This window comes from Pelmatolapia mariae, linkage group LG3_W (genome assembly GCF_036321145.2).
Source record: "Pelmatolapia mariae isolate MD_Pm_ZW linkage group LG3_W, Pm_UMD_F_2, whole genome shotgun sequence".
Classification (NCBI taxonomy): domain Eukaryota; kingdom Metazoa; phylum Chordata; class Actinopteri; order Cichliformes; family Cichlidae; genus Pelmatolapia; species Pelmatolapia mariae.
The window spans coordinates 76,509,908-76,654,086 of record NC_086229.1 but is presented as its reverse complement, the minus strand read 5'-3'; the positions used below and the strand labels follow the sequence as shown (position 1 = coordinate 76,654,086).

The 144,179-nt window shown below is 39.2% G+C and overlaps 8 protein-coding genes, 1 long non-coding RNA gene and 1 pseudogene across 14 annotated transcripts in view; 6 read left to right on the top strand and 4 right to left on the bottom strand.

Annotated features, from left to right (window-relative positions):
- LOC134618662 (uncharacterized) overlaps nucleotides 1–922 on the top strand; it is a 2,165-nt gene extending 1,243 nt beyond the window's left edge. Inside the window, exons 4-5 of one of the 3 annotated variants that reach the window (XM_063464162.1) lie at nucleotides 130–285; nucleotides 391–922. In XM_063464162.1, coding sequence (XP_063320232.1) covers nucleotides 130–285; nucleotides 391–846 — 612 coding nt within the window. In that variant the 3' untranslated portion in view covers nucleotides 847–922. Of the gene's footprint in view, nucleotides 286–390 lie in introns of those variants that run through there. The other 2 variants (XM_063464177.1, XM_063464169.1) reach the window with 2 other exon arrangements.
- Nucleotides 923–9,312: 8,390 nt separating this feature from the next.
- On the top strand, nucleotides 9,313–17,076 carry LOC134618683 (uncharacterized). The gene is made up of 5 exons (XM_063464190.1): nucleotides 9,313–9,401; nucleotides 9,667–9,761; nucleotides 9,923–10,023; nucleotides 16,360–16,515; nucleotides 16,598–17,076. The coding sequence occupies exons 2-5, from the start codon at nucleotides 9,671–9,673 to the stop codon at nucleotides 17,039–17,041; spliced, it is 792 nt and encodes a 263-aa protein (XP_063320260.1). The 5' UTR covers nucleotides 9,313–9,401; nucleotides 9,667–9,670; the 3' UTR covers nucleotides 17,042–17,076.
- A 4,591-nt stretch (nucleotides 17,077–21,667) lies between these two features.
- LOC134618654 (probable E3 ubiquitin-protein ligase RNF144A-A) lies at nucleotides 21,668–25,069 on the top strand. Its single transcript, XM_063464149.1, has 5 exons — nucleotides 21,668–21,751; nucleotides 22,685–22,776; nucleotides 22,906–23,006; nucleotides 23,893–24,048; nucleotides 24,133–25,069. The coding sequence occupies exons 1-5, from the start codon at nucleotides 21,723–21,725 to the stop codon at nucleotides 24,586–24,588; spliced, it is 834 nt and encodes a 277-aa protein (XP_063320219.1). The 5' UTR covers nucleotides 21,668–21,722; the 3' UTR covers nucleotides 24,589–25,069.
- A 6,179-nt stretch (nucleotides 25,070–31,248) lies between these two features.
- LOC135932750 (uncharacterized) lies at nucleotides 31,249–37,729 on the bottom strand. Of its 3 annotated transcripts, none has more exons than XR_010573630.1 (4): nucleotides 37,393–37,729; nucleotides 33,234–33,363; nucleotides 32,319–32,414; nucleotides 31,249–31,689 (listed from the first exon to the last, which is right to left on the bottom strand). It is a non-coding gene; the product is annotated as an uncharacterized LOC135932750 (long non-coding RNA). The 3 variants fall into 3 exon arrangements; XR_010573631.1 differs by having other exon boundaries at nucleotides 37,441–37,728; XR_010573632.1 differs by lacking the exon at nucleotides 33,234–33,363 and having other exon boundaries at nucleotides 37,441–37,719.
- Nucleotide 37,730: 1 nt separating this feature from the next.
- Nucleotides 37,731–39,376, top strand: LOC134624830 (uncharacterized). The gene is made up of 4 exons (XM_063469907.1): nucleotides 37,731–37,881; nucleotides 38,079–38,179; nucleotides 38,604–38,759; nucleotides 38,859–39,376. The coding sequence occupies exons 1-4, from the start codon at nucleotides 37,764–37,766 to the stop codon at nucleotides 39,276–39,278; spliced, it is 795 nt and encodes a 264-aa protein (XP_063325977.1). The 5' UTR covers nucleotides 37,731–37,763; the 3' UTR covers nucleotides 39,279–39,376.
- Nucleotides 39,377–67,144: 27,768 nt separating this feature from the next.
- LOC134623989 (uncharacterized) lies at nucleotides 67,145–69,327 on the top strand. Its single transcript, XM_063468985.1, has 5 exons — nucleotides 67,145–67,251; nucleotides 67,544–67,638; nucleotides 67,821–67,921; nucleotides 68,640–68,795; nucleotides 68,893–69,327. Exons 1-5 carry the CDS (start codon nucleotides 67,145–67,147, stop codon nucleotides 69,325–69,327), a joined length of 894 nt encoding a protein of 297 aa, XP_063325055.1.
- A 10,402-nt stretch (nucleotides 69,328–79,729) lies between these two features.
- LOC134618631 (uncharacterized) lies at nucleotides 79,730–81,247 on the top strand. Its single transcript, XM_063464113.1, has 3 exons — nucleotides 79,730–79,832; nucleotides 80,520–80,675; nucleotides 80,774–81,247. The coding sequence occupies exons 1-3, from the start codon at nucleotides 79,767–79,769 to the stop codon at nucleotides 81,245–81,247; spliced, it is 696 nt and encodes a 231-aa protein (XP_063320183.1). The 5' UTR covers nucleotides 79,730–79,766.
- A 12,362-nt stretch (nucleotides 81,248–93,609) lies between these two features.
- LOC134623988 (thialysine N-epsilon-acetyltransferase-like) lies at nucleotides 93,610–98,693 on the bottom strand (annotated as a pseudogene).
- Nucleotides 98,694–101,415: 2,722 nt separating this feature from the next.
- LOC134618617 (thialysine N-epsilon-acetyltransferase-like) lies at nucleotides 101,416–105,113 on the bottom strand. Of its 2 annotated transcripts, XM_063464093.1 has the most exons (6): nucleotides 104,881–105,113; nucleotides 104,545–104,596; nucleotides 103,702–103,785; nucleotides 102,447–102,548; nucleotides 102,315–102,355; nucleotides 101,416–101,904 (listed from the first exon to the last, which is right to left on the bottom strand). In XM_063464093.1, the coding sequence occupies exons 1-6, from the start codon at nucleotides 104,941–104,943 to the stop codon at nucleotides 101,737–101,739; spliced, it is 510 nt and encodes a 169-aa protein (XP_063320163.1). In that variant the 5' UTR covers nucleotides 104,944–105,113; the 3' UTR covers nucleotides 101,416–101,736. The 2 variants fall into 2 exon arrangements, with proteins under 2 accessions (XP_063320163.1, XP_063320172.1); XM_063464102.1 differs by lacking the exon at nucleotides 102,447–102,548.
- Nucleotides 105,114–114,500: 9,387 nt separating this feature from the next.
- LOC134618608 (thialysine N-epsilon-acetyltransferase-like) lies at nucleotides 114,501–134,137 on the bottom strand. The gene is made up of 6 exons (XM_063464081.1): nucleotides 134,071–134,137; nucleotides 132,539–132,617; nucleotides 117,679–117,762; nucleotides 115,150–115,251; nucleotides 115,018–115,058; nucleotides 114,501–114,861 (listed from the first exon to the last, which is right to left on the bottom strand). The coding sequence occupies exons 2-6, from the start codon at nucleotides 132,573–132,575 to the stop codon at nucleotides 114,694–114,696; spliced, it is 432 nt and encodes a 143-aa protein (XP_063320151.1). The 5' UTR covers nucleotides 132,576–132,617; nucleotides 134,071–134,137; the 3' UTR covers nucleotides 114,501–114,693.
- Nucleotides 134,138–144,179: the final 10,042 nt, after the last annotated feature.

The window sequence follows — 144,179 nt, the reverse complement described above, 5'->3', positions numbered from 1 at the left end:
TTTCTCATGTGCCTCCTTGGGAAAATGACAGCCTACCTTGACTTCTCCTGGATATGATGCTGGGGGTTTTCGCTGGTATCATCAACTTCTTTGGAGTGAGATAAATTATCTGTGATTATTTCAACAAAGGGTGAAAGCAGATTTGTGTGTGGCGGGTCTGGTTGTAGTGCTGAGTGGAGTTTTTCAGAGGTTTGTAAAATGGCTCTGCTGACCCCTGAAGAAACTGAGCATTTTCAGAAGACTTTGGCAGTCAACACTAACAGGCAGACACTTATTACTAAAGCAGTAAGTATCTCACTAAAATACTACAATTTCATGAAAACAGAAAAGTATTTCTTATAAAACATTTTACTGCATATTAAATACTGTCACTCTCCTGAATCCATGTAGTGTCCTGGATGCAGATCCACTTTGATGAGAGAGAATGGATCAGACTTGAATGTCCTTTGTAAAGTGTGCACAGCAGTAAAAGGACGGCCGTTTGAATTCTGCTGGCAGTGTTTGAGGGAGTGGAAGGGTGCACGGCCTCGGAAGGACCGCTGTGAAAATTATGGCTGCTGCAACCAGTCACTAAAAGTACTACAAACCTGCCCAGATATCACATTTGATTCTGTGAAGGAAGTCCACGGGTGTCCCTCTGTACGTGCCTGTTTCACCTGTGGCTTCCTAGTGGAGCACAATAAGAAGTATTGTAAATCGCTTGTTTGTCCTCGATGTAAGGTGAAGTTCTGTTTTGTGTGCCTGAAGATCTTCACTGAATGCATGAAAACAAGTGGCCCTTATGCAGCATGCTCCAGTGGTGTAGCTCCCAGACAGACATTGATACCTGTATGGAAGAAGAAATAATTAAAAAGACACAAAGCTCCCAAGTTTCACTTTTAATGTGTGAATGCCTTTTCTCTAATGATATACAATGCTGTGTTTTTTATTCAGTTTTTTAAATTCTCTATTCTTTTGCAATAGTTATCAGATATGATCAGTGTTCGGTACCAAATGTGATCTTTATAGCTGCATTATGTCTGAATCATAATGACAATAAACTTGAAAAATGTCATTCATTTATAAATTTGATAACAAGTTAATCATACATTCTGTGGTTACTCATTCTTAGATTTAGTTATTTTTTTTATGTTAAACTGTCATTATTTGCTGCATCTTTAGCATTAGCTTCATGATATTAAGCACTTATACTACTCAGATAGCCATTTTTTTCTTGTTTTTATTTTTGGTAGCTACATGATGATTGGTCTTCTATCTTCTAAATTGTTCTGAATTTTAAACATTTAGTTACAGGTCGTAAAGCTAAAATACAGATTAGAATAAAGGAAATAGCACAATAACTGACAGAAAAAATTACTAAATTATTACAGAAGAATATTAAGAAAAGATAAAAATGAATGAAAACATGGTGCACTTTGAAACACATTGAATAATTCATTCCCTACATTGAAAAAACCCTTTAAACTTTAAATACATTAAATATTGTAAAATTAGATTAGTCAAAGTTTATCTGCCTCTGATCTCTGGACCTGTTCACCTTCAGCCACCAGGTGGAACTTTGTTTACTCTGTACATGAGGTCTGTGAATTAGAGCTTTGAAAGGTGCTTCCAGTTTGGCAAATGTTTTTAAACACCATCCAGCCTTCATGGTACGGTGTGGACACATTTCAGTGGGAGTCTTACATGAGAAATTCTGATCTATACAGATACTTACATACTTAAAAGATGTGAACATTTCAATTTTAACCACTTGAATTGTTTTGATCTTGAGAAGCATAGACAACAACTCTTTGCTTTGTGAGAATAACACAAATGTCTGCTAAATGTTAAATGTATGCATTTAACACCAACTTAAGTTGGGTTAAATGGGACTGAACACCATGCTGGGGGTTTGCAAATTTTGCATGCAGATGAGCAGCAAAGGGACGCCTAAAGCAAGAGAATGACCTTGAGGTCGGAGGTCACTGATACCTGAACTCATGCAAGATTTTTAGTACCGTAGATACACCTACATTATCAATTTCAAAATCCTACATCACCTCCTTCACAAGTTATCACATTCAGAAACTTGGGTGTCCGAGCCAGCCCATTAGCCTTTTATGGCTGAGGGGTAAAAACTTGTTGTGAATGATTTTTGAAATAAACAGTTTTCTGATTTGATAGGTTTATTTTATACTGTCATTAGAAAAATGATTAGGGTTTAAACTTTTTGAATTCTGTTTCATTTACATTACACTCTAATTTCCAGGTTATTTAAAATCACATGTAATAATCAACTGAAAACATGCAGTGGTTTTCATGTTTATTTATTTTAAATACATATAAAAAATTTTTCTTTTGCAAAGGTCTTCTTCAGGCAAAAGTACAGACATTCTGTACGTAAGTAGAAGTACAAACAGTGCTGTTACAAAATACTCCAGTACAAGTACTGATTCAACTTCCTTACTCAAGTAAATGTAAAAAAGTACAGAGTCTGCTCAAAGTAATAAAGTTAAATGTAACCCTGAGGAGGACGTTTCTGTTTTTGTGCAAAGCTAACTGAACCTTGTCTTATAAAATAATATCAGTAGACAGGAATACAAACTTCAGTCTAACTTTGTTTCATTCTAATTGTACTTTGTGTGAAAAAAGAATCATAAATCAAAATAATTTCTATTGAAAGCTCCAGTAGATTTTCATAGTGTATACAGGCTGTGATCAGCTGACCTCCTGCTCTTTGTGGATTTACACAACTGAATTCAACCAGATGTTAGGAGACAAACTCAGACGAGCCAGCTGCTGCAAACACATTTGTATTGAGTGTTTTCTCTGGAGTTTATTGTGTTTTTCATAACACAACTTTAAAAATTGCCAGTGCTTCAAATATTTCAAACCTTTCTGAATGAAAATGATATTTCCCTCTGCAGTTAGGATCATTTTCTGTGTTGTATGATGATGCTGTGATATTACAGTACCAACATTAAAGCTTTGCTCTATTCTCTAGATTAGAGATTATATTGAACTTTATTAATCACTCGGGTGGGTTCCTCCGGGAAATTCAGTAAATTCAAACTCTATGAGAGTCAGCAGCTTGTTTGACATGTCAGTACCAGTGCACGTGTTCATGTTTTATTTTGCATTCCTTGAATTTTGTCTTCTCTTTTTTGTTTTGTTATTCTGTTATTTTTTGTCAATTTTTAACTATATCCCATTTCCCCCTCTGCATCCGCTCATGTTATCCTCCATAAATGTTCAAATCAGTTTTTTTTCTGTAATAGTTAATACATCAGTTAAACCATTAAGATTGTTGATTGATTGCACACAGTTAAATATACCAGTCATTAGTAATCAGCATTTAGAGCTCAACTGGTAAACCAACACAGCTGTTTTCAAAAAAAGGTCAATCTAAACACTCAAAACAGAATAAAAAGGGAAACTATTGCTGATTAACATCTACATTTAAATCTACATTTAAAAGTCCTAATTTATCTTATAAATTTTTTCATTTAAATAAAGTAGAAAAAATATTGTGAGAACTAGTTAATTTCACTATTGAGCACTCAAAATAATATACATAGAAAAGTTATAGGTTTGCATAATCAAGGGTTGTTTGTGCACAGTTGGTGGACGGCCGAGTGCAGGAATGAACCAGAGCAAAGTCAAGAAACAATACCTCTCACAGATCGATGCTACCTAAGGCACATGAAACTAGGCCAGTGTATGTGTGTGCATGTGTGTCCATCCCTAGGTGAAGCTGCACCCAATGGAGGAGAAGAAGAGTGCTAATAAGGGGGGCAAAAGTTGAAACCACAGCACTCCTCAATGGTTTTTGACGAATCAGATAGAAGCACATTCTGCTTCATGTACCGCTAACTTAAGGTCATCTCTCTTACGGAAGTTGGCCACAGCAAACTGCAGCAGACAGTGGTTTTCTAACCAGAAGGATATCCATGTACATGAATTATTTTTGAACTGCTTCAGGCAATAACTGAGTGAAAACCTGGAAGTGAGACCCTCTTTTACCCTAGATAAAAAGAACCCACAACACTATATCAAGTATTTACATTTTATTGTTGAAAATTTTCAGATTTAGTTTGGTTTTCATTATTTTCAGTTTTGGTTTCAGTTGTTTTATTAAGAAGTTTAAGTGACAGAAGGATAAAATAAATAAATAATACAACACAACCACCTGAAACAGACATTCAAGTAGACTTCTTAGTAAACTTGCCTGAGCCAGGCTGTGTTAACAAATATGACCTCAGTGACAAACACAACCCTTATTTTATTCTAATTAGTTGCACAGTGTGTAAGTGCACAATTTTGTTAAGTTTTTTGTTATGTTTCTAAATTCCAGTTATTATTTTTACAAACTGTGTCATGTGTGAGACATTATGTTTTTTCCAAATTGTTAAACATGCTACAAATCAAACCGAAGTAGACTAACTTGTTTAAAGGCTCCATGAAAATATTTATTATATTATATTATATTATATTATATTATATTATATTATATTATATTATATTATATTATATTATATTATATTATATTATATTATATATAAACCTTAGGCTGAGCATATTTCTGTCCATCAATACCTTCTAACAGTTGCACTACGTATAGGCACTCCTGTAGGGTTGCAGCTAAAGCCATGTTACTCAGCTTCACAGGTAAATGATGCAACATTAGGTTGCCTTTTGGTTTTCCATGAAATCAAAGGACCATTTACAACCAGACTTATACAATAACCAGTTGTACTATGTCTGTCTGTTACATCAGCTGTCCAGTCAGCATCACTGCATGCCCATAACCTCAGTTCCTCATTATCACATTTTCTGTAACCCAGTTCTTTCTCAGGTGCCCCTTTCAGACATCTCAGTACGTGTTTTACCGTGGTCCACAGTTGGTCTTCAGTCGGCTCACTAAAATACTGTGATAGTTTACTTATTATAAAAATCAAGTCTGGTCTTGTGCATGTAGACAAATAGATTACCCACTGCCTCTCTGTACCTTTTGACATCACTCATCTTTTCAGCACCATCAGCGTAGTTCAGTTTTTGCTCACAAGGTGTCACTCTAGCTTTGCAATCGTGCATGTTGAATCTTTCAAGTATTTTTTCCATGTATTGTGAATGTTACCCAAATAGTTCAGTTTTAATTTTCTGCAAACATTTTCTTCAAAACAATTAGTGCATTTTTGTCACTGGCAGCAATGATCAAGTCATCTACCCATATTATCAAGATCACCTTCTTATGTTCTGTCATCCTTGTGTAAACACAATGGTCATCGGGATTCTGCACAAAGTTGTTCTCACTCAGATAGTCATGTAACATCTTGTTCCAATTTCTGTCTCATTGTTTTAGCCCCTATAGCGACTTTTTCAACTTATACACCCATTTTTCATTTGTGTCAGATTTCAACTATCTGGTTGTTCCATGAATATCTCACAATCTATTGGTGCATGTATGAAGGCAGCTTTAACATCCATCTCATGTAAAAGCATGTTTTCTTGTGCTGCCTTTTGCATCAACACTCTGATACTGGTTAGGTTAGCAGGAGGAGAAAATGTTTCTTCATTATCTACACCTGTCTTCTGACTGTATCCTTTAGCTACATATCATGCCTTGTATTTTTCAGATCTGTCAACATTGTTTTTGACTGTGTATACCCATCCCAGTCACTTCTTACCCTCAGGGAAAGTAGTTAAGGTAAATGTGTTGTTTTCTCTTAGTGATTGCATCTCCTCATCCATTGCACTGACCCATTTCTTCAAGTTAGATGAAGCCTGTAATAAGGTATGTTACACATTAGTAAGGTAACATACCTTGCAACATACCTTACACACATAAGGTATGTTAAACATTAGTCTGTAACAGTAATCCATGTTAGGGAGTACTTGATCACCATCCTCCTCGTCAGTTACATATTCACTTAAATACTCTAGCTTCTTCCTAACTCTGGAAGGGTGTCTTGCAGTCTCACAGTTAATGTCACTCTCCTGTGACTAGCTGCATACTCTAGTTTTGTCCTCAGATCAGGTAGGAAGTGTCTGTGTGGTGCTCGATTGACAAGGCTGCACGCACCTGTTAAACAGGTGGAGACTCACCAGGACATACAGAACTTGCTGATGAACTCGTGGCCACCTCTCACCTCCTTCGTAGAAAGGGTCACTCCCAGAGGGGCAGGGCTGATCCTGGAATATCTTGTCAGTGCTGTGTATCCTTTCATGTTGTTGGTTGCAGCTTTTTTTTTTCTTCTCCTTAATAAACCTCTGCTTTGCTGAGAAGTTGCTGTGTTTATTATTGGAGGTTTCGGAGCGGACCCCCTTCAACAAGGAGGTCAGTTGACTTACGTGTTTCGCCCGGCGTCGGACATCATTTGAAGAAGATTTCTGCATTAAATTTTTGCATGCATTTAAAATAAATAAAAATGAAATAAACAACTGTACCTTTTCATTATTTCTTTTTTACATGTTATTCCAAATAACCTGACAATCAGAGTGAAATGCAAATGACACAGAACACAGAGAGTTTAAACCCGTAATCATTATTCTAATGACAGTACAACGTCAACTTATTAAATATTAAAAATGAAAACTGTAGTTTATTTTGAAAAACATTCACTCATAATTGATTTCATGCAAGCAACAAGTTTTTTTACTCCTCGGCTATAAAAGGCACAGATGCCCAAGTGTGTTAATGTGATAACTTGTGAACGAGGTGATGTAGCCTCTTGAAATTGATACTGTAGCTGTATCTACTGAAAATTCAGTTCAGGTATCAGTGACCCCCGAACTCAAGGTCAAGGTGAGTCATCTTGTTTTCTGAAAACCTTTTGAATATGTATAGCATACCTTCTGTCATCTGTTACATATGATTGGTCTGAATTAAAAGAGAACATCTCTGCATTCAACTCTTACTCTCATAAGTATCCAAAAAGGGTTTTAGCAGCTCCTTCGCTGATACCTTCAGTCCCTTTCCTGTGTTTTTGCACCTGTAGTGGCATTAAAGAGATGGTGCGATCATTCTCTTGCTTTAGTCGTCCCTTTGCTGCTCATCTGCAATAATGGTGTTCAGTTCCATTTAACCGAACTTAAGTTGGTTTTAAATACAGACAAATTCAAGTTCATGTTATTCTCACAAAGCAAAGAGTTGTTGTCTGTGCTTCTTAAGATAAAAAAAAATTCAAGTGGGTGAAATTAAAATGGTCAAATCTTTTAGTATGTAAGTATGTGTGTAGATCAGAATTTCTCATGTAAGACTCCCACTGAAATGTGTCCACACCACCTAATCGTGGCTGCACAGTGTTTAAAAACATGCAGCCTAAAATTAGAGCACCTCTTAGCAGACCTCATGTACAGAGTAAACAAAGTACCGCCTGGTGGCTGAAGGTGAGGTCCAGAGATCTGAGGCAGATAAACTTTAATTTTTCAAATTTTACAATATTTATTGTATTAAAATTTTTTTAATGTAGTGAATGAATTATTCAATGTGTTTAAAAGTGCACTGTTTTCATTCATTTTTATCTTTTCTTAATATTCTTCTGTAATAAGTCAGTTATTTTTATCTGTCAGTTTTTATGTTATTTATTTTGCTCATTCATTTATTCTAATCTGTATTTTTGCTTTGCGACCTGTAATTAAATGATCTAAACTATTAGTAAAACCAAGAAAACCAGTAGAAACTGATCTTAAATATGTGTTTTGTCAATTACTTAAATTAAAAAAAAAAGGTTTTTGGTTTGCAGCTCAGCTGCAGGGGAGGGGTGGAGCAGTGGGTTCATTGTGTGGTGTCAAGGTCAATGCTGACACACACGCCTGTTCTCCATCACTTGGTTATGTCTGGAGTCTGTGTTGCCTTCACATGTCAGTTATCACAAACACTTGATTTCCGTTTTTGATGCAGTCCAGTTTTCAGGTTTATGGGGAATTAATTACTTTTTCAGACGGGGTATGTTTGGATAAGTAAAGCAAGGCTACTCCACAAGAGTCCAAGAATAAAAGTATGGAGCTGCAAATGAGCACAACGGGTTAAATTCAATAATCATTAAAGTTATTTGTAAACAAGATGAAAACAGAGTATTTATGGGAATAAGCTGGAAGGTCAAGATAACTAATTATTAACCAATGATCTCAGTATTACTTTTTTAGGAACATTGATATATTAATGGGGCTGCTGTGTGTAACCGTTTATTTGCTGTCAGCTTTTGGTATTTCAACTAATAGTAATTTACACAGGCTAGCAATGAAACAAAGAGAGAAACTACAAAAAAAGAAATATCTTTACACCCCATTTATTCTTCATGTACAACTTGTGATAATTAATTAGTGCTGAAGTCTAAATAGGTATGATAAAAGTCTTAAAATCTAAAGGAAGACCCAAAAGTGTAGAAGAGAACCAAAGATCAAAGATGACACAGTTCAGTCCCAGCTAGCAAAGATGATGCATTTTTCCTTTGGTGTATCACATTTCGGTCCTGCTGTGCATCGATAATGATATCTGTCAGCCTCCGTGGACCTTCGCCACCATCTGCACCACAGACGAGGGTTTGATCCCATATTCAGACAGAGATGCAGAGTCACTGGCCAGCAGCTTCCCTGCGACAATCAGCTGGACTTCACCCAGAAGATATCCTACACAGACAACACAGGAGAGAGAGGAACCTTACTAAATATATAAACATGTCACAAATAATTATATCATGTTCCCCAAACACCACTGAAGATTGTTGCACTCAGAAAGCACATGACTTTCGCCACTGCTCAACTAAAACTACAATAAGTGTGAAAAACATTTCACACTATCTATCTATCTATCTATCTATCTATCTATCTATCTATCTATCTATCTATCTATCTATCTATCTATCTATCTATCTATCTATCTATCTATCTATCTATCTATCTATCTATCTATCTATCTATCTATCTATCTATCTATCTAATTTAATAAAGATTCCTGAAATAAATGAGGACATTTGAATGTATGCTTATAACAGAGTCTGCTTTATTTAATTGTCTTTAATACTACAACTATTTCTTCTCCATAGTTCCTTTTGCTCTCTAGCTTTGAGTATTTGGGCTTACCAGCAAAGTTGTACCTGCACATTATGTTTGCTTGGATCGTGTGTGAGGCTGAAGAGCTACTTCTGGTTCTGTGAAAGGTCAGATGAGGTGAGAGCGTATTAGCAGCCCACAACAAAAGCTTTATCACACAAACAAACCAAAACATGCTTCAGGACCGCCAGGGAGGTTCCGCATCTAATTTACTTTCACTATCATTTTCTTATAAAAAAAATGCTGACTCCTCCTACCGTTTGGTTAGCAGTTGCTCAGTTCGCCACTGCGCACAACCTCTTCAGGCTGTATCCAGAGCGTCCGGCAAAAAGATCGACACTGGCCGCATTCACGGCTCTCCTGCACAGGTAACACAGCGTGGTTCACTCAGTGATGTGTGTTACACTTGGTTGGATATTCAAAGGTGTGATTTCACTGGTAACGACTGTTATGATCGCACTTCTCGTTACTGTTGGAAACACCGGAGTGTTCGCTCTCTCTGTCTGACACACACACACACACACACACACACACACACACACACACACACACACACACACACACACACACACACACACACACACACACACACACCACTAAAGTGCACATTCTGGTTTGTTTATTGTTTCGCAGACTGATGACCTCAAATATGACAACAAAACAGGAGAAGTGTTATAATCCGAATGACCCAACAGTCAAGTTTGTTGATAGAGAGGATGATTTGGACTGTAAGTATCACTTGGACATTTTTCAAACTGGTGTCAGTGATGTTAAATTATTGTTTAGAAATAATAAAATAAAATCATTGTAAGTATTTGTATTCACATTATGCAATGTAAAAAAAAGTCGACATTAGCGTTTATTCCTGTGTGTGTGTGATTGTTCTCAGTTTTGTGTGAAGGCTTCAAATCTCTCAGAGCTCAGATGTCCTGTGGTCACGCTGTGACCCCGACCTCTCTCACCAACTGGTGTCGCAGGTTGTTGGACCAGGTAGGTGACTAAAGGTTGACTGTGTTAAAATAAATGAATTAAAAAAGCAACATAAATGAAAATTCCTAAATAAATAAATAAATAACAGAAGGAATCAGGCGTGGTAAATTTTGGGATAAATAAGATAATGAGTGAATACTTTGGGCCTTATAATTATAAAAGTTAATAGTTTTAATGCTGCCACCCACAGTTTTATAAGCACACATGTGGATAAATGCAGAAAACATATTAATTCACTTAAACAAAAAGATCCAAAGTGCAATGAAATAAATACCATTTTATTGGAATGATTATATTCATATAGGTGAGAAAGAGCGAGAGAAAGACTGTTGGGTGAGCAACACTAACTGAAGTCAATAGAGGGAGTGGTGCACTTAACTTACCTCAATAGAAACCGCCTCTGCTTTCAAGGAACTAATAAAATGGGACAGAAATTTTCAGCTCTGATTTTTGCCTGCGTTGTTGTCACTTGTAGCATTTATATAATGCAACTCTTGCTTTAGTTAAGTGAAAGTTTCATAAATGGGAGTTTCTCAATATTTAACACAAATGCTGCAGACGCATGACTCATCAGTGTGTACACAACATTTCAGTGCATCATCTGAGATGATGCAGATAAAGAAAGGTTTGGTTGCTGTTTCTGATCAGCTGCTTTCCAAACGTATGTGTCTTCAAAGAATAGTTTAGTAAGCAGAACAGGACTATGAACTACACCTTTTGATCATTTCGGTCCTCCTACCATGCTCCATACATTTTTTAATATATTAATTAACACTGATATGAATAACATAACGTGTTGAATCAGCACCTGTGATACACAGCATAAAATTACACATCCAAGAGCCTCATTGTCACGATCCTGGGTTGGTGACTCGGCATTTTGATTTTTGTATTATTTATTGTGCTTTGATTTCATCATGATTTATCACTAGTCTTTTAGTTTTTGGTTCTGTATTTCTAAGCTCTAGTAGTTCTTAGGTCTTGTTTCTGTGTCCCCTCTCTTCGGTGTCAAGTCCACAGCAATATGAAAGGTTTTTTGAGAAATCTCTTTACTCTTTTGCATTTCACAAGTTTTTGGGAAAAAAACTACTTAAAACTAGATGAGCAGGTAATGAATGCCTGGCAATTTTTTTTTAAATGTCCTGAAAACTTTCTGCCAGGACATTTTCTGTTTTTATTCAGACATTCACAGATGGATTTTCTGTTAACAGTAAAAAGAAAAATTCTGTCACACACAATTTGGTAAAAAATTCATTCTTCTTGTTTTAGCTTTTTAAATTAATTTGTACTTAGTACACAACAACACAGGTACATTTAATGTTAAATATTCTTTTATTCTCCTCAACTCAAAAACTATACTAAAATATAATGACAGCATCCATCTCATCATAAAATGACTAAACAGCTAATAGATGATATGGTGGAATTTTCTGTTAATAAAGTCTGCAACAAAGTCAGCTGTGGTCAAGCTATTTTATTACTGCATGCAGGAGAGCTAACACACATCAAACAACACAGTTCTACAGTCATGAGCGTTCTGAAACACAAGTGGTGCTCCCACTCCTTTATACATTCCAAGGAAGAGGGAGGAAGTCACAAACTGATCATACCACACATCATGAAGCTTGCTATGCAACCTAACGAAACAGTGGGTAAGCTGTTTTGTGCCCTTGGCGTTATCAGCAGCTGCAAAGGGAGTTGTCTTCTCCAACTACTGAGGGTGAAACAAGTTCATCTCGTTTTAGAAACTTCCACTGTGCAGTGTCACAACTAAGCATATGCATAAACACTTAAATACTTTAAATGAGAATAATAGATATTTTCCATTGCAATGAACAAAATAACTCGCAAACTCGAAAATGTGAGCATTTTAATTTTTCTTGAAATCAGTTTGTCCTCATGTAAATGTTTTCATATACATGCATTCAACAGGACACCTGACAAACATCTGACAATATTTAATTATATCCAGAGTACCTTTAAGCTAGAATCACTGCCTTGCAGTCAGCCAAACAGTTAAGTTGCAGTTTACATCCATGTCCATCTACTCGTGATATTGTATACATATGTAGCCAGTCATGGCTCAAAACTCAGCGTTGATTACAAAACTGCTTTCACTTCATGAATGAATCTGAGTGAACATTTGTCCTTGATTACCTTAGAATGTCCTAAGACAAAAATTGTTGACTGTTAAGTGGGGCTATTTGAATAAAACTAAACAGATTTAAGGAAGGTGCTCCTGAAATTTGTGGTCATTAGAACAGGGTGGTTGGATGCTCTCTCAGCATAGGGCTGACAGGACTTTTCTCTCATACATTAAAAAATGAAATTCACAGATTAAAACATTAAAATAAAAATATATTAAGACAGAGTGTTATAACATAGGTGTTTCACAGACAGGTGGTCAAAATGCAAAAACAAGTTTCTAAGTTTCTAAATTAATCAAATATTTAATCTCAGAGAATACAACTATGTCTCTGTATTATGTCCAGTATTACATTGTTACACCCTGGCTCTGACACCCACGAACACTTTGTGCATTTGTGACACATCAGCAGTATTCGACAGAACGTTATTTAAAGTGTTGGGTTGTGGTAAACTTACAGATATAAGTGCATTTACTGGATTTGTTTTGCCTGCTCTTGCTTTTCAAAAACAATGAGGAGCAAAGTACCATCAGAAGTGCTTGTTTTGATGAAGACATTTTAAACTGTAAACAGCGGCTAAGTGAATAAGGATCTGTGTCCACACTCCTCCAGTGTCCACAACTCCTTAACAGTAACAACACTTAAAGTTAATAGTTAAAAAATCATCCTCACTGCACACCTTTTTCTCCGCTGTGCTCAAGATGCTCTCAACTGTGTTGTTCCTCCTGGTCAGGATTTCTTCAGAGGAAAAAAAGAAGGAATTCAATTCAGTTTAATTTTATTGATGCAAAAATCACAACAACATTCCCCTCAAGGCACTTTATATTGTAAGGTAGACCCTACAATAACACAATACAGAGAAAAACCCAACAATCACATGACCCCCTATTAGCAAGCACTTTGGGGACAGTGGGAAGCAAAAACTCCCTTTTAACAGGAAGAAACCTCCGGCAGAACCAGGCTCAGGGAGGGGCGGCCATCTGCCATGAGGGGAGGAAGAGAGGACAGAAAACATGCTGTGGAAGAGAGCCAGAGATTAATAATAAGTAATGATTGAATGCAGAGAGGTCTATTAACACATAGTTACTGAGAAAGGTGAATGAAGAAGAAATACTCAATGCATCATGGGAATCCCCCGGCAGCCTACACCTATTGCAGTATAACTAAGGGAGGATTCAGGGTCACCTGGTCCAGCCCTAACTATATGCTTTACCAAAAAGGAAAGTTTTAAGCCTAATCTTAAAAGTAGAGATAGTGTCTGTCTCCCGAATCCAAACTGGAAGCTGGTTCCACAGAAGAGGGGCCTGAAAACTGAAGTTTCTGCCTCCCATTCTACTTTTTAATACTCTAGGAACAACAAGTAGGCCTGCAGTGCGAGAGCGAAGTGCTCTAATAGGGTGATATGGTACTACAAGGTCATTAAGGTAAGATGGGATCTGATTATTCAAGTAATTGTATGCGACGAGCAGGCTTTTGAATGAAGTTCTGGATTTAACAGGAAGCCAATGAAGGGAAGCCAATACAGGAGAAATCTGCTCTCTCTTTCTAGTCCCTGTCAGTACTCTTGCTGCAGCATTTTGGATTAACTGAAGGCTTTTCAGGGAGTTTTTAGGACTTCCTGATAATAATGAATTACAGTAGTCCAGCCTGGAAGTAATAAATGCATGAACTAGTTTTTCAGCATCACTCTGAGACAGGATATTTCTAATTTTATTGCGCAAATGGAAGAAAGGAGTCCTAAATTTTTGTTTAATATGTGCATTGAAGGACATGTCTTGGTCAAAAATTACTCCAAGGGTCCTCACAGTGTTACTGGAGGCCAAGGTAATGCCATCCAGAGTAAGAATCTCAGTACAACATTCTAATTCTCACCTGAATTTAGAAACTGAAAATTAGAGGTCATCCAGGTCTTTATGTCTTTAAGATATTCCTGCAGTTTAACAAATTGGTTTGTGTTATCTGGCCTCATGGAAAGATAAAGTTGTGTGTCATCTGTTGTACAAGTATGATACAAACCACTGCAGTGCAGTACCTGTATTACTTACAGCATGTTCTAATCGCTCTAATAGGATATTATGGTCAACAGTATCGAACGCTGCACTGAGGTCTAGCAGGACAAGCACAGAGATGAGTCCACTGTCAGAGGCCATAAGAAGATCATTTGTAACCTTCACTAAAGCTGTTTCTGTGCTGTGATGAGCTCTGAAACCTGACTGAAACTCTTCAAATAAGCTATTCCTCTGCAGATGATCTGTTAGCTGTTTGACAACTACTCTTTCAAGGATTTTTTAGCTAAGACAGCTGGGCCAAGAGATGGCTTTTTAAGTAATGGTTTAACTACTGCCAGCTACATAGCTGATTATTAGAGATAGGTTGATCATATTTAAGATTGAAGCATTAATTAATGGCAGGACTTCTTTGAGCAGTTTTGTAGGAATGGGGTCTAAAAGACACGTTAAAGGTTTGGAGGAAATAAATACAGAACTTTACTCAGAAAGATCAGTTGAGGAAAAAGACTAGATAAATATCAGAGGTACTGAAAGTAACTTTACATAATGTAACATCTGTGAGATGATTATGAGTATTTTTTTGTCTAATTTGAGAAGAAATTCATGAATTCATTGCTAGTTCACGTTAAAGGAATGGTTGGCTTAACAGAGCTCTGACTTTTTGTCAGCCTGGCTATGATGCTGAAGAGAAACCTACGGTTGTTCTTATTTTCTTCAATCAATGATGAATAGTGAGATGTGCTGGTATAAAATATAATAACAAGACAGCAGAAATAAATAACAAACAGGAGAATTACATACAAACAAGAGTAATGTATACAAACTAGAGTACTAGAGGAATATATACAAAAAAGAGAAAGGCACATATTGAAGAACAAAGTGCTTGGAAGAAGTACAAAGACTTGGTTTAATACTTTACAAAGTTTAATACTGAGCAAGTTGAGGCGGAAAATGACTTGAAAACAAATGAAAATTTAATGGATTTGTATACTCTTCTATTGAAATCCAGCAAGCAATAACATAGTTTGGTTTTGGTCATCGTACACATAACAGCATTCAGTTGTAATATGAATTCAATTCAATTCAATTTCTTTATTGTCCCACAAGGGGAAATTAGTTCAGCAGCAGGATAAAAATAAACAGAACAATACTATAAAATAATAATGACAATAATAGTGATAGAAAGTCAAGGACAGTTATTTGCCATTAAGGAGACAAGATGCAGTAGGGATAAAAGAGACCGTGAGCAGTTTATTATTGAAGTAACACATGTACCTTGAAAAACTAAAATAAATCATAACATGAAACTCACCTTGTTTCTGTGGAGTAGTTGAACAGGGTTTTTCTTCATGTTCTCAGACCAGCTGCACTGGATCATCACCAGCTTGCATCTTCATCCTTTTTCCCCTCAGTGAAGTCTTTACTTTTGTTGGCCATTCCTCTGCATTGGAAAACCAAAGTGTGTGATCACAGGCGAAATATGGGATATTTTTCCTGTGCAGGTTTTAGAGCCCTTAATTTGGTTCTAGCTCATGAGCCCCTGTTGATCTCTAATAATCTCTGAGGATCTGAATGTTAAAGAAAGACACAAATATTTCTCCTTACCATTAGGCTAAAATCTTGATATAGACACAATGACTTACATGTCAGCAGCATCCCTAACAGCACCACAATTAAACCTGCACTTATATTATACTGTAATTAAGATATGTTTATGATTTAATCAACTAGCTTACCAGTGTAAAATATGCCACATACTTGAAATGATCTGCTCAGTATTACATAAATCACATTTTCAACAAAAGTTAGAGCGAAGACATAGTTACACAGATAATGTATCTGCAAATATTAACTCAACATTTCTATGTGCTACAACATGGACATAATGACATAATGATAGATTTTAGTTTCACCCCGGCACAAAAATCACTAGTGTTTCAATAAAACAACAGAATATTTAGCAACGCAGTTCTGAGATGTAGAAAGAAATATTTTGTTTATTATATGATATGTATCATAAGCTGATAAGTTAGAGAATACCACTGTAATATAGAGTTTATAGTTTTAATAATTTTAGTTTAACCGGTAAAAATGATTTAATTCCAATTCATCATAGTCTTTGGTGGTTTGTTTACAACATGAGTCAAATAAATAATTTCTCTTTTACTATTTTAAAAAAGGGTGAAAGCAGGTTTGTGTGTGGCGGGTCTGGTTGCAGTGCTGAGTGGACTTTTGCAGAGGTTTGGAAAATGGCTCTTCTGGACCCTGAAGAAATTGAGGATTTCCGAAGAACTTTGACATTCAACGCTGCCAGGCAGACGCTTATTACCAAAGCTGTAAGTGTCTCGTTAACATATTATATTTATTATAGAAATTTTGTTATGTATTAAATGCTGTCACTCTCTTGTCTCCATGTAGTGTCCTGAATGCAGATCCACTGTGACGAGAGAGAATGGATCAGACTTGAACGTCCTCTGTAAAGTGTGCACAGCAGTAAAAGGACGGCCGTTTGAATTCTGCTGGCAGTGTTTGAAGGAATGGAAGGGTGCACGGCCTCGGAAGGACCACTGCGAAAATGATGGCTGCTGTAACCAGTCACTAAAAACACTACAAACCTGCCCAGATATCACCTTTGATTCTGTGAGGGGAGTCCGTGGGTGTCCCTCTGTCCGTGCCTGTCCCACCTGTGGCTTCCTGGTAGAGCACAGCAAAAGGCATTGTAAATTTGTTGTTTGTCCTCGATGTAAGGTTAAGTTTTGTTTTGTGTGCCTGAAGAGCTATACTAAATGTATTAAAACCAGTGACTACTTTAGACCATGTTCCAGTGGTGTAGCTCCCAGACAGACATCTGTACCTGTATAGGAGAAGTAATAATGAAAAAGACAAAGCTCAAGTGTGTGAGGTGTGAGAGTGCCTTTTCTGTAATAATATACCATGTTGTTTTTTTTTAAATTACTTTTTTTTATAATTATCTGTTCTGTTGGAACAGTTATCAGATATAATCAGTGTTGGTTTTCTTGATGAGAAATTTGCTACCAAATGTGATCTTTACGGCTGCATTATGTCTGAATCATAACGACAATGAACCTGAAAAATGTTATTCAGTCATAAATTTGAAGTAAGGTTAATCATAGATTCCTCAACATTTAGTTATTTTATGTTGTCTGCTGCTTCTTTAGCATTAGCGTCATGATAGTTAGCACTTATACTACTCAGGTCGTATAAGGTTGACTGCTTAGTTTTTTCTAAAATGTTTAAGTAATCAATGTTTAGTTTCTTGAAACCTTGTTATGCTTAATCAAAGTAGAAAACGTGTTTTTGTATTTTCACCTTCAGCCAACAGATGGCACTGTTCACTCTGTACACGAGGCGTGTTAATTAGAGCAGTCACAGGTGCTGCCAGAGACGAATGATTTTTAAAACCATGCAGCCTGCATAGTAAGTGAACTACTGAGATAGGATTTTGGCAGGTAATCAAAAGCACAATACACAACAAAAGTGTGACCAAGTGGTCGGCGGGGTTCTAAAAGAAATAATAAAAATGACAACGCCACCTGGGGGGGGGGAAATTCTAGCCCCCAGGAAATATGAACTATAAAAAATAAAATGTAACTAAAACAACGCTCGCACAGGTTCAAGGATGCACACTGAGGCCAACTCAAATATGAACACAATTTTATTTATTAATGTAAAATGAAAAACAAAACAGCGCACTGAATATCTAAAACGGTGTCCCAAATTACAATAAAAATAAATACAACTGGGACTTACCAGCAGCGGTGGACCAAAAGAAAACCACACAAAAAACAAAAAAACAAAAAACAAAAAAAAAAACACTACTATAGTCTATTCACCTGGTGCTGTACAACAAAAGAAGTGTGGAAAACGACCCGCCACCTAAGGTCCCACGGCCGCTGGTAGATCCTTAGTTCGCTAAAATAAATAAAAACATGGGACATCAACAGGCTCTCAACCTACGAAACAAAAGAAAGAAACAATTAAAAGAAAACAAAAGTCGGTGATACAACACACCCAGTTATACACCACAGAGCACCGATTAAAAATACTTTCGCTCGGCGAACCAGCCCACAGCTGGTGCTGGGTCCGATTGTCCTTGGTCTGCTCGGTCTCACACAACTTCCCACAGCTGGAAGAAAGGGGAAAGGCAGGACCAGTTCATATAACCGGCCCAATATACGGCCGAGAATCGCCCCGGCCAGCCACGAAAGCTGGAGCGAACAATAGTCCAAAAGGGCGTGGCAAAGCAAGCTACAAGGGAAAACTGGGCCGCCGCAGATTAACCGTAATATAACAAAGTCAACAAGACAAGACAAGACAGCAGCAGGGCAGGTGCCCGACTCTCTGCGTAACCAAAGCAGGCGGTTGGTCCCCGAGAGGGCACGGCAGCAATCAAACCCTACAAATAAGAAAAAGGCAAAACTAACCTTAGTCTTCTTTAATTTACAAAACTAGCAGCTATAAAATAAGCGGCTTACCCCAGAACTTGGAGGCGCTGTACTGCACGGCGGATGCACTCACGCGTCTCCTCACCACGGCTGGAGCAAAGGAAAGAAAAACAGCCGCGCTGTAGCGGGCCGCAGAAATATAACTACTAATTGCCGACATTAGGGAGAAATCAGAAATCGAAGGGGAGACCTACCTGTAGCAATCGCACGACTTGATCGCCTCAGTAATTTAACCAACAGCCAGCGTCTACCGCTATAGCGTACCAGAAGCTCGGGAGGAAATAATCCAACGAGAAAACCCTTGCTTCCCTTTATACAGGTAAACGCCGCCCTGTAATCAATATACAGGTGGGCTCCTAGTTGACGTAAGCGCGCAACGGGAGCAAGCACAGGAGAGAGAGAGAGAGAGAGAGAGAGAGAGAGAGAGAGAGAGAGAGAGCAGTAGAGCAAGTGGGGGCGAGAGAGAAAGGAAAAGCGAGTAGCCCCTCCGGCTACAAAAGGTTTATTTAAATGTTACCATAGAATACATTTGTTATTTTTCTGCCTGGAAAATGGTAACACGGCATTTCATAAAAAGAACATCATACCAACATATACGCGTTGGTAGCAGTGTAATGGTCTGAACTGCTTTGGTGCCTTAGGATGACCTGCTGTAACTGATGAATCCATGAATTCTGCGCTCTACGAGAAAATCCTGAATGAGAATGTCCAACCATCAGTTCATCCCATAAAGTTCACTTGTGTTATGCATCAGGACAATCAGCTGACAGCAGCAGGTCCACCTCTGAGTGGATTAAAAAACCCCAAATTAATGTTTTGGAGTGTCCGAGTCAAAGCCTGGACTTAAATCAGATTGAGTTGCTTTAAGGTGCATGACCTTAAACAGGATGCTAATGCTTGTAAACCCTGCAATGTAGCCAAAATTCCTCCACAGTGATGTAAAAGACTCATTGTCAGTTATCATAAACACTCGATTGCAGTTTTTGATGCAATCCGGTTTTCGGGTTTATGGGTAATTACTTTTTCACACAGGGTATGTTTGGATAAGTAAAGCAAGGCTACTCCACAAGAGTCCAAGAATAAAAATACAGAGCTACAAATGAGCACAATGGGTTAAATTCAATAATCATTGAATTTATTTTTAAATAAGATGAAAGCAGAGCATTTATGGGAATCAGCTGGAAAGTCAAGATAAGTAAATATTAACCAATGATCTCAGTATCACTTTTTTTTAGGAACACTGATATTCATGGGGCTGCTGCGTAACCGTACATTTGTTGTCAGCTTTTGGTATTTCAACTACTAGTAAGTTACAAAGGCTATTAATGAAACAAAAAGAGAAATTTAAAAAAAAAGAAAGAAATATTATTATGCCCTATTAGTACATAATTTACAACTTGTGATAATAAATTAGTGCTGAAGTCTATATAGGTATGATAAAAGTCTTAAAATCTAAAGGAAACCCAAAGGTGTAGAAGAGAACCAAAGATCAAAGATGGCACAGTTTAGTCCCAGCTAGCAAAGATCATGCATTGCGTCCTTTGGTGTATCATATTTCAGTCCTGAGATGAATCTTTTGGATGGAGTTGAATGCGTCGATGATGATGTCTGTCAGCCTCCGTGGACCTTCGCCACCATCTGCACCACAGACGAGGGTTTGATCCCATATTCAGACAGAGATGCAGAGTCATCATCCAGCGGCTTCCCAGAGACAATCAGCCGGAATTCAGCCATAAGATATCCTACACAGACAACACAGGAGAGAGAGAACCTCACTAAATATATAAAGATGTGACAAATAATTATATCATGTCCCTGAACACCACTGAAGATTATTATTTTTAAGTTGCACTCAGACAGCACATGACTTTGGCCATTGCTTAACTAAAACTCAACTAAGTGTGAAAAACATTTATTTCACCCGCTTCATAAACCAAAGTGTGCACTCACAGTTTGTGCGACGAAAACACAGTAACACTGAGATGTCCACTTGAATGTGTGTTTGAAGTTGTGTCGTATTATTGTGCTTCGTGAATCTTGCACCACGCAAATACCTCGCATAACAATAAAACAAACTGAAACTGACACGGAACATAATGAAAACCAAACTGAACCGAAAGAGTTTTGACAATAAACACTTGATACAGTTTAAAAAAAAAAAGATAATTTAAAAGATCCATGAAATAAATGAGGACATTTGAATGAGTCTGTGTCATTTAATTGTCTTCATTTTCATTAGATTGCTACACGATCACTCGACACATAGCTTCACTACTTGTCAACTATTTCTTGTCCATAGTTTCTCTTTCGATCTGTTTTGAGTTGTTGGGCTTACCTTTCTTTGGAAACAGTTGCGCTGCTTTGATCTTCAAGTCTTTCACGGTCTTCTGCTGCTTTTTGGAGTGATTTAATTTGATAACCCCCAACTCACCTGCAGGTGAGCGGACAGACAAGCTGTACTTGCACATTGTGTTTGTCTGGTGTGTGAGTCTGAAGAGCTCCTTCGAGTTCTGTTAAAGTCAGGTGAGTTGAGAGCGTATTAGTCACTGAGATGGGCTGTCTCTAAATAGTTGTTCAGCTCATAACAAACGCGTTATCAGAGAAACATGCCAAACGATCCTTCTGCACGGCTTTGTCTGCAGCCTGTCCGCAGCACGGACACAAGAACATTCACTACACATTGTACTCTGTATGATACTGTATGTGACAAATAATAAAGATTGTTTGTTTGTTTGTTTGTTCAGGACTTCGCTGTTAGGTAAGTTTCATATCTAATTTAGTTTCACTATCATTATTATCGTTAAAAGAAATCACTTTCTTTCTTTATGATTAATTTTAACGTGATGCTAGGTTCACTTTGTTGGTTTGATAGTTTGTCGTCATTGTTGTTGATTCATAGACCTGCTGTCTGTTCACCTTTTAATGTTTTAGTAATAGCTTGCACATTAAACTGTATATAATAAACAAATCCGGCCACACGTTTGTGTTGACGTCACTCAGAGTCAGCTGTTACTAGGCTCATCGCAGCGCCACACGTCTTTTGCCTGCACCGTGCGTGTCCCGCAGCAAGATCGACGATGGCTGGATTCACGGGTTTCCTGCACAGGTAACACTCAGCGTGGTTCACTCACTCATGCGCGTGTTCCTTTTGGTTACATGTTCAATAGTCTGATTTCACTGGTAACGACTTTTTGTTATGGTTAGAAACTGCGGACCGGAGAGTTCGCTCTTTACTTCGATCATTTAGTGTCTGACGGTCTGACGTCACAGTGATACTAAAACATAAAGCCTGTGAATAAAAATACTGAAAGTTCAGAACTTACTGTTACCAGGGCTAAGGTGGTAATTTGGCACACCGGCAGGGCGATGGATCAGTTCAAGGGCCTCCGAAGTGTGAGCAGCCCATTCGTTCATTTTCATTACCGACACTGTGTCGTCCAATAAAATCTCTTTACGCAACCGGGACCTCCCCTACCTTCCCTGTGCGCTCGTGCGCTCGAGTTTAGAGTGGAAAAAAGTTCTGAAAAGATGGAGCTGAGAAACTGAAACCGAAAAATAAAAAAGAACTAAAAATAGATGTACCAAATATGTCAAAAGAACAGAGATATTATCTGCAGGGGTGCTGTTGAGGAGGGAAAACTTAAAGAGTTGGAGAGACGTCATTAGGAAGTGACAGATTCAAGGATCTCACTAAAAGCCGAAGTGTGGCTTTAAATCATGATATGCTGCATTTCAGTGTAATTGAGAAATAACCCAGCAACAACCAATCTGATTAAAACCTGTTTCAATAACTCAATGCCTTTTTTTGTCGTTTTTTTTGTCCCAGTCCAGCCCCGACTGTAACTTATTCGAAGTGTTCGTTTCGAAATATATAAAATCGAAAATACACACACACACACACACACACACACACACACACACACACACACACACACACACACACACACACACACACATACACACACACACACACACACACTGCTCAAGGGGGGTTGTCTCTTTGAAGTGACACTGAAAGTTTTCTGTTATTGTTTCGCAGACTGATGGCCTCAAATATAACAAAACAGGAGAAGTGTTATGACCCTCTCGACCTAACATTTAAATTTGTCGATAGAGAGGATGATTTGGACTGTAAGTATTACTTGGGTGCAGCAATAATGAGAATAATTACAATAATAACGGTGAAAATCATTTTAACCAACTCACATAAACCAATGTCACAAAACGTTTATTCTTGAATTTGTGTGTGATTGTTCTCAGTTTTGTGTGAAGGCTTCAAATCTCTCAGAGCTCAGATGTCCTGTGGTCACGCTGTGACCCCGACCTCTCTCACCAACTGGTGTCGCAGGTTGTTGGACCAGGTAGGCCACTGAAGGTTGTCTTTGTTAAAATAAATCAAATAAAATCAGCATAAATAAAAATATATCTAAATAAATAACAGAAGGCATCCGGCGTGGTGCCAGGTTTCTGATTTTGGGATAAATTATATAATAAATTACACAAGATAATATTTTTAATCCTACCACAACATACGAGTACACACGTGTGTAAGTGATGAAAATAATACCTGATCTATTATCATATCTTATTTTAAACATAATGCACTGCAAGCGCTCTTTATTTGGTCTGCAGACACATCACTCAACAGTGTGTACACAACATTTTAGGGCCTATAATCACCTCGTGTTGAACTAGCACCTGTGAGGCACTTCAAGAAATCACACATCCAAGAGACTGATAGATCTTTCCTGGGTTTAAACCGTGCTCTTCTAAACAACCTTAAAGCCACTTTTTTTCCTTTTAAAATAAATCATTTTATTCTTTTGCATGTCACACGTTTTTGGAAAAAAAGTACCAAAAGCTAGACGAACAGCTAATGAATGCTGTTAAAGCCTGTATCAAAAATCTTAACCTGAAACCTGTAAATTTTATCTTTAGACTTCAGTGTAGCGTTGAATTACACCTGTGCTTATCCAGCTGTGACCTTTTCAGTGTTTTATCAAACCATTGCATATCTAGCAATGCAGTTATTAGCTACATGAAAAAAAAATGCTTATGATATAATTTCTTTTATTAGCTAATAAGTTAATGAATTACAGAGCAACTCTTATCCACAATATGATATTTATTGTTTTAATAATGTAAGTTTAACTGAAACAACAAAAATCCAGTTCATCAAGTTGTTTGGTGTTTTGTTTCGAACATGCGAATCTAATAATCCTTTTACATCTCATTATTCCAATAAAGGGTGAAAGCAGGTTTGTGTGTGGTGGGTCTGGTTGCAGCGCTGAGTGGACTTTGGCAGAGGTTGTTAAAATGGCTCTTCTGACCCCTGAAGAAACTGAGTACTTCAGAAAAACCCTGGAATCCAACGCTGCCATGCAGATGCTTATCATCAGATTTGTAAGTGTCTCATTAACATATTATATTTACTGTAAATGGAAATTTGTTATTAGTGTTAAACGTCATTCTTCTGTCTCCATGTAGTGTCCTGTATGCGGATCCACTGTGACGAGAGAGAATGAATCATGTTTGAATGTCCTCTGTAAAGTGTGCACAGCAGATAAAGGACAGCCCTTTGAATTCTGCTGGCAGTGTTTGAGGGAGTGGAAGGGTGCACGGCCTCGGAAAGACCGCTGTGGAAATCGTGGCTGCTGCAACCAGTCACTGAAAACGCTAAAAGAATGCCCCGATATCATCTTTGATTCAGTGAAGGGAGTCAACGGGTGTCCCACTGTCCGTGCCTGTCCCACCTGTGGGTTACTGGTGGAGCACAGCAAAAGGCATTGTAAATCTCTTGTTTGTCCTCGATGTAAGGTGAAGTTCTGTTTTGTGTGCCTGAAGATCTTCACTGAATGCACCAGAACAAGTGGCATTTCTGCACCTTGCTCCAGTGGAGTGGCCCCCAGACAGACATCTATACCTGTATGGCAAAAGAAATAATAGTAACAACACAAAGCCAACAAACTTCACTTTGTTTTGATGTGAAAGTGTCATGAAAGTGGAGTTGATGCACTTTAAAATATATGATAATTATTATATTATCATTATATATATCATAGCATTCATCTGGCATTAGATAATTTGGTGTAATTACAAAGAGCAGTTGAGGCTGATTGGAATGCCTTTAATGTTGCAGGTAACTGAACATAAGTCAAAGTATTGGACAAATGAAAATTTTGGCATGATGACTGGATCATAAACATATTCACCAGTGACTCAGAATCAGAATACTGTAATAATCCCTAAGGAAATTATGTGGTCACAGTTGCTCCAAGACAATAACAGTAACAGACTGAACTAAATGAAATATTTATCTCTAATTATCTCTAATAATATATCATATCATATAATGCTAAAAAAATGTTGTTGTAGTTTGTTGATGAGAAATTTCCTACCAAATGTGAACTTTACAACTGTATTATGCCTGATTTGTAAAATCTCAAAAATACATTTTAAATATGAGGTTAAACAGACATTCTTTTTGTTTTGCAAAACCTTGTTATATTTAACCAAAACTTTAGATGCAAAACATGCAGCTCATTCAAATAAATTGTAAAAATGTTGTTTGCAAAAACATTTTTAGTATAAGCCAGTGAAGTTTTTTTTCTTTCTGCCATGTCATTGCATAGAGCCAAGTGCCATGTAAAATGTTTACCTTGATAATATATTACTTTTAAAAATGTGGTCCCAGTGTAGTGACCACATTTTACTTAGAAGCACCACATTAACAACTAGTACAGCAGCTTGCCTATATTTGTGTTGAAGACAAAAACTTTATCATTTTGTGCTGGGAAGGCGGTAAAACCAGTTTTTGTTCTGAATAAGAAAGTAATCTTAGTAATGTTTTTTTTTAAATTAATTTAAGGTTTCTGTTTGTTTCAGTTTGATTCCAGTATAGTTTAAACGATATTTTATGGAGATTAAACAATTTTCAAACATTTTTTATTTGCTTACATAGTTGGTGAAAATTGGGCGAAAAGTCCTCAAATGCAAATCACTGTACATGCCCCTTGGGGATGAATAAAGTCTCTCTGACTCTGACTCTGATGACGGGCCTTTATCATGAGTATCAAGCTTTTATGTATCATTTTACATGATATACATGACAGTCTGACTCCTCTGAGAAAGTTTATTCAAGTTAAAACAAAGCAAATTGGAATTTTACTTCTTGCGTAACTTTTTGCAAATAAGTAATCTAAAAGTGCAATCCAGTCCATGACAAGTACAATGGTATATGTTTGTTTTTATTGACATCATCAAAGCACAAATAATAAAAATCAATACATTATTTACTTTCTTGATCTTGTTCTGTGTGCCTTTACATTTTCTCATTTCTTGGTGTCCTGTAATGCTAATGATATTGCTAACATGACTGATTTATTATTTATAATTGTCTCATTGGCTCTGAGCACAGACGCCAATGAGATGGAGCATTTAATTTCCCGGTGTTTGTACTCTTCGATTTGTAATTGGTGTCTCACACAATTTATCAACAACAAAAAAAGAGAAAAAAGAAAAAAGTAGCTAATGAATTGTTTACACCCTGAGAAACAGCTCGAAATAACTGCACAGGTTTAACAGCCTACAAAAGCATTTTTGTCCTTGTCCCGTATTAAACGGTTGGAGCTCGACGATGGAGCTCAGTCAGCCTCCGTGAACCTTGGTCACCATCTGCACAACAGAGTTGGGCTTGATTTTACAGTCTGACAGCGACGCAGAGTCGTCGTCCAGGGGCTTTCCTTCAACGACCAGACGGATTTCACCCAAATATTTCTCTACACATGTAACAAAAGGAAAACAGAAAGTTACTCCGCAAGCCTTAGAAAAAACAAACAGGCTACATGTTCCCCGCATTCAACGTGGGCATTAAAATACTGGACTTATTTAAATGCCTCCGTTACAGCCGCATCACAGAGAACAGCAGTTCAGTTAGTAACACTTTCATTATCTATGCTTCCGGACAGTCTCCAGGTTATGGACCAGCCTCGTCCGTTTCACGTTTATAATGTTTCAACAACTGACAATTGAACTGATCGTAATTCTAAAAATAATTTTAAACATACAAATCATATTTTAAGATATTTGATTATTAAAAAATAGGCAGCATAATTTAAATGTATTGTGTTGTTGTGTAACAGGTTGCTACATTGTTTCTTTTTAAAATATCTTATTTCAGGTTCGCCTACCTGTGGGAAACGCTTTGAGCGCTTCCTTCTTCAGCTGGCCCACCGTCGGTTGTTGCACGGGCTGCTGTTTGGAGTACAAGCTGACTGTTTTCATCCCGCCTGAAGACGAGACAATTGCGACGTCATATCGACACATCGTGTGGGGGGAGCTGCGAGCTCCTTTCACTGTCTCCGTCTGAATGTTATGCGCGGTTACGATTTCTTTTTATACAGCAGCAGACCCGGAAACATGCGTCTGAAATGGGTTGTTTCGCTTTAAGAAAGAAACCATAATGCAAACATGTCGTTTGTTTATTTGTTTACTTATGGTAATAAAATAATGTGGATGTTACTGACACGGTTCTAAAATACAAATAAAAGATTAGATTGTTAGGAAGTAACAAAAATATAAGAATGAAAGTTTCGACTGTTTATAAGTTTTATTATTATTGTTGTTGTATTTGAATTTGAATCGTATCGCGTGACCGGCTTCTTAAAATCACTGCACAGGTTAATTCAATATAATCTCCTGTGAGTCACAATGGCTTTAATCGAAAACACTGCATATGGTCTCCTTATGACTTACACAGCAAACCTAAACCAAGAGTTTAGCGTTAGTTTTTAAATGAGTCTGCGGGTCATGTGTGGATATGAAATATATAAACAAACTGTTCTTTATCTTGTTCGTGTTAAACCATTTTATTAAAAAAGCCTGTAAATCTACATTTAAAAATATCACCGTCTTTTCAGAATTATAAAGCAGTAATTTCGGGGAAGTCCGGTTGTTCTGCTGATAGCAGTGAAGCAATCAGAAAGGTTGTGGAGTGTCGGTGTGTCAGTGGAGTCTGGCGTTTCTCGTCTTTGATTTAGAAGAAATCACGTGATTATTCATCTTCACCGTGTGGTCAGCAGTTGTTCTGTCAATCGATCAGACATTCGCTTTGAAGCAGCCGGCTTAGTGTCGGTTACAGGATTTTATTTATCCATGTGTCACGTCTGCCCATCCTTTAATGTTGTATCTGTTACTGCGTTTGTTAGCCTATAATAATCTTATTTCCAGGCATTTGAAGATATGGTACTCCACTGCTTCAGTAGATATACTCCAGCCCACAAAAGTCTTCTCAGTTCACCGCTTTTCACGTCATTTCAACAACCGCTGCTCGAGTCTCGCTGTGATACTATCCACATCGTAAGTGGATCAGTCACAGCTATGCTGCTCAGGTAGAACACGATATGGTCCAATAACAGCATTACTGATGTGCATGTTAGATCGGACTGCCTGGTTACTGTTTTAGTATTTTGGATGATGGACGCTTCTAACGGTAGGAAACTGCGCACCAGAGAGAGCATCCTCTACCCTCATCACTCAGTCACGACTTTAAAATGCTGGAAGGCGCTTTGTAACAAATGCTCACCACAATACAGGAGAAAATGTACAGTTGTTTATACAGAGAGATGGTGGCGTGGTGTAAGAACGTCCTGGTCCGAATCCACCTTCAGGCTGGCCTGCGACAGGCTGTGCTTTGTTTATGTCTATCCTGCGTTTCACCCCAGTTTTGCTGGGGACCCTGAATTGAATAAGTGGAAGGGAACAGATGGCTGAACTATGGAGCTTTTCCTTCTTACATATAAAAGCAATTAACTGAACAGAATTTTAAAATTGGCATTCATTATTGTTTAATCTTTCTTTTTGGAACGTGTGTGATTACTTAGTTTTGTGTGAAGGCTTTAGATCTCTAAAAGCTCAAATGTCCCAGGTCATGCTGGCATCTACAGGGTTGGACAGGCCAGGGCACACCTAAAACCTATTTACATCATGCATGTCTTTGGACTCTGGAAGGAAGCCAGATTTTTGAGTAGCATAGGGAGAACATACAAACTCCACCCTGGTGGATTAAAACCCCGGAACTTTATGTATGAGGCATCGTACCATGCTCGCAGTGCAGTTCTGAAACATGCAAATAAATATTCTGTTTCATTAGATGATACGTTAAGAAATGACACAGAATTCTGCTGGCAGTGTCTGAGGGAAGCATCCACGACCTCAGAAAGACCTCTTTAAGACCTCTTTGCTGCAGTCAGTCTCTAAAAGTACTGCCTTTGAGTCTGTGAAGGGAGTCCATGTCCTTCTTCCATGCCTTACTCACCTGTTTCTTAGTGTTGGACCACAGCTAGACACATTGCAAATCTCTCTGTCCTCAATGTAAGGTGAAGTTTTGTGTGCCTGAAGACTGAACTCATGAAAACAAGTCAAATTTCTGCACCATGTTCCAGTGTGTGGTCCCCCAGACAGACCTCCATACCTGTTGTGCAGAAGGAACGATGGAAAAAGACAGCAGCCTGCTGGAGCTTTGTTTTCTTTGGGTGTAACGTAATTCCCCATGCTGTGTTTCATGTCCTTCTCTGGTTATAACATGAGGTCAGATTTGGCATATGCAATCATTATTGGGTTTTGTTGATGAGATATTTTGCTGTCACATGTGATTTTTTTTGCCTATACTGCTTTTAGTTTAAGTCACAAGGACCATAACACGTCTGAAATTTTTCATTTATTTATAAATCTGAAATAAGGTTGAACCTGCATATACGTACTTTATGTATATGTTCTTTCATTTCAGTTTAATTCCATAAGATAGTATATTTTACTTAGTTTCAGTTATTTAAAGCCATAATTAAAGCCTGGTATTCCCGGCATGAATAGGTTTTGGATAAAATTCCCCGCAGGTCCACCTTTATCCTAAATGCTGGTTAAGTGGCACAAAGAAGAACATTTCCTGCATTGCTGTGGTTTTCAGCAGAATCAAGGGTATTACAGAAAATATGCAATAAGATTTAAATATGGAATCGAAGACGACGTGTAAACCAGAAAATTAAAATAACTGTCAAACATATGAACAATGCTCATCATAATGCCTGCTAGCTCAGTTTCGAGATGAATCACTTTATCAGGCATGAATTTAAATGCTGTCATTCAGATGAAAACTGGAAACTACCTAATACACACGCACCACTGTGTGTTATGTAACCAGAGCAATGTTTGGTTTGGTTTTTTGCTGTTTCACATCCTGGTTGTTGTGCCAAATGGTAGGTATGAGTGGATTCATCAGTCATCTTATTATTATATCATTTTTTATCCAGTTTGATACACATTCATAACACCACAATGGCAAAAGTAACACAACAAACCATTCAAGCTCTCCAAATAAGAGAATAAATCCAGTTGATAAGCCACTGACGCTGATCGGTAAATCAGGTACTTTCCTCAACTTTGGCTACATGGTGCAAAGTTCCAAAAGTAGAGCGATAAAACCCATAAATGCACAAACTAAGATATTAAACCTGGACTCTCTGCAGAACTAACACTGATTACATAAAATAAAATGTACAAAATAATCCTGACTGCTAATCTGCAGTTGCATGAGTTTTCGTAGCTGGTGGAGAGAAACCGAAAGTGATAACGAATAAATAAAAAACAATCTAGGGCACTTCCTGGTGTGTGCAGACAACAGCTTCAGTGTTTACTGGTCATTCTAAACATGAGAAGGATATCAGGTGAATGGTGATAATTCAGGGAAAACTGAAAGGACAGCTGAAACAGAGCGACTGAGAATCTGCTACAGCAGAGAGAAGGGGTTGTTTTGGGAGTTCAGTGAGGAAAGAGAGTCCCAGAATGACACAGCTGAGTGCGGCACCAGCTGAGTAATGAAAAAGGATTCAACGTAGATGCCGCAATCAAGGAAACAAAGGCAACAAATGTCAGGGTGCCGCGAGGGGAAGACCCAAGCCATTGAGAAGTGTGTTGAAGACAACAGAATCAAAACAACAGCAAAGTGGCAAAAATATATATTTGTGCTGGTGATAAATGGCTTTACTATGATATGAGGTCTGCCCAGTTAAAGAAAGATCAACATGTTTAAGATCCTCCCACAGATTTCATTTATGTTCACATCAGAGGACCGCGAGGCCTCAAAAGCTTCATTTTATGCACTGTAGGTAATAGTGGAAATTTATGTCTGCTTTGGGTTGAACCACCAGCCTTCTGATTAGCAGATGTGCTATACTGCATAAGCCACCAGCAGAAACTGGTGTGGTAATAATATTGCTTAACGGCAACTGCAATCTAAAGGCAGCACCCAACAGTCCAAAAGGAAACTGTGGCTGGGTGTCATGGCACAGACTGATGAGGAAGCGGTCCTGAGCTGTAGCTGGATGCTGTTCTGATCCCAAGCAGACAGCATAACCCCACGGTTTGCATTTTCACCTTTAGCCACCAGCCAGCTCTTCGTCATTACTACTTTTTTTTTTTTTACTCTGTATATCAGGTATGTGGATTAGAGCAGTCTGTCTACAGTATACAAGGACTATTGAGATTTGTTGTCAGAACACAGACTGCAAAAAAAGAAAAAAAAACTTTTATTATTGAATAAGATGGAAAAATATCTCAATATGACTTTCTTGGGAAAAATTATATACATTTAAAGTTATTTTTGAAAAACCAACAAATAGCAAGTTACACATCTTAGCAGGGAAATAAACACAAGCACAAAATAAACACAAAATACATTATTACATCCCAATTATTCATCATTTACAGCTCATGATAATTAATTAGTGCTGAACTCTAAGCAGGTATGGGACAAGTCTTAAAAGAGTTAAAGATGACGGATTTTGTCCTTTGGGGTCTCATATTTAAGTCCTGCTGTGAGTCTTGTGGATGCAGTCGAGTGCATCGACGATGATGTCTGTCAGCCTCCGTGGACCTTCGCCACCATCTGCACCACAGACGAGGGTTTGATCCCATATTCAGACAGAGATGCAGAGTCATCATCCAGCGGCTTCCCAGAGACAATCAGCCGGACTTCACCCATAAGATAGCCTACACACACAACACAGGAGAGAGAGGAACCTCACTAAATATATAAAGATGTCACAAATAATTATATCATGTTCCCTGAACATCACTGAAGATTGTTATTTTTAAGTTGCACTCAGACAGCACATGACTTTGTACACTGCTTAACTAAAACTAAACTAAGTGTGAAAAACATTTAATTCAACTGTAATAAAAATATTAACTGGAGACAAAAACAAAACCTCAACAACAGTGTGGACTCACAGTTTGTGCGACTTACTGAAACAGCAACACAGTACACAGGAAATGTGTTTGTAATTGTGGTCATATCTGTTAACACAGCCTGTCTGAGCTGGCTTGAGCTCACATGTTTACTCAGACTGAGATGTCCACTTGAACATGTGTTTGAAGTTGGTGTGTTGTATTATTATGCTACACAAATACCTCACATAACAATGACACCAAACTAAATCGTTCTTAAATATATTATTTTTTACCAATAAAATTAAACACTTCATGTCGTTTTTTAAAAATATATAATTTAAAAGATTCATAAAATAGACAAAGACATTTGAATGTAGGCTTACGATAGAGTCACATGATCACTCAAGAAGTAATTTTTCTTTTTGATCTGTTTTGGGTTTTAGGCTTACCTTTCTTGGGAAACAGCTTCAGCGCTCCCTTCTTCAGGTCACTGACTGTTTTCTGCTGCTTCTTGGAGTGGTTTAATCTAAGAATCCCCATCTCCCCTGCAGGTGAGAGGACAGACAAGCTGTACTTGCACATTTTGTTTGTCTGGATTGTGTGTGAGCGGTACGAGCTCCTTCAGGTTATGTTAAAGTCAGAATAGGCGTGGGCTGAATTTATGGCTTTTTCCTTTTAGGTGGGTTGTCCCAAATAGTTGTTCACAAAGACTAGCGGTAGCAGCTTATATGAGCCTACAACGGCGTCTTTATCAAAAACCACACCAACAGATGCGTTTGGACTGTTAGGGAAGTTCCATATCTAATTTAGTTTCACTATCGTTTTAAATCGAGTTATAAGAAATCGCATGGTTTATTTTTGCCACACATTATGTTTACACTGTAGGGTGGATAGTTTACATCAGCTGAACAGACAGAGTCAGGGCTGGACTGGGACAAAAAATCGGCCCGGGCATTTTGACTAGAGACCGGCCCACCGGGTACTATAGGAAAAGCCATAAAGCCTTTGAATGAAAACAAACGCTGTTGTGACAGTGATGTACACTGTCTTGTTGGTATACATGAATGATTTCTATACATTTTACATCAGATGACCACTTTGGTTGAAAGATTCAGTTAATTATTTATTAAAAGCTAGACATTTTAAATGAGAATAAGGAAGAAAAGTATTTCTTTTTGCCCCCCTTTTCCAGTTAATGCCCTACCTGGCCTCCTGGCAAAACTTTGCTAGAGCCGCCCCTGCACAGTTACCAGCTGTCAGCTACGTAGAAAAGGATCCTGGTGTTATTTGTCTCTCAGAAACAGTTCATAACTTCCCTTCAACTCATCCATGTGACCTAAAAGGTAAACCTGTTTCTCCATCACCTGTTCAGCTCTGATGATTCAGTAAGGACATCTCCTGGTTTCATCTGCATGTTTCCCTCTCACCACATATCCAGACCGACATCATGACCAGCAGCTTTACAGCTGTGGCTCCAGCAAACATCAGCTGTTCCTAGAAAGTAATATTAAAATAAATTCTAACAACAGCTTATTAGGCTTAAACGTGCTGCTGTTGTTTAGCGTGAAATCTGCTGGTTTCCTCTTCTGGTGCAAAGTGGGAGATAAACAAACAAGACAGACGGGACTTGCGTCAGAAAAACCGATCAGCTGATCATTGATCAGTTTCATGATTGAAGTATCAACAGGAGAGGGAGGGGGAGAGAATGAGAAAAGAAGAGGCAGCTGCACAGCGTAAAGATGCCGAATAACTCCAGCCTTGTGTCTTTTTTAAATTCTAGCTGAAGTACGGGACAAATCGTGTCCCTTTTCACCTCACTACCATGTTATTCTGTTTGTCTGTGATAAGACTGCTTTTAGAGCCATTGCCCAAGCAAGGAGGAGGGTGCATCCGACCTCCTCAGCTGTAATTGGTCCAGCCCAGAGCCGTTCATGACCAATTGACCAGTCCACCACCCTTTATTGTTTATACCATTACAGACAACAACAACAACATCGACCCATAAAAACGAAAAATCACCATCGGCACACCGGGCAAATGCCCAGTATGCCCAAAGACCAGTCCAGCTGTGGACGTGGCCAATATATGTCGTTATTATTGATGATCTATGCCAATGTGGTGTCTGTTCACCTTTTAATGTTCTTGTAATCAGAAGACTTCTTACTCCACTGTTTTAGTGAACATATCCTGAGATAACAATTCAGGCCAGGAATTCAACTCTATCCCAGCCACCTTATAGATTAACTCTGTGTTATGTGGGGATGTCAATGAAGGAACGACACTGATGTTGGTTGTGCTAATTCACACAACGTCTGATGTGGTGTGCATATTTAAAGACAAGATCCAGAAAGCCATTCTTAAAGGTTTATTATGGCAATGAGTTGAATGGTCGTTCTGAGTTAACTTGATCGTTCTGAGTTAACTTCAATAATTAATTCCTCCAAACCATCAACGTGCCTTTTAGACCCCATTCCTACAAAACTGCTCAAAGAAGTCCTGCCATTAATTAATTCTTCAATCTTAAATATGATCAACCTATCTCTAATAATTGGCTATGTACCGCAGGCCTTCAAGCTGGCTGTAGTTAAACCTTTACTTAAAAAGCCATCTCTAGACCCAGCTGTCTTAGCTAATTACAGGCCAATCTCCAACCTTCCTTTCATATCAAAAATCCTTGAAAGAGTAGTTGTCAAACAGCTAACAGATCATCTGCAGAGGAATGGCTTATTTGAAGAGTTTCAGTCAGGTTTCAGAGCTCATCACAGCACAGAAACAGCTTTAGTGAAGGTTACAAATGATCTTCTTATGGCCTCTGACAGTGGACTCATCTCTGTGCTTGTCCTGCTAGACCTTAGTGCAGCGTTCGATACTGTTGATCATAATATCCTATTAGAGCGATTGGAACATGCTGTAGGTATTACAGGTACTGCGCTGCAGTGGTTTGTATCATATCTATCTAATAGACTCCAATTTGTTCAAGTAAATGAAGAGTCCTCTTCACACACTAAGGTCTATTATGGTGTTCCACAGGGTTCAGTGCTAGGACCAATTCTATTTACATTATACATGCTTCCCCTAGGCAGCATCATTAGAAGACATAGCATAAATTTTCACTGCTATGCAGATGATACGCAGCTCTATCTATCCATGAAGCCAGGTAACACACACCAATTAGTTAAACTGCAGGAATGTCTTAAAGACATAAAGACCTGGATGGCCGCTAACTTTCTGCTTCTTAATTCAGATAAAACTGAGGTTATTGTACTCGGCCCTGAAAATCTTAGAAATATGGTATCTAACCAGATCCTTACTCTGGATGACATTACCTTGGCCTCCAGTAATGCTGTGAGGAACCTTGGAGTCATTTTTGACCAGGACATGTCCTTCAACGCACATATTAAACAAATATGTAAGACTGCTTTCTTCCATTTGCGCAATATCTCTAAAATTAGAAATATCCTGTCTCAGAGTGATGCTGAAAAACTAGTTCATGCCTTCATTACTTCCAGGCTGGACTACTGTAATTCACTATTATCAGGATGTCCTAAAAACTCCCTGTAAAGCCTTCAGTTAATCCAAAATGCTGCAGCAAGAGTACTGACAGGGACTAGGAAGAGAGAGCATATTTCTCCTGTTTTGGCTTCCCTTCATTGGCTTCCTGTTAAATCCAGAATTGAATTCAAAATCCTGCTCCTCACATACAAGGTCTTAAATAATCAGGCCCCATCTTATCTTAATGACCTTGTAGTACCATATCACCCTATTAGAGCACTTCGCTCTCGTTCTGCAGGCCTACTTGTTGTCCCTAGAGTATTTAAAAGTAGAATGGGAGGGAGAGCCTTCAGTTTTCAGGCCCCTCTTCTGTGGAACCAGCTTCCAGTTTGGATTCGGGAGACAGACACTATCTCTACTTTCAAGATTAGGCTTAAAACTTTCCTTTTTGCTAAAGCATATAGTTAGGGCTGGACCAGGTGACCCTGAATCCTCCCTTAGTTATGCTGCAATAGACGTAGGCTGCCGGGGATTCCCATGATGCATTGAGTTTTTCCTTTCCAGTCACCTTCTCACTCACTATGTGTTAATAGACCTCTCTGCATCGAATCATATCTGTTATTAATCTCTGTCTCTCTTCCACAGCATGTCTTTATCCTGTTTTCCTTCTTTCACCCCAACCGGTCGCAGCAGATGGCCGCCCCTCCCTGAGCCTGGTTCTGCCGGAGGTTTCTTCCTGTTAAAAGGGAGTTTTTCCTTCCCACTGTCGCCAAAGTGCTTGCTCATAGGGGGTCATATGATATGATTGTTGGGTTTTTCTCTGTATTTATTATTGTGCGATCTACTGTACAATATAAAGCGCCTTGAGGCGACTTTTGTTGTGATTTGGCGCTATATAAATAAAATTGAAATGAATTGAATTGAATGGATGGATGTGTGATTTTCTCTAGACATTCAAATAAGAACAAACAATCACAATTAAGGATCAAACCAAATCACAGTTCTATCATGCTACTGAAAGAATTCAATAGATTACTATATCAGCTTGTGTCACTAATGCATCCAACAGCTTAGCATTTCCATTTCTTTAAAGTTATGGCTCTGGTGTAACACAACCAGGGGGAGGGAATATCTATTTACTTTGCATGGCAACCAGATATAAGGTTAAACAGAGTCATCTTCGTTCTCAGTCTGCTGGTGAGGAGGTAAAAGCCTACCAGGCCAAAATGGAATTATAAAGACTCCTGGTTATTTCCAACAGCTAGTGCTGGTGTAAGGAAGTTGGATTCCTGCCTGTGGCCATCTCCCTGTACAACTCATCCACCTAACATACTGCATACTGTAATAGCCACACCCTTTTTGCACATGCTGTTATTTCTTTCTTTCTTATTCAGATATTTATCAGTAAGTGACTTATATGTATGTATATATAGCATATATTGTGCTATTTCTTACTTCTTGTATTGTCTGCACGCTCGTGCAGTAGAGAGTGTATGTTGTAACATAAGACAGCCACAAAAAGAGCAGATTAAGTTGTTTAACTAACTCATCTACACCAGGCATGCTGTAGGATATGTGGCAGCACTGAGGAGGTGGTTTGACTCGAAACGATTAAAAAAAAAATCAAAAAGGCATTTCGACTTTTTTCATTTTCAACTATTTCGAGTTCAATCTCGAAATTTCGAATTAGTTCTCAAAATGAACACTAATAATGAACACTAATGAGTGAAATTAAATAATGAATAAACAACCTTAACAAAATGGACTTAATATCGTCGTCGTAAAAACCAGCAGGCAAGGTTAAAGTCGAATTTTACCAACTACAGAGGTGCGGCCCTGAAAACACACACACACACGGAGGGAGAGAGAAAGAGATAGAGAGGGAGGGAGGAGTATCGCTGCTCATATTCACCGCAGAACAAAACGATTCTTAGTCGACCGCTGGAGATACTCCCGTGAACAGATAGTGCGCAGTGACAGTAAAAGCCAAGCAAGATGTTCAACCGGACCACACCTTTGTGTTCACCTCACCAAGATTCGGGTGTTGCTCCGTTCATCAACGTGCCAGATGTCTATTACCTGTATCCAGTGTGTCCCGCAGACAGAGCGCCGATGTACTTGCCCCCGCCTCTGCTGCTGCACAGGTAACAACTCAGGTTACATCTGCTGCTCCGTTTTCACTGCTAACGATTATTATGCTCTGACTTTTCGTTACGGTTGTAAACTGCGCGATGCGATAATTCAGTGTCACAGTCTGACATCACAGTGATGCTGAAACACGAAGCCGCTGATCAAAAACTTTGTTTCAAGAAGAAACGCGAGCTGTGTGCAAGTATCAGAAAACTGCGCAACACTGCAGCTCACACACAGTTTTTGAAGTGAAACCGGAAGTGTTCATTCTGATGTGTTTGTTGTTGTTTCGCAGTGTGACGCCCCCAAGCGTGCCAGCAAAACAGGAGAAGTGTTACGACCCTCATGACAAAACACTTAAATTTGTCGATGGAGAGGATGATTTGGACTGTAAGTATCACGTGGGCACTTTTTCAAAGTGACGTCGAACAGATTCACATGTGATATAGAAATAATAATAATAATAATAATGAAATAAAATAATTTTTATCTGTTTTCACATTAATGTAGGTTAAACAAAACGCATCAGCATTTCTTCGTGTGCAACATTGATTTTTTTTTTTTTGCCTGTGTGTGATTGTTCTCAGTCTTGTGTGAAGGTTTCAAATCTCCCAGAGCTCAGATGTCCTGTGGTCACGCTGTGACCCCGACCTCTCTCACCAACTGGTGTCGCAGGTTGATGGACCAGGTAGGCCACTAAGGGTCAGCTTCATTAAAATAAACAAATAACAGACAACATCACACACAGTGGCAGAATTCAGATTTTAAACAGGACAGAATAATTTTGCCTGTGTCTTGAAATTACAGAAGTTAATGTTTTTAATGCTACATGCACGTGAATAAATCAAGAAAACAATGCCCAATATATCGCCATCCCCCCGTGGATTGGATTGGAACGATACTATTTCATTTGTTGTTAAGATGCAGTAACCCTCACACAACATAGTGTTTATTAACTGCAATTCATGAGATTGTTCAGTCGTTTGTTTTAACCCCTGAACTGTACAAATAATGTACCTTTCCATATTTCAATTCCAATTCATCATGGTCTTTGGTGGTTTGTTTACAACATGAGTCTAATAAATATTCTCTTTTTTACTATTTCAATAAAGGGTGAAAGCAGGTTTGTGTGTGGTGCGTCTGGTTGTAATGTCGAGTGGACTTTTGCAGAGGTTTTTAAAATGGCTCTGCTGACCCCTCAAGAAAATGCATATTTTAGAAGAACCATGGCGTTCAATGCTGCCAGGCAGACACATACGACTAAGATGGTTAGTGTTTCATTAACATATATATTTCATGTAAATTAAGAATTTTTATTAGACATTTCATCATGTATTAAATATTGTCCCACCTCTGTCTCCATGTAGTGTCCTGGATGTGGATCTGCTGTGACGAGAGAGAATGGATCAGATTTGAATGTCCTCTGTAAAGTGTGCACAGCAGTAAAAGGACGGCCGTTTGAATTCTGCTGGCAGTGTTTGAGGGAGTGGAAGGGTGCACGGCCTCGGAAAGACCGCTGTGGAAATCGCGGCTGCTGCAACCAGTCATTAGAGACACTAAATAAATGCCCAACTATTACCTTTGGTTCAGTGAAGGAGTGCCCCTCTGTCCGTGCCTGTCCCACCTGTGGGTTACTGTTGGAGCACAGCAAGATGTATTGTAAATCGGTTCGTTGCCCTCAATGCAATGTGACATTTTGTTTTGTATGTCTGAAGAGTATGTGTATGATAGCCAGGTGCATTCCTGCCCCCAGACAGACCTCTATACCTGTCTGGCAGAAGAAATAATGGGAAAGACACAAAGCTGTTAAGTTTCACTTTCTTTAAATTAAGAGTGTCTTTTCTAAGTCAACTGACCATGCTGTGTTTTTTAATTCTCTGCTTTAAACGTCATCACATTAAAAATTAAAAATTTTTATGTTAGTGAGAAATGTATTACCAGAAATGATCTTTACAGCTGTGTTATGTCTGAAGTGTAATGATAAATCTGATAAATGTCATTCATTCATAAACTTAGAATAAGGTTAAACATTCTGTGTGCACATCCTCTCCTCTGGTTACTTACATATATAACACATGTCGTCTCCTTATCACACATTTTGTTTGTTTTGCTAACTACGTGATGTTAAATCTGTTTAGAACAAATGTTTCGTGTAGGAAAACCTTGTTATGTTTAATTAAAGTCATTGTGTAAAACATTCAGTATATTTAAGTTAGTTGTTCCATTTTCAAAATTGAAAATCTGTCTCTGAGGAAGAAAAGCCTGCAACACCATATTTAATACAAGCCTGTAGATTTTTCTTTTTTTTCTGCCTTTTTGTTCCTTAGTGTATAGAAAATGAACACTGTCATGTAAAATGTGATTCTTTACTATACATTGTTAAAAAAATAAATATGGTCCAAATGAAATGTTGATTTGAAAGTTAAATTAATACAGTGACTGAGTTAAAATGCAAATTTATTATTATTATTGTTAAGTTACTCATACAGTCTCAGCAGGACAAGGCTTCATCACTTTGTGCTGTTGAGTTGGGGAATGCAGGAAAACCTGTTTTCATTCTTTGTTCTTCATTTGTACAATATAAAATATTTAACTCTTAATCTGATTAAAGTTTGGCTGTTTGAAGGTTAACTTAAATTTCAAGTTTCAGTGTGAATCCAGGGATATCAGTATATTTTTTTACTCTTTTTAAATTATGTAGAATCATTGTTCACATGTAAGTCACAGCATGTATTTTACAGAAGAATTTCTATCTCTATTTAAAATCCAAGCTCTGATATGTAATGTTCCAAGGAGCAAAGGTGTCTCGCTTTTTCCCCAGACATAAAGGTTTACTAGGCTAAATAAAAAAAAAAAAAAAAACACGTCAATCATCTTTGCTTCCAGAGTCCCACTGCTCTACTCTCGCAATGGTTGTCCACACCTGCTTCAACCTCTCCCTGACATAGGTGGTGCTACTTTCTGCACCAGGTTTGCTGATCTTGATCTTTGGAAAGTAGCCCGAGCCCTTTAGACTTATTGCCAGGTTGCCAACCCGAGCTTTTGATCTCAGGCATCCGTGATAAAGGCCTATGATTCCAGCATATCAGTTAACCATTGTAAACTTATGTGCTTGTGTTCCCGGCATGAGGTCCTTTACCGCTAATGAATGGATCCGCTCCAGAATGAGCTACATTTGAAGCAAGTTGTTTCCCTGCTTAATATTTTAAATAGGCAAAGATCGACATGCAAATGTTTCAATGGATAAATTATCTGACTACTATGTGAATATGTTTTGGGACTTTTTTCTTTCTATTTCTATGTTGATGATCACTGATCCTTCATAATTTGTAAAATTTTATGTATTTTAGTGTTGTTGTAAATGAGATTTTAAATCTGAATGGGTTTTTTTCCTGGTTGAATTAATCAGGAAAAAAATGGTTTTTTTTGTTTTTTTTTTATTTTAGTTTTTAAAAAGGAACGTGTTCTGGCTAAAATTCCCCACATGTTCTCCTTTCCCCCTCAATGCTGGTTAAGTGATACTTAATGAAGGACATCTGCATTGCCTTGGTTTCCAGAAGAAGAAAAAAAGGTATTTTAGAAAATACACAATAAGATTTAAATATGGAACCCAAGACGAACTGTAAACAAAACAGTTAAACTTAAGCTGAAACATGTAAATGATGCTCATCATAACGCCTCGATTTCAAACACCATCATTTAGCTGAAAACTGGAAACTACCTAACAACTAAAAATTGCCCGTATCAGTGTTTGTTATGTAGCCAGAACAATGTTTGGTTTGTTTTTTTTGCTTCTTTACATCCTGGTTGTTGTGCCAAATGATGGTTATGAGTGGACTCATGAGTCCTAGTTTACAAACATTCAGATTAAATAATTTTAACATTCAGTTTGATGCACATTCAGAACATTGCAGTGGCAAAAGAAACGCAATAATTCCCCCCAAACTCTCCAAATAAAATAATAAATCCAGGTCATAATGCAAGAAACACAGCGTCACTGGTCAGATCAACTTTGACTACAAGGTGCAAGTTTACAAAATATATAGTGATAAAACCCATAAATCATCAAATAAATAAATAAACCTGGACTCTCAGCAGCACTAACACTTTTGTTATATAAATTAAAATCATATAAGTGCTGATCTGCAGTCGTATGACTTCTTGTAACTGGTGGAGAGAAACTGAAAGTGGCAAAAACAAAATAAACAAAACAGATTTGGGGACATTCCTTGGTGTGTGCAGAGGTCAGTTTCCGTGTTTACTGCTCAAACCTGAGAAAGATAACAGGTGGGGTCCAAATGAACAGAGTACAGATAATTCTGGGAAAACTGAAGCTTTGAATTTGTCTCAAGATTATGTGGTTTCACTATGAAGGCAATAAAAGTTTGACTTATAAAGTTTAGCATCTTGTTGCTTACAGGGCAAGATCTTCTAAATTCATGTAAGCTAAATGTCAAGAAGCTGAAATGTGAATCAGCACCTCCAAGTCTGAGGCCCTGGTTCTCAGCTGGAAATGGGTGGAGTGCACATCAGCACCACTAGTCAAGGTTGAGTTGCTACGTTGAGCGGAGGACTTTAAGTGATGGGTGGAGTGGAGCAAGAGATTGACAGGCAGTTAATGCTTTACTGGTTTGGTGTGGTGAAGAAAGCTGAGCATAACAGTAAAGCTGGTGATTTACACGTTGATCTATGTTCTTCCCCTCACGTGTGGTCACGAGCTGTGGGTAGCGGCTGAGAATTAGACTGTGGATACAAGCAGCAGAGTTACTTTTGAAGAATGAGGACTCAGCTTTAGAGATAGAGTGGTATTATTGTTGTTGTTATACTCTTTGTTTAGAAATATTATCGTCATTTTCTTAAAATCATGCAATGATAAACGTGGGGAATTCCACTCGTTTTTTAGGGCTGGAATAAAGGCTTAAAATAAACATGACAGTGGTTTTTAGAGAGCCAGGGGAAATCCTGTGTTTAAAGTAGTTTCACTATCACTTTCTCTTCAGACATTTAGAATAAATAACTTGAGTTAATGTTAAATAATATTGTGTAAAAGCTGAGGAGCATTACATGGTCATTATTCAGTTTATCCACATGTAACCAATGTTGCACCTTTTAATATTTTACTGACTATTAAAGACTTGTATGTGTAAATCTAAAACATAACATTTATTGTCAAATTTGATCCCTGGAGTTGAACAAGTCAGCAAAACCTCATTTGATATGAGCCTGTGGATTTTCCTTCCTTCCTGCAACATTTTGCTGAGATCCCATATTGACAAATGAAAATGATCGTGTCAAATGTAATATTTTATAATACTTTATTAAAAAAAAGTGGTCCAATTGTGCCAATGTTGATTTAGAAGTATTTACAGGAACAGCTAAAGTTGTACAATAATCAAGTTAAGGTGGAAATTTCCTCAGAGAATTTCTCTTTCTCCCAAAATTGAAGCTACATTACAGAAGTATTTCTTTTTCTCAATGGCCCTCTGACTCTTCTGAGGCAGTCTTCTCTTTTCTTAATGCAAACACCTACATATTTACATTTGACTCATTTAACATGTTCTGAAGAACATTTTCTTCATTGTTTTGGTTGAGAACTGAACAAAACATGTCACAGAAAAGAAACAGTTCGATTTTAAAACATAATCCAGGGTCATTTGTGAATCAAAAAGTTTAAATAAATATGAAACGTGAACAATGCTCATCACGATGCTTTTCAGCTCAGTTTAGATTAAAATTGTTAAACCTGATTTCAAAATTATTTCAAATGCTGTCATTGACTTAAAAACGGTAAACTACTCAACATGCAGACATCAGTGGTATGTGAGCAGAACAATGACATTTGGTGATGTGTATTTATTCATGCACATTATAAATAGCAAATAGCAAATTGAAAATCAGTCTTTTTTCAGTATGTACTTTTTGGAGGTTGCTCTATATACAGTTCCATTTATTCTGATTTCTTCCTGTAATGATAAGAATGTGAGCCTCCTTAATTATTGTTTGTATCCTTTGTTTCAGATAGTGGATGTGTGTAACGTCAGTGACAGGAGATATTCCTAATATTACAATCTCAGGCACACACCTTTGACTGTGAGAACAGAAGCCCCAGCAACTTGTTAAAAAAAAATTGCACCCCAATTAATCATGATTTACTCCATATGATATTAAATTAGTGCTGAGTATAGGCATGATAGGAGGTGTAAAATGTGAAGAAAGCGCAAAGGAGAAGGAAAGCGATAGGCACCAGGCTTCAATCAGAATTATACTATGTATTTATAGTTCGGTGAATCCTGTAACGTTGATGTAATCAGATGAATTCATGATGGACTCCTTCATCCTCCGTGAACCATAATCACCATCTGCACAACTGAGCCGGTTTTGATTCCGTATTTTGTCACTGGTGCAGAGTCATCGTCCAGTGGCATGCCATCAACATGCAGCTTGAAATCCTTCTCAGTGCATCCTAAACACACATGACACAGAAAGAAAGGATTTTACTTTGCATACTTTAGACTAAATATAGCTACAAATATGTCATAAATAATTATATTATGTTTCCTGCATTATTCATAACATAACTTCATAACATTTTATAGATTTTTTAGTGGGAAAAAAAAGAATTTTTTAAGACATTTGAATATAGAGTCATTAAGCACTGGTAATTACAATTTTAACATATTTATTTTTTGGTTTTTTTTTAGGTTACTTACCTTTCTCGTTGAGCATTTTCTGCACTTTCTGTTTGAAAATGCTCACAATCATTACTTGTAGCTGTATGGCACGCAGGAGCATCATACACCTCTGACCATTAGCCAAGATAATGAAGATTTCACACATTGTTTTGGCTACCACCATCTGAAGGTTATGAGAGGTGGTGGTTAGTACTTTTGTTAAACAGCGCTTAACACATTTACTATACCACATATCATCAATAGAAAACACAAATATTTTAGAAACCTTTTCAGTGAGTCCTCTAAGTGCAACCATTTTGAAATGGAGTGAGGAAACTCAGTTCATGTTTTTATACCAAAATATTAAGTTGAAATACATGAATTATAATTTATTCCATGTAGTATTAAATTAGTGCTGAGCATAGATGTGACAGGAGCTGTAAAATGAAAGGAAAGCTCAAAATAATGATGGACTCCTTCAGCCTCCATAAACCTTCCTCACCATCTGCACAGCTGAACCGGGCTTGATTCCACATTTGGACAGTGGTGCAGAGTCGTGGTCATGTGACTTTCCTCCATGAGTCTTCGTGTATCCTAAACACAGAACACAGAACAGAGGGGACTTTACTTTGCAGCCTTTAGACTAAATTTATCTCCACACATGTCATAGATAACTGTACCATGTTCCCTGCATTAGACTGAGCAGAGGTTATTGTTGAAAGTAAAGGTGGCCAGTTTAAAAAGATTAAAAAATGTTTTAAAACACTGGACACTAAGTGAGTACTGATAATTTCATTTTTAATGTATTTATTTTCAGATTTTATTTACCTTGGTTGGCGCGCGTTTTCAGCACCTGGTTGAGCTCACGCAGGGTCACATCTGGCAGCTGGTTCATGTGCAGGTTCACCCCCCACCTCTGGCTCACAGGCAGTACAACGGCAGCAGACATCGCTTTGTTTAGGAAGTGAGGCTGCGATCTTTTCACGTTCTCAGTCTGAAGGTTATGCGAGGTGACGGTGTAGTCACGATATTTATAACTTCGCCTGAGGGGCGGGGATTGCCCGTTAGTTGTTTCGTTTTAACCAGGAAATAACAATGCACACATATAAACAAGTTATTGATCTCGTTATCTGCGGTAATGCTGTTTGTATTAATAACACGCCTTTAAAATTGTGAAAGCATTTTTGCTTCTTTTTTTGTGTTGTTTCGCACGCAAACACTTTCTAAGTTAATAACAAATACAATGAAAAACAATCAACCACTAAAAACCTTTTCTGTTGAGGAACGCAAACAAATCATTGTAATTTGACGTCTTTTAAAATAATAATGCAAGGTGTGAATATTTTTCTCCTTTTTTGTAAAAAAAAGAAATTATTAGTAAAATAATCATTTTTATCAAATAGTTTGCGCATTGGTGGATTAACCATTCTACATAGAAATGAAAAAAGGAGTATGGTAATTACTAATAAAGTTTAAATTGAAATACAAAAAGTTTCAAATATAATATATATCAGCTGTGGTATAAACCTCACTGGCGGTCTAATTAATTTGTTAAGCACAACGGTGTGCACACAAGGTCACTCACGGCTCTGCTGCCAAGCCGAAAGAGCGTGGGTCAGTCACTGCTGTATGAGGCAGAGTGCTCACTGACCTAGATTTTAGATTTTTTAGTCTCTCTCTCTATCTTCTCTCTCTCTCTCATCCAACACACACACACACACACACACACACACACACACACACACACACACACACACACACACACACACACACACACACACACACACACACACACACTATTGCGTCAGACTGAAAACGAAAGCTCACAATGTTGCTGTTACTACTTCTAGAAGTGAACGGTAACAATCTCGTGGAACTATGTAAAACAATTTAGTGCATGTCATAAGTTCATGTTTGACGCTGATTTTTTGCTTGTCTGTGATTGTTCTCAGTTTTGTGTGAGGCTTCAAATCTCTCAGAGCTCAGATGTCCTGTGGTCACGATGTCACTCCCACGTCTCTCACCAACTGGTGTCTCAGGGTGTTAGACCAGGTTGGCCACTAAAGGTTGACTTCATCATTCAAAATAACGGCACACTTTTAACAGAAGACACATCACAAAGGAACCCATGCCCAGATGTAGTGGAGACCCGGGATGGTTGTAACAGCATCACTTTCAATAAGAAGGGATATCGTAAGAGCCATGTAATCAGCTGTATGTATGAAAACTCCTCCCTGACCTTCTATGTGAAATTGGGAAGCTGTGTGAAGAAGCATTAAGACTTTTTAGCAAAATCATTGATTTTCAGTTAAGAAAGTGAATCTTTTGATCAGCTGTATAATTTGATCATTCCTGCTCAAATTAGAATGTTTAAAATTAGTGTCTTGCGTAAAACATTTTGTGATATGGTATCAATTTTTAACTTTTCGTCAGCTAACCTCCTCGTCTAGTACAAACACATACATGTTAGGTTAATGTGGGATTCTAAATTGGTGATGGAGATAATGTGAAATGAAAATGAAAAAAGTAATGACTTTTAAAACAACGCAAGCAGTGTCCAGACTCTTCTACTATGAAGCCACGCTGTTGCAGTTTAGCATTGTCTTGCCAAGAAGACGGCAGCATTTCTGAATCATGTTCACGTAAGGATTCATATCTGCATGATAGAGCTTTAACTTGTATTTGTGGATGGTGCGGTGAATCTCTGGATGTGTTCCTGATCCCATGCAATGATTTCTATGGCAGAATCTTTTCTGTTTTTAATGCAGTGCTGTCTGACAGTCCAAAGATCACAAGCATCCAATTTTGATTTTGGACCTTGTCCCTTGCATACTGAGATTTCTCCAGATCGCCTGGATGTGTTGATGATACTGCACATGATGAGATATTCAGTCGTATTCAGTCGTCACAGTTTTACACTGGTGAACATTATTCTGAAATTTTTCCACAATTAGTAGAGGAATTTTTTTTGTGTTGTTGTTTTTGTTTGTTTTTCAGATTATTTACTTTTTGTTTCAAGCACTGGGATTGCACATGCTGGTATCACGTTTTAAATTACATGACACCATCCATGTATCAGTTCTCTGGAATGCTGGGTGCAGTAGTCAATGTGATGATGTCCACACCTCCATCTCCTTGGCCACCTGCTCCAGCTCTTCTGGAATACACTAAGGTGTTCCCAAGCCAGCTGATAGACATCATCTATCCAGCATGTCCTGGGTCTAGGGCAGCGGTCCCCAACCCCTGGGCTACCGGCCGCGAGAGTTGAGGCTCGGGTGTGAAATTTATGGTTTTCAGGGTTTTTATCGTTATTTTTTTTAATTGTTTTTATCGTTAACTCGGTTTCCCTGGGTCTTTTCTCATGTGTTAGGAATAAATCTTCTTTTTTATGGTACTGGTACTGGTTTTATTTTGTTGTATTTATCCGCGACACCTTAAAGGCCAGTCCGTGAAATATTGTCGGACATAAACTGGTCCATGGTGCAAAAAACGTTGGGGACCGCTGGTCTGGTGTATTTCATATTGTTTCACAGGGGTCTACAAAGCAGATTTGTATGTGGCAGGTCTGGTTGTAACATTGAGTGGCCTTTTGCAGAGTTTGGTAAAATGGCTCCTCTGACCCCTGAAGAAATGGAGTACTTTCAAAAAACCATGATGTTCAATGCTGCCAGGGAGACCCTTAATACCAAATTTTTAAGTATCTTCTTCATTTATTACGATTTACTGCAAATAAATATTTACTATTGGAGTAGATGTAGCTCAGGAGGAAGAGCAAGTCATCTCTTGATCAGAAGGTTGGTGGTTTGATGCCTGGCTTCTCCTAGTCTGTATACCAAATATCCTTGGGCAAGATGTTAACCCTAGGTTGCTCTCCGATGCATCCATCGGAGTATGAAAAAACAAAATTAATTTTAACATTTTTAATCAAAATTAAATATGTAAGACATGCAGTTCATTTAAATTATTTTTTTTAATTTTGAAATAAAAAACATCCCTGAAGTTAAACATGCAAGCAAACAGCAAGTTTAATATACGTTTGTAAAAATGCTTCTTGGAAAGAAAGGAAAATAGATTTGTAGGTTGAGCAGCAGAGTTGAGCATCAAATCTCCTGAGCCAATGCCAAACTCCACACTTTGACCCTATGATCCAGCTGCTATAGGCTGAGTCTGGATTCATTCCAGAACATAACGTTCCAGCATGTTCTGGTTCCAGTGCATCATCTTGCTGATAACAATACAAGCAGTCCAGGGCAGTGACTGAATGTGTAAAGAGCCGTCTGCCAGATCATCTTGACAACCTTGACTGCAAATCTGTAGCAGACTGCCTAAAGATTGTAAATGCTGACAGGGAGAGGAAATGTGCCCACTTTGGTGTTGGTCTCTGACATTCCCTGTTATACTTGGCCTTCAATTTGGAGATGGTACTAGTGCTTACACCAAATACTGCTGCAGCTTGGTTTTGCAGAGCACCAGCTTGAAGTTGCCCTATGGCAGTAATGTTGATCACAATGCCTGGTAACTCATTGTAGAAATAAATCTCCTTATTAAATTTAAATGTTGTCATTCTGATGAAAACTGGAAACTACCTAGCACACCCTAATCAGTCTCGTATGCAACCACAACAATGTTTGTTTTGGTTTGTTTTTTTGCTGCTTCACCAATTTGTTGTACCAAATGATGGCTATGAGTGAATTCATCAGTCCTTTTGTAAAACCATATAAAAAGTAAAACATTTTAACATCCAGTTTGATGCACATTCAGAACACCACAATGGCAAAAGCAACACATGAAGCCCACAAACTCTCCAAGTAAGATAATCCACCCAGAGTCACTGATCCATAGATCGGGTACTTTCCTCAACTTTGACTACGTGGTGCAATAAAACCCATACATTATAAAATAAATAAACAAACCTCAACTCTCAGTATTGCTAACACAGATTAAGTAAAATAAAAGTGTTTAAAATGATCATGACTGCTAATCTGTAGTCACATGACTTCTCATAAGTGATGGAGAGAAATCGAAAGTAATAAAGAGTAAATAAAAAAAAATCTTAGGGGCATTCCCTGGTGTGTGCAGAGGGCAGGTTCGGTGTTTACTGTTCATTCAAACAGGTGAAAGTATAACAGGTGAAATCCAAATGAAACAATTGGAATCAATACCGGGAAAACTGAAAGGACAGGGGAAGGAGGGGGAAAAGGGAGGGACGGAGAATCTGCTGATAGAGAGACAAGTGAGGGTGAGGCACCCTGGTGCAGCATGAACAAAGCACCACAACATCCATGCCAGCAAACAAGAAACTGTGAATGATAAACCAAAACAAGAATAAATATTTTGATGAAGATAACAGGACCAAGATCACAGCTCAGTGGCAAGATGAGAAGACTTCAACACAGAGATATGACCTTCAAATTTGTTTTGGTTTGAAAACAATAAAAGTTTCATGTGTGCAGCAGAGTATGTTGTTGCAAACACCAAGATCTTCTAAATTCACATTTTGGTCTTTATATTTATATATGATATATATAAGAGGAGTTCACATATTATTTGGTGCACAGCCCCACCTTGTGGAAGTAGCAAAAGTCGTTTTTTACATACTTCGTGAATAACAAATTTAAACAGCCCTGATCAAAAGTTCAAGACCACTTAAATAAATGGCAAAAGATCTAATTTTGTTCTATCTTAACAGGTTTCCAAGAAGATCTTCAACATGCAACAAGAAGAAATGGGAGTGAGACAAAACATTTTTTTGAGAATGCAATTTATTGAAAACAACTCTTAAACTGAAACATCCTGTTTTACAGCTGTTCAAAACTTTGATCAAACTCAGAGAATTTTTAATGAATTTTACAACCTTTAGTGTTGCCGACAGTGAAGACTGCAAGGTAGGTGAGTGTTTCCCGTGTTGCTATACAGGTTCCAGTATCCAGACCCGGGAGTGGGGCCTTGTCGAAGATCAGGACAGTTAAGTTATTCATCTTGTTTAGTGTCTAATTGACTTTTCTGCAAAACAAAAACAATGAAAACCAAACTAAATCTACAGATTTTAACAATATAAGTAAATATTTGACCTAAGTTTTTGAAAAGATTCTTTTTTTTCTGACATCCTTTCCTGACTGGCAGCTTTTGCAATCAGAGTTGTGATCAAGGTGCATTCAAGTGACATCTAATGAACATCCTGATGCAGTCATGTGACAAGTGAGTGGCTCTGACTACCCATGACAACATTTCCAAAACAGCAGCATATCTGGGGAGCTAATTTTAGAAACCTAGTTTTCTATTACCAAAGGTAAATTTCAACCAGTTCAAGAATACTAAACCTTAAATAATATGTCCTATCACACATATAACCTAACCTCTAAAATAATTTCACACAGAAGAATGTTGGAAAGACCAATCTTCTGAGCATGCTTCAGGCATCCACTGGAAGATTAGTAGTGAGGTTGCATGCTGAAGTAGACTGTATCAGAGAAATCTTGTGTGGGGAGTCTGCCAAATTGCTACTCTCACAGTCATTCCTACTGCTGTTATGGTGCTAGAGCAAATGCTGGATCATGAATAAATTCTCACACTGTATTTCAGAGATCCACTTACATATACCGCTACCTGCTAGTAGTATTCAATATTGGTCATTCAAACCAGATGTGGTATAATTTCCTAGAATGAGAGAAACCTTTGAACATGCAGCCATTTTCCTCCCAGCCTGAAGCAGTTAGGCCACATCGCCAAATACACTCATCTTCAGGACTATGACCTGAGACTACGCTATAGACATGTTGAGAAACTTGTACACATTCACACAGCAGCACCAGTAGACAAGGAAATGAAGCGACCCCGACTAGAGGAAGGAGCACAGTCAAGGTCTATGGGAAACGTTGGACTGATTATTGCTTCTAATGCATCCCCTCAAGAAAGTTTGCCCTTGTTAAAGCAGCAGGAATTAGACACACAATGTCATATTTGCTGCCCTGCTAGTCTGTTCCTACAGACTGGTCGCCCTCCACAGTCATCTCCCTACCATCGGCCAAGGGAGAGAGAGCCCCATCCACCTCAGGAGCAGTGTTGGGCAAGATAGTTAAAAAGTACTTCTAAAAAGTAACTAATTACAAGGAAAAAGTAACTATTGCATTACTTTAAAAAATGTTTAACCCTCTGGGATCCAGGCTATAATTGGCCATTTTTGAATACTTTTGATTTTACCTCTACATTTCACCTTTAAAAACTATTATCTTGCCTTGTTTGGTATCATTCTTTTTGGCACAACCTCACATGTCTGAATGTACTATTATTTTTTCATTTTGACATACTTTATTAACACAAATTATCTGAAATCAGACAAAAAGCATAAAATCCAAGTAGAAAAAGGTTATATTTTTTACTGTAACAACCACAAACATGTTTAACAAATCACTTTCATAACTTGAAAAGCAAATAGAAATTGTAAATTTCAAAAAGTTTTGCAAATAAAAAAAGTTATATGCAGCTATTTACCTAAAAATGCAGCTCAGGCTTTTTTTTTTAACCATTTCAAACTATTTACAGAACAATCAGGTGTTCTGTATCAAATAAGAAGTTACACAAATTATTTGTGCTACTCCAAAAATAGTTTCTGGCCACTATAAGACAAAAGAGCACATCACAAGCCTGATACTCGCAGGCCTGACAGAAGGAGGCATATCACTCATCCAGACAGTGTTTACACTGCAGTCTGCCTTTTGTGTTTTTTTTTTTGCACACAAAACACACAAAACAAAGCTACACTACATACTAACTATGCAAGACAACACAGTAACTACAAACTCCGAGCACGCCACATGTCACAAAATCTCAAAGCTCTCTCTCTTTCTTTCGCTCTCTCTCGCCGCCATCATTCCTAAAACTACAGTGGCTTGCAGAAGTATTCGGCCCCCTTGAACTTTCCCACATTTTGTCACATTACAGCCACAAACATGAATCAATTTTATTGGAATTCCACGTGAAAGACCAATACAAAGTGGTGTACACGTGAGAAGTGGAACAAAAATCATACATGATTCCAAACATTTTTTACAAATAAATAACTGAAAAGTGGGGTGTGCGTAATTATTCAGCCCCCTTTGGTCTGAGTGCAGTCAGTTGCCCATAGACATTGCCTGATGAGTGCTAATGACTAAATAGAGTGCACCTGTGTGTAATCTAATGTCAGTACAAATACAGCTGCTCTGTGACGGCCTCAGAGGTTGGCTAAGAGAATATTGGGAGCAACAACACCATGAAGTCCAAAGAACACACCAGACAGGTCAGGGATAAAGTTATTGAGAAATTTAAAGCAGGCTTAGGCTACAAAAAGATTTCCCAAGCCTTGAACATCCCACGGAGCACTGTTCAAGCGATCTTTCAGAAATGGAAGGAGTATGGCACAACTGTAAACCTACCAAGACAAGGCTGTCCACCTAAACTCACAGGCCGAACAAGGAGAGCGCTGATCAGAAATGCAGCCAACAGGCCCATAGTGACTCTGGACGAGCTGCAGAGATCTACAGCTCAGGTGGGGGAATCTGTCCATAGGACAACTATTAGTCGTGCACTGCACAAAGTTGGCCTTTCTGGAAGAGTGGCAAGAAGAAAGCCATTGTTAACAGAAAACCATAAGAAGTCCCGTTTGCAGTTTGCCACAAGCCATGTGGGGGACACAGCAAACATGTGGAAGAAGGTGCTCTGGTCAGATGAGACCAAAATGGAACTTTTTGGCCAAAATGCAAAACACTATGTGTGGCGGAAAACTAACACTGCACATCACTCTGAACACACCATCCCCACTGTCAAATATGGTGGTGGCAGCATCATGCTCTGGGGGTGCTTCTCTTCAGCAGGGACAGGGAAGCTGGTCAGAGTTGATGGGAAGATGGATGGAGCCAAATACAGTGCAATCTTGGAAGAAAACCTCTTGGAGTCTGCAAAAGACTTGAGACTGGGGCGGAGGTTCACCTTCCAGCAGGACAACGACCCTAAACATAAAGCCAGGGCAACAATGGAATGGTTTAAAACAAAACATATCCATGTGTTAGAATGGCCCAGTCAAAGTCCAGATCTAAATCCAATCGAGAATCTGTGGCAAGATCTGAAAAGTGCTGTTCACAAATGCTGTCCATCTAATCTGACTGAGCTGGAGCTGTTTTGCAAAGAAGAATGGGCAAGAATTTCAGTCTCTAGATGTGCAAAGCTGGTAGAGACATACCCTAAAATACTGGCAGCTGTAATTGCAGCAAAAGGTGGTTCTACAAGTATTGACTCAGGGGGCTGAATAATTACACACACCCCACTTTTCAGTAATTTATTTGTAAAAAATGTTTGGAATCATGTATGATTTTTGTTCCACTTCTCACATGTACACCACTTTGTATTGGTCTTTCACGTGGAATTCCAATAAAATTGATTCATGTTTGTGGCTGTAATGTGACAAAATGTGGAAAAGTTCAAGGGGGCCGAATACTTTTGCAAGCCACTGTATACCCTTGTTTTAGGTTGACATAGCATCTTCTTGCTATGTCATCTTAAATTGGTCATCTGATTGGTTTCCCTTGACCACCTTATTCTTCCTCAACCAATCAGGAGCAGCCCTAACCCCCCCATTCAACTGTCTGCGTGTTGAAGAATAGTAACGCATCTGCATTTTCTTGTTAGTAACTGTAAAGCCGTTGTAATGATAGAGATAGTTATTAGTTAGATTACTAGTTACTGAAAAAAGTAACAGTGTCAATAGCGCCGTTACTGTTAACGCCGTTTTTCCTGTCACTGCTGAGGAGCCAGTCACTTTGTTGCTATATGATTTATATTTTCGACCTCTTTTAGCACACTTTATTTTTGCAATATCTTCGTGTTCTTTCTAGTTTATTGTGCAAACCAGTGTTTAAGTTTTCTTCAGCTTCAGTCTGGTCTTTAAGTCTGACATCATTAGCTGTTTAAGGGTCTAAACTCAGCTTCAGGTCCCAAAGTCAAACAAACACTTCGGCATCACTGAGAGTTAAAAACTGTCTAAATTATTTCATCTTTAATAAAATGATCAGTGTGGCTGCTCGACCAGGTGTAACAATACATTTTAAAATCCAGGCATCCATGAAAACAGGATTTATGAAATTTAACGGAGTTAGAAGTTAGCAGGAAGTTAGCTCGCTAGTTTCCACCTAAAAATGATATGCCATGTTCTGACTGTGAGATTTCTGAAAAAAAATAAAACATGCAGCTCTGCCATCACTTCCAACATAAATGAAGACAGAAAACTAAAAAGCAGTGACGTTTGTAGGGTTACTGAAGTTTGGCTAGCTTGTATACAATGATGTGCTACATGGTGGCTAGCTACACAGCTAAGGTTAGCATAATATAAACACATTGGCACAGTGAAGCTGGAGGATGAATGCTAACTTTTTTCCACTCTATAAAAGTAAAGATGAGGGTTCCCGATGGTTACGGATAAATGCAATCGCATGGCAGAATGCTGTAAACGGACAAAACTTCAGTCAGGAGAACAACTAAGATAATCCATCCACAATATGAGGTTAGTAATTAACATAATGCTGCATGGGCTGGGCTTTAGTTACATTGTAAGGTTTTAAAAACCAGCTTTAAAATGACAAGTGGTAATAAAAACTGAGAGAGGCTGACAGTGATCACTGTCTTTTCTTAGAGGCTTGTTCAGATAAAATAGAACAAGATACAAAGCATTAAAAAATGTTAAAAAGACAACAGCCTTAATAAACAAAGAGTAGTTTGGACCTGGAAGCAGGGTTCATAGGTCATCACTTAAAGACGGGGAAAGGTTGTTGAATGTCCCTCCAATGGGAAGTAGCATATTTTTTGCTAGCAGGCACATTTGTAAATTAAAGAGACCGTGAAGAAAGCTGTATCAGCTGGTCAGAAAGAAAGAGCAAACAAATTTGGAAGATTTGTGCAAAAGGAAATAGCTGCAGTGGACAAATGCAAGGATGTCGATGGTGACACCCTCGTGCATTAAAGAGGGTGTATACTATATCACAAGACACAATAAAGTACCTGATTAAGTTGTTTCACTAACTCATCTACACCAGGCATTTTGTAGAGTATATAGAAGCCGTGGGGCAGTGGTTTGACTTAAAACGATTATTTTTTTTTTTACTATTTTCCTTGAAAAGCATTTCGAGTTTAATCTCGAAATTTTGACTTGATTCTAAACCTGAACAATAATAATTACAAATTTAATGTATTATTTAACGTGGACCCAGGGCTGGAGTGGTAATCTGGCATACCGATTCTGCCGATTCGTTCATTTTCATTATCGACAATGTATTGTCCGATAAGATCTCTTTATGCAAACAGAACCTCCCCTACCTTCTCTGTGCGCTGGTGCACCTTGTAGAACAGAGTTTAGTGTGGAAAAAAGTGGCGAAAAGGTGGAGCTGAAAAGCTGACACCTAAAAAGAAAAACTAACTAAAAATAGTGTTTCTTTTAGTCATTCAGAGGTACGGCCCTGAAACAGACACGCAGGGGCGACTAGAGAGAGAGGGAGGAGTATTGCTGCGTACATTCAGCGCAGACCAAAGCGACTCTCAGTCCATCGCTGGATATCCAAGCCAGATGTTCAACCGGACCACAGGTGTGCCTTCACTTTACCCAGATTCAAGTTTTGCTTCGTTCATCAATGTACCAGATGTCTATCACCTGTATCCAGAGTTTCCTATGGACAGAGCGACGATGACCCCAGTATTCCCGCCTCTGCAGCACAGGTAACACTGCGTGGTTCACTCACTGTTGTGTGTGTTACACTGCTGCTCTGATTTCACTGACTTTTTCTATTGTTGTACACTTCGCAATGTGATCGTTCAGTGTCACAGTCTGACATCACAGTGATACTGAAACACGAAGCCGCTGATCACAAACTTTATGTTAAGAAGAAACTGTGTGAAATCAGAAGTGTTCATTTTGATCTGTTTTTTTTTTTTGTTTTTTTTGTTTCGCAGTGTGACGCCCCCAAGCGTGCCAACAAAACAGGAGAAGTGTTACGACCCTCGTGACCAAACACTTAAATTTATCGATGGAGAGGATGATTTGGACTGTAAGTATCACGTGGGCACTTTTCAAAGTGACGCCCAACAAATTCAAATCTAAAATATAAATAATGATAACAATAAAAGAAAACAGTTGTACCCATATTTACACTAACTAATGTTAAATAAAACTCATCAGCATTTATTCACGTGTGACACTGATTTTTTGCTTGTGTGTGATTGTTCTCAGTTTTGTGTGAAGGCTTCAAATCTCTCAGAGCTCAGATGTCCTGTGGTCACGCTGTGACCCCGACCTCTCTCACCAACTGGTGTCGCAGGTTGTTGGACCAGGTAGGTGACTAAGGGTCAGCTTCATTAAAATAAACAAGCAAACAAATAAATAATTAAGAGCATCAGGCACAGTTGATTTTTAACGGGACAATGTTACGTCAACGTGAATAAATAAAGAATAATTAAAACAGTGCCCATCTTTTTCTGTTGCTGTGGAATTGGATTGTAACGTTTACTGTCATGTAGATGAGAAAGAAGCTACACTGACTTAAATCAACACACAGAGCGACGCACTGCTCTGTAAATTCATGAACTTCTCGTAGCAGAAACCTGCTGTGCTCTTAAGGAAATAAATAAAACAGTCAGAAATGTTCAGCTTCTGTCGTCTCTATTGTAACTTGTAGCGTTTAAATCGTTTAAGATAAATTGCCTCTGCAATTAAACCTGTAATACATCACACATTTCTTTTTCAACATGGTTGATTGTGCATGCTGGCTGACTGATCTGCCCTCTGTGAGGCTTCAGTGTAGCTTTGAATTACAGCTTTTCTGTTACAGCTGTGATAATTTCAGTGTTTCTATAGAGTAAAGAGGATAAATGAGTTTCAGACAACATATAGCAACACAGTTCTGATGTATGATGAAACATTTCAGTGTTTGTAGTTTAAATAATGAAAAAACCTCATCAAATTGTTTGGTGTTTTGTTTCCAACATGTGAGTCTAATGATTCTCTCACCTCTCCATATTTAATAAAGGGTGAAAGCAGGTTTGTGTGTGGTGGGCCTGGTTGTAGTGCTGAGTGGACTTTTGCAGAGGTTTGTAAAATGGCTCTTCTGGACCCTCAAGAAAAAGAGTACTTTCAAAAAACCATGGAATTCAACGCTGCCAGGCAGACACTTACTACCAAGTTGGTAAGTGTTTCATCAACATATTATATATACTGTGAATGTAGATTTGATAGGCATTTTGCCATATATTAAATATTGCCCCACCTCTGTCTCCACGTAGTGTCCTGAATGCAGATCTGCTGTGACGAGAGAGAATGGATCAGATTTGAATGTCCTCTGTGAAGTGTGCACAGCAGTAAAAGGACGGCTATTTGAATTCTGCTGGCAGTGTTTGAGGGAGTGGAAGGGTGCACGGCCTCGGAAAGACCGCTGTGGCAATCATGGCTGCTGCAACCCATCACTAGAAACATTAGATAAATGCCCAGATATCACATTGTGTCAATATGAGTATGAGGATGACAATGAGGATGAGGATGACGATGACGTTGAGGATGAGGATGAGGATGATGATGATGATGATGATGACGATGAGGATGAGGATGATGATGATGAGGATGAGGATAACGATGAGGATGAGAATGACGATGACGTTGAGGATGATGATGATGATGACGATGATGATGAGGATGAGGATGAGGATGATGATGATGATGATGACGATGACGATGAGTGTGATTCTGGAGTCCGTGTGTGTCCCTCGGTCCGTGCCTGTCCCACCTGTGGTTTGCTGTTGGAGCACAGCAAGAAGGATTGCCCATCAGTTGTTTGCCCTCGATGTAGTGTGACGTTTTGTTTTGTGTGTCTGAAGCGCTCTGGCAAATGTCAGATGACCCGGTGCTTTGCTGCCCCCAGACAGACCTCTATACCTGTTTGGAAGAAGAAATAATGGGAAAGAAACACTGCTGTTAAGTTTCACTTTATTTGTATTGAGAGTGTCTTTTCTAAATAGAATAGAATAGATAGAATAGAATAATCCTTTAATTGTCCCACAAGGGGAAATTTGGTTGTAACAGCAGCCAAAAAGACACATATACAAACAAACAGTACACAGGACACAGAACAATTCACTATGTTGTGTTTAAAATTCTCTGCTTTGAATGAAATCATGCTATAAACAAAAATTATTGTGTTATATTAGTGAGAAATTTGCTACCAACTATGATCTTTGCAGATGTGTTATGCTGAACTGTAATGATAAATCTGAAAAATGTCATTCATTTATAAATTTAGAATAAGGTTAAACATTCTGTGTGCACATCCTGTCCTCTGGTTACTTACAGATTTAACCTGTGACGTCTCATTTCCACACATTTTGTTTGTAGTCCTAGCTACAATATGATAAATTGTTTAGAGCAAATGTTTCTTTTAAATGTAGTTATGTTTAATCAACGTCAATGTGTAAATGTAAATAAAAATGTATCTGTGGGGAAAGAAAGCCAGCAAAACATTGTTCAATGCCATTGTGGAGAGGCTGTGGGCAGCTGCTGAGAAGATGATCCAAGGAACCTCTTCGAAAGGGGAAGAAAGGGGTCTCGGTCTTTCTCAAGATGATAATTGTTTACCAGTTTAGCCAAAACATCTATTTTTCCATGCTTCCACAGACCTACTGCTCTGCTCATTCCCCGTTTGTCCACACCTGCTTCAACCTCTTCCTGACGTAGGTGGTGTTACTCTTTGCCCCAGGCCTCTAAACCTATCACCAGGTTGCTCACCCGGGCCTTTTGTCTCAGATGACCATGATGAAGGCCTATTATTCCATGATAAGCTTATCAGTTAAACATTGTAAACTTATGTGCTTGTATTCCAAGCATGAATGTTCTGTTCTCCCCCTTTGTGCTGGTTAAGTGATACATTATGAAGAACATTGCCTGCATTGGTTTGGTTGCCAGCTGAAGAAAATGTATTACAGAAAATACAGACTAAGATTTAAGTATGGAACTGAAGTCGACGTGTAAACGAAAAAGTTCAACTAAAGATGAAACATGTAAACGATGCTCATCATAATGCTTCTGAGTGTAGAAGCAAATGTGGTTTTCAACATGATTTCAAACACGATCATTGAGCTGAACACTGGAAACTACCTATTAGGTAGAATTGTTTGTATAAGTGTTTGATATGTAACCAGAACAATGTTTGGTTTGGGTTTTTTTTTGCTTCTTTACATCCTTGTTGCTGTGCCAAATGGTGGCCCTGAGTGGATTCACAAGTCCTGTTGTACAAACATTCATATTAAGTAATTTCAACATCCAGTTTGATGCACATTCAGAACATTGCAGTGGCAAAAGTAACACAATAATCCCCCAAACTCTCCAAATAAAATAATAAATCCAGATCATAATGCAAGAAACACAGCGTCACTGGTCGGATCAGCTTTGACTACCTGGTGCAAATTCATAAAAGACTAATAAAAAAATAAGTAAACCTGGACTCTCAGCAGCACTAACACTTTTATTACATTAAGTAAAACCATATAAGTGCTGATCTGCAGTCGTATGACTTCTCGTAACTGCTGGAGAGAAATTGAAAGTGACAAAAACCAAATAAATGAAACAATCTTGGTGACGTTCCTTGGTGTGTGCAGAGGTCAGTATCTGTGTTTACTGCTCAAACCTGAGAAGGATAACAGGTGGGATCCAAATGAACAGAGTTCGGATCATTCTGGGAAAACTGAACCTTTAAATTTGTCTAAAGATGATGTGGTTTCACTACGAAAGCAATTAAAGTTTGATCTCTACAACTTAGTACCTTGTTGTTTACAGGTCAAGATCTTCTAAATTTATATATTTTCTTGATGTTTGTGCAGGTAATGAACACCTTTACTGTGATGTGAGTCACTGATTACATAGTTTGACCAGTTAAAGAAGTTGCAGTATTTTTAAGATCCTTCCACACATTTTCACTTCACTTCAGGGACTGTTAGGTCTCAAAAACTCCAGCTTCTTGTTTTGGAGTCACAATTTTCAAAACAAGCTTTTACATAGCTCATTTATTTTTAGGTAGTGAAGCTGAGCATGAAGAAGCTGGGATGAGAATCAGTACCTCCAAGTCTCAGGCCATGGTTCTCAGCTGGAAATGGGTGGAGCTCCCATCAGCACCACTGGTCAGGGATGAGCTGCTGCACCGAGTCGACTTCAAGTCTACTGAGGAGTTGTTCACGAGTGATGGGGGAGCGGAGCAAGAGATTGACAGGCAGTTTGGTGCTTTACTTGTTTGGTGTGGTGAAGAGAGCTGAGCGTAAAAGTGAAGCTGGTGATTTACATGTTAATCTATGTTCTTCCCCTCACCCGTGGTCATGAGCTGTGGGTAGTGACTGAAGGAATAAGACTGTGGATACAAGCAGCAGAGTTTCTTCTGAAGGATGAGGGCTCAGCCTTAGAGATAGAGAGGTATTATTGTTGTTGTTTTTGTACTCTTTGTTTAGAAATATTATCGTAATTTTATTAGAATCATGCAATGATAAATGTTGGGAATTCCACTCTTTTTATAGGCCTGGAATAAAGGCTATCAAATAAACATGACAGTGGTTTTTAGAATCAAAGGGGAAATCCTGTGTTTAAAGTAGTTTCACTATCACTTTCTCTTTAGACATTTAGAATAAATGAGTTAACTTTTAATAATATTGTGTGAAGGCTGAGCAGCATTACATGGTTAGTATGTCATTATTCAGTTTATCCACATGTAACCAATGTTGCAGCTTTTAATATTTTACTTATTTTACCTGTGGGTTTTCCTTCCTTCCTGTAACGTTATTGCTGAGAGACCATATTGACAAGTGAAAGCGTTAAATGTGATCTTTTGCAATACTTTATTGAAAAATGCAGCAATGTTGATTTAGAAGTATTCACAGGAACAGCTAAACTAGTACACTCTGGTAATTGATCACACGAGACTGCCGCGCGGAAGAGCCTGCTGTCCGCTTATTTGGTTCTGACATCACACCATGACTCACACAATAAATGATGTAATGTAAACAACTACCTGGGTAAAAATTAAAGCAGATAAATCAGTTACTTACTTTTGTATCGGTTATTGTGTTGATGGATGCATAATGCATGCTGGGTACTTTATTGGACTGGATTTATAAAATGTGCTACGCTCCTTTTCAAGTTGCCACATTTTAATTTTTTTTAACCTTTTCCTTCATTCTGCAACAGCTTTAACATATTCTGTCCAACTTCTCTTATATGCAGTAAAAACCTGAATATGTAGTTTTTTATTTTTATTTTCGTAATATAAGACACAAAAACTCCAGAAAGAGTCAGCTGACGGTGTTGCTGTTACCAGTTCTAGAAGTGAAAGGTAATAATTTCGTAGAATGGAGAATTATTTAAAACATTTTTGTGCATGTATGCGTACGTCAGAAGTGCATATATCTTGCTACAACGCATGTGCGGTAAGCTAGCTAAAGTAGTTACTGTTAGCCAATTACATTCGACCTTATCACAGATTATAAACCCTTATCCAGGGTACAGTCGCATGGTTGCTGTTGTTTCCACTTGGTAAAGTTTGAGGGTTCTAATAAGGGTTGCCAGATTGGGTTGATGCTTAAAATCCAGCCAGATGTTATCTATCTAGCTAGTTCTCAGAGAGAGAGAGAGAGAGAGAAAGTTAGATAACATTTATTATGATTGATTTCTATATGCTGCATCTCAGTGATTTCTATGATGGATTCATGTCTGTTTTTAGTGCAGTGCTGTCTAACAGTCCATAGATCACAAGCATCCAATTTTGATTTTTCGGCCTTTTCCCTTGCATGTGCAGATATTTCCAGATCTTCTGAATGTTTTGATAATAATGCACATGATGAGATATTCAGTCATCACAGACATCATCCTTTTATCATTTTTCTGCCACTTATTTGTTGTGTGCTGGGAGGAGTATTCAAGGTGGTGATATCCAGAACCTCGATCTCATTGGCTACCTTCTCCAGCTCTTCTGGGAGGACACCAAGGTGTTCCCAAGCAAGCGGACAGACATAATCTGTCAAGCATATCTTGGGTCTAGGGTATGTTACATTGTTTCAGAGGTGTCTGCAGTTGCAGTGTACCTATAGCACAGACGTCTCACTGAAGTTCAAATCCCAAGTAACTCCACCATAGCAGAAATCCTCTGCCAACTAGCTGTGCCTACAATTTCCAGAAAAGTTGTGAACATAATCATTGACAAAGGCAGAGTCCAACCCAAAACAGGAACAGATTTGACTTACTACTGAAATAGGCTCTTGTTATGGTTGTAAAGGGACTGGTAATGTAATTTAGGCTACGTAGGCAAATTCCCACACATCCTCAGAGAGCTGGACCAATGTTCTGCAACCCAGACAGAAACAGCATTGCTTCTGAATCTGAGGTTCAGTTAAGAGATTGACTCTCGTCTCCAGCCTGGCTTAGACCTTACTTGGGAAGCTGAAAAGGGAACCACCACTATGGTCTGCCACTTCAGAGGCGCAGACCCACAACATCCAGAGCCTTAATGAATTCAGGGTGAATCTTATCCTGGTAAATGGTAAATGGCCTGCATCCATCCCAGGGGCCTGGCTACTGGACGCTCGACAAATATATCACAGTTCAGTGCAGTTTTTTTTTTTAAATTTAATGATGATTGTTTACTAAATGATTTTAGTATGTTTAATTAAAATTTGATATGTAAAACATGCAGTTCATTTAAATAAATTATTTCAATTTCAAAATAAAAAAATATCCCTGAAGTTAAACATACAAGCAGTTTAATATATAGTTTTAACAATGCTTCTTAGAAATAAAGGAAAATGGATTTGTAGGTTGAGAAGCAGAGTTGAGTATCAAATCTTCTGAGCTAATCCCAAACAGCTCCACACTTTGACCCTACAATCCAGCTGCTATAGGCAGAATTTGGAGTCACTGCAGAACCTAACGATTCACCATGTTCTGGTTCCAGTGCATCATCTTGTGTAACACAAATAAGGCTAAAGGTGCTGGGTAGTGACTGACTATGTAGAGAGCTATCTGCCGGATCATCCTGCAAACCTTGACTGCAAATCTGTAGCAGACTGCCTATGACATTCCCCTGCTATACTTGGCCTTCAATTTGGAGATGCTGCTGTAGCTTAATAATGCTGCTGCTTGGCTTTGGAGAGCCCCAGCTTAAAGGTGCTGTATGGCAGTAGTGTTCACATCACCATGCCAAGGAACTCAGTGTAGAAATAAATCTCCCTGTTAAGCAAGATTTTAAATGTTATCATTCAGATGAAAACTACCTAACACACTCTCATTTGTAATGAACTGGTTCTTATATAGCACTTTTCTACTCTATCTGAGCACTTCCACTTTATACAACTACTTCATTCACCCAATCACACAAACACTTTTCTCTAAGCTGTTAAGTGCTTACTATCTAACATTCACACTTGGAAATAAAGTGCATTGGAGAGCAACATGGGGTTGGTATCTTGCCCAAGGATATTTGGCAAGCAGACTGTAGCAGACTGGGATTGAACCACCAACCTTGCAGTTAGTAGCTGAGCTGCATCCACCCCATTTTGTCTGCTTTTGTTGTTGTTGTTGTTGTTTTGCTGCTTCACATCTGGTTTGTTGTGCCAAATGATGGCTATAAGTGAATTCATCAGTCTTTTTGTAAAAACATATAAAAAATTTTAACATCCAGTTTAATGCACATTCAGAACAACAAATTGGCAAAAGCAACACATGAAGCCCACAAACTCTCAAAGGAAGATAATTCACACAGAGTCTCTGATTGGTAGATCAGGTACTTTCCTCAACTTGAACTACTTGTTGGAAGGTTTCAAAAGTAGTGCAATAAAACCCATAAGTCATTAAACAAATGAATAAACCTTGACTCACAGCAGCACTAACAAGGATTGTGAAAGTGTATAAAATAATTACAACTTCTAATCTGTAGTCACATGACTTCTCATAACTGCTGAGTTGAAATCGAAAGAAATAAAGAATAAATAAAAAGAAATCTTAGGGGCATTCCCAGGTGTGTGTGAAGGCAGTTTCTGTGTTTACTCGTCATTCAAACAGGTGAAAGGATAGCAGGTGAAATCCAAATGAACCGACTGGCAACAATCCCAGAAAACTGAAAGGACAGGGGAAGGAGAGGGACAAGGGGGGTACCGGGAATCTGCTGACAGAGAAGTGAGGGTGAGGCAGATGTGGAGTGCAGTGAGGAAGGAATTTGGCAGCATGAGCAAAGCACCACAACACTCGTGCCAGAAAACAGGAGACTCAAACAAGAATAAATCTTTTGATGAAGATAACAGAACCAGGATCACAGCATAGTGGCAAGATGAGAAGATTCAACAGAGAGATATGACCTTCTGTGCAGCAGAGTATGTTGTTGCAAAGACCAAGGTCTTCTAAATTCACATTTGATATTTTTATTTGTGCAGATAATGAACAGCTTTACTGTGATACGAGGCATGCACTGGCTACACAGTTTGACGAGTTAAAGCAAGAACAATACTTTTAAGATCGCCCTCAGTATTTTCACCGTGGAGAACAAGTACAAAGTGTCAAAAGCTGAACGATGAGTTCGCTGCACTCAAATGACCCCTGAAGTTCTGAAGCCAAAAGAGGGTTCAATCCTGTACCTAATGAAGGGTGTACCTAATGAAGTGTCTATTGAGTGTATCTGTCTTTCTTAAGAGCTCAGCTCACAAACCAATTGGTGCACAGCCCCACCTTGTGGAAGTAGGAAAATAACTTTTTTAAGGTACTCCATGAACTCTCCAAAAGTTGATTCTGTTCATCTGGACGTAGCATTTTGTGGGAGAAAACACTACGTTTTCCCCACTGTTTTTAAAAGCATTTTGCTGTTTGAATAATTCTTATTTTTTTAAATACCTAAGCAGACTGGCTCAAAAAGACAGTGGCAGCAGTGCCCGTTTAAACACAAACAAAATAATCAACCATAGAAAACAAGTTTTATTACACTGGTTGCAGCAGAGTAATAAAACTTGAGTTTTGTATGGTTGTTCACCACAGCCTGCCTGAGCACACACTTCAGTACAAACAAACTGAAACTGACACTGAAACCATTGAATTTTTCTGAAAATGGTATTTTGACTATTTATCTTGAAAAAGCATTTGGAATTTAATCTCAAAATTTATACTTTACTCTAAAACTGAACAATAATTACTACAAATTTATTAATTAATTAATTTTTTTAATGTGGACCCAGAACTGGAGTAGTAATCTGGCAAATCGGGAATTAGCCCGGTGGGCTGATTGGTCGTAAAAGCCCCCCCCAAACCAGAGAGCTGCCCATTTATTCATTTTCATTACTGACTTTGTATTGTCCAGTCAAATCTCTTTATTGAACCAGGACCTTCCCCACCTTCCCTGTGCGCTCATAAACCTAGTAGAACAGAATTATCATGTAAAAGTGTGTTTAAAAGGTGAAACCAAAAATTAAAAATGAACTATAAATCTTAAGTAAAAACACTTTAAACTGGGGGTGGTCCTCAAAAACTATTGGCTAAACAATTGAAGGGAGAGCAAACTAAACGGGCTATACATAAGCCAAAACAAAGTTAGGCATCTTGCTTACAGATCTAGAGGATATCAATGGGTGCTTCAGTGAGCTTCACTCTGAAATTTACTCTTCAAAATTGTTTGCCCAACAAGGAGATTTTCAGTCTCCCAATTTTAAAACACTACTATTGGGCAGCTAACATGAGAGCTCTTGTGACTTATCTTTATGGTCAAGGATAGAAGCTTCTTTTAAAAAGAACATATCTCTTTCTGCACTATTGTTTTCTGGCCCTTTAGTAGTTGATTAAAAAAACAAGTTAAGTTTCACCATAAAGAATTCTCTAAAAATTCTCAGTCAGATTAGAAAGGCCTGTCATATTCCTAATTTCTCTGTATTTGGTTCCATCTGTCAGAACCTCACATTTGGCCCAGGAGAGTTGGATGAGGTGTTTCCAATCTCAAAGAATATTGTCCGTTTCTCAGATCTTTACTCTCAGGGTAAGTTCCCACTGTTTTCTCAACTCCACAGCAGCTTTAGTCTTCCCATTTTTTCTGTTATCTTCAAATCAGGCATTATATTAAGGAGAATTTATCACCATTAGAATCTAAACCTTGTTCTCATCCCATTTATGAAAACCAAAAATCATCTCCAGATTCCTTTGTGAACTGTTTGAACACTTCTATTTATCCTTTATAAACGAAATTGAGGCAGAGGACCTGGGTTCAGTAGTATTAGAAGAGCCAAAAGAAGAAACTATGTCGTGACTCAACTCCTGCTCTGTTAATACTTGGTACATGCTGATACAATTTTCTACAACTGGAAAAGCTCAAACTAAATAAACTTGGCACTCGAAACTAATTTGGGACAATGTGGGGGCCTTTTTTTGGTCCAGTGTAACATCGATCTGCATTTATAAGAACATTTTATGTCAACACATTCTTCCAACGTTTTCTGTAAAGTTATTTGTCAATTCATTTGTTTACCTGAGGGTTCCTACACTAACTGTGACTACTATTGGGAAGGATATCCTTGCTTTCTGTACCTTCTCTTCTTTTTTGAAGTCTCAACATGTTTGTCTGTTTTGTTAGTTAATTCTTTATTTATATTCTGTACTGAAATTGCTAAATAAAATATTTTTAAAAAATAGATGCACGAAACTTGGTTAAATGATCCGACCTGTTAACTCCAGTGCTGCTGCTTCTGCACCATCTACGGCAGCACCAGCAACAAGAAAGAGGAAGAGACGGAGGAGGGTGAAACTAAGGGGTGGAGAGATGTATTTAGGAAGTGACAGATTCAAGGATCTCACTAAAAGCCGTGTAGCTTTGAGTCATGATATGTTGCACTGCAGTGCAAGAACGAACCTAACAACAACCAACCTGAACTTTTACGATTTTTTTTTTTTTGCTATTATTTTTAACAGAGCGACCATGGGTCAGACTTTCGACAAACGTTACCGAGTGCCAGATGTTGCTCCGGTGTTCGTCACCGCGACAGATGTCTCTTGGCTGTATGCAGACAGAGCCCCGGCTCACAGGTAACACTCTGCATGGTGCGATCTGCTGGTCTGATTTCACTGCTAACGATTCTTATGTTTGGACTTCTATTGTTGCAAATTGCGCGATGTGATCATTCAGTGTCACAGTCTGACATCACAGTGATACTGAAACACGAAGCCGCTGATCAAAAAGTTTGTGTTAAGAAGAAACGCGTGCAAGTATCCGAAATTTGCGCAACACTGCCGCGAACACACTGTCTTATCTTCGGGGGGATTTTCTTTTTCGAAGTGAAACCGTGTTCATCCTGATCTGTTTGTTGTTGTTTCGCAGTGTGACGCCCCCAAGCGTGCCAACAAAACAGGAAAAGTGTTACGACCCTCATGACAAAACACTTAAATTTGTCGATGGAGAGGATGACTTGGACTGTAAGTATCACGCGGGCACTTTTCAAAGTGGCGTCGAACATATTCAACTCTTATATAAAAATAATGATAGTAATAAAATAAAATAATTTTATCTGTATTCACACGAACCAAGGTCAAACAAAACGCATCGGCATTTATTCCTGTGACATTGATTTATTTTGCTTCTGTGTGATTGTTCTCAGTTTTGTGTGAAGACTTCAAATCTCTCAAAGCTCAGATGTCCTGTGGTCACGCTGTGACTCCGACCTCTCTCACCAACTGGTGTCGCAGGTTGTTGGAGCAGGTAGGCCACTGAAGGTTGTCTTTGTTAAAATAAACAAGCAGACATATATAAAGAAATAACAAGGGTTGGCAGGGTTGCATTGATTTTCAATAAGACAATGTTACATGAATGTGAATGAATAAAGAAATTTTAAAACAGTGGCAATTATATCATCGTTATATTTTGTAATGAATTGGATTGTGACTTTTACTGTCATGTAAAGAGAAAGAGAGAAAGAAGCTACGCTCACCTAAATCAACACACAGAGCAAATTGTAATTAACTGTATATTAATTAAATTATCTCAGCAGAATCCTGCTGCGTGATCATGGAAATAAATAAAAAGAATAGAATTTTTCAGCTCCTGTCTTCTCTGTTTTAAGTTTTTGAATTTAAATCCTTTAAAGTTAAATTGCCTCTGCAATTAAACCTGTAATAGATAAAACATTTATTTTTCAACATGGTTGATTGTGCATGCTGGCTGACTGATCTGCCCTCTGCGAGGCTTCAGTGAAGCTTTGAATTACAGCTTTTCTGTTAGAGCTGTGATAATCATGTGTGTGTTTCATCAAATAATTACCACATATAGCAATATAGTTCTGATGTTTTATGAAATATTTGACTATTTATGATTTTTAATCTAACTTACAGGGGAAAACAAACAACTCATCAAATTGTTTGGTGTTTTGTTTCCAACATGTGAGTCTAATCATTCTCTCACCTCTCCTTATTTAATAAAGGGTGAAAGCAGGTTTGTGTGTGGTGGGTCTAGTTGTGGTGCTGAGTGGACTTTTGCAGAGGTTTGTAAAATGGCTCTTCTGGACCCTCAAGAAAAGACGTACTTTCAAAAAACCCTGGAATTCAACGCTGCCAGGCAGACAATTACTACTAAGTTGGTAAGAGTTTCATTTTAATATTATGTTTACTGTAAATGTAGAATTGTAATTAGACATTTCATCAGGTATTAAATATTCCACATCTGTCTCAATGTAGTGTCCTGGATGTGGATCTTCTGTGACGAGAGAGAATGGATCAGATTTGAATGTCCTCTGTAAAGTGTGCACAGCAGTAGCAGGACGGCCGTTTGAATTCTGCTGGCAGTGTTTGAGGGAGTGGAAGGGTGCACGGCTTCGAAAAGACCGCTGTGAAAACGATGGCTGCTGCAATCCGTCACTAGACACATTAGAAAAATGCCCAGATATGACATTCAATTCATATCATGGTGTCCGTGTGTGTCCCTCGGTCCGTGCCTGTCCCACTTGTGGGTTACTGTTGGAGCACAGCAAGAGACTTTGTAAATTGGTTGTTTGCCCTCGATGCAATTTGAGGTTTTGCTTTGTGTGTCTGAAGAAGCCTGTTGAATGTACAACAGCCGGGTGCATTCTTGCCCCCAGACAGACCTCGATACCTGTTTGGCACAAGAAATAATGGGAAAGAAACTTAAAGACTGTGTGTAAGCACATGCTGTCCTCTGGTTAGTTACATATATAACCTGTGTCATCTCCTTAACACACATTTTTGTTTGCATTCGTAAGTACTTCCTAAGTACGTGAGGACTGCTCTTATTTCCTCTAAACTGTTCCGAGCAAACTTCTCTTTTAATAAAACCTTGCTGTGTTTAATAAAAGTTAATAAAGAAATGTAAATAAAAATCCATCTCTGGGAAGAAAACACTGCAAAACCATATTAAATCCTGTGTATTTTTCTTTCTTTCTGCCATTTTATTCCTTAGGTCCTGTAAGTGTAACACTGTCATGTAAAATGTGATCCTTTATGGTACATTAGTTTTTTTAATGGTACAAATGAAATGAAAATACAGTAACTGAGTTAAAATGCTGATATTTTCATTATTGTTAGGTTACTCATACAGTGTCAGCAGGAAAAGGCGTCGTCACTTTGTGCTGTTTGAGTAGGGGAATGGAGGAAAACCTGTTTTTATTCTGTTTTTTATTTGTACCCCCAAAATCTGATAATAGACAACATAAACATTTTTAACTCTTAATCTGAGTAAAGTTTAGCTGTTTGAAGGTTAACTTAAATTTCTAGTTTCAGTGTAATTCCAGGGGATCAGTATATGTTTTTGTAGTAGCGGCCGGTAATAAACCAGTCCTCATAAAGAAACAGTGCTCTTTAATGAATTCAATACAGACTTTACATCGTAGAGGTAACAGGGAGACACAACAAGTTATCAGTTAGCCATCTAACTATACTCTAACTCTAAAACTTTACCAACTCCACTTTACTCTTATTTCACGACACCACCCTCTAGTTGTGCAATATGGTACGATCATTACAGGACACAATAGTTTTACTCTATTGAAATTATTTAAAAACATTTCACAGAAGAACTTCTATTTCCTCAAATCCAAGTTCTGATATGTGATATTCCAAACTGCATCCAGAGCAAAGGAACAGAAAGGTGTCTTGCCCTTTTCCCAGACATAAAGCTTTATCAGGCAAGGCAAAACGTCAATCCTCCATGCTTTCACAGTCACACTGCTCTGCTCATTTAGTGTTTGTCGATGTCTGCTTCAACCTCTCCCTGTGTTCCTCTTTGCACCAGGTTTTGCTGATCTTGATCTTTGGAAAATAGCCACTTAAACTTAGTTTCAGTGTGATTCAAGGGTATTTTTTACTCTGTTTAAATTATTTTGAAACATTGTTAACTTCTTCACATGTAAATCGCATCATTAATTGCACCGAGGTAAACATTTTAAAGAAGAACTTCTATTTCCCCATTGCTATGGTTTCCGGCAGAATAAAAGATATAGAAAATACACATTAAGTTTTAAACATGGAACTCAAGACGATGTGTAAACCAAAAAGTTCAACTAAAAGTAAAACATGTAAACAATGCTCATCATAATGCCTCATAGCTGAGTATAGAATTAAATCTTGTTGTACAACATGATTTCAAATACTGTCATTAAGATGAACACTGGAAACCACCCAACAACTAAAAACTGCCCGCATCAGTGTTTGTTATGTAACCAGAACAATGTTTCGTTTGGTTTATTTGTTTCTTTACATCCTGGTTGTTGTGCCAAATGGTTGCTGTGAGTGGATTCAAATGTCCTGTTGTACAAACATTCAGATTAAATAATTTTAAGATCCAGTTTGATGCACATTCAGAACATTGCAGTGGCAAAAGTAACACAATAATCCCCCAAACTCTTCAAATAAAATAATAAATCCAGGTCATAACACTAAAAACACAGCACCACTGGTCAGATCAACTTTGACTACACCATGCAAGTTTACAAAAGATAAATGGATAAACCCCATTAATCATTACATAAATAAATAAACCTGGACTCTCAGCAGCACTAACACTTTTATTATATAAAGTAAAATCATATAAGTGCTGATCTGCAGTCGGATGACTTCTTGTAACTGCTGGAGAGAAAGTGAAAGTAGCAAAAACAAAATAAACAAAACAATCTTGGTAAAGTTCCCTGGTGCGTGCAGAGGTCAGTGTCTGTGTTTATTGCTCAGAACTGAGAAGGATAACAGGTGGAATCCAAATGAACAGAGTTCGGATAATTCTGGGAAAACTGAACCTTTAAATTTGTCTAAAGATAATGTTGTTTCCCTTTGAAAGCAATAAAAGTTCGATTTCTACAGTTTGTTGATTGCAGGGCAAGATCTTCTAAATACATTTTTCCTTCTCAATGTTTGTGCAGGTAATGAACGGCGAAACACACGGCTTCACTATGATGTGAGTCATGAACCGATTACACAGTTTGATCAGTTAAAGAATTTGCAGTATTTTTAAGATCCTTCCACTCATTTTCACTTCACTTCAGGGACTGTGAGGTCTCAAAAGCTTCAATTTTCAAAACAAGCTTTTTCATATCTCAGTTATTTTTCAGGTAGTTGAGCTGAGCATGAAGAAGCTGGACTGAGAATCAGCACCTCCGAGTGTGAGACCACGGTTCTCAGCTGGAAATGGGTGGAGTGCACATCAGCACCACTGGTCTGGATTGAGCTGCTGCCCCGAGTGGAAGATTCAAGTATCTCAAGGACTTGTTAATTAATGATGGGGGAGTGGAACGAGAGATTGACAGGCACTTTAGTGCTTTTCTGGTTTCTTTCTTTATTTTGCAATTATATACATAGGAAAATCGAACCATTTTGTAGGCCTGGAATGAAGGCTATCAAATAAGCATGGCAGGGGGTTTTAGAGTGCCAGAAGAGTCTTGTGTTTTAAGCAGTTTTGCTATCATTTTTTCTTCAGACATTTAGAACAAGTAAAATGACTTATTGTTACATGGTATTGTCTGAAAGCTAGGGAGCATTACTGATAGGGTCGTCTAGGGCACAACACCATCACTGGAACAATCACAGACTATTCTGCTACAATGGCAAAAGCAAGACGCACCAGAGCTCTGTGTGTGATCTCGTGCAGGAGAGAGAGGACGAAACGAGCGCTGTTCCTGCCGCTTGAACCCCAGTCACTCTCATTTAGCTCCCCCGGTGCACTGCTCTTTATTGTGGTACATGAATATGCATAGGTTCATTAACATATGACATCTTACACAAGCATACATGTGAACAAAGAGTACCTGTCTCTGTGTATGTGTAGGTACACTAGTGTGTTTGTTAAAATATGACCCTGCGAATGACTCCCCAAAGCTGGTGCTAGGAACACAGCAGACCAACTAAACAAAAGGCTCATATACTTAAACAGATACAGAGTATGTGTCCTTCCATAGTATGAATCAGAAAGAGAAGGTACAACCTCTCTCATGACCTAAGAATGTGTGTCCATGCCAGAATGCAGTGCTTGCAGACTACTAAGGATCAGATCTTCTATTAACATACAATTGATTATATACCTCTAAGCATATATGAGTATGTGTTTCTAAGCCTAAATGACAAGCCAACAATATAAACCTAAATTACATGCCCAGCATATCTTACAATTTGAGTTATCTATGTGCAACCAATGTTGCATCTTCTTTTGCTGACTATTAAAGACTAGTATTTGTGTATAAAACACAACATTTATCGCCAAATTTGATGCATACATGTGAACAAGTTAGCAACACCTCATTTGATGTAAACCTTTGGCCTATTTTCTTCCTGCCTGCTTATTGATTAGAGCTCATATAGATAAATGATCATATAAAATGTGATCCTTCATAATACAAAAAATGCGGTCCAAATGTGCCAATGTTGATTTAGAAGTATTTACAGGAAGAGAAAATCTAGTACAAATTTTTCTCAAAATTGAAGTTGAAAACTGGAAGCCTTTATATTTAATTTTCTCTATGACTGTCTGACTCCTCTGAGACAGTCTTCTCTTTTATCAACGTTAAAAAATGCAAACCAGGAGAAAGCGAGATTTCTATTTCTTTGTTTCTATATTTACATTTTAGTCGTTTAACATATTCTGAAGATTACCTTAATTGTGTGGTTGCTAATAGAACAAAACATGCTGCAGAAAATAAACACATCAATTTAAAAACTTAATCCAGAATCATTTGTGCATCAACAAGTTTTATTATAACTGAAACACATAAACAATGATCATCGTGATGCCTTTCAGCTCAGCTTAGAAAGAATTTATTAAACGTGATTTCAAATGCTGTCACTGACAGAAAAAGTGTAAGCTACCAAACATTCAGGCATCAGTGATCAGAACATTAACATTTGCTGATATGCTTTATTTATCTACATCAGAAAAGGATAATGTGTAAAATGGGAACCTGAAATTCAGCATTTGCTTTGTGGATGTTGTTCTAAGTACCATTAGATTTATTTTGATCTAAGGTTACACACACACACACACACACACACACACACACACACACACACACACACACACACACACACACACACACACACCTCTGACTGTGAGCACAGAAGGTCCATCAACTTGTTGTTATAAAAAAATACAACTTTAAATAAAAAATGTACACAATAATTCATCATTATTTATTCCAATTAATATTTAATTAGTGTCAAGCATAGATAAACGAACCATAAAATGTAAAGAAAGTTCAAAGGAGAACGAAAACCATAGATGTCACACCAATGAGAATCATGCATTTTGTTACTTATGTGTGTTTATAGTTCAGTGTTTCCTGTAACTTTGATGTATTCAGATGAATTTATTGTTGACTCCTTCAGCCTCCATCAACTTTCCTCGTCATCTGCACAGCTGAGCCGGCTTTGATTCCACAATCGGCCAGTGATGCAGAGTCGTCATCCAGTGGCTTGCCATCAAAGTGCAGTTTGATATTTTCCAAAGTGTAATCTAGAAAAACTTAACACAGATAGGGAGGGTTTTACTTTGCAGTTGCATAACTGCACATATGTTATAAATAATTATATTATCTTCCCTGCATCATTTGATTGAAAATAAAGGTGACTGGTATAGTTAGCAGCTGAGCAATTTTATCAGTATTATACAAGTCTAAGTGACCATATGTGTAACATAAAAAAAAACCCAAAACACTAAGGTACATACAAAACAAAGTTTTTGAATATAGAATCACTTAGTAGTGATAAATACATTTTTTTAATGTATTTGTTTTCAGTTTTTAAGTAACCTACCAAGGATGAAGAGCTTTCTCAGCACCTCCCCTTTAAAACAGCCCACAATCATTGCTTCCAGCTGTATCTTGTGCAGCCAAATCGAATGTCTCTGACCATCAGGACAGATAATGAAGATTTCAATCATTCCTAGGAGACGAAGCCTTAATCCTTCCAGGTTCTCCATCTTAAGGTTATGAGAGGTGACAGTTAGTACCTTTATTAAACAGCGCTTAACACATTTCTTAGATTTCATATCATAACAACAGAACAAAAACACAATTTCTTTTTTAGAAACATGTCACCGGTTTTCAGTGAGTCCTCTAAGTGCAACCATTTTGAAATGCAATGAGCAACTTCAGAGTCAGTTCATGTTTTTATACCCAAATATAAAGTTACGAAAAAAATGTAAGATAAAAATTTACAAAAAATTAATCATTTATTCCACGTGGTATTAAATCGGTGTTGAGAGTGAAAGGAGACGTGAAAAGTGAAGAAAGCTCAAATTAATGAAAGACTCCTTCACCCTCCATGAACCTTCCTCACCGTCTGCACAGCTGAACTGGGATTGATTCCATGTTTGGACATTGGTGCAGAGTCGTGGTCATTTGACTTTCCTTGATCATTCTTTGTGTATCCTAAACACACATAACACGGGTCAGAGCAGATTTTACTTTGCAGTCTTTAGTGTAAAATAAAGCTACAATGACATTATAAAAAACTATATTATCTTCCACGCTTTAGAGTGAACCGTAGCAGCAGTTAGCAGTTATATTGATATTATACAGGTCCAAGTAATTGTATGTGTAAATTTCATGCGCTAGAGAAAAATGTAAACAAAAACATTTAAAAATATTTGTGCTTCATTACATTTTATACATGTTTTTTTTACCTGAAAAAATGCAAAACATGTTCTAAAACATTGAATGTAAGCTCACTGAGTACCGATAATTTCATATTTTTTTAAACTTAATTAATTAATTAATTAATATTTTTACCTTCGTTTGCGCACATTTTCAGCACCCTCTTGAGGTCGCTCACGGTCACGTCTGGCAGCTGGTTCATGTGCCGTTTCACCCCCCTCCTCGGACTCACAGGCAATACAGCGGCGGCAGACATCATTTTGTTAGGAGGTGAGGCTGCGATCCTTTCAGGTTATCAGTCTGAAGGCAACAAGTTGTGCGAGGTGTGTTACCAATTTTTATAACTTCGCCTGAGGGGCGTGGTTGTCCATTCGTTGTTTCGTTTCAACCGGGAAATAACATTGTAAACATATAAATATGGTGTTGATCTGATATTTATTAGTCATTTTGTATAACCATATGAAAAAATAAAACATTTTAACATCCAGTTTGATGCATATTAAGAACGCCACAATGACAAAAACAACACATGAAGCCCATGCACAAACTCAGATAATCCAACCCAGAGTCTCTGATCTGTAGATCGGGTACTTTCCTCAACTTTGGCTACATGATGCAAGGTCCCAAGAGTAGTGCAATCAAACCAAATAGATTTATTTATAAAATAAATAAATAAACCTCAAATCCCAGTAGCACTAACACGGATTATGTGAAATAAAAGTGTATAAAATAATCAAGAATTCTAACCTGTAGTCACGTGACTTCTCATAACTGCTGGGTTGAAATCGAAAGAAAAAAAATCAAAACAAAAATCTTAGGTGCATTCCCTGGTGTGTGCAGAGGGTAGGTTTAGTGTTTAATGTTTCTTTAAACAGCTGAAAGGATAACTGGTGAAATCCAAATGAAACGATTGGAATCAATCCCAGGAAAACTGAGAGGAGGGGGAAAGGGAAGGACTGGGAATTCAACATCCTGATTTTTCAAGTGTTAAATAAAGTGTGTCATCTATTTACTGTCTTTAAATTCACTTTCATATAATCGTTCACAAAGGTTCTACCACATCACACCTTTTAGTGCTGGCTGGAGGATTTAATAATCTTAATGAAAGTCTCAAAAAGTTTTATATCCCAGACTTCAGGTAATTGATTTTACTTTTTGCCTTGCATTTACCAGTTTGGTAAGGACTTTTTCTTCGCTCTTCTCAGAGGCGCGAGCCTGAAACACACAGGCGCGCACGCGCGAATAGAGGGAGGAGCATCGCTGCCTACATTCAGCGCAGACAAAAGCAACTCTCAGTCCATCGCAGGATATTTTTCCGTGACCAGAGACAGAACGCCGTGACAGTAAAATCCAAACCAGATGTTCAACCGGACCACAGGTGTGCCTTCACCTTACCCAGATTCAGGTGTCGCTCCGTTCATCAGCGTGCCACATGTCTATCGCCTGTATCCAGAGTTTCCCGCGTACAGAGCGACGATGGCCCCATACCCGGCTCCGCAGCACAGGTAACACTGCGTGCACCTGTTGCTCTGATTCCACGGGCTTTTTTTGTTATTGTTGTAAACTGCGCGATGTGATCGTTCAGTGTCACAGTCTGGCGTCACAGCAGAGGCGGAGCCAGACACTTTGGCATAGCTCTAAAGGGTAGTATGCATGTGGGATGGGGGGCGGTAGAAATGACTGAAAAACATTCTGTGAAGTTGAAGATTTATTAGGCTGTGTTTTGAGTTTTGTTCGAAATAGAATAACTTCATATAAGAAAAAGAATGTCGTACATGCATGACATATGTGTACTTATATATCTACTTTTTCTACCTTTTCACCATATTTATTCACTTTTTTAATTAGGCAGCAAGGGAGAACAAAATCAGGGCTATATCAAGGCACGAGGACTAAACCCCACTTCAACCAGACCCAGAACTGATCTGGAATTAGAACAGGACTACTTAGGACTGAACGAAGACAGAACCAGAATCAAAACTAGATGATAGTCGCACTGAAAATCATTATAGACCTGCACTACAGTTATTTTGTTTAATTCTACCAAAGTCCACTATTTAGATTCAGAAAAGTTTATTTAACTATTTAGCCTTGTTGTGCAAACAAGCCTGCATATCATAAACCAGATTTTTAAATACTCTCCAGATAAAAACACAAACACTTTTTAAATTGTAAAAAATCAAATCAGACTAAATGTTTATTTTTTTAGATTAATAAATATAAAAAACGTATTTGTTAAATTTAAGAGTAAAGAGAGAAACTATATGTATTTCTTAATTGTAAATGACACCAAATTGTATTCAAAATTGAGCCACACTTACGGAGCTCCACAATTCTTTTCCTGGTGTTTTGGTTGACTTGATTTTCCCATGTCAAAGAAACAGGCTCTGTGTTTTGCCTTATATGCATCCACAGGTGTGCCACCAATTTACTCACATGGACTCTACTAACCTATCAGAAGCTTTTTAAGCTCAGAATGGAATCGTCTGGAGTTTTCTTATTAATTAAAAACAAACTTAGTGTATATGTACTCCCACATTTGATGACAGTGATACAAAAATAGACATCTCTCTCTCTTTATTCTGACATTTAACTAATTTAAAGGTATTTAAATATTTATTTATGTAAAAAAAAAAGTTTACTCTAAATTGATGTATAACAATAAAAACACTTCCCTAAAGTGTATGTAAATATCTGGTTTCAACTGTGAATATACTGCTGTGTATTGAAATTTCTCTTGTTTTGCATAGAAATGTATTAAACAACATACAGCATAATATATAAAATATAAATTACCTGTCCCACTGGGGCCTCCTCCCAGTGGGACATGCCCGGAACACCTCACCCAGGAGGCGCCCAGGAGGCATCTTTGTCAGATGCCCGAACCACCTCAGCTGGCTCCTTTCAATGTGGAGGAGCAACGGCTCTACTCTGAGCCCTTCCCGGATGGCTGAACTTCTCAGTGCTGAGGCCAGCCACCCTTCGGAGGAAGCTCATTTCCGCCGCTTGTATCTGGACGTAGATCGACTGGTAAATTGAGAGCTTCGCTTTTACACTCAGCTCCCTCTTCACAATGACGTACCGGTGCAGCGTCCGCATCACTGCAGCCACAGCACAAATCCGTCTGTCGATCTCCAGCTCCCTTCTCCCATCACTCGCGAACAAGACCCCGAGATACTTGAACTCCTCCACCTGGGGCAGAATCTCATCCCCTACCCGGAGTCGCACTCTACCCTTTTCCTTCTGAGAACCATGGCCTCAGATTTGGAGGTGCTGATCCTCATTCCCGCTACTTCACACTCGGCTGTGAACCGTTCCAGTGCGTGCTGGAGGCCTTCACCTGATAAAGCCAACAACCACATCAGAGCAGAGATGAGATTCTGAGGTCACCAAAAGTGAAAGCCCTCTGCCACTTAGCTGCACCTAGAAATCCTGTCCATAAAAATTATGAACAGAATCGGTGACAAGGGGCAGCCCTGGCGGAGCCCATCACCCACCGGGAACGAGTCCGACTTATTGCCGGCAATGCGAACAAAGCTCTTCCAACGGTTGTATAGGGATCGAATGGCCCATAGCAATAGGCCAGACACCCCATACTCCCGCAGCACCTCCCACAGGATACCCCGAGGGACACGGTCAAATGCCTTCTCCAAGTCCACAAAACACATGTAGCTTTTGCCCCCTGGTAGGGTCTCCCATGGCAAATTGGTCCTGGGTGAGGGACCTGACAAAGAGCGATTTAGAAGACCCTCATGAAGAAAACATCGAGGGAACAGTTTACCCTGACCGGGATAGGGTTACCGGGGCCCCGCCCTGGAGCCAGGCCCAGGGAGGGCGAGCGCCTGGTGGCCGGGCCTTAGTCCATGGGGCCTGGCCGGGCACAGCCCAAAAAGGGGACATGGGCCCATCCTCCCGCAGGCCCACCACCCGCAGGAGGCGCCATAGGGGTCAGGTGCATTATGTGCCGGCCTCGGTCAGGAGCGGAGGCCCTAGTGGACTGATCCCCGGCTGCCAAGACTGGCAATTGGGAAACACAAAGCCGCTGATCACAAACGTCATGTTAAAAAGAAGTATCTGCCTCTAGGAAAAGTATTCTTCTTTGAAGTCCAACTGGAAGTCTTCATTCTGATCTGTTTGTTGTTGTTTCTCAGTGTGACGCCTTCAAGCACGCCAACAAAACAGGAGAAGTGTTACAACCCTCACGACCCCACACTTACATTTGTAGATGGAGAGGATGATTTGGACTGTAAGTATCATGTGGGCACTTTTCAAAGTGACATCGAACCAATTCAAATCTAAAATATAAATAATGAAAAGAATTTTAAAAAAATAGTTTTACGTGTTTTCACACTAACCAGAGTAAAAAAGAATGCATGCACATTTATTCGTGTGTGACATTGATTTTTTACTTCTGTGTGATTGTTCTCAGTTTTGTATGAAGGCTTCATATCTCGCAGAGCTAAGATGTCCTGTGGTCATGCTGTGACCCCGACCTCTCTCACAAACTGGTGTCGCAGGTTGTTGGACCAGGTAGGCCACTGAAGGTTGGCTTTGTTAAAATACACAAGCAAACAAATAAAAACAGCATCCGGCAGGGTTGCGTTGATTCTTAACAGGACTATGTTACATCTACGTGAATAAATAAAGAATAATTAAAACAGTGGCCAATATATCATTGTTTTTTATTGGTGTGACTATAAGGCTTATTGCCATGTAGCGGAGACAGAAAGAAGCTACGCTGACTTAAATCAACACACAGAGCGTTGAACTGCTGTAAGTTCATGAACTTCTCTCAGCAGAAACCTGCTGTGCTCTCAAGGAAATAAATAAAACAGTCAGAAATGTTCAGCTTCCGTCTTCTCTATTATAACTTGTAGCATTTAAGTGATTTAAGTTAAATTGCTTCTGCACTGAAACCTGTAATACATCTGTGAGGCTTCAGTGTAGCTTTGAATTCCACCTGTTCTGTTACAGCTGTGATAATTTTAGTGTTTCTCTAACGCAAAGAGCATAAATGACTTTCAGACAACATATAACAAAACTGTGTTTCATCAAATATTTGTACATATAGCAACACATTTCTGATGTATGATGAAATATTTCTTTGTTTGTAGTTTTAATAATGTAACTTCCTGAAAAAACTCATCAACTTGTTTGGTGTTTTGTTTCCAAAATGTGAGTCTAATCATTCTCTCACCTCTCCATATTTTAATAAAGGGTGAAAGCAGGTTTGTGTGTGGTGGGTCTGGTTGTAGTGCTGAGTGGACTTTTGCAGAGGTTTGTAAAATGGCTCTTCTGACCCCTGAAGAAATGGAGTACTTTCAAAAAACCATGGAATTCAACGCTGCCAGGCAGACACTTACTACTAAGATGGTAAGAGTTTCATCAACATGTTATTATATACTGTGAATTTAGACTTGATAGACATTTAGCTATATATTTAATATTGCCCCAACTCTGTCTCCATGTAGTGTCCTGGATGCAGATCCACTGTGACGAGAGAGAATGAATCCGATTTGAATGTCCTCTGTGAAGTGTGCACAGCAGTAAAAGGACGGCTGTTTGAATTCTGCTGGCAGTGTTTGAGGGAGTGGAAGGGTGCACGGCCTCGGAAAGACCGCTGTGGAAATCGTGGCTGCTGCAACCCGTCACTAGAAACACTAAAGAAATGCCCAGATATCAAATTCCATGGGTATGACGATGAGTATGAGTCCGAGTATGAGGATGAGGATGAGTTTTATTCTGGAGTCCTTGTTTGTCCCTCGGTCCGTGCCTGTCCTACCTGTGGTTTGCTGTTGGAGCACAGCACAGAGGCTTGCCCATCAGTTGATTGCCCTCAATGTAATGTGACATTTTGTTTTGTGTGTCTGAAAAACTCTGGCGAATGTTTGACCAGTTGCATTGCTGCCCCCAGACAGACCTCTATACCTGTGTGGAAGAAATAATGGGAAAGAAACAAGGCTGTTAACTTTCACTTTCTTTTATTGAGAGTGCCTTTTCTAAATGAATTCACTATGCTGTGTTTTAAATTCTCTGCTTTGAATAACATCACATAATAAATAAAAAATGTTTTGTTTTATTACTGAGAAATTTACTACCAGATGTGATCTTTAGAGTTGTGTCATGTCTGAAGTCTAACGATAAATCTGAAAAATGTTGTTCATTTATAAACTTAGAATAAGATTAAACATTCTGTGTGCACATTTTGTCTTCTGGTTAGTTACATATATAACACAGGTTGTTGTCTGCTAATCATACATTTTGATTGTGTTCCTAGCTACACATTGATAAATTGCTTAGAGAAAATGTTTCTTTTAGTAAAATTTTGTTATATTTAATCAGTATCAATGTGTAAATGTAAATAAAAACATATCTCTTGGGAAGAAAAGCCAACAAAACCAACTTCAATAAAATCGTAACCCTAACCCCATCACCAGGTTGCTCAACTGAGCCTTTAGTCTCAGATGTCCACTGTAAACTACCTATTAACTAGAACTGTCCATGTCAGTGTTTGGTATGTAACCAGAACAATGTTTGGTTTGGTTTTTTGCTTCTTTACATTCTGGTTTTTGTGCCAAATGAAGGCTAGCAGTGGATTCATGAGTCCTGTTGTACAAACATTCATATTAAGTAATTTCAACACCCAGTTTGATGCACATTCACAACACAACAATCCTCCAAACTCTCCAAATAAAGTAATAACTCATAGTGTTAGAAACACAGCGCCACTGGTCATATCAACTTTGACTGTATGATGCAAGTTTCCAAAGAAAAAGTGATAAAACCCATAAATCATCACATAAACAAATAAACCTGGAGCCTCAGCAGGAAAATAAAATCATATAAGTGCTGATCTGCAGCCATATGACTTCTTGTAACTGCTGGAGAGAAACTGAAAGTGAAAAAAACAGAATAAATGTCTTGGGGACGTTCCCTGGTGTGTGCAGAGGTCAGTTTCTGTGTTTACTGCTCAAACCTGAGAACGATAACAGCTGGGATCCAAATGAACAGAGTGCGGATAATTCTGGAAAAACTGAAATTTTTAATTTGTCCCAAGATGATGTGGTTTCACTATGAAGGGAATAAAAGTTTGACTTCTACAGTTTAGCATGTTGTTGCTTGCAGGGCAACATCTAAATTCATTTTTCCTCCTTTTTTGTGCAGGTAAAGAACGGCTTTACTGTGTTGTGAGTGATGCACCAATTACAGAGTTTAACCAGTTAAAGAAGTAACAATATTTTAAAGATCCTTTCACACATTTTCACTTTACTGTAAGGCCACAAAAGCTTCAGCTTCTTCTTTTGGAGAAGGAATTTTCAAAACAAGCTTTTTCATAGCTCAGTCATTTTCCAGATAATGAAGCTGAGTGGGAAGAAGCTGGGATGAGAATCAGCACCTCCAAGTCTGAGGCCATCGTTCTCAGCTGGAAATGGGTGGAGTGCACATCAGCACATGTGGTCAGGGATGAGCTGCTGCCCCGAGTGGAGAACTTCAAGTATCTCGAGGACTTGTTCATGAGTGATGGGGGAGTGGAGCGAGAGACTGACAGGCACTTTAGTGCTTTACTGGTTAAGTGTGGTGAAGAGAGCTGAGTATAAAAGTGAAGCTGATGATTTACATGTTAAGCTATGTTCTTCCCCTCACCCACGGTCATGAGCTGTGGGTTGTTGACTGTGAGAGACTGTCGATACAAGCCACAGAGTTTTGTCTGAAGGGTGAGGGCTCAGCCTTAGAGATAGAGCGGTGTCATTGTTCTTGTTATCGTCATTTTATTACAATCATGCAATAACAAATGTGGGGAATTCCAGTGGTTTTGTAGATGTGGAGAGCCAGGGGAAATCCTGTGTTTAAAGTACTTTCACTATCACTTTCTCTTCAGACATTTAGAATACATCACATGATAAATAATTTGTAAAAGCTGAGCATTACATGGTCAGTTTATGTCATTATTCAGTTCGTGTAGCCAATGTTGCACCTTTTAATATTTTACTAAATATGAAAGACTTGCGTGTAACTGTAAAACATATTATTATTATTAATGATATAAACCTGTGGATTTTTCTTCCTTCCTGCCTCGTTATTCATCGTATAATGATCATGTAAAATTTGATTCTTTATAATACTTTATAATTCTTTATAATTCTTTTTCTTCAACATTTACACCTAAGGCATTTCACATCTGAAAAAGATTTCCTGTGTCATTGCAGTGGAACATAACATGTCACAGAAAATAAACAATTAGATTTAAAAATATAATCCAAGATCATTTGTGAACCAAAATGTTCCAATTAATCTGAAACACAGAAATAATACTCATCACGATGCATGGCAGATCAGTTTAGAAATAATTTATTAAACATTATTTGAAAATTATTTCAAATGTTGCCAGTGACATAAAAACTGGAAACTACTGAACACAGGCTACAGGAATCCTTTTTGTATTTATGCACATCATAAAAGGATAATGTTGTGTGAAATAGGAAATTGAAAACAAATTTCTTTTTTCAGCTTTTGTCTTGTGGATGTTGCTCTGTGTACTGCTACATAATTATAATAATATGACACACACACACACACACACACACACACACACACACACACGTTTAAAATTTATATTGGATAGAAAGGTAATATTCTCTATACTTGTTGTTTAAGTGATTCATGTGAGCTAAAAGATCAGAAATCTAAAAAGGCTCTGTTTCAGACTGCGGATCTGTGTTATACAGTGAGAAGAGATAATCCTAATTTGTCATCCCAGGAACAGAAGCCCCACCAACGTAAATAAAATAAAATAAAATAAAATAAAATAAAATAAAATAACATAAAAACTTACAGGGCCATTAATCATTATATATTCCGAGCTCCTCCTGAGATCCGGACTATTCATTTATGCGTGCGAGTGAGCGAGCTCCATGTAAAAGCCGTAAAATGAAGAAATGATGAGAGAAGGAAAGTCGGAGATGCCAGACTTAAATCAAAATGATGCGTTTTCTCTTCTTCGCGTATTTATAACTCAGTCCATCCTGTTCATTTGACGTGGTCACATGAATTAATGATGGACTCCTTCACCCTCCGTGAACCTTCCTCACCACCTGCACAGTCGAGCCGGCTTTGATTCCACAATCGGCCAGTGATGCAGTGGGCCTGTCCAGTGGCTTGCCATCAACGTGCAGCTTGACATTTTCCTCGGTGCATCCTAAAACACCTTAAGACAGGACAGAGAGGATTTGACTTTGCAGCCTTCAGACTAAACATAGCTACAAATATGTCATAAATAATTATAACATGTTCCCTCCATTAGAGTGAGTGGCATTAGAGGTTATTGTTTAAAATAATGGTGATCGTTGTTGCGAGTTAGCAGCTGAGGGATTTTATCAGTATTATACAGATTTAAATAGGCTAACTGTGTGTGTAACTTTTCAAGCAAAACAAAGATCTTTAAGATGTTTGCGCGTTTGCCCCCACCCCCTCAATTTTGGTTATTTACCTAGGATGACGATCGTCTCCAGCATTTCCACTATGAAAGAACTCAAAGCCATATTAAGCATTTCGGTGTGCAGCGGCATCAGATGCACCTGACCTGCAGGCGTGATAACGGCGACTCCTGTCATGGCTTTGTTCAGGAGGCGAATGTGCCTTCCTTCCAGCTTCTCCGTCCAAAGATTACGCAAAGTGACGGTTTGTTTACTCTACTTATACCTCCCACTCGGGGTTGGAGGCAGGCTCTTGTCAGTTCGTTGTTACGTTTTAACAGGGAAATAAAACGCTAACGTGTCATCATTGGGATTTTTCGGTTATGATGATATTCAAGCCATTATTAACATCTTGTTAAAAAAAACGAAGTGAAAGCATTTCTGTCTTCTTTTGTATTGTTTCGCAGACAAAAATGTACATGGTAAGTACAAAGACATGGGTAAGTAGGGAAGATAGTTTCAGTTGTTTAATCAGTCTTTATCAAATTCAGTGTACGACACCAGTCAAACGTTTGGACACACCTTCTTATTTCATGTTTTTTCTTTATTGCCATGAGTATTTACATTGTAGATGAACACATATGGAATTATGTGGTAACCAAAAAATGTGAAATAACTCAAAATATGTTTTATATTTTAGATTCTTCCAAGTAGCGGCCCTTTGAGCTTCAGAAGGTAGTCACCTAAAATAGTTTTCCAACAGTCTTGAAGGAGTTCCCAGAAATGCTGGGAATTTGTTGGCTCTTGTCCCTTAACTCTATGATCAATCTCATCCCAAAGTAGTTTACCTGAACAGTAGTGGTTTTTTTTATATATTGGCGACCCGGGTCGTTGCCCAGGGCGGCATCGTGGTGGGGGGGGGGGGGGGGGGGGCGCCATCACGGGCCATCAAAAAAAAGTTGATTGCACCCATGCTGCAACGACATCATGCCAGCGCATTTTTGGGATTGCATGAGCACCGATCGGTTTTCTATCGCCCATTTGCGAGGAGTAAGGGCGCCCTCTGTTTGCGAGGTACGCCTGCTGCTTGCGGCACAGGGAGGAAAGGGGAGGGCAATAGGGGATTCTCTGGCTGGCTGAAGCGGCATCTAATAACCATCTCGCAAACAGCTGGTTATTAGACCAGATATTATGATACAGACTTATAATTTGCATTTAATGATGGTCCGACTAAACGCAAACCAGATAGGATGGCATGTTGCTGCAGGATGCTGTGGTTGCCATGCTAGTTCAGTGTGGCTTTAATTTTGAATAAATCCCCAACAGTGTCAAAAACAAAGCACCTCCACACCATCACACTTCCCCCTTCATGCTGGGAACCATGCATGTAGAGACCATCTGTCTGGGCTGGTTCTGCATATTTGAGTGGGCAAACAGAAATATAAAAGAGGCACATGGTAGCAATGGAGGCGAGAAAGGAGTGGGGTGCACTGTATAAATGTTTTTTATGTAATTGCACTTTGTCTCTGTAGCCCCTTGTCTTGATCAAGTGCTGCTTTTGACAGTGCTGCAATATTTCCGACAGGGGAAACAGAAGCATGTATCCTATACAACTGAGTACTCCAGCCACAGTCGAGTGCAGTACCATGGAGGATTAAATGATCTTAATGTTGTACCACCAAATACACATTTGGGGTAATTACCCAGTATTCACTGGGATGGTGTATTGCTATTTCAGTCACTAGGTAGCTGAGTGGGTTGCTTTGGCGTAGCAATTTCTTCATTTTGCTCTGCCCTGCCTACTGAGAAACCTGACACATACTAACAGTGATTAGCCGAGAGTGATATGTTTAGCCGCATGTTCTCCTTAAATTGCTGTCTGTCTGAGTGGTGTCCAAAAAATTATGTGGGCTTTATAGGTAATTGGGAAACTTTCTGGAGGAAACCTGGTCTTGTTAGGAGAGACAGCATCCATCCCACTTTGGATGGAGCAGCTCTCATTTCTAGAACTATGGACCAATTTAATAAACCCCCCAAAATCTGACTATCCAGAGTTGGGACCAGGAAGCAGAGTTGCAGTCTTACACGCCTCTCTGCAGCTTCTGTCCTCCTGTTATCCCCCCCTGTCAGGAGTTTTCCTGTAATTCAACTCAGATTGGAATAAATGACACTCAGACAGGTTTTACAAATTAACGTGCACGGGAGAGAACTGGACAGGCGCCGTTCCTTCGCTTGACCTCAGTTGCTCTCGTCCGCTCTCCCGTAACACTGCTCTTTTATTGTGGTTACATGAATATGCATAGGTTCATTAACATATGACAGCTTACATAGGTATACATGTGAACAAAGAATACCCTGTGTGTGTGTGTGTGTGTGTGTGGTCATAAAATGACTTCCTAACCCTGCTGGCCTGGAAGTCCAGCAGTTCATCTAAACAAAATGCACTTAGAGTAAAACAGACATAGATACGTTTATCCTACCATAAAACAATAAAAGAAGGTACGACCTCTCTTAGGAGACGTGTGATCTATGCCAGAACACTCTGAGGAGGAGTGAACGCACTCCCCTCTTCATGCTGCACAGAGTTGTTACAGACCTCCTAGGATGAGACATTCTTTCAATCTACAAATGACTATATACTTCTAAGCATATATGAGATAAACAATAAGACAAGGTGTGTGACCTCTCCCATGATCCCAGGATGTGGGTGTGAAAGTCAGGGAGCTCTGGAATGCACACAAAGCTTGCACAACGTAACTTCTCTAATAAAAAGAGCAAACACATCTAAAAAACCTTAAACAAAATGTACTTCTAAACATAAACATAATAAAATCTTTCAACATCCCCAAACCCTATCCCCTTAGAGACTGTGTCAGCTCCCAAACAGACAAAAAACAAACTAAAAACCAGCAAAAAACAGACTTAAACATGACAAATCACAAATAAAGAACAATACAATATCCACATCTACACCAAATAGTAAAACAGTAAAATGTGGATAAATAAACTGTAGTTCTCTCTCTTCCAAGACTCTGTTAGTACACGTGTTAATAATTGATCAACAAACTGATTTACTCAGCCTTACAGAAACCTTGTTACAGCAGGATAATTATGTTCGTTTAAATGAATCAACACCGAGTAAAACTAACTATCAGCACCACAGGCCTTCAAGCTGGCAGCAGTTAACCCGTTACTTCAAAAGCCATTTCTTGACCCAGTGGTCTTAGCTAATTATAGGCCAATCTCTAACCTTCCTTTCATATCAAAAATTCTTGAAAGAATAGTTATCAAACAGATAACAGATCTTCATGTCAAAGTCACATTAGGTCACAGAATTTCTGCTTTGCTCAGATTCATGTTCATGCTCATGTTTAGACTTTTTTCAACGTTTATGTTTGCATGTTCCTGTTATATACTATACTGTTGATGGACATCTGTTGTTGACACAAAAAAAGATTCATTTTGATCAGACACTGGCAAGATTAATATTGCTTTTGGAATAACCCACATGCAACCAAATAGATCAGGGTGAAACCCCCCCAAAAAGTAACGACTCTTCTCTTTTCTTTTCTAACTATAGGGAATGTCTGCTGAATTCGTATTACTTCATGTTCATGTCTCCAAAGAAACTGTGAGAAAACTGACTTTATTCTCACATCCAGAATCTGTGGATGAGCTAAAAGACATTATAAAAGAAAAGTTGACTATGACTATGACTATGACTTTAGCTTATCATACAAAGACCCAGACTTTGACAGGCAGCTTTGTTCACTTCTAGATATTGAGGAGCTTCTACAGAAAGCTGTTGTAAAAGTTGTTAGATCAGATAGTGGTGATAGTTCAGTAGCGTCAGATGACGCTACTGTAGCGTCAGATGACGCTACTGAACTATCACCACTATCTGATCTACCACATGCCATGACTCCAGACAGGGTTGAAGATGGCCTCAGGATTTCCCAATTCCTACATTTTCCTATGAGTTAGAACTCGTACTTGGTGAGGGTGATGTTGCTTATGAGAGAAAAGGAAAGGCTCTCAAGTTGTTTAGGGAACAAAAGCATGACATTCTTGAAATTCTTGCAGCTAAAATGCATAGTTTCAATGCATACCCCAGTGATCGGGACATATCAGCGGTAGCTTTGGCTACCGCTGATATGTCACTAAGCATCCTTGTCTAAAGGAGCCTGGATCACAGACAGGTTGGTATGGGTGGAAAAATAGCCTAAAGTTTAAGATGGGGAACTATTGTGCTAAATTGAGTCGGGCTGAATTTTAAGAGGTAGCTGTGAATTCTGGAAAGAGAAGTAGAAATGATCCAGATAAGCAATCGCCACACACTGATATTAAAAGACCTAAAAGGGCAGAAGTAAATTTTCTGCCGAACTTCCCAAGGGGTGTAGATGCTGTTAGCCTTGACCAGCTAAGACTACAGATTATGGATGAAGTCAAGAAAAGGGAAAAGAATCATGTCCTGATTACAAAGCTGATGCGCACCACTTTTGCCTTGCAATGTAAACAGATCATCAGTGATGACCTACCAGTAAACCTAAAAGTTCAAATAAAGGTCAAGCATGTAAATGATGTTCACCACAATGTCCATTATTCGGTGTAGAAATCTCCTTATTAAAAGCACGATTTCAAATGCTGTCATTCAGATGAATACTGGAAACTACCTAACACACCCTCATCAGTGTGATATGTAACCAGGACATGTTTGTTTAGTTTTTGTTTTTTTTACTGCTTCACATCCGGCTTGTGCCAAATGATGGCTATGAGTGAATTCATCAGTGCTGTTGTATAACCATATAAAAAAATAAAACATTTTAACATCCAGTTTGATTCACATTCAGAACACCACAATAGCGAAAGCAACACAACAAGCCCACAAACTATCCAAGTGAGATAATTCACCCAGAGTCTCTGATCGGTAGATCAGGTACTTTCCTCAACTTTGGCTACGTGGTGCAAGGTTCCAAAAGTAGTGCGATAAACCCATAAAGTCATAAAATAAATAAATAAACCTTTACTCTCTGCAGCACTAAGAGGGATTAACTCAAAATAAAAGTGTATAAAATAATGACGACTGCTAATCTGTAGTCACATGACTTCTCATAACTGCTGGGTTGAAATCGAAAGTAATAAAGAATAAATACAAAAAATCTTAGGGGCATTCCCTGGTGTGTGCAGAGAGCAGTTTCGGTGTTTCGTCTTTCAAACAGGTGAAAGGATAACAGGTGAAAACCAAATGAACCGATTGGCAACAATCCCGTGAAAACTAAAAGGACAGGAGAGGAGGGGAAAAAGGGAGGTACTGGGAATCTGCTGAAATAGAGACAAGCGATGTTGAGGCAGATGGAGGTGTGCAGTAAGGAAAGAATTTTGCAGGTTGACACAGCCTGGTGCAGCATGAGGAGAGCCAACCCGTTCTCACTCCCAAATCGTAACATTTTACGCTAGGTGACAAATCGTCAACATATTACGTTTTTGGGCACCCAAGGCGTTCCTACATCACGACATCGGAAAACTGCGGACACATGAGAACCGTTTGGACTCAATCTACACATCTTCGCTTTTTCCCTTAAAATCGCTTTAGAAAACACTATTTCACCTCATTAAAGTGCTGGTTAAGGTTAGGAATAAGGTTATGGTTAGGTTTAGGGATAAGGTTAGGTTTAGGCTTAGGTATACGGTTATGGTTAGGTTTAGGCATAAGGTTATGGTTAGGTTTAGGGATAAGGTTAGGTTTAGGCGTAGGGATACGGTTATGGTTAAGGTTAGGAATAAGGTTATGGTTAGGCATAAGGTTATGGTTAAGGTTAGGCATAAGGTTATGGTTAGGTTTAGGGATAAGGTTAGGTTTAGGCGTAGGGATACGGTTATGGTTAAGGTTAGGCATAAGGTTATGGTTAGGCTTAGTGATAATGTTAAGTTTAGGGCTGCAGTACAGGGCTGGAAACCGCCGCGTACCATAACAACGTGGAAGGTCACCTTTCGCGTTCCTCAGGAACGCTGCAGGACATGACAAAACGTCGGGATGTTACGCCTCGGGAGTGAGAACGGGCTCGGAGAGCACCACGACACCCATGTCAGCAAACAGGAAACTGTGAATGGAAAAACCCAAACAAGAATACATCTTTTGTGAAGATAACAGAACCAAGATCACAGCACAGTGGCAAGATGAGAAGATTCAACAGAGAGAAATGACCTTCAAATTTGTCTCAAGATTATGTGGTTTTGACATGAAAACAATAAAAGTTTCATGTGTGCAGCAGAGTATGTTGTTGCAGAGAGCAAAACCTTCTAAATTCACATTTTGGTCTTTATATTTGTGCAGGTAATGAATGGCTTTACTGTGACATGAGGCATGCACTGATTACACAGTTTGACCAGTTAAAGGAAGAACAGTATTTTTAAGATCATCTCACAGATTTGCAATGATATGGAAAAGTACTGTGAGCTTCAGCATATGTTCTTTCATCAAAAGCTAATGATAAGTTCACTGCACTCAAATTCTGAAGGCAAAAGGGGGTGCAATCCTATACTGGCAAGGCGTACCAGATTAGTGTGTGTCTTTCTTCCCAGCAGTTCACATATCATTTGGTTCATAGCCCCACCTTGTGCCAGTAGGAAAGTACTATTTTAGGTACTCTGTAAACTATAAATGTATATGAAACTGCAGTTTATCTTATATCTGTGATAATTGGTCCTTTGTTAGAAAAAGACTACTTCAGGTACTAATGTGATATTGTCAAGGTCCGACGGTCCTCACCGGTCGGCCTGCCCGTGATGTCGCGTTCTCGCTCCCTCTCCCTCTCGTTTTTCTCTGTATGTTTGTTTGCGTCCTTCGGGGGCGCGTGCTCCTGGGGCGTCCCCGTGCTGAAGCCTTCGCACCTGCTGCTAATCTTCCGCCATCTTAGCCGGACTATTTAACACAGCGATCTTCAATCAGTGCTGGAGTATTAGCTAAGTTCGGTAGTGTTGCCTCGGATGTATGGCTAAGCTCATCATCGTACTCTGTTTGTTGTTCATAGGGAGTCGCCTGTTAATTGCGAATTTCTCTGTATTATTGCTCCATCTTTAACTTATCACATAAGGCGCATTAAGGCGACTGTTGTTGGCACTATGTAAATAAAACTGAACTGAACTGCACCTGCAGCCTTAATGATCTTTACAGTCACCTTGACACCTTTTTCTTCATTATTTTGCTCCAACATTTAATCTCTAGCTGCTGGTCACTGTTGGGATGAAGTTCCTTACAGAGCACAGCTTCTGTTGATAATATATAGAAATATGAATAAAAATAGATTAGATAGGACGTTTACAGTTGAATCAGCGGCCTGTACATTAACACTTGGTGGGGTGGATGTGGATGTGTGTCTTTCTGCAGTTTCTGTGTGTGTGTGTGTGGCTAGGCCTCGGTCTGGAGCTCCCTGAGGCATTGATACTGATATTAAGGGTGGGAGGATTCCCCTTTTTGCTGCTCTGCAAAGGTATTTTTCTATTCCTTAGACTTAAGTTTACAGTAATGGACTGAATAAAGAGATTTCTGTGTTACTCAGACTTCTGCAGATTGAGTTGTAGCTGAGAAATACCGAGTCTCATAGTGTTGTCTGTTGTGGTACTACATTGTTTTTAGAACACATACCTCTTAAGAAATGATAAGTTTCTATTAGTCTCTTACACCTACACTTCAAAAAGATATGTAAATGTTAGTTATAAAAAGGAAAATAAGGAACATATAGGACAACTATTATTTCAGAGATTTAGTGAAGATGTGTTTGTGCAGTTTGTCTTTCAGAGATTAGGGGTGTGTAAAAGTAGAAACTTCAGCCATTCCCATTCAGTCTGGCAAGCCAAAGTCCAGCTGATTGTAAACTCCTTTTACTGAAAGCCAACTGAAATCCAGAGGCAGTGATTCCAGTAGCACTGGGATGCAAGTGAAGATAGATGTAACATCGTATGAGACCATTGTTTCATCTGCCTCCATAATTACTTCTCTCACCTTCTCAACAAAATCCAAGGTGTTCTGGATGTGGTGTTCAGACCTGCCTACCAACGGGTTGAGGATCAAAGCCAGAAACTTAGAGATGTTATAGGTGACTGAGTTGATCATGCTGACAATCGGTCTTGAAGGTGCACCCTGTTTATGTAGAGTCAGCTGAGACGCACTTGGATGAGTGACGAAACGTTTCTCCCACTGAAAACGCTACATCCAGATGAACAGAATCAAAATTTGGGGATTGCTGTGGTAGTGTTATTTGGCTCCTTGTGCTCTGTAGTTTTGAGCTTGTGAGAAAATTTTGTATTGCTTTGGATTTACACAAATCTATTCCACGCCAAAAATACAGTGCTGGATTGGTCCGGTCCAATTTAACCCCTGTGTACAGCACTATAAATTATGCAGAAATTATTATTTCTGCATAATTTATGTTATTTGTGTTACAATGTAGGGTATAGCGGTAAAATGTTGTTAGAAAAATACTCAAGTACAGACAAACAAAAATTTTACTTAGGTACAATAAAGAAGTATTTGCAATTCATAACTTCTCACCTTTAACATCAGCTAAATCTGAAAGACATTGTCTGAATTATGTGCCTTCTTTGTAACTTAATGCCAACTTAATGCTCGGGGGAAATGTATATAATTAGGTTTATTCTATGACAACTAAATTAGAAAACCAATTTTATGTCATTTATCTGTATATAGACATATCTGAACTATATTCATATTTAAAGGCATGTGTCACAATAAGCCTATGTGCACAGACATTCAGAAAGCCTATGTAGTGGTAGGGGCTTCAGGTTGTTAGGTTTTGCAAAGGGGCCACTGTGGTGCTCCATGCCTGCAGAGCTGCCCTCATGGCTGCAAAAGTCACAAGGTCATGATGAATAGGTTAAAGTTGAACTAGGTGCTTCAGCACCTCCTCCTCGCAGCGCATGCAGTGGTAGCCCATTGTAGCAGTGATATCAAAGCAGCCCTGGCTGAGGTAAAAGTCCAGCGATGGTTTGTTCCAGTTCAGGACGGTGAAGTTGAGCTGGTGGCAACCAGCAGCCAGAGCCAGCTACAGGAGAGCAAAAACAAGAAGAAATGACTGCTGAGCTGAGATGTAGCATGGAGGCTGCTTCTGTATGCTGCCTCTGAGACACTGTTAAGTATTTTTTGCTCAAAAATATTGAAAACAGGAAAATCCTCAAGGTTTATCTTCTACAGTGTTCACATGTTTCACTCACCTGTGCCACCTTGCTCATTAGTGCTTTACCAACGCCTTTCCCTGAAAAACAGATCATGTGCATTACTTGAGATTTCCTGCCAATATAGGGACACAGTGATGATGAGACATCTTTTCAGAGGCTGTACTGTACCTCTGAACTCAGGCATCACGTATAGGTCCTCCATATAAATGGCTCTGGCTGCAAACGAGCTGTAGGAATAGAAAAAAAGTGCATAGCCGATCTTCGTGTGCCTTCAAAGAAGAAAAATATCAGTTTGAGTGAGCTTACAGTTTACAGTTTTAGTATTCATGAATTTATATATTTATTTTGTTGTTTCTTCCCACTGATTTAATGAGTATGACTATTTAACATAATGATTATTAACAGCATAATGCTTTACTTTACACTGTAAACACATAACTATGTATCATTCCCTTTACATCAGTGAAAAAAATGATATGATCTGTAGTGCTGCTCACAGTTAATGTGCAGCAAACTTCATTAAAGGTCACATTTCCTAGTGGTGAGGCTGGTTAGACAGCAGAACATCAGGAGTCATGTTGCTGGTGCCCAGGGACACTATGCAATATATTCAGTTTTAGAATTTATATCCAGTGTTAACTGTAGCCTGGCTCAAAATGTTAATGCTGTCTTATTTTAATAAACAACACTGTCATATGCAAAACTAGGGTGGCACTAGGGGTGGAAAGAGGCCATTTCAGGGTGGCACATGCCACCCCTCTAGATCGGCCCCTGCTAGTGGCTTGATGAATCTGATGAATCCAAAACTATTTGGCTGCTAACTTCTCTGCTGATTGGTTCTGGAGAATTCATGGATTTATTGAGTTTTTCTAGCGGCTGATGAGAGTGGAGCACAACATTAATGAGGTCCAGGACATAAGTAGCTACTTCTCAGTATAGACTCTGATATTTGAAGTCAGCAGACAATGAGAAATGAGGGGTGGATTAAGATTTTTAGTACTGTGTTCTTTTAATGACCACTGACATCCACAGCTTACTTCCCCTGAAGCAGCTGAAATCCACATTTAACAAAATGTCGGCAGAATATCTTTCTTGGTTCACAGATTATTTCACAGCTGCAGAAAAAGAGATTAAACATCCAGTTTCTGTGTTTCACGAAAGATTCATGAAAGATTTAATTGCAAGTTCAAGAATAAACTCAACTAAGGTTATTATAGTTATTCAAACTAAAACCTAAAAAAGTTGGAAACAAGCATTTCAGTTCACTAAAATAAAAATTAAAAACTGGACTTTTGAAAAAGAAAAAAGTAAAACTAAAGGAAATAGTTTAACGAACTTGGAAAAACTAACTATTTTTTATTTTTTTTAAGAAGAGAAACAATTTTCTTAGTTTTATTACAAGATAGTTTGGTAAAACTTTTGTTAGAACTCACCTGATGTGGATTTAATGTGTTTTTTGAGACTCTGGGTGTCTTTTAACCCTAACTCTAACCCTTAAAGACTGAAACTAATTTTTTAAAAAAATGTACTAAAACGAAACATTTTCAAACAATAAAAGCTAAAGTGCAATATGAAAATGTGCTCTCGAAACTAAACTGAATTAAAACAATAAGTCAAAATTTTAAGAAATATATAAAATAATAATGAAAAAAAAAACTACATTAACTTCGCTCCGAACCTCTACTTGGATATCACCTGGGATTTAATATGTTTATGAAAATTATAAAACAAAACAATATATTTACGGTTAAGGCAAAAACTTAAGCATCACTAGATATACTACCTTTCTGGGTCAAAAAAACAAATAAATATAAATAAATAGCATCAGCTGTCTTCATTTATTAGCACATGCTAACATCACTGTTCCTCAGCCTTTTTTAAGTCCAGAGCCCTCTTCCAGATATTAGCTACCTGTTTTATTTTGTTAGCCTTTTTGTCTCTTGTGTTTGGTTTTACATCCCTTGTCAATTAGGTTCAGCTGTCCTCTCAGGTGTCTCCTGTTTGCCTTCATCACCTTGAGTATTTATTCCTTCAGTTTGTCTCAGTTCTTTGTTGGGTCCTTCTCATTCTCTCTCTGTGTGTGTCTCAGCTCTGTTTCCCTGGGTTTTGGATTCCTGCCCAGCCTGTGTTTTCTATTGTTCTGGGAGTTTAGCATTATAGCTGCCTTTTGAGTTTATTCCCTGTGTCTAGAGATGGCTTTATGAAACACTGAAACATTTAAAGCATTGCTGGAATTGTATTGAGGTGTCAAAACAAACTGAAACCCATCTCCACAGTGACTTCTGTTGGCCAGTTTGGCAATCCCACTACATCTTGATGATGCTGTTCTAAAATCAGTGACGCAGCAAGCCCTGCACAACAACACAACAGATACTTATTTTACCAGACTGTCAATAATTGTGATCAACACATGTTTTGGAAAAATCCCTGGGCTCAGTCAGCTTCTACAAACAGCCCTCAAAGTTTGGATGTGTTTGGTTGATTTTTAAGGTTACTGGAAGTTCTATCATCAGGTTTGTTCAACACTGCAACGCTTGAAGGTAGCACAGCGTTAAAAAATGGAAAAGAAAAAAACTAATTTACCATGAATGATGTGAATAAATAACTCACCTGTATTTAATGGATGTGTTTTTTTTTTCTAACAGTGTAAATATATTCTTTATGGTCTTGCAGTGATTAACGTGTTATAGCAAGGATGGAGTCACTACAGCCAAACACATTTTCTGTTGAAAGTAGAAAAAAAATTGACAACAGACAGATTCAGAGCTGAAAACTCCTGTTTTATGTTCTTCTTGAAAGCAGAGGTGATTTTTATTGAGGTATTTCAAGGAGTTTGCTGCTCTGTCTCTGCTGACATAAGTGAATAGAGCTCAGTCTCTGTTTTTCTCACCTTGTCTCCTCCGTATGAGAGTAATTATTCAAATAAGATATTTTAATACTATTTCTATATTTATATAATATTTTTTGTAATTGCAGTATTTTATTCAGTGTTTAAATGATTGTAGTATAAAAAGTAATTCAGTAATTACAAGGTGCAGCCCAAATGACGATGGTTAACAATAATGGGAATCGCTGTGGCTGGCAATGCCTAGAAAACCTTGTTTAGTCGTGGTCACATGACTTGGGTGTTGAACCACGCTTCAGAGCAGTGTTTCAAAACATCTGTGCTTTGGAAGCTTGACACAGTGTTGAAACATCTGTATCTTTTTAACTGGTGGCGCTCCATCCAAACGTCAGTCTTCATCTTCATAAGCATCACTGTGTTGACTCCAGGGGGTCTTCTCCTAAATCCTATCACCACTGGGATTCTGTCTGCTATGATAAGTCATGAGAGTCTAAGAGCAAAATAGCTTAATTTCTGTATCTCTATAAATCATGTTTAATATTTTTCTCCCTTTTTGCTAATGGACGGATGATAGGATATTGACAGTCAGACCCCTGTGCAGTAAAGAGGATGTATGTAGTAGACACAATAACAGAGATGATCAAATTGTTTCACTAACTCATCTAAACTAGGCATTTTGTAGAGGGTAAGGCAGCCGTGCCAGTTGTTTGACTTGAAACGGCAACTTTAATGTCATTTTCTTTGTTTTTGAGTTGGCCCATTATTTTCTACACTGTAACATGTACAATTTTTTGATGTATTTATTGCATGCCTAATACCCTGTTGTACAAACTTATTTTTAGGATTTGTGATTCTGTCCAGTGTTCCCCTCTGTACTTTGGTTACTTCTCAGCTAACTTTAAAGGCAGAGTGAAGGTGGTGGACACAAACGTGACTGAAAATACAAAAAATTTTAAATATACCACCTGTTTTGAAAACTAAATCACAAAGCTAAATATGAAATTGCACTAAATGCTTAAAGTTTCATACAGATGTATTAGAAGCAGCACCAAGCATGTAAAATATGGCAGTATCAGTACACAGTATTCATACAAATGAATAGTAACTATATTCACTATAGTAACTATATGGAGTAGTAACATGGCCTGGTTAGCTCAATAATATTGTGGTTAGCTCACTTGGTTAGAGCAAGGTGCTAATAATGCCAAGGTCGCGGGTTCAATCCCCGTACAGGCCATCTACTATTTTTGGGCAGCTGGATAGTGTAGTGGTAAGACTACACACCTTTGGAGCGGGAGTCACAAGTTAGATTCCAGTAACGGTCCTGGCTAGACCCCTCATGCTAAAAACCAAGCCCTGGAATGGCAAAAGCTATGTCTGCAGCCTGTCCGCAGCTCGGACACAAGCATTTCACTACATGTTGTGCTCTGTATAATTGTGTATGTGACAAATAAAGTTTGTTGTTGTTGTTGTAACTGTTGGTTAACTTTGAACTTGGAAAAGTAATTAAGTTCCAAAACCTAAATTGGACGATAAATCCCACACCTCATCTTCTCATGCAGTGACCTGTCTAAGCCTACACAGTTGTGTCAAATATTTACTCTTTTTTTCTTTTTTCTAACTCTGTCAGCACCTTGGTTAAACTACAGAAGTATTTACCAGAGCCTGAATACCTAAATCTCTGGGGTTTTCAAGAATTAGCCTCTTCCTATTTTTAATAAACCAAGTTTCTCAATTCTCCTTAAAAAATGTAAAAAGGTAAAAGTAATTGTTTTTGATTCAGAGATGTGAGATTCCTGTGTAGATGGGGATCAGTCCAAGAGGGTCTCCCACCTGGCAAACACTGCACCTGACCTCCAAGGCACCTTCTGGAGGTGGTGGGCCTACAGGAGGATGGGCCCATGTCCCCTGTTTGGGTGGTGCAAAGCCTGGCCCCATTGACTAAGGCCCGGCCAGCAGGTGCAAACCCTCGGTCACCCTCCCCAGGGCTGGCTCCAGGGTGGGACCAACGTACCCTATCCTGGGCAGGGTGAACGGTTCCATAGATTTTTGTTACTCACCAAGGACCAATTTGCCACACGAGACCCTACCAGGGGTCAAAAATCCCTGAATAAAAACAAAATTGCCCCTGGGATCCCTAGGACAGACCAACCCTCACCACGATAAGGTAAAATTTTAGGGAAGGGAGGGGGCTCTGGAACAAGTATCTTGGAAGAAGGTCTGGACTCTGTCTCAGTCTGGAGTCGCGCTTGGTGAGAGATGGCGGGCCGGGCTGGGTACCTTAATATCCCTCGACTTGTATGATGGAGATTTTTTTTTTTTTCCAGTGGACAAGAGGGTTTGTTTCCTGCGCTTTTGAGTCAAGATACTGGTTCTTACTGTCATCTGCACCTATGCACCAAACAACAGTTTAAAGTACCCAGTCTTCTTGGAGTCCCTGGGTGGGGTGCTTGAGGGTACTTGACCTGGGGACTCTGTCATTCTCCTGGGAGACTTCAATGCACTTGTGGGCAATGACAGTGAGACCTGGAGGGGCCTGACTGGGAGGAATGGCCTATCTGTCTTTAACCTGAGCGGTATTCTGTTACTTGACTGTGCAAACCAGAGTTTGTCGATAACGAAGATCATGTTCAAACATAAGGGTGTCCATAAGTATATGTGCCACCAGGACACCCTAGGTCGCAGGTCGATGATTATTTTTGTAATTATATCATGAGCTCTGTGGTCAGATCCCCCACAGCTGTTCCATGGAGCACACCCCGCCACAGAGGCAAACTAATGAAAAGAGGGCTACATACACGGATGTGGCAAAATGCTAGTGCTGTGAGATATATACAAGTGCGTGGGCAAACTAGTGCGACTATGAAAATGGGCAAAGCTATATACAAGGAAGAGTGGAAAACTCTATGAAAGACAGTTAGCACTAGAAGCAGTATACGGACATGTGGCATTATTATTATTCTGGAGTTCCGGACACAGCAACGAGAGGAGAGAAGGATCAGTGTTGAACTGTCCTTTTTGCCTCTGAAGAAAAACCCTGCTCTCCACTGGAGAGAAGGAAGGGTGAATGATGCCTGCTGCGAGTGATTCTTTAATGTATTTCTCCATAGCGGCGCGCTCTGGACGGAACAGGTTATAGAGCTGGCTTGATGGCAGAGTAGCACCTGGGAGTAGCTTGATGTCGCAATCATAAGGTCTGTGGATTGGCAAGGTGAAGGCTTTGCTTTTGCTTAATACTTGATTAGTTCAAGCTGGCTACTCTCTGGCCTGCCCAGTCTAAGTGGGGATTGTGTACCTCTAGCTAGGGGAAACCCAGAATCAGTGAGGCATCCGGCGAGCGGAACATAAAAACGGTGAGTGTTTCCCTATGATTACTTGAGGTGACAAATCTGACGAGCTCTGTCTGATGAGTTATGTGCGCAAACACGGGCAGATCTAACTCCCTGAGGGGAATGTTTAACTGTGTAACTCAGAGTCGATTAAATTCTGTTCTGCTCCAGTGAAACGGTGAAACTGGGAGCTGAAAATGGGGTTTTGAGCTAATGTGTGTTCCGCCCACTCGTAACCCCAAATCTACCGGTGGGCAGAACCTTTTACTTTCTTAGGACATGAAGATATCAAGTGATCGAACTTGCCGCAATAAAAGGATGCATGAGACCTGAGACGAAGATTCTTGAGGGTGCATGGGAGTTTGCCCAACCAGTGTTTTGTAGACTTGGAGAAGGTATTCGACTGTGTACCTCTGAGTACTCTATGGGAACACGGGGTGTCACGAGTGAGGGTAGAGGGGATCGGGAGAATGACAGACAGATTGGTTCTATGGTTGCAGCAATGCGGACACTATATCGGTCAGCTGAATGATAAAAGCGAAGCTCTTGATTTACTGGTTGATCTACCTCCCCACCCTCACCTATGGTCATGAGCATTGGGCAGTGACTGAAAAAACAAATCGGGCATACAAGTGGTGCAAATGAGCCGAAGTGTGGCTGGCCTCTCCTTTAGAGATAGGGTGATGAGTTCAGCCATCTGGGAGCAGATGTCAGCTGAGAGCAGAGCCGCTACTGCTCTCAGCTGACCTGGGAACCACTTTCTTAAAAAGGTGGCCAGCAAGAGGGAGGTCTGGACTTAACTGCCTACGCTGCTGCCCCTGTGCAGCCCTGGATAAGTTGAAGAAGATGGATGGAGGGATCATTCCTCAACTTTAAACCCTGAGTACAGCTCTATAAATTATGCAGATATTATGTTTTTATTTCTTTCATCTCATCATGTGCAATAAACACGGATGATGGACACAGAAACAGGACTGTGTTGAGTTGTTCATACCATTCAGGTTCACACTGATTTGATGTCTGGAAGGTTCTCATTGACGTCAAATAACTCCTCTAAATGTGATAAACATAAGGTAGTGAGCCTGTTTTCAATATATAGAGAGTAGAAAGTAGAGATATTTGCATTACAATATGAAAGTAAAATATTGTCAGAAAAATCCTCAAGTACAGACACCTGAAAATTCTTCTTAAGTACAATAATGAAGTATTTCTACTTGATTACTTACCACCACTGGCAACCACTAAATATGGAAGACATTGTGTGAATTATGTGCCTTATTTGTAACTTAACGCAAAAAATGATCAGGAGAAATATATGTAATTAGCTTTATTATATGACGTTATACACTTTAATGTAAAAAACCTCTCAGGACTGGAACATCCACTGCCTGAGAGCCAAAATGTAACTGCAACTCAATTAGAAAACCTAATTTATGCGATTTATCTGTATACAGACATATCTATCATATCATAACTATATTAATTTTTAAAGGCATGTTTCACAATAAGCCTCTGTGCACAGACCTTCAGAAAGCCTGTGTAGTGCCTTCATGTTGTCAGATTTTGGAAATGAGCCACTGAGTGGTGCTCCATCCCTGCAGTGCGTGGGCTGACCTCATGGCTGCAAGGGTCACAAAGTCATGATGAATTGGTTAAAGTTGAGCCAGGTGCTTCAGCGCCTCTCCCTCGCAGAGCATGTAGTGGTAGCCCATGGTAGCAGTGATATTGAAGCAGCCCTGACTGAGGTAAAAGTCCATCGATGGTTTGTTCCAGTCCAGGACGGTGAAGTTGAGCTGGTGGCAACCAGCAGCCAGAGCCAGCTACAGGAGAGCAAAATCAAGAGGAAATAATAATAATGGATTGGATTTATATAGCGCTTTTCAAGGCACCCAAAGCCAGACCCACACCTGGGGTAGACTGACAGAAGCAAGGCTGTCATATCGCGCCATCGGCCCCTCTGACCAACACCAGTAGACGGTAGGGTAAAGTGTCTTGCCCAAGGACACAACAACCAGGACAGAGAGCCCGGGGATCGAACCGGCGACCTTCCGGTTACAGATGCGCTTCCCAACCCCCTGAGCCACGGTTGCCCTGCTAAGCTGAGATGTAGCATGGAGGGTTCTTCTGTATGCTACCTCTGAGACACTATTTAGTACTTTTTGCTCGGAAATATTGAAAATCGCAAAATCTTCAAGGTTTATCTTCTACATCATTCGCATGTTTCACTCACCTGTGCCACCTTGCTTATTAGTGCTTTACCAACGCCTTTCCCTGAAAGACAGATCATGTGCATTGCTTGAGACCTTTTGTAAATACAGATGCACAGTGATGATGAGACATCTTCTCAGAGGCTGTACTGTACCTCTGAACTCAGGCATCACATACAGGTCCTCCATATAAATGGCTCTGCCTGACCAGGAGCTGTAAGCATAGAAATAAAGTGCATAGCCGATCTTTGTGTGCCCTGACAGAAGAAAAAAAAAAACAGTCTGAGTGAGCTTACAGTTCCAGTATTCATGAAAATTGTAAATTTGTTTTGTTGTTTGTTCCCACTGAGTTAATGACTCTGAACATTTAGCACAATGATTATTCACAGCATAATGCTTTACTTTACACTGTAAACACATAAATATGTATAATTTCCTTTACATCAATGAAAAAACTATGATTTGTGGTGCTGCTCACAGTTAATGTGCAGCAAACTTTATAAATGAAACCTCACATTTCCCACTGGTGAGGTTGGTTAGGTCATTTTAACCACTATTACTTCTTTTTTTTGGTTTTGATTACTTAGAGGCAGCAGAACATCAGGAGTCATGTTGCTAGTGACCAGGGACACTATGCAATATATTCAGTTTTAGAAGTTATATTCAGTGTTAACTGTAGCCTGGCTTAAAGTGTTAATGCTGTCTTATTTTAATAAACAACACTGTCATATGCAAAACTAGGGTGGCACTAGGGGTGGAAAGAGGCCATTTCAGGGTGGCACATGCCACCCCTCTAGATCCGCCCCTGCTAGTGACTTGATGAATCTGATGATTCTGAGTCCAGAACAATTTAGCTGCTCACTTCTCTGCTGATTGGTTCTGGACAGTTCATGGATTTATTGAGTTTTTCTAGCAGCTGATGGGAACGGAGCACAACATTAATGAGGCCCAAGACATAAGTAGCTACTTCTCATTATAGACTCTGATAGTTGAAGTCAGCAGATAGTGGACAGCAGTGACTGTGTGGAAAAACACCTGTGTCATGGAAGGAAAAAGCACAGCTGGGCAGCAGAGAGTAAGTAAGCAAATAAGAAGTGTTTATGGAGGTAGACTAATGTACAATAGAAAGTACTTTGGCAAGAAGACTTACTTGCAAAAAACTAAAAAGGAGGCTTTCAACACTTTTTGTACCCTGTTTGGGTTTCATAATGGTTTATTAAAGTTTACAGAATAATAAATTTGCTTCCAAGAACATGAACATAAAAAAAGAAGAGAAAGGTGACTGTTTCCTATATTTCTTATTGTGTTTTCCTGACAAGCAACAAAGACTTTCACTACACTGATACTAACTATGCCTGTAGGTCTTAGAGTGAGCACAAACAGTGTGTAAAAACTGAGTGTAACATGCACCTTCTTTGGTTTTGTGCTGTTCTGGCACCTCAGCGATGACCCCATGAAAAAACGGATTATTGGAAAAGCCATCTTGCTCCAAGTCTGAAAAGAAATTACAGACATAAACTTCCATCCATCCATCCATCCATCTATTCTCTTTCACTTATCCTTGGCTGGAGCCTATCCCAGCTATTATAGACAAATATAATTTTTTTCCATAATATTAAGGTCACACATTACAGCAGGGGTGGGCAACTCCAGGCCTCGAGGTTTTAGATCTCACCTTGAGTCAGCACACCTGAATCAAATGATGAGTTCATTACCAGGCCTCTGGAGAACTTCAAGAAATGTTGAGGAGCTAGTTTAGCCATTTAAATCAGCTGTGTTGGATCAAGGACACATCTAAAACCTGCAGGTCACCGGACCTCAAGGCCTGGAGTTGCCCACCCCTGCATTACAGAGTGTTTGTAAACAGGTGTTTTGGACAGAAGAAAGAGGGCAAGGACGCTTGGTGGTGGAATGAAGAAGTGCAAGAAAGTGTTGAAAGAGGCTAGAAAAGAAGGTTAGGGTGAAGAGAGTTTGTTGGGAAGATGGAAGGAACAGTTTGAGGAACTGATGAATGAAGAAAATAAGAGAGAGGAAGACAGGTGGAGGATGAAAAGTGGGAATGTGGTTGGTTCAGAATAGATGTACTATTTTTTTTAAAAAGGAGAGAAGTAATATTCTTAGTTTTATTATATGCTTGTTTGGAACTAGCCTTATGTGGCTTTGATGTAAGTGTTTCTTGAGTCTCTGGGTGTCTATGAGAAAGAGAGCAAACTGCTTTTAAAATGATGTTGTCTTCTTGTTGTCATATACTACCTTTCTGGGTCACTTTCACATGCTCTGCCAGTTTCACATACTCTGCCAGTTCCTGGAGAAAATCATAAATAGCATCAGCTGCCATCATTTATCAGGACATGCTAACATCACTGTTCCTCAGCCAACAGTAAAAACATTATTTACAGGCAGTTTATTAGCCTGTTTGCACTGAAACTGTAGAGCAGGGCGAGCACAGTTCATCCGATAATATCTCACTAATCTAATGATAACAGCAACACTGTGGTTTTGAAAAATTGCATGGATTTAAGGTTTACAGTCTAATATTCTGAATCGCACACACAGCTGGACTGCATGAGTGTCCACATGTCAGCTCACCATGATCATCCGCGCGATGTCTTTGCAGTCATCCAGGTTTGCCTCGCGGATGGAGAAAGCCATGTCAAGTGGATGTGATGAGGTTTTGTTCCAGTCTGTTAGAGGACGGACTGTGAGAAGTAGACGAGCTCTGGCTGTGAAATTATTGACACTTTAGTTTGCTTTGCTCCTCTGAGTCCAGTGTGTTACTTCAGTATCAACAAACAGCAGACATGTCATGGAACCACTTTGACCTGTTCCTGCTGCTCTGCAGCTGGATGCACTCGTATAGGCTGGAGTGTGTGCCACTGAAAAATCTGATATCGATCCAACACCAAGCAAATACAGGACCAGAAAGAGAGAAGTGTGCCATGACTGATAAAGCAAATGCATCATCAGAACGCTTTATATAACCTGCTTCCATACTACTCTCTAGTAAACTAGACTTTAAAAGGATGGAAAAGCGGATCATTATAAAGGGATATTTTAACAAAGGGCATTCAAACAAATGTTTGAAATTTCACTGATTGTTTGGTATCCATCCAAAATTTGACAGTCCAGTCCAGTCTGGCAGCCTAGTCTAGCTTATTATTAACTCCTCTCAATCCAAGCAACTGGAGACCAAAAGTAGTGGCCGCTGTCACAGTTCCAGGTGATCCAGAGGTTATTATAATTCAGAGAAACTGGTCACGCAAATAACCTGTTATATCAGTTAATACAAATACACAGTACACAGCAGTATGCATGCACAGCATGGTGGTAATTTATATTTCTGTTCATGAAACACAAAATAATAACCAGTCAAAGATTCATCTAAAATGAATTTTTAAAAAGAACAACCAAAGTATGACACAAACGTTTAGGTAAAGAAGCATCATTATATAAAAAATAAATATAATTTTAGTCTAACAGTCAGGGATTTGTTTCATGGAGATGGACTTTGTCCACCAAACAGCGAGAATAGCTTTAGCGTTTTGTTTTTTTAAATTTGAGTATGAACTGATACAAAATGCAGCAAGATATTAAAAAAAACAGTTTTATTGATTATAAAATACACTATATCAGATTCATATCGGTATCAAAAGATATCCAAATAAATGATATCGGTATTGGACATAAAAAAGTGGTGTCGTGCCATCTCTACTGTGAATACAAAAAAATCTGAATGAATTGAAATGCCAGTAATTCTTTCTGTTGTCAACACTAAACATTTTAACAAACAAAAGATCATAGCAACAAAAAGCCCAGCAAGCAATAATTCATGTGACAAAATAAACAACTTAAACTAAAAATGTGGCCCCTTGTGCTTATAACGTATAAGACTGTAAAATAAAATGTGACCTCAAATTACAGAAACAAAAGTCTAGACAGTGACTATAAAACCAACTGACCAAGAACATTCACTGGTGTCACAGCTGGTTTATTTAACGTTTTCTTTAACGGTGTATGGGGAGATGTTGACATGCGCAGTTCAAAAGATTCACTCAACATTCTTCATTTTGCAGTGGATGACTTTTCAGCTGGTTGAATAAATTCGTGGTTATGCTACCTTTTGCGCCAATAGTTTTACAGCGTGTTTTACAAATTGCCACACTTTGTTCGACATCCTCCTTGTGAAGTCTCCCTCGCACGTCTGAAACTCTCGCTGTTGCCATATTTTTCTGCTAGTCTGCTAGTATATAGACACGCCATTCGCATCAAGTATTTTCAATATATCGCCCACCCCTAGTTGCAATACTTCAACCAGTAGCTAGCACTATGGAACAGGAGTGAGCATAGAGAGTAACTTATTTTTAAAATTTCAAGTACAGCTGTGCAACTCAGGTAGAAGCCCCAAATCATACAGAATAATCAGGGACACTTTCTCACCACAACATGAACAACCTACATGCCATTATGTCTGCATGAATGTATTTGGGAAGTCTTTAGGAGTTCATTCTCTACACTGTTAAGTAGAGCCTGTTCCCGCCTAAGTGCCCTACACTAAGAAGGCCATTTTGACTAGAGACTGGCCCACCAGGTATTATAGGAAAAGCCATAAAGCCTTTGAATGAAAACAAACACTGTTGTGACAGTGATGTACACTGGCTTGTTGGTATATGTATGATTTCTATACATTTTACATCAGATGATCACTTTGGTTGTAAAATTAAGATAATTATTTATTAAAAGCGAGACATTTTAAATGAGAATAAGGAAGAAAAGTATTTCTATTTACCCTCCTTTTCCAGTTAATGCCCTACCCCCCTGGCAAAACTTTGGTAGACCCGCCCCTGCACAGTTACCAGCTGTCAGCTACGTAGAAAAGGATCCTGGTGTTATTTGTCTATCAGAAACCGTTCATTATTTCCCTTCAACTCATTCATGTCACCTAAAAGGTAAACCTGTTTGTCCATCACCTGTTCAGCTTTAGTGATTCAGTAAGGACATCTCCTGGTTTCATCTTCATGCTTTCCTCTCACTACATATCTTTTTTCTGTTAACCCATAATAAAGTGATAAAAGAACAAAGCTTCATGAATGTTTTTTGTGACAAAGAAGTATCTGTTCCAATCACTCTATCAAAGAAAAATCAGAGTTGTAGAAATAACGGGAAACTCAAGAGAGCCATGATATTATCTTCTTTACAAGTGTATGTAAACTTTTGACCACAACTGTATATCTGTCTGGAAAAAGGTATAATGGGAGACAATGGGACAAAGACACAAGGCTGATACCTTTTGTTGTATTAATAGTGTCTTTTCTAAACACCATACAGTGCTTTATAATTCTCTGCTCTGAATGACTTCACATAATAAATAAAATTATTGTAAGAAATTTACTACCAGATGTGATCTTTACAGCTGAGTGATGTCTGAACTGTAATGATAACTCTAAAAAAATAATTCATTCATAAATTTAGAATAAGGTTAAACATTTGGTGTGTGCACATCCTGTCGTCTGTTTAGTTACATATATACTCATTAATTTAGACTACACAAAGATTAATGAGCTGTGTTGGACAACTTACTTTGAAAAAGTAGTTAATTATAGTTACTAGTTACTTCTTCAAAAAAGTAACTGAGTTAGTAACTGAATGATCTAAAATCAGACAAATAAATCAGACAAATCAGACATAAAATCCAAGTAGAAAAAGTTATATTTTTTACTGCAACAACCACAAACATTTTTCTGGTCTCTCTCTCTCTCTCTCTCTCTCGCTGTCACTCCTAAAACTTCCCCCTCTTCCTAAACAACCAAATTTCATGTTGCCATATCATTTTTTGATTGGTCGACATGGTACACTCTTCCACCAACATCAACGGGCTGTTTTTTGTTTTTTATTTCTTGGTCTTAAACAGAGAGTGCTTGCTAGCGCTGTCCTTAGACAGTAAACGTGACGAAATTATTCAGGAAAAAACACAGCGTATATATTGTTTATCATGACTCTGGTTTTACCTGGCCTATCAATACAATTTCCCTCCTTCTCTCTCCTTATTTTATTTAGAGTCTGTGGACAGCTGCTGAGAAGATGTCCCAACGAGCTGCTTCCAGAGCAAAGAGGCAGGAAGGAGACTCGCTCCTTCTCAAGTCAATAATGGTTTACCAGGTTAGCCAAAACATCTTTTCTCCTTGCTTCCACAGTCCCACTGCTCTGCTTATTCCCCATTTGTCAACAACTGCTTCAACCTCTTCTGATAAGCTGATCAGTTAACTGTTGTAAACTTATGTACTTGTATTCCCAGCATGAGCGATCTCCTTTCCCCCTTAATGGTGGTTAAGTGATACATTATGAAGAGCATTGTGTGCATTGCTTTGGTTTCCAGCAGAAGAAAATGTATTACAGAAACTACACACTAAGATTTAAATATGGAAGCCAAGACGATTTGGCTTAGATCAGCAGGCTAAATGCTCCTGGTGCGACCTAGATCTCAGCTTTAAGACCAGAGGTGACCACGCATTGGCCTCTGTTGGACCCCGACTCTGGAATAATCTCCCTCAAGCTATTCGCATGTCTGATTCAATTCAATCTTTTAAATCTCGATTAAAAACGTATTTTTTTAACCTTGCCTTCCCTTCCTCCTAGACCCTGCATTTTTAAGTGTACTGTAACTCATCTTTTTTGCTTTTATTAATGTTTTTATGATTTAACCTTCAGCCTTTCGACTCGTGTCTACTATGCCTGGTGTATCATTGGTTAGTTATGTCTCCCATCTGTTAGTATATTTTATTAGGGCCCGAGCACTGAGAGTGCGAAGGCCCTATTGTATCTGCTCCGTTTCTTCTTTTTCTTATTGTTATTATTATTATTATTATTATTGCTCAAAAACTCTAGAGCGCCACCTATGCGTTGTTAAATGCAGCCCTACGACACGACTACATCGCTTGAGCTACATGTATGAAATCTGGCACACATGCCAAGACGAACAAAAAAGTCAGTGGGCCCATTGACGCAACCCCAACAGGAAGTCTGCAATTTAGAAGTGAAGGTGACATTTTGGCTCTAATTTTGCCATTTCCATGCCTCGAACTTTTTCAAACTCCTCCTTGGGATTTGGTCATATAAGCTTCATCTTTCGTCAGTGTCAACTACACACCTGGGCCATGTTAAATTGCGGAGCTTTTCAGTTTTCGTGATACGGTGAGCCCATGGCCCCATGGCGAATTTCGATGACTCGCCATGAAAATCTTATTGCCTCTCAATCTATCATACATTGTCCGATCTGGAACAAAGAGCACACATATGATAAGGCTCCACCCCTGAACGTATTTCAACTGCCATATTTGACATCAGGGACAGCGCCACCTAGTGGGGACAGGAAATGTCATGTTTTACACTTTGGGGTACAGTATTGTGATGGGTGACATCTGCAGCCTCAAATTTCTCCAGGAAAGCCTTAAGGAGTTGGTCTTGGGTTACAGTGAAGCCCAGCAGCATGGCGAACTTTGATGTCTTGCCATGAAGAAACAAATTAGTATAACTCAATGAAATCCAGACTGATCAGTACCAGACTTTACAGACATGATGTCAGACCCGCCCTGAACAGATTGATATGCCCCTTGTCAGGAAATGTCATGTCTTTCATTTTGTTGTACTGATTTTCACAGGTTCATCGTGGACACCTCAAAAGCGGTGAATATCACCATCAGTCCCTCATGATGCTTCAGTGAGAAAATTGTGAGTTTAAACTGAACGGCGCACCCTGGTGGCAATGCGGTTCATCATGAAAGATGAAGTGGCTTTTGAGGGGCTTGGAAAGTTTAAAAAGTCTTGAAATTTGGCGCACACCTCCAATGTGATGAGGGCTTTCTTGTTATGTGATCATTTTTATTGAATAGCGCAAAATGGCTCCACAGCGCCCCCTATAAAATTTCAAAACAACAGCCCCTGCTATGTTTTTTATGTATGAGTCTGAAACCTGGTAAGCTTATAGGAGATATCAAGATGTACAAAAAAGTCTCTTGGAGCAATATCCCAAATCGAACAGGAAGTCAGACATTTTAAAATTAATGTGTAATTTTGGCGACATTTTCCCCTTCTTTTCAGGCACCGTTCTTTGACGAACTCCTCCAAGGGATTTCGTCAGATTGACGCAATCTCCTGTGTGTGGAATCTAAAGACCTTTGTGATGTTAAATTGCGAAGCTTTTTACGTTCAGGGAAACGGGGTGGTCATGGCGGCACGTGGAGTTTCAATGACCTGCCAAAAAGCAGTAATCTGCTGTCACTCAAAAACACAATGTCCAATGTCTCCCAAAGATCACAGGCATGATGAGACTCGAGCTCGGAAATGTTTGTTATGCCATTTATCATTAATGGTTAGAGCTCCACCTACTGGGATGACTATAATCATGATTGAATGAAATGAAATGTTAGCTGGTGGTTAAATGCAGGAATTCCATCAATGTGACATCAGATTGGACGTGATGGTTTTAGGTGTTGAGCTCGACGCGCGGGGGTGCGAGGGCCCTCATAACACTGCTTGCAGCTTTAATTTTATTTGTATTTATTTAATTTTATTATTTTATTTACTTGTATTTATTACTGATCTGATTTGGTTTCTGTGAAGCACTTTGGCGGTTTTTAAATGTGCTATATAACTAAAATTGTATTGTATTGTATTTGTAAACGCAAAAGTTCAGCTAAAGCTGAAACATGTACACGATGCTCATCATAATGCTTCGTAGCTGAGTGTAGAAGTAAATCTCATTTTACAACATGATTTCAAACACGGTCATAGAGTTGCACACTGGAAACTACCTGTTAACTAGAACTGTCCATATCAGTGTTTGTTATGTAACCAGAACAATGTTTTTTGGTTGTTTTTTGTTTTTTTGCTTCTTTACATCCTGCTTGTTGTGCCAAATGGTGGCTAGGAGTGGATTCATCAGTCCTATTGTACAAACATTCATATTAAATACTTTTAACACCCAGTTTGATGCACATTCAGAACACTGCAGTGGTAAAATTACTACAGTAATCCCCCAAACCCTCCAAATACATAATAACTCCAGGTCATAATGCTAGAAACACAGCATCACTGGTCAAATCAACTTTGACTGTATGGTGCAAGTTTACAAAAGAAAAAGGGATAAAACCCAAAAATCATCAAATAAATTAATAAACCTGGACTCTCAGCAGCAGTAAGACTCTGATTATATAGAGTAAAAGCATGTTATAAGTGCTTATCTGTAGCTCTATGACTTCTTGTACCTGTAGGATAACAGGTGGGATTAAAACAAACACAGTGCGGATAATTAAGGGAAAACTGAACCTTGAATTTTGTCTGTCTTTGTCTGATTTAATGTGCTTTGTCTCTAGGGGCCATCGTAAATAACTTTTATTTATTCACACCTCATAAAATGTAATAAATAAATTATAAAATACAAAAAAAACAACTATTTACATTTCAACTTTTGACTCTTTGACTATTTAAATTTTCAGCTTTTTCCTTTTAAACAAATTTAAAGTGAAACAACACAAAACACTGCAAACCACAACACAATAAAATATAAATTAAAATATGCAAAACAAAAAGAAAATGCACATTCTCTGTCTGGCCTGGGATGGTTTTTTGCGAGAGTATTTTCCTGCTTGGAATTGCATACACAAGATTCACTGCATGAATAAACTTTCTGAATCCTTTATCATCCGCAACTGAAAATACTTGTGGATGATTACTATACCTTTCTAATGTGACGTTGTTTTCTTTTGTTGTTGTCCTTGGTTCTCTTCTTTTCTCTGCTTTGTCTCTAGGGGCCACCGTATATATTTATATATAAACAAATATAAATAAAACCACTTTTTTTAACATTAGTAATTCGTTTTTTGCATAATTTGATATTGTTGTTTACAATAAATTAATTAAAGCATTAAAGCAATCTGAAGAGCTGGTTGGGAGCTGAAAGAGCCGGCTCTTTTTAGTGAGCCGAGCCAAAAGAGACGGTTCTCCAAAAAGAGCCAGAATTCCCACCAGTAATAGGGGGTCGTCTGATTATTAGGATTTCTCAGTATTATTGTTGGATCTTAACTCACAACATAAAGCACATTAAGGGGACTGTGGTTGGTACTATATAAAATCAAGTGAACTGCACCTGCAGCCATAATCACCTTTACAGTGTCCTTGACACCTTTTTCTCCATGTTTTTTTGCTCCAACATTTGGTCTCTACCTCCTGGTCATTGTGAATATCAGACGTGAATATTAACTTGTAATGTTTACAGTTCCTTACAGAGCACAGCTTCTGTTGCTGACATATGAAAATGTAAATGAAATATAGATGGGAAAACTACAGTTGATTCTTTGACCTGTACATTAATACTTTAGAGGGTGGGGTGGATGTGGATGTGTGTCTTTCTGCAGTTTCTCTGTATGTGTGGCTAGGCCTCAGTCTGGAGCTCACTAAGCTTGTCTTTCAGAGATTAGGGGTGTGTTGAAGTAGAAACTTCACCCATGGGATATGTGATTGAGCAGCATTTATCCACTGTTTACAAGAGTACATTCTCTCTTCTGGTACTGCGTTGGCATTGTGTTTGGGATCATGGAGTGAAGCCGTGCCCTGTCAGACTCTCTACAGATGATATTAAATGGTGGATGAAAATCTGATCATACTTTCCTTTATTCATAATGATGCTGAGTTTTTTATATCTATTGAAAATCTGAACGAACAGTCCAGTTCAGCCTGCCAGACTGAACTGGACTGTTCGTCCAGTTGGCACTCCCAACTGGAAAATTTTCTACCTGGCACAGTGCGCTGAGTGTGCGTGTCTATATACTAGCAGATAAGGAAACATATGGCAACAGCAGGAGTTTCAGATGAGTTAGGGAATGAGACTCGCTCTCGTTTGGATTTCACAAGGATGTTAAACAAAATGCAGTCATTTGCAAAACATGCCGTAAAACTATTGCTGCAAAAGATAGCAGTACCACGAATTTATTCCACCAGCTGAAAAATCATCCACTGCAAAATGAAACCTGTTTTAAGCTCTGCATGTCAACATCTCCCCACACACACCAAAGAAAATGTTAAATAAACCAGCTGTGATACCGGTGACTTTTCTTTGGTCAGATATTTTTATAGTCACTGTCTAGACTTGTGTTTCTGTAATTTGTGGTCACATTTCATTTAACAATTTTTATATGTTATAAGCACAAAAGGGCACCTTTTTAATTTGTTTATTTCATTGCATGAATTATTGCTTGATGTGCTTTTTGTTGGTATGATCTTTTGTTTGTTAAAAGGTCCAGTGTTAACCACAGAAAGAGACTTACTGTAACAATATTGTCATTTTTGAAAAACCTCTGTGTGCAACTGATCGCTAAAAAATGGTTAAAATTTCATTTCATTAAGATTTTTTGTATTCAAAGTAGAAAAAAATATTCAATGGTGGATTTGAATGAGGATACCAGTGCAATTTTAAGTACCATATTGTTGAAAATAAGATTTGTTTTGGGAGGTTATTTAAACATATCACAATATATATTGTGTATTTTGACATAGCCATAGATTTTCCTCATATCGCCCATCCCTAACTGCAACCACAACTTGCATATATATGCGTCAAAAATACTGTCCCGGATTGTTCCAGTCCACTTTAACACCTGAGTACAGCTCTATAAATGATTTTACTTATTTCAACTCATCATGTGCAATAAGCGCTGATGATGTATAAAGCAACAGGACTGTGATGCCATTCAGGTTCACACTTAAGTTTGATGTCTAGAAGGTTCTCAGTGGTGTTAAATAACTCATCTAAATGTGTTCAACTTAAGGTAGTGAGCCTGTTTTGAAACTCTAAAGACTGTATATTTGTGTAACAATCCAGACCATAAAAGTAAAACGTTTTTCTGACACCTTTTTCTTGCAAGTACAGATAAGTAGAATTTTCAGTTAAGTACAATAATGAAGTATTAGTACTTTATTACTTCCCACCTCTAACAACCGCTAAATATGGAAGAAATTGTCTGAATTGTGTTTTTTATTGGCAACTTGTCACAAAAACATACTCAGGAGAAATGTATAAAATTAGCTTTATTCTATGATGTTATACACATTATTATAAAAATCCTTCTCTCATGACTGGAACATCAGCTGCCTGAGAGCGAAAGTGTAACTGCAACTAAATTAGAAAACCAATTTTATGTCAAGTTATGTGTATATAAACATATTTGAACTATATTCATTTTAAAAAGTGTGCTGCACTGTGAGCCTACGAGCACAGATCTTCAGACAGCCTATGTAGTGGTAGCAGCTTAAGTTGTCAAGTTTTGGAAAAAGACCACTGAGTGGTGCTCCATCCCTGCAATGCGTGGGCTGACCTCATGGCTGCAAAGGTCACAAAGTCAGAGGGTTGTTTTAAAGTTGAGCCAGCTGCTTTAGTGCCTCCCCCTCGCAGCGCATGCAGTGGTAGCCTATGGCAGCAGTAATATCAAAGCAGCCCTGGCTGAGGTAAAAGTCCATCGATGGTTTGTTCCAGTTCAGGATGGTGAAGTTGAGCTGGTGGCAACCAGCAGCCAGAGCCAGCTACAGGAGAGCAAAACCAAGAAGGAAGACAGGAATGACTGCTGAGCTGAGATCTGTATGCTACCTCTGAGACACTGTTCATCATTTTTTCGTGCAAATATTGAAAATAGGAAAATCCTCTAGGTTTATCTTCTGCAGTGTTCACGTTTCACTCACCTGTGCCACCTTGCTTATTAGTGCTTTACCAACACCTTTCCCTGAAAGACAGATAATGTGCATTACTTGAGATTTCCTGCAAATACAGATGCACAGTGATGATGTGACATCTTCTCAGAGGCTGTACTGTACCTCTGAACTCAGGCATCACATACAAGTCCTCCATATAAATGGCTCTGCCTACAAACGAGCTGTAGGAATAGATGTAAAGTGCATAGCCGATCTTTGTGTGCCCTGAAAGAAGAAAATTATCAGTTTAAGCTATCTTACAGTTTACGGTTAACAGCTTCAGTCAGGGCTCTAGAGTGCGACCAATTTGGTCGCAAATGCGACCAAATTTTTCCGTGGTGCGACTAAAAAAAAACATTTGGTCGCTCCGGTGGGACCAACTGTTACCAACATTTGGTCGCACCTGTTTGGGTAACAAAAAAAAAGATCTCTGCAACTCTCCGTGTGGTCAACAACAGACACACATTACGCCCCTATCGTGGACTAAACCAATCAGAGATAGTCAGGGGCTGGACCTCTCTGATTGGCCGTGGTCCAGTGGAAAGTGCAGGTAGAAGAGGGAGGTGAGTAGCTTTAATAAGGCGATATCAATTAATTAACGGATTCCACACAAAGACGTAAACACAGAGCGACCCGACGCATCAGAATCAGCTTTGTCTTTCTCGGCTTTCTCACCGGACGGCCCGCAGACGGACACGCTGTCGGAGCTTAGCGATTCTGATGCGTCGGGTCCGCGCTGTATTTCCGTCTTTTTGCGCTGATTCTGAGCTGCAGGTTTTGTCTCTCCAACCAAAATTCGCCGAGCCAAAAAGAAGCAGCAAACTGCGCTTCACATTTGATCAATGTCGTCATGAATTCCCTCTGACTTTTGCTGTTTTGCTTCCATCACGATAAAAATTACACTTCCTACACAGCTCCCTGTGTGTACTTCAAGAACAGTTTCCCGTCTCAAATCTGTTTTCTGGATTATTCATTCGCTTATTACCCACCAGTCTACCGTTGTTTACAGCGCTGTCTTTTTCTTTTTTCATGTAAATGACGTCCGACAAGAAAGCCTAAGTTCTGCTGTTCAATACTAAAGAAATTTAAACTTCTTAAAATTATGCAAAATTGCAGAATATTGCAGAATATTTTTAAGGTTATCTGCTATAAAAAGCCAGACCAGGAAAATCTCCTTCATGTTTTTCTGTGTTTTATTCTCAGTTACTTTTACACAAAGGCATCTGCTGTGATGTTCACAATTCTGATGAAGTCTCACAAGTGTCAGTACTGATAAATGATCAGAATTATAATATTTCTGACTGTCTGAGGCTAAATTGAATCGAATCAGGACTTTGAGAACCGGAATCGAATGGATTATAGAAATCAGTGATGATACCCAGCCCTAGTGAGCAGCCTAGGCCTGACAGAAGTTGATGTAGCTGTGGGTAATAAGAAAAGATGAAAAAAACTATTGATAACTTTTTTGTTAAGTTAAGGCCTGATCCGTCTGAAATTCATAGCCAGTGCTCTGACACAGTGCCATCAATCTTTGAATGCTGAAAAAGCAGCAGTGTATCCAGAAAACACACTTCATGCTGCAATAAATGCACTGCCCAAGTGTCCTCTCTCCCCACTGCCTTTCAGCAGCATGCAACAGCAAACAGGTCGTCAGAGGAGGCCAAGATGATGATTAAGTTTAACATTTTCTACAATATTGACAAAGCACTTTAAGCACAACATTGTTAGTTAATAATTTAGAAATGAATATTGTCTGTATGGACCTCCCCCCAAAGAAGGTGCACATGTAAAACTGCGGTGTTAAGCGAAGCGGTTGAAAAATTTGAGTGCGCCTAACTTTTGTGCCGGTACCCCTAAATTTTTTAAGTTAGGCGTACCGGTGCGCCCATGTCAAAAAGTTAGTCTAGAGCCCTGTTCAGTATTCATTAAATCTTTATATTTGTTTTGTTATTCCTTCCCATTGAGTTAATGTTGATGAATATTTAGAACACTGATTATTAACAGCATAATGTTTTATTGAAAACGCATAACTATGTAACATTTCCTTTCAGTAACATTTCCTTTCCTTTCCTATCAGTGAAAAAAAAAGATCAGATTTGTCGTGTTGCTTAAACTTAATGTGCAACAGCCTTTATAAATGTAACCTCACAAGAAGGTGACTGTTTACTATCTCTCTTATTGTCTTTCCGTCACGAACGACAAAGACTTCATGTTCCCTCTAAAACTTAGAGGCACACTTAGTGTCAGTGAACTGAAAATCACAAAATCTATTTTACAGAGAACTGAATTTCTCTGTAAATTTTTTTACATGCTGATGTTTTATCCTAAACATACTTGCTCCGCACCTCCTTTTGCTGTACTGCATAATTTACCATGAAAATATACCCTGGTCAACATAAACTGTTTTAGTAACCCTGAAAATCCAAGCAAATCCTACTTCTTTCGTTTTGTCCTGATTCTTCCTGTTTTGTTTTCCTTTTAGAATAGTGCTGGCTAGGTACTTTTAGGAGTTTGTTAAGATTTTAGACAGCATAGGTTCATTTTAAAGTTTCTCCTATTTAACAATCACCCATCAGTTTTGAGTTTGTGTAAGTAACTGGGTAGTAGCTTGAAACAGTGCGTGTGAAAACTGTGTAAGGTGATCTCCCTCACCTTCTGTTGTTCTGTGCTGCTCTGGCACCTCAGCGATGATGCCATGAAAGAAAGGGTTCTTGGAAAAGCCATCTTGCTCCAAGTCTGAAAAGAAATTACAGACAACTAAACATGCAGATCTAATTTTTTTACTGACATTAAAGTTACACATTACAGGATATTTTCAAAACGGGGACATTTAATTTATATCTTACATTGAGAACCTTTTACAGTTGTAGCTCTGACGGGTACTACCAAAACTGGTGTTTTGGACAGAATAAAGAGGGCAAAGACACTTGGTGGTGGAATGAGGAAGTGTGAGAAAATATGAAAATAATTTCTACTCTAATTGATCCCAAAGGTGTTCTGTTGGTTTAAAGTCAGGACTTCAGGACTTTGCAGGTCAGTCAAGTTCTTATGCTGGTGCCCAGTCAGTCACTTTGTTGTAATACCAAAAACAGCTGACAGTGGAATATGGGAATATGTTGAAATGTCATGACTGGACTTGTTGCACAGGTGGCATTCCATCACGGAACTATACTGCACTGAGCTCCTGAGAATGACCCGTTCTTCCACAAATGTTTGTAGAAGCAGTCTGGAAGTCTAGGTGCTTGATTTTATACACCCATGACCATGGAAATGATTTGAACACCTGAACTGAATGATTAGGATGAGTGAACTAATATTCTTGGCAATACAGTGCACCTGTTGAGGTATATATATTTCTGGTATTGTTGTATTTTTACTCAGTTGTATATAGCATTTGTATTCTATTTTTATCTTATTATATATTTTATTCTATTTTATTCTACTGTATATAGTATTTTATTTTATTCTATTCTGTACAGTTGTGTACTGTATTTATTCTTATTGTATTCTAATTTTTGCTTTATAACTTTTGCACTGTCCACTATGAGGTGCCGTAAGGGACATTTTTACTGAAACGCTCTCACACACACTACTGAAATTTTACCTCTCACACACACTACTGAAACGCTCTGACACACACTACTGAAACGCTCTCACACACACTACTGAAACGCTCTCACACACACTGCTGAGATTTTACCTCTCACACACACTACTGAAACACTCTCACACACACTACTGAAATGTTACCTCTCACTAGTGATGGGTCGTTCGCGAACGAAATGGCTCTTGGAGCCGGATCTTTGAAGTGAACGACGCGAGCCGGCTCCTTATCGCGAGCCGTGGGTTTTTTTTTTTTCTTTCTCTCACCCTCTCTCTCTCTCTCACACTGTTTTTTCCGCTTCACTCCTCATGCGAACCTTGTGCTTTGCGCTGGGCAGAGGGGGGAGGGGCGGTAGTTACCCTTGCACTAGCACAGGAACAGAGCGGGAGGGAGAGACAGAGAAAGAGAGCCAGGGACAACAGCGTCACATTAAAAAGGTATAATAATCATCCACAACTATTTTAAGTTGCAGATGATAAAGGATTCAGAAAGTTTATTCATGCAGGCCCATATGACAGAGAATATGCATCTTCTTTTTCATATCTTAATTTATATTTAATTGTGCTGTGGTTTGCAGTATTTTGTGTTGTTCCATTTTAAATTTGGAAAAGCTGAAAATTTAAATAGTTAAAAGTTGAACAGTGACTAGTTGGTTTTTGTATTATATGATTTATTTATGACATTTTATGTGGAGTGACTAAATAAAAATATATTTACGGTGGCCCCTAGAGACAAAGCAGCAAGTACATACTCCAAAACACATAAAACTCAGGCTACATCCACACGTACCCGGGTATTTTTGAAAACGGAGATTTCTAAAAATGTCTATTTTTGAAAACTCCGTTTTTGCATTTACGCGTGGATGAGGAAAACGGAGAAAACGCAGCGTCAAAGATGTGCGCCTTTTTTGACATCACACCGTTTTGTTTCGGTGTAATGAATTTCTACAATACAGTTACTGTTAATTGTACTCTCTGCAGTGTTTAAATGCGTACATATACACACACAGTTACTGTCCCTCCACACATACGACTCGGTTCTACTTCTATGACCCATCTTTGTTTACTATTTCCCACCGAGGCTTCTAGACTTCTGATTGGCCAACATTTCTACACGTTTAGGAATATATCGGCACCTGTTGCTTTGGCATGCTCCTAGCAGCGTTTTCCTTCATTTCTGCATTTACATGTGGATGGGATTATTTTTTAAAACAAAAACGGAAAATCTCTGTTTTCAAAAATACCTGTGTACGTGTGGACGTAGCCTCAGAAGCACGTAAAAATTCCAAAACATGTACAAAAGACAAGAGAAGTGCTCCAGAATGCTAGGCGCAGTGTTGAGCTTTTGTTACCTAGAGGCTACACAAGCCAGCAAGTACCAACGACCGGTGTGTGGTAGTAAGAGGTAAATGAACTTTTTTTTTTTTAAATTATTTGAATATATATGGGTGCTTGTGTATAAGTACACAAACAATACACATATGCTTTCAATTGTGTAATTTAAGTGATCTAGGTAGCTCTGTTTTGGAAGTTCAGTTAACGCTAGAAATGTGTTTTAGAGTTTGTACGTGCTTTTTGGAGTTTGTACGTGTCTCTAGGGGCCACTGTATATAGTTATATATAAACATATATAAATAAAACCATTTTTTTACATTAGTAATTCCTTTTGTTCATAATTTTATATTATTTTAATAATAAATTAATTAAAGCAACAAAACAACCTGAAGAGCCAGTTCGGAGCCGAAAGAGCCGGATCTTTTTAGTGATTCGAGCCGAAAGAGCTCTAAAAAGAGCCAGAAATCCCATCACTAATCGCCAGCTCTGAACAAGGTGATGTACGAACGCCGCAGCTCTGACCCAGATGATGTAAATCAGATAATTTATCGTCTGTCAGCACTAATAAACACCAGGTCCGATAACATTGAGAGAATGGTGAGAGAGAACTCGAACATGGTGAAAGAGAATACGCTCCAGATTGAGGGTCTCAAAAAGACGATTGATTTTGTGTGCACGGAAATGAAAGATATGAAGGGGAAAGTTTGCGACCTGGAAAAAAAAGTAACTAAAGAGGAAGGTCGAGTGGACAACTGCCAACAGAGAATATCTGAGTTGGAAAGATATTCCAGGAGGTGGAATCTCAGACTACATGGAGTCAAGGAGGCTGAGAAAGAAGACGTAAGGGAAAGGTGATTGAGATACGCCAGTCTGCTCTGCCAGAACAAAAGCATAGGCTGCCTGATGTCATCGACACCATATACCGACTCGGAGCCAAGCGACAAGGTAGCACCAGACCTAAAGGCATCATCTGCAGTTCACCTCCCGAATCTACAGAGATGCTGTATGGAAAGCAGCCAAAACTTCCTCCTACCTGCAGGACAATCATTTGAGGTTCGCTGAAGATCTGTCCAGGGAGGACAGAGAACTAGGGCTGGGTATCGTCACTGATTTCTAGAATCGATTCGTTTCCGAATCACAAGGTCCCGAATCGATTCGATCCACGATTCCATTTAATTCGATTCGATTTGATTAAATTCGATTTGAATCTGGGAAATTTTGACAGTCAGAAATATTATAATTCAGATCAGTACATTTACATATTTTTGTACCTATAAAAAGGAAGCTGACACACGCAAGACTTTATCAAAGGTGTAAGCATCACAGCAGATGCCTTTGTGTCAAAGTAGCTGAAGATAAAACACAGAAAAACATGAAGGTGGGTTTCCTGGCCTGGGATTTTATATTCTGCAGTACATCAAAAAAGAAGGAAAACCATTAATCAACATATAAACGTTACCTCTGATGTTACAGCAGTTTTATTAGAGACACGGCTAAGCGTTTTGCATAATTTAAAAAAGTTTAAATTTGTTCAGTATTGAACGGCAGAAATTAAGTTTTCTTTTTGGAAGTATGTAAAAGGAAAAAAAAAACAGCGGTCGACAGCGCTGTAAACAACGGTAGACTTGTGCGTAATAAGCAAGCGAATAATGCAGAAAACAGATTTTTAGATGGTAAACTGTTCTTGAAGTACAGAGAGAGAGAGAGAGCTGTGCATGAAGTGTGATTTTATCGTGGTGGAAGCAAAACAGTAAAAGTCAGAGTGATTTCCTGACGATGTTTATGTGAAGCGTAGTTTGGATCTTCTTTTGCTGCTGGTTCAGTCAATATGGTTTGGAGAGAGATAAAACTAACAGCTTTAGAATCAGCGCAAAAAGGACATAAACACACAGCGCGGACCTGCCGAAACATCAGAATCAGTGAGCTGTCGGCTTTCAGCCCCGACCGTGTCCGTGCTAGTGATGCGCGAATCATGAACGAATCGTTCAATACTCGAGAATCACTTTACTGACTCATGAATCATGATTCACAAGCCCAACTGACTCACTGACTCATCCCTGTTGCTGTTAGCAGCAATATATCTAGCTTATAATTAAAATCGTGGAGAAAAACACAACATCCAGTATCTTAACAAAAACATTTCTGCTCTGAACTGGAAGAAAAAACCCTGAGTAGAAGCTCACATCAAGACAATAGCTCCTCGGTTCACAGTAGCATCGCTCTGCTAACATGCTAACAGCACATTTGAGCTACTCACTCCCTCCTTTCCTGTGCTGAATCGTAGGGTAAGCAAGTCACTCAGGACTCGCTCACCCCCTCCCTCCTGTGCTGAATCGTAGAGCCAGCGAGTCACTCAGGACTCGCTCACCCCCTCCCTCCTGTGCTGAATCGTAGACCCAGCGAGTCACTCAGGACTCACTAACCCCCTCCCTCCGGGCTCACAGCTTCTTCTTCTTCTTCTTCTTGGTTGGCAACCAATGTTAAGGCGCATTACCGCCCCCTGGCTCACAGCTCAGTGGACATTTAGATGAGAAAATATATACTTGACACATTTAAGGAAAATACTAATACAATAAAAATAAACAAGATAAATGTTCCCTTTAGAAATTTTTTTGCTCTTTTTTGCTTTATAAAATAGTTGTTTTCTTTTAGAATCACTCATCTTAGGAGAAGGATTTACATGAAAAGAGAAAAGAAATTAAGTTTGAGTGAAAATGTACATTTTTTGCACTCTCTGGTCAACTCACTCAGTGAATCAAATGACTCAAAAAACCCGATTCACTTTGGTGAGTGACTCATTAAAACTCGATTCAGTAAAAAGAATCAAATTTACCATCACTAGTCTTGGTGGTGTGACCAGTGTTCTGGAAATGGGAGCTGCAGGTAACTCGAGTGAGGGTCCCATGAGTTGACTACAGGCACAAGGAAACTAAGGTATATGCAACACAGAAACAACAAGCATGAAGCAATGCTGCCTGCTACTGGCGGAGGAGAGATGTGGATTCTGTTCTTAAATACTGTACTATACTGTTGATTGTCCTGAATCTCCATCAGGTGAGCTGAGCAGGTGGACTGACAAGTGGTCCGCCCAGAGGTGAATACACAGGGAAGTAGCAGAAAAACACAGACAGCTCACTTCTTTCTGTGTTTTACAAATTATTTTTTGAGAGGCAGATAATAAACTCTGAACCATGTTCTTAATAGTTAATTGAAAAAACTAAAACATAACATGAGATGTGGAAAAAAAAGATAGTTCACTAAAATAAAAATAAAAACTAGACTTCTGAGTTTGATTGGTAAAAAATGTTATCAGAACTTGCCTGCTTTGATGGACGTGTTTCTTGAGACTCTGGGTGTCTATGACACTGTGAGCTAACTGCTTTCATAATGATGTGATATTGTGTTTGTGTTTTTATTGTCATACCTGTAATAATTTTCCTAAATCAGGCCTCTGACATATGTCCTCAATACAGTTAGAAAGACTAAAACTAAGACTGAAACTAATAAATAATCAACTAAAACTAAACCTTTTCAAACAATAAAAACTAAAGTGAAATAAGAAAATCAACTCTGTAAACTAAACTGAATAAAAAACAATAGTCAAAATAAAAATAAATAAATAAAATAAATAACAGAAAAAAAACTACACTGTAAAAAAATATTGTAGAATTTACGGTGAATTGCTGGCAGCTGTGGTTGCCAGAATTTCACCGTGAAAAATAAACTGTAAATGTAGAACACAAAACGGTATCATATTTTGGTAACCTTAAATTTCACAGTAAATAATAATTATTCTTTTTACAGTAAATGACTGAATTTAAACATAAATTCAAGTGAAAACAACAGACATTCCGTTAACCTGATTACAGTCTTACTTTGTTAAATATAGTGAAACTGTATGAAATAATACGGTATCATACCTAAAAAGTTGAATATTACGGTAAATTACTGGCAGCTGTGGTTGCCAGAATTTCACCGTGGAAAATATAGTAATAATGTAGAATATATAACGGTATACTTTGTTGATAAATGTAAAATTCACAATAAAGAATCATAAACCTGTTCATGGTAACTCATGTAAAAGCAACAAACATTCAATTAACCTGATTACAGTTTTGAATTGTAAAATACAGTGAAACTGTATAAAATAAATATTAAAAAGTTGAATTTTACGGTAAAATACTGGCAGTTGTGGTTGCCAGAATTTCATCGTGGAAAATATAGTGATAAGGCAGAATACATAACGGTATACTTGTTGATAAATGTAAAATTCACAGTGAACTTTGGTTTTTGTACAATTATTACATTGAAATAAAAAACTAATATAAAGTAAACCAGTTAAAATACATTTTAATAAGATTGTTTACAGTCTCCTATTGACAAAGCACAGAAGAACTGTATAATACAAAACACGCCTTTTTATTCAAAAGTTAATATTTACACAAAATTATTGGCAGCTGTTGCAGCCAGAATGTCGTCTAAAAGGATTACAGTTTTTTTCAGTCGCTAACAAGCGTTTGTCCAAACAGTTGTCACATTTGCAAAACTCTAAACACAATTAGCACAGCATCGGTCTGTTGTGGCCATACCATTCACACATTTCATGTCGTGTTCACCCAATATGCAGTCAGTGAACACATTTCCACAATGCTTACATTTCCTTAACAGACAAGCTATACCTCCCAACAAAATTATGGACTGTGTTTGTAGTATTTACGAATGTTAACACACAACATCCCACAATAGCAAAAACAATATTCCAAACCTTAGATACAGTATAAAAACCTCTGCTTCTGCAATGATATCAGTACAAAAACAATATCAATATCAAAAATATATCTCAGCTGATAATAAACAAACAATTGAATAATTGACACACAGCTGATTTATGTTGGGTAAATTGGGCCAACCACAGCTTATTCCATTCTGGCTTAGACTCAGTGGGGTTTATAAGGCAAGACCTTGAGGAGTGATGTTTTTGGAAACAAAAAAAAGACAAACACTGTAATGTCTGGTCGAGGAAGAGTAAGAGCAAGGGGCCCAGGGAGAAGAGAAGGCCCAAGGAGAGGGCAAGGTAGAGGTGTAAGAATGCATGGTGGTGGCATTCCAAGGGCTGCAAGAACAGTAGTCAGTGATGAAATTCGTGCCACTATCATTGACCATGTAATCAACCATGGTCTTTCACTAAGAGAGGCTGGTGAAAGAGTGCAGCCCAATTTGAGGCGGTCAACGGTTGCCTCCATTATACGCATCTTTCAACAAACCAACAGGTAAGTATTGCATTTTACATGGATTGTTTCGATTCTCACTTGACATGTCAATATGGTCATACAGTAATGCATATGTTGAATTTTTTGTCTTTCTAAAGAATGCAACGTCTTCCACCCTCTGGGGAAAGAGGAAAGCTCCTCAGTAATGATCAGGAGCTTGCCATTGTAGAAATGGTTGCTGCAAATAATGCAATAAAACTGCGTGAAATTCAAACTAGAATTGTGGCGGACCATGAGATATTTGACAATATCGATAGAATCAGCCTCACAACCATTACACGGACATTGTCCAAACACAGAGTGCGGATGAAGCAGCTCTACACTGTTCCCTTTGAGAGGAACAGTGAGAGGGTCAAGGAGCTACGACGACAATATGTCCAGGTATAGTGTATATTCAATCCAATGTCCAGTTCTATAAGCTTTGCACTTTGCAAGTAGGTAACCTACACAATACTAGGTTACAGTACAGTATGGTATACAGTAATAACATGACTTACATAAACTTTGTTTCAGAGAGTTATGGAATTGGAGGCCAACCAGGCCCCTCATGAATTCATATACATCGATGAGGCAGGATTCAATCTGGCCAAAAGGCGTCGACGTGGACGAAATGTAATTGGAAAAAGGGCCACAGTTGATGTGCCAGGACAGAGAGGGGCAAACATTACCATGTGTGCAGCAATTGCAAATGCAGGATTACTCCTTCACAGATGTCAGGTTGGACCCTATAATACAGAGCGCTTGCTTGCCTTTCTCAATGATCTCCACCAGCGCCTGGTTCCAGAGCAGGGTCAGGAGGGTGAAAACATGAGGACCTTTGTAATTACCTGGGACAATGTGGCTTTCCATCACTCGCAAGCAATAACAACATGGTTTGAAGTCCACCCAAGACTGGTAAGTCTCTTCCTTCCACCCTATTCACCTATCCTCAACCCCATAGAGGAGTTCTTTTCTGCATGGAGGTGGAAGGTTTATGACCTTCAGCCACATGACCAGATGTCCCTCCTTGAAGCCATGGATGCTGGCTCCAGGGACATCACAGTTGACGATTGCCAAGGGTGGATCCGACATACCAGGCGGTTTTATCCCAGGTGCATCGACTTGGATAACATCAGATGCGATGTTGATGAAAACATGTGGCCTAACCCTGAAGATCGCAGAGATTAGATGCAAATTTTTTGCCTTTTTTTAGCCCCCCTCCCCCTCCCCCCCTTTTTATCTTGGCTTTTTGCTGTTGTTTTTTTGTTCAGAATGCTCTTGTGTGTTTCATGGATATTTTGTTCACTGTGAGCAATACTGTAAAACTTTCTCTGTCCTATCATACCGTGTTTCTACAGTACCTCCTGTAGTAAACAGTAAAGAAACAAAAACTTGTTTGCTTTTTACTGGAATGCTTTTGAATGTGAACATTACTGTACATGTGGACATACAGTTACCAACCAAGACATTTCTGGTGTCAAAATGGTGGATTGCATGTTTCGCATGCAAATACCTGTAACACTGAAACATAAAAGTCTATGCAGTTTTTGTAATGTCAATAATAGCCAGTATTTTGAAACCTGGTGTACTTTGATTGACTGCATGTACCTTGTGAAGTGAAAACAAGTGTTATTCTTTGACAGACTAATTTCATTTTGAGTCAGATTTATAGTGTTTTTGTACAGTTAGTGTGTGCAGGGAAATATGTGTTCTATTTTGAAATGAAGAGTTAGTATATATTTAACAAAATGTATTTTTGAGAAGAAAATTATCCATTTGGCCAATTGTGTTTTGTAGGTGTGAGTCTGTGTTAAGAGTTTAGAAAAAGTATCTGAAGTATGGGTAGGCGCTTGTTAGCGATTGGAACAAACTGTAATGTCCAACAAATGAGGTAATAAACATAATAGGGCTGAGTGGCATAAAACTTACATTCTTTGACTTTTTGTCATAATTTGCTAGAAACATTAATAAAAACCAGTAGAGACAATGATTAAATTAAACAGTTAACATCCATCCATCCATTCGCTTCCGCTTATCCTTTTTCAGGGTCGCGGCGCTGGAGCCTATCCTAGCTTTCATAGTGCGAGAGGCGGCGTACCCCCTGGACAAGTCGCCAGTCTGTCTGAAGTAGAGGGAAGAGGACGACAAGGATAAGGAGGACCAAGAGGTGGACGAGGAGGGGCGAGAGGAAGGGTAAGAAGAGTAAGAAATAGAATTGCTGATGACATCAGAGCTACAATAGCGCACCATGTAATCAACCATGGAATGACCCTGAGGGAACCTGGCCAACGGGTTCAGCCTAACTTGAGCCGCTACACTGTAGCAAGCATCATAAGGACATTTTGATATGAGAATCAGTTAGTACAGTCACTTTGCACTAAGATTTGTAGCACTGCCGTATGCCAATGAGAAACACAGCAATACCATAGATGTAAAAATACTGAAATTGTTACTTTACAGAATTGCTAGACGACCAGATGCTGGGGGCAGAGGAAGCATGTTTACTGCAGACCGAGAAACCCATATAGTCAATATGGCGATTACAAAAAATCCTATACTTGGAAATAAACACTTGTGTTTGTTTTGATGTGTGTGAATAAACACCAGTAGTTGAAGTTTGGATCCCTCTATGCTTACGGATCTATGACAAAAGTATGACCTCAAACTGACATGGCCTACCTTGTGCACAGAGAAAGCAAAAGCCAGATGTGTTTTTTATTCATAACATCAGTGTGTAGTTGGTGCATTGTGTGCTTATTAATATGATGGCTTGTGTCAACTGTTGGATACAAAAATACAATTTTTACAAAGGTGTGGAGAGTTAAGCAAGGGTTATTCACTTTTACAAGAAAACTACAATGTTTTGCTGATTGGGTGAAGAGTTTACTTATTTGTGTGTAGAGTTTTGCAAAAATCAAAAATAACCAATAGTTACAAAAAATGTGCTCAAGCCATCAGAAAAAAACTGTAATGACTAAAAAGGCACTGATCTAATTAATATAAAACTTAATACAACCAAAAACAAATAAGTACATAATAAACAGTCAAACAAAATTTAAAACACTTGATACTTGCAGTTGTTGGCAAAGTTTCTTTTTATCCAGATTGATAGTAGAGGGCTTTCAAAACAGTCTCTGACGGTGTCTGAGGAACTGGAACAAGTTTTGGATTCAATGTCCTGGAGGACTTGCATGTTGTTCTTCAGATGCTCGGTGTAGATTAGCCTCCTTACCTTCAGTCTGAAAGCATATACAAAGCACAATAAAGCAAACTGCCCATTTCAAAAGAAAATATACAATCTTACATCTAATAGAGCTGACACAATTAATCGTACAATGAAAAAAGAGCATTTTTAATCCATTCAGAAGAAACTAATCGATTATTAAATACAGTCCCAATCAAAAGTTTAAGACCACTTAAAAAATTGCAAAAAAAATCTTCTTTTGCATGGTTGGATCTTAACAAGGTTCCAACAACATGCAACAAGCAGAAATGGCAGTGAGACAAAACATTTAACTTACATTTAACAAACTTAAACTGGGACAGGCTGTTTCACAGCTGATCAAATGTTTAGGACCAGATGCTTTTAAAAGGCCAAATCTGTGCAAAACTGTGGATTTATTGTCATTTTCTGTCAGGTAGTCACACTGTCAGGATGTTCTGATGACAAAAGCAAAAAAAAAACAGTCGTTTTTGAACATGGCCGGCTTGTTGAACTGCATAAGCGTGCCATCACTGCTGAGGTGGGATGCAGTTAAATAATCCTGGGGGTTATGGAACAAAAACGTGAAGTGGAAGACCTAAAAAATCCTCAACCCGAATTAAGGCCATTAGTGGTGCCGATTGCACCCCCATAACCATCAAATGGCATCTGAGACTGAAGGGCTTCAAAAACTAATTCCCTGATGAGAAAAAAATCTAACCTTTTTTTTTCTCCTGTAAAAAAAAAAATGCAACCTTGATGGTCCTGATGGTTTCCAACCTTACTGGTATGACAAGCAAATCCCACCTGAGATGTTTTCTTTGCCCTACAGACGAGGGGGTGCCACAATGATTGGGGAGATGCTTTTTCCTTCAGTGGAACAATGAAGCTTCAGGAGGTGCAGGGGTGTCAAAAGGCTGCTGGCTATGTCCAGATGTTGCAGAGAGCATCCCTGATGACTGAGGGCCCTCATCTGTGTGGTAACGACTGGGTTTTTCAACAGGACAACGCTACAATGTATGTGTTACACGCTGAAGGAAAACAAGGTTCATCCAGGTGCACATGAAGGTTTATTGCACTGAAACACAGTAAAACAGTTCGGTGTTACTGGCGGCTTCCATTGTAATAACTGGCCTGCGTTACTTTGCGAGAGATTATTTAGCCAGTTATCCGTTTGGCTGAGCCGCCACTGCCACCTACTGGCGAAACTAAATATCGCCCTAAGGTCACATCAGGTGGGAGCAAATTAGCTTTTTGCTCTGTGTTATGATGCAAACTATTGTCACAACAAATAGCAAAAAAAGATGACTGGGGGGGGGGTGACACGAACACAAAAGGAACACATCTGAGACTTGTTCTTAATGCTCAAAATACTCAGGGTGCCACATATGTACGCTAAAATGTCTGTAGTTTTCTAATAAAATCTCTGCTACTGAGCCTCACAGGTCCTTTTCTTATGCTGCTGCGCATCACATGCCAGCAGTGGCTTCGCACATGCGCGATTCATTTGCAGTCTGGATTAGTGATGTTAAATTTGATTCTTTTTACTGAATCGAGTTTTAATGAGTCACTCGCCAAAGTGAATCAGGTTTTTTGAGTCATTTGATTCACTGAGTCAGTTGACCAGAGAGTGCAAAAAATGTACATTTCCACTCAAACTTAATTTCTTTTCTCTTTTCATGTAAATCCTACTGCTAAGATGAGTGATTCTAAAAGAAAACAACTATTTTATAAAGCAAAAAAGAGCAAAAAAATTTCTAAAGGGAACATTTATCTTGTTTATTTTTATTTTATTAGTATTTTCCTTAAATGTGTCAAGTATATATTTTCTCATCTAAATGTCCACTGAGCTGTGAGCTAGGGGGCAGTAATGCACCTTAACATTGGTTGCCAACCAAGAAGAAGAAGCTGTGAGCCTGGAGGGAGGGGGTGAGTGAGTGGTCGTGTCCAAATTCATGGGCTGCCTCCTCCTGAGGTCGCATTTGTAGACCGATGACGTCACAGCGACGCGCCAAAGGCTGTCCAAATTCATAGGCTGCTCCGAATGCAGCCGACAAATGGGTCCTCATTTTCTCCGCATTTGAGGATGGGTCTGATGTATCCTTCTTTGCCCACCATATCCCAGAATTCATAGCGCGGCCCAGCCAAACTCTAGTTTCCGGTAATGGCGGCCGGTGCTACGTTTTAAAATTACTCTTATTAATTTTTCTGGGTCACAAAATAAACTTTTAACATATTTTCAGGCGAGAAAGTAGCTGTGTAAACATCAAATATCTGCTCGGTTTATCAAGATATCGCATATTTGGAAAAGTGCTTCGACGTTTTTCGGAGACGTCTGTTACCCACCAGCTCGATAGCTAGCTGGGAGCTCGACGGTCACTGAAGCCGCCGAGAACGGGACAACTCCCGGCACATCATTTTCAGATCACCGCGGACTTTCGCTACTCAGGTTAAACGTAGTATATAAGTACCTGAGACAACCTAAAAATGTTATTGTTGGGCTTTTTCAGTGTTTTGTTTGTTCGTGAGTAAATCGGTTTGGCTGAGATTAACGTTATTAGATTAGATTAGATAAAATTTAACTTTATTAATCCCCCAAGTGGGTTCCTCCTTAATTTTTATACAGCTGACTAAACGTCAAACAGAAAACTGGTTAAACAGAAGTGTGAGACGGTCGAGAATTTACGCCAATGTCCTGTTATATTTTACATAGCAAGGAGCAGACGGCCGAGGTTATTAAACTCCACCGAGACAGCGGTGACGTTAATCAGAAGGCTAGACCGTCCAATTTCACTGCCGTTTACTTCCGGCCTACCCAACCGTCTGAGGACCCGGCCCACGTAGACCGCAAAGGCCGGGTCCTCAGGAGAATGCAGCCCATGAATTTGGACACGACCAGTGAGTGAGTGAGTGATTCGTTCGCTCTATGATTCAGCACAGGAGGGAGGGGGTGAGCGAGTCCTGAGTGATTCGCTGGCTCTATGATTCAGCACAGGAGGGAGGGGGTTAGTGAGTCCCGAGTGACTCGCTGGCTCTACGATTCAGCACAGGAGGGAGGGGGTTAGCGAGTCGCGAGTGACTCGCTGGCTCTACGATTCAGCACAGGAGGGAGGGGGTTAGCGAGTCCCGAGTGACTCGCTGGCTCTACGATTCAGCACAGGAGGGAGGGGGTTAGCGAGTCGCGAGTGACTCGCTGGCTCTACGATTCAGCACAGGAGGGAGGGGGTTAGCGAGTCGCGAGTGACTCGCTGGCTCTACGATTCAGCACAGGAGGGAGGGGGTTAGCGAGTCGCGAGTGACTCGCTGGCTCTACGATTCAGCACAGGAGGGAGGGGGTTAGCGAGTCCCGAGTGACTCGCTGGCTCTACGATTCAGCACAGGAGGGAGGGGGTGAGCGAGTCCTGAGTGATTTGCTTACCCTACGATTCAGCACAGGAAAGGAGGGGGTAAGTAGCGTAAATGTGCTGTTAGCATGTTAGCAGAGCGATGCTACTGTGAACCGAGGAGCTATTGTCTTGATGTGAGCTTCTACTCAGGGTTTTTTCTTCCAGTTCAGAGCAGAAATGTTTTTGTTAAGATACTGGATGTTGTGTTTTTCTCCACAATTTTAATTATAAGCTAGATATATTGCTGCTAACAGCAACAGGGATGAGTCAGTGAGTCAGTTGGGCTTGTGAATCATGATTCATGAGTCAGTAAAGTGATTCTCGAGTATTGAACGATTCGTTCATGATTCGCGCATCACTAGTCTGGATGCAGTGGGGTAAAAATCATCTGCTCCATCTTCCATTCCACCACGTCATCTATTATGAGAGGCAACAGACTTAAAAAGTTCCAGTTTTATATAAACTTTGCTGAGAGTTTGTTTGTGGACTGACCTCACACGGCTTTGAAGAGGTATCAGAGTCAGAGTATTTAAACTGTTTAATGCCCCAATTCAGAATGGAGTAGGTGAGCCATTGTTTTTTTTTTTTTCACAAAAAATTTAAGAAATAGCACAACATCATATGACAAAATGCCATAAAAATCTTGTGTCCTAATCAAAATGGCAAACCTGGCTGACAGATGTGAAAATATTTTAAACAAACTGACTCAAACTGTACTCCTTCTATATCTGGTGTACCTTCAGTCTTGCGGTGTTCAACAAGAGAGTTGTACATCTCTATGGTGCATTCTGCTCCACACTGATTTGGATCACCACCCTGAAAAACAAAAAATTGCGTCATTAAACAGTATCTACAGAAATGTTGTGTACGACTAAAGCAAAAGCCACCAGTGCAATGTGAGCCCAAATTATCTACAGCATGCAAAACAAGGTTCGTTTAACTAAAGTTTTATGTATATATTTCCATAACCTAAAGGATTAGCAACTTCAAAGGCATCTTGGAATAGCAGTAGTTTGAAACATAATGGATTTTGGTAAAAAAAAAAAAAAAAAAAAAAAAAAGTACTACTTTTGAATATCAGGCCACCACTAATGTCACACAGTACATCTGATGAAGACTCAACTGATTACCCTCATCAGGGTAATGTTGTTTCAGTTTTAAGAACTGTAGTGAGCTTATTCAGAGTATATGACTGACCCAACTCATATATTTTTTTAAATTACCACTACAATGGTCAGGATGGCAGAAGCAGGTCGCAATGAAATCATAACCCCTCAGTGACTTCACTGACTTGGTACAGAAATCAAAAAGGAACATTGTCTTTAGCTGCTCCTGGTAAATTAAAGTGGCGTTTGTTTCACAGTAAAGCTAGCTAAAATCTTCAACCTGCTGCATTAGCATGAACTTTCCAGAAAACTAAACAGGACTGAAGGCGAAGCCTGCAACAGAGGAACGCTTTCAATGGAACAAGAAAACTGACTAAGGCTACGTTCACACTGCAGGCGAAAGCGCATCAAATCCGATTTTTTTGACCCTATGCGACCCATATCCGATCATGGTATGACAGTGTGAATGGTACAAATCCGATATTTTCAAATCCGATCTGGGTCACTTTCGTATGTGGTACTGAATCCGATACATATCCGATGTTTTAGAAAGCGACTTCTGTGTGGACGGTCAGGTCGCATTAAATCCGTCTTTTACGTCACTGACACGAGACAGACGCCGATTATCAGCGCCTGAGAAAACATCGCGAACGCTTTCTGGCCATCCAGTGTAGATGTCAGTGAAACTGTTGGGAAGGCAACGTTCGATAAACATGAACATTTTATTTGTACTGTGTAATCTGCAGATTCTGACAGAAACCTGCAACTATCCTTTGAAGCACCGCTCCTCTAAAACAGCAATAAGGATCATTATTAGGTTATATACATTATTATGTAAATAACAAAATAACTTAAAACAAAAATTGTGAAACGTAAAGTCCGAAGTCTTTATTTTAAGGGCCATCAGTCAAACAATATTGTTTGCTCTGGGTCTAAACAGAGCGCGTTGTGTGTGACATCTTCTTTTGCGCATGCGGGCCGCTTTGAGCATTCACACTGGAGAGCGTTTGCTGTCGCATTTTATTTGTAGTGTGAACAAGCAGACAAAAAAATCGGATTTGATCAAAAAATCGGAATTGAGCATTAAGACCTGCAGTGTGAACGTAGCCTAAGCGAACTATGGTTACAGCTGATATACGTTTCAAGTCTAATGATATACTTACATTGAAAGAGAGGGTTGTTGGTTCGGGGCAGGGTGCTGCTGGGCTCCCTTGCTGAGCAGGAGTCTGTCTGGACCGTTAGAAGTGCTATCTTCTTCTTCGTTGGTTTGGCGGACTACACGCTTCCAAGGAGTATTGGTGCCCTCTGCTGTTGCAGTACCTCAAAGTCAGACAGCTATTTCTGACAACATAGTACCCTCCTCGTCTAAGTTTTTAGATAGATAGATAGATAGATAGATAGATAGATAGATAGATATAGGTGACGGTTTACACACGCGATGCATTGTCTCCCAAACGTGCATTGTCTCCCAAACTAAGGAAACTGATTGTTACAGCTTTTATTATACATTCGTTTACTGCTCTTGACCTTGCAAACTACACCAATTTGTTAACATTATTTCATAATTTTTTTGTATTTCATTCTGATCAATAATTTTAATTTCAGCAGGTGGTATCGCACTCGAACACAGACTGAACAGTGGTAAATCCATGATTTAAACCTCCTTATACCACAAAATCTTTTTTTTTTTCATTGTAAATAGCTGTGTTATACTTGGTGAGACTCTAGAACTTAAAGAAATATACATATTATTTTATTATTAGTAATTTTTTGTATGTAGTATATGTATAACCTCTTTTATCAAACAGCCTGTATTAATATACAGTTATAAATCATAAATTCAAATGAAAAAAGCAGGAAAGATTGTCATTCATACAGAGTTATTATGTAAATTGTAAGGTGATTAATTGTAAATAATGTTACAGATTTTTCCTGTTGTTTTCAAAGACAATGTGCCATATTACAGTACATTAATATATTTTCAACATATTAGCAGTGTAAAACTAAAAGCAAATCACCGTTTTTCAATTTACAGAAATGTAATGTCCATATTACTCTTTTTGATTTAATGGTAGTTTACGGTTGCCATTTTACAGTCATTAACTGTAATTTTTATGTACATTTCTTACAGTGTAATTCAGCTCTGAACCTCTATGGAGATATCACCTTGGATTTCATGTTTTTTTTTTTAATAAAACAATATATTTAAATTCAAGACAGAAACTTGAGACATCACTACATACACTACCTCTCTGGGTCACTTTCATATGCTCTGCCAGGTTCTCGTACTCTGCCAGTTCCTGGAGAAAAACATAAATAGGATCAGCTGCCATCATTTATTAGGACTTCTCTAAAATCACTGCTCCTCAGCCAACAATAAAAACATTATTTACAGGGAGTTTATTAGCCTGTTTGCAATGAAACTAATAGGCCAAAGCCTAGCACATACTTGCCAACACTGAGACCTCAGAATTAGCAAGACATTCAAAAGGGCTGTTAGTGGGGGGAGCGGTATACATATATATACAAAAAAACTTGAATCTTACAGTGTTTATTTATCGGATAAAATAAGTTAAATGTCACCGTTATTATTGTCCGTCCGGAAACAGGCTGGGGGTGTCCAAATTCAGAGGCTTTGTCCACCTGAGGATCTTGCCTTCGCGATCTAAGTGGGCCGGGTCCTCCGAAAGCCAGGTAGACTGGAAATGAGCGACTGAATGAAATTGGACGGGAGATTTTTGGGAGGGGCAGTGAAATTCGGGATTCTCCCGGAAAAATCGGGAGGGTTGGCATGTATGGCCTAGCATAGCCTGTAACGTTATTATGACGGACACATTTTATGAGTGAACTTGACTTTAAGTGGCTTACAGGTTTCTTTGAAAAATACTTTCTTATATCCAGGTTCTTCCTTTTTGCTGCCATCCTCCTCTCCTCCTTGCAGGTCCTCGCAGCGCAGGCTTGCCGCTGCTAAAACTAAACAGAGCTCCCTGAAAGGCACAGCCAATCACATTGGCCATATTTGTCAAATGAGATAGGACTCTAGTAGAGGCACGATCTGATATCGTCGTGTTGGTGTTGTTCCCAGATCATCATACTAAATGTTGTTCCAGGATCAAAATTGCAAGTGACCAATCAGAATGTTGTGATGTCATACTTTTGCGACTTCGGGAAAAACCACCGTAAAACAAAAACCTGTACTTAAGCTGCAAGAAACCACCTCTGTCCGCCGATCAATGGACCCTGACCCTAGCCCTAACCCTAACCTTAACCCTTTAATAAAGGGTAAGCAGAATTGATATTGTCCTTGCAACATTGGAATTTCATAAATGCACGAACGGCTTGGCGCACAAAAGAATAACGTCACAACAATATGATTGGTCACTTGCAATGTTGAACCTGGAACAACATTTTCATGATGATCTGGGAACAACACCAACACGACGATATCAGATCATCCCTAGTAGAGAACGTAATTTAACTCATTCTGCATGTGAGTGAAGTTGCCCCCCCCCCCCCCCCCGCCCCCCCGCCCCCCCCCCACACACACACACACACACCTTCTTCAAATCCAACAAAAGTGGTATCAAACGTTTGTGCTACGTTTGTGCTGCAAATATTTTCGTTTGTGCTGCTATCATTTTAAAATTTTTAATAAAATAACGTCTTGATGCGCGCTTAATCATCCAGGTAAGTAAATCCCAAAAGGTTGATTCTGTTCATCTGGACATTTTCAGTTGGAGAAACGTTTCGTCACTTATCCAAGTGACTTCTTCAGTCTCAGCTGACTGCAGGTTTCCCCAATCTTATAAACAGCACATTTGCATAGTGAAGGAAACTAGCACCACTGAATGAACAATGTGCTGGGGGGGTTAGTTCCATGAGCCTACTAATCAAAGCCTACTGATCAATGGCCATGAGTACCATTCACAGAAAGTGGGGAATGGCTACAATCACAGCATTGTAGGATGGGGAAAGATTTACCCTTGGGCCCCCCACTAGAAACACGGAAGCAGAACACACAGCTTGTTGAGGGTACGACACGACACTGACTCAGAGAAACACAGGGTTTAAATACACTGGGAAGTAACGAGGGGAATGAGACACAGAAGGAGAGCAGAGCTGGGGGAAATCAGAACTGACGAGACAAGGAAGCGTAAATTGAACACATTCACATAAGACACGGACCTTCAAAGTAAAACAGGAAGTATGACACAGAGACGCGAACTTGACACCGTGGAGACAGCAACTTAGAAACAGAGACATAACCAGTAAGGCAGAGGACTCGACGAACCAAAAGACACAGAGAGACATGAAGGGCAAGGGATCAAAACTAGAAACCATAGAATAACTCACACAAGTACAATAATACAAAATCACAAAGAACTAAACATGCTGGGTCAGGGGACCCAGGACCCTGACAATAAGGCAGTGCGCCTATAAGAGTTGTGTGAGACTGCAAAAGTGTGTAACGTTGTGCTATGTCAATATATATATTTGCAGATACAGTAAAGGCGAACTCACAAAGCCACACTGGTTTCAATTCATTTTAATCGAAGTGTGCAACAAAATTTGGTGGCAGTGGTGGGATCAGCAGTGCCACATCATGACACACAGTATGGAGTTGGAGCAACTGCAAGACCAGCTAAGTGAGAGCTTGCTGCAGTTAAGGTCAGATCAACTACAAGAAGTGTGTTTACAAGCTAAAATCTCAATCAGGAAACAGAGAAAGAAGCACACGCTGATCAGAACATTATTTGAAGCAGTGGAAACAATTATTGAAGTGGAGGAAGAGGAAGTAGCACACACATTCCTGGACAGATTAATTAAAAATGTTAAAGAACTAAAGGAAAGAGATGACCCTGCACAGGAACGTGAAGAGAGTATCAGTAGGGATGCGGTTGCATTGGCCAGTCTACAAGAACAATATCCAGTATTGCAACTAAGTTTTCAAACCACGACAAAAAGGTTAGAGGAAGAAATGGCAAGACTGACAGACAGAATGGCCTCCCAAGAAACTAGTCAGGGTCTGGCTACACAGTTACCTACTTGTCCATCACCGTTACCTGCTTCACCAGCAACACAGCCCCCTGAAGTGACTATACGCAGGGAATTTAGAATCAGTGGCAAAATTGGGGAACGGGGTCAGAAAGACAAACTGTCATACTCCAACCTGATTCATCAAATCGAAATGGGAGTTAAAAAGAATCACAGCGAAGCTGAAATTATTGAAGCTGTTGTTAGGGCCATAAGCCCAGGCCTAAGTCTCCGTGATATGTTGGAGATTAAAACAGACCTTACCCTCATGCAGCTTCCTACCATACTGAGGGGACACTACAAGGAGGATAGCTCTACTGACCTCTATCATTGGCTTATAAATATCACTCAAGGAAGTAATGAGTCCCCACAGAACTTTCTATTTAGGGCAATAGAGCTGAAAGAAAGACTTTTAGCATCATCAAGGGAGCCAGGGACAGATGAACAATACAGTGTCAAACTGATTCAGAAAAAGTTTCTGCGAGCCGTTGGCACAGGTCTGATCAGCGACATTGTGAAATACCAGATCAAACCGTACCTGGATGATCCAGCAGTCACTGACGATGTGCTGATTGCAATGACAAATGAAGCGGCCAGCCTTGAGTGGGAGAGGCAACAAAAATTCAGAAAGACCACCCGAGAAATGAAAGTAAGAGAGATAAAAGCAGAGGCACAGTCAGTGCAGGAGGCAGCAGTTGGTGCAGTGGGTGGGCAAGACCAGCCATTCTCCACCTCGACAAAAGGTAAAGCTGCTAAAGCTCCAGCAACAGTGACTCGCAAGGAAACTGAGCTGTTTGAAATCATCAATCAACTAAAAGGGGAAATAGCTGAAATAAAAGGAGTTATTCGTGAGTCGCACTGACCTTCTCCCTCACTCCGCCCAAGTCTCAAACGTGGCTGCAGGGATTGTCAGGACAGCTGTCAGCTAGCATGGTGAACCCACTACCATCACCCTCTTTTCAGCCACTAAACCAAGGTGAGCAACAGCAAGATGTTCACAAACTCTTGACAGACAGTATAAAACATTTGGAGACAAAATTAGCAGCCGCCACACAAGATAAGAGGAATGAAGCGGTTTCGGTCAACCTCCTCTCCCCAAGGCGAAGAGCCCAGCTCCTCAATCTTATTGGGGGGAAGCACATGATCACCTGCCTGCTTGAGGGAGTAAAAACCACAGCGTTGTGGGACACAGGATCACAGGTTTGTCTTATAAATGAAAATTGGAGACAACAGAACATTCCACACAGTTAGGATTTTAACTGAAATTATTTGGCCTGGTATATTAGATGGGAGGGCAGTAAATCAGACACCAATCCCATTTTCCGGGTGGGTTGAAATTAAATTAAGTTTGCCCACAGAAGAGGCTGCGCAGTTGGAGCTTCTCGTGCCCGTATTAGTAGCTCAGGAAGATGGGGTGGCGGAGGAGCCAATAATTGGCTTCAATGTGATTGAACACATGCTAGAGAGGGGAATAGAGCCACCTCGTGCTGTAACAGAAGCCGTTAGCACAGCATTCTCCATTGACTGTAAGAAAGCTGAGGTCTTTATAAAGGTGATGAAGAGTGGAGACGATGGGTTAGGTGAGGGCAGAGTGAAAACTGGGAGAGAATTAATGAGCATCCCACCTGGTCAGACAAGAGTTGTCAAGTGTAGTGTGAGAGCAGGCCCACTCCAGGCAGGTCAGGATGTCCTGTTCGAGCCCAGTCCCTACCCCCAGATACCAGAGGGATTGGAGAGAGCGTTGTCCATTTACAGCAAGGCAGCTGGTCCCGTATTAGCCTCCCAGTCACTAATACCAAAGCTTATGAGATCATACTGCCTCCGAGAAGTGTTTTGGGACAACCTCAGAGGGTCCGAACTATTTACCCAGCTAACACAGTGGCAGTAGAAATAGAACAGTTGGAAACAACAAGACCTACTGTAGAAGCAACAGCTACACCTCCAGCTAGCCTCCTACTCCAGCCCTATCGTATGTGTGCGAAAAAAAGATGGCAGCCTCCGCTTGTGCTGTGACTATAGGGAGCTAAATGAAGTCAATCCCTGACTGCCATCCCGTACCATGCATGCAAGATATGCTCAACACATTGAAAGGAAGCTCCTGGTTCTCGGTCTTAGACCAAGGGAAGGCTTACCACCAGGGCTTCCTGGAAGAGTCAAGCCACCCTCTTACTGCATTCATCACACCATGGGGATTGTATGAATGGGTAAGGATCCCTTTTGGGTTGTCGTCTGCTCCAGCAGAGTTTCAGAGGTTAATGGAAGAATGCCTTGCAGGTCTGTGGGACGACATATGTCTGCCTTACTTGGATGACAACCTTGTTCATTCAAAAATGTTTGAGGACCACTTAACTGATCTTAAGCAGGTCCTGCAGCGTTATCAGAGCCATGGAGTGAAATTAACACCCAGAAAATGTGAACTGTTCAAAAACCAGGTGAGATTCCTGGGGAGGTTGGTAAGTCAAGATGGTCACACCATGGACCCCGCTGACATTGCGCCTGTCCAAGCCTTAAAACAAAGGAACCCCACTACTACTGGGGAAGTGAGGAAGCTGTTGGGATTCATGTCATACTATTACAACTATATCCCTAACTTTTCACGCATTGCAAAGCCACTCTATGACCTTCTGTCCTCAGAAAAACCAGGAGAAGGGAGAGACAGGAAGTCAAAACACAACAAAAAGACAAAGAATCCAGGGGGTCAGCTACCGTCCTCTCACCCAGTGGCATGGTCAGCTGAGCATCATCAGGTGGTCTGTCAGCTAGTCAATTTCCTCATTCAGCCCCCAGTTCTAGGTTATCCCGACTTCGAGCAACCATTCATCTTACATTGTGATGCATCACAGGAGGGACATGGAGCGGTGCTTTACCAAAGACAAAAAGGGAAGCTAGTTATTGCATATGGGTCTAGGACCCTTACTGCCCCAGACAAGAACTATCACCTCCATTCAGGGAAGTTGGAATTTCTTACCCTGAAGTGGGCCATATGTGAGAGGTTTAGAGATTATCTCTACTATTCACCACCCTTCATTGTCTATACTGACAACAACCCCCTCACATATGTGCTGACCAGAGATGGGCAGTAACGCGTTACTTGTAACGCGTTACTGTAATCTGATTACTTTTTTCAAGTAACGAGTAATGTAAGGGATTACTATTGCAAAATCGGTAATTAGATTACCGTTACTTTCACGTAGGAACACTGCGTTACTAAAACCGTGATTTTTTGCGAGAACGTCTCATGACAGTGACGTAAGCGAGTGCGACGTTCGTGACAACAGCTGTGTGCAGATCATAATATATATGGAGTGCGGGAGAGAGTGTAGCATGCAGCGTTTAAAGCGTGGAAGTACTGACCTTATTTTGAGTTTGATTCCATAAAAAGTGACAAAAACATTAGTGTCCGTTGTGCTTGGGAAGAAAGCTTCTTTTTACAGCGAAAAAAACCCCTAAACTTCCAAGCAAGCAGCGAGTGCGCTACGACGTAATGTGAAACTCACAGAGAAACTCGCGGATTCTTCAACTGACCGCTGTGGCACACCTGCACCAGGGTAAACCTCCGCCTACCCCAGTCCTGCTTTACAGGTGAAAATAGAGCAACTAGTCTTTGATTTTATTTATTTTCTGCTGTGTTTTACTTGCATCTATTTGAAAGAGTGAGTGTAAACACAAAGAAATACTTTATTTTATATGCTGGAATGTGCAGAAAATAGGTTTAAATGTTAAACAAATTTCTTCCAGTCAGAGAATGTTGCATATAATTAAGTTTTTGCTTGATGCATAAAGTTAAAAGATTTGAAGTTTAAAGTTTTAAAAAGAGATGTTTTCATTTGATTACATTTTGTATGATGGATTATGCAGAAAAAGTAGAATTGGGCTGAAAGATCGCCTATTCAGGTTGTAAATCGTGTTTTTAAAAAGTAACTAAGTAACTAAGTAATTAATTACTTTTGAAAATAAGTAATCAGTATTGTAACGGGATTACTTTTTGGGGGAATGTAAATGTAGGGATGGTGAGAAGGGAGGACCAGGGAAACTGAGATCTTTCTGGGAGGACCAAGTGTTTCAGGTGACACAAAGGAAACATAAGGATGGCCCAGTATATGAGATTAAGCCAGAAAATGGCAAGGGACGTGTCAGAGTCGTCCACAGGACCTCCTGCTGCCGTGTGACTTCTTGCCAGTCGAAAAAGTATGGATGGAAAAAGCAGTGGACTGTTATCGTGCACAATAACACCATTTCCAGTGACAAGATATGCTGTAAACTTTATATTCGTTTTTGATCTGAATGGCACAGTAGCCTCAGCTAAAATATTTAAACGAGGCAACTTCAACATATGTACATACAAAGTAGCTCACTTTACCATAAATCATATGGGTGTGGATCTTTTTCTGCTTATTTAGCAAAAATATGCCATTTCTTCACTAAGTAAGGGAATGGTTAAGCTTCAGCAGCAGTTTGCTCTCATGTTTCTTTCTGTGAAGCTGTAACTGTTTAGCAGTGAACAGGAGTGCTGCCTTACTAAAAAGTCCTTCACAGGCTCCAGATGCAGGAAGAGCTGTATTGATTTTGATTGACAGCTTCTTGATGTGAGGAAGCTATGCAATAGATCCAAACCTTCAGTGAATGGACATGAAAGGTACCTCTCCAGCTCCCCTGCTTCTGGCTTTCCTGACCCTATGGATCCAAAAAAGTCAACTTTGTCGGATAGGCTGCTGTTTGTGCTGGCTAGTGATGTGTCGGTTGCGAAGGAAACGACTCTTACAGCCGGATCGTTGACATGAACGACGGGAGCCATGTCCCCCCCCCCCCCCTTTCCTCTCACCCTCTCTCTCTCATTTTTTTTTTTTGCTTCATGCCACACGTGAGCCTTGTGTTTGTGCTGAGCAGACGGGGGAGGGGCAGTAGTTACATTAGCAGTAGCACAAGAGCAAAGCAGGAGAGAGAGAGAGAGAGCCAGAGGCAACAACAAGAGACAACATCGTCACATTAGAAAGGTATAGTAATCATCCACAAGTATTTTCAGTTGCGGATGATAAAGGATTCAGAAAGCTAATCCATGCAGTGAATCCTATGTATGCAATTCCAAGCAGGAAAAAACTCTCCTCAAAAAAAACATCCCATGACAGAGAATGTGCATCTTCTTTTTGTTTTGCATATTTTAATTTATATTTTATTGTGTTGTAGTTTGCAGTGTTTTGTGTTGTTTCACTTTAAATTTGTTTAAAAGGAAAAAGCTGAAAATTTAAATAGTCAAAAAGGAAAATGTTAAAATGTAAATGTAGGGATGTCAGGTCTGGAAATCCCTAAGACAAACCTAAGAGATGCACAAAAAGAGGATTCTTTAATCGGGGAAGTCCTGAAGTATGTCATCTCTAGTCGGTGGCCAAAAGGCAGAAAACAGGCATGCAACAAGGAGATCGCTGCCCTGGCAAGGGAAAAAAAGAAACTCCACCTTGATGAAGATGGTTTACTGTACAGGAAAACACCCAGCCGAACACAGCTACTCCTGCCTAAGAAGTTCCATTCGCTCGTTTATAAAGAACTACATGAAGACATGGGCCACATTGGGGTGGAGAGAGTTTTGGCCCTCATTCGGGATCACTTTTACTGGCCTCACATGCAGAAGGACGTGGAGCACTACATAATGCAGGTGTGTAGCTGTCTAAAAAACAAGCGTCCCAACAAGCCATGTAAATATGTAAATGTAATGTAAATAGTTGGTTTTTGTATTTTATAATTTATTTTTTAAATTTTACGTGGAGTGAATAAATAAAAGCACATTTATATAATAAACATAAATGAAACCCAAGTTTTTTTTTACATTAGTAATTCATTTTGTGCATCATTTTATATTGTTGTTGATAATTAATTAATTAAAGCAACAAAACAACCTGAAGAGCGATTGGGAGCCCCGGGAGATCTGGCTCTTTTTAGTGAGAGGATGAACAGGATGAAGAGGATGAACATGGTTTGTTCCTAGGTAGTGTTAAGTGTGATGGTGAGCCGTGGACTGTCGACTTAAGCATAAATAACAAGAACGTGTCATTTAAAATTTATATGGTTGCCGATGTGACAGTCCTACCCCTTAAAGTGTTTAAGGAACTCTACAGGCACAACCATCCCCCCAGTCTCCACAAACCAACCAAGGCTCTGCTGGTTCCCAGGAGGAGTCGTTTGGATGTCGTTGGTGTCAGTGAGCTTGCACTGAGGAAGGGAGACAAAGAAATACTAGAGGATG

Bases quoted from the DNA above. Each gene is read 5' to 3' on its own strand.
- LOC134618683 (XM_063464190.1), top strand. From the start codon at position 9,671: ATGACCTCAAATATGACAACAAAACAGGAGAAGTGTTATAATCCGAAT. The intron at 10,024-16,359 runs GTAGGTGACTAA...ATTTTAAAAAAG, and splicing joins GTCGCAGGTTGTTGGACCAG to GGTGAAAGCAGGTTTGTGTG. The intron at 16,516-16,597 runs GTAAGTGTCTCG...GTCTCCATGTAG, and splicing joins AGACGCTTATTACCAAAGCT to TGTCCTGAATGCAGATCCAC.
- LOC134618617 (XM_063464093.1), bottom strand. From the start codon at position 104,943: ATGGCTTTCTCCATCCGCGAGGCAAACCTGGATGACTGCAAAGACATC. The intron at 104,597-104,880 runs GTGAGCTGACAT...GATTTTCTCCAG, and splicing joins ACATCGCGCGGATGATCATG to GAACTGGCAGAGTATGTGAA. The intron at 102,356-102,446 runs GTACAGTACAGC...TCTGTCTTTCAG, and splicing joins TGTGATGCCTGAGTTCAGAG to GGAAAGGCGTTGGTAAAGCA.
- LOC134618654 (XM_063464149.1), top strand. From the start codon at position 21,723: ATGGCTGGATTCACGGGTTTCCTGCACAG. The intron at 21,752-22,684 runs GTAACACTCAGC...ATTGTTTCGCAG, and splicing joins TTCACGGGTTTCCTGCACAG to ACTGATGGCCTCAAATATAA. The intron at 23,007-23,892 runs GTAGGCCACTGA...ATTCCAATAAAG, and splicing joins GTCGCAGGTTGTTGGACCAG to GGTGAAAGCAGGTTTGTGTG.
- LOC134618631 (XM_063464113.1), top strand. From the start codon at position 79,767: ATGTCCTGTGGTCATGCTGTGACCCCGACCTCTCTCACAAACTGGTGT. The intron at 79,833-80,519 runs GTAGGCCACTGA...ATTTTAATAAAG, and splicing joins GTCGCAGGTTGTTGGACCAG to GGTGAAAGCAGGTTTGTGTG. The intron at 80,676-80,773 runs GTAAGAGTTTCA...GTCTCCATGTAG, and splicing joins AGACACTTACTACTAAGATG to TGTCCTGGATGCAGATCCAC.
- LOC134623989 (XM_063468985.1), top strand. From the start codon at position 67,145: ATGGGTCAGACTTTCGACAAACGTTACCGAGTGCCAGATGTTGCTCCG. The intron at 67,639-67,820 runs GTAAGTATCACG...GATTGTTCTCAG, and splicing joins TGGAGAGGATGACTTGGACT to TTTTGTGTGAAGACTTCAAA. The intron at 67,922-68,639 runs GTAGGCCACTGA...TATTTAATAAAG, and splicing joins GTCGCAGGTTGTTGGAGCAG to GGTGAAAGCAGGTTTGTGTG.
- LOC134624830 (XM_063469907.1), top strand. From the start codon at position 37,764: ATGTGTTTGTTGTTGTTTCGCAGTGTGACGCCCCCAAGCGTGCCAGCA. The intron at 37,882-38,078 runs GTAAGTATCACG...GATTGTTCTCAG, and splicing joins TGGAGAGGATGATTTGGACT to TCTTGTGTGAAGGTTTCAAA. The intron at 38,180-38,603 runs GTAGGCCACTAA...ATTTCAATAAAG, and splicing joins GTCGCAGGTTGATGGACCAG to GGTGAAAGCAGGTTTGTGTG.
- LOC134618608 (XM_063464081.1), bottom strand. From the start codon at position 132,575: ATGTACAACTCTCTTGTTGAACACCGCAAGACTGAAG. The intron at 115,252-117,678 runs GTGAGGGAGATC...TTCTTCTTTCAG, and splicing joins GCAGCACAGAACAACAGAAG to GGCACACAAAGATCGGCTAT. The intron at 114,862-115,017 runs GTGAGTGAAACG...GCTCTCCTGTAG, and splicing joins TAATAAGCAAGGTGGCACAG to CTGGCTCTGGCTGCTGGTTG.